Genomic DNA, 144,179 nt, shown 5'->3' on the forward strand with positions numbered 1-144,179 from the left:
ATTTCCTGATCTCCTTTAATTTTCAAAGTCCCATCCATATTATCAAGTGCAGCTTAAGTCTAACTTCATCCAGGATGTCCTAAGCCTGCTAAAAAAGAAAATTCCCCTGAATTCTCAAATTCAGTTTTCTCTGCATCTCTACTGCATTCGCTTACATTGTTTGTGTCTCTACCACATGAAAAGGTTGGCTGTTTTCATGTATATTTACCTTGTAATGGTAAACATAAAAATGCGCCACAAAAAGTGTGCCTAGCGTTTCATCAATAACTAAGTGAAGAAGTGACAAGTGTAGTATTGGCCAAAGAATACTATTGTATTTTGTTTTTGTTTTGGCTACTAATATCCTAGTATTAATAATATTCTAGTATTTTGAATGTAGCAGATATTCAGTAAGTGTTCCTTGATATAAATGATTAAAATACTTTATTGTCTTTTCTTTTTTTTTTTAGAAATAACAAAGGGTTACCTAAGAAATACTTTGGAGAAATACATTGCTTTTCATTAATTCTCCTTAAAAGATGCATTTTGGCAATCATTAGCTACAACTAACAAGTTGATTTTGCTAGGTAAAATTCATTTTACAGTGAGGCAGAGACCATCCATGGTACATTTACATGGACATTGGGCTTCAATGCAATTTGGTCTTGTCATTTGCTATCTGTGTGCATTTTAGTAATTAGCAATTAGGCTAACTTCTCTAAAACTCACACAGACCTCCCATAAAATGAGTGTTCTAGTACTAACTTCACAGTGTAGTTATAGTCAATGGAAACTGATGTAATCTACATTAAGTACCCACCTCACAATTAACATTATAGTTCTTCCTGCTTGCAGTCCTTTCTTAATGACTTAACTGTTTAAAATATTAGATTTGACTAAAATGCATGATGAGATTTATTCAAAATTTAATATGCATCATGTGATCCAAACCGAGGTGTCTTGGGACATACATGTGAAATGTGCCTAGTGTGCATGCACTGGACATCTTTTCTCCTTTTCTCTTCTGGAATGGTTTGTTTTTCTTCTTTTGGGAACTGCTGCTCTTTAAGGGACCAGAGGTCACAATTTCTACAACCTTATGATGAAAGATCCTAACTTCTAGTGTCCTCACTTTCCCTTGCCTTATCCACAGGGGTGAATGTATTTCCAAAACCAGTGAGTTGGCTTTTTCTTAGGATTTGTCAAATGCCTGCTGCAGCTAGAAGCCTGTCCTTCCCTGGGGAGGAAGTGGAGAATTAGTCACTGTGGGTGCAATTACCCATCACAGCTTTATTTGGAGAAGGCCTGTCTGTGACAACAAAATAGATACATGGTGGAAGCCCAATTACTCATTCTTGTCCTGCTTTTGGAAACATGGATCAACAAGATTTCCAGTTTTGGCTAAACTAGAGTGAGTTTGATTTTTACATTTGCAACCAAGTCCTAACAAATATAAGCACATAAAAACAGTGAGTCACATGGGATTAGCAGTATATTGACGTCACTTCCCCACCCAGCCCCTAAGTTTTACCACCTGACCATCAAGTAAAACATTACCCTAGCAGGTGAAGGATTCAGACTGGTCACTGTGTAGCTCTGTCTTCTGTGCCACAGCTATAGGCTAAACCCTTGACTTTGGCCACAGTTTGCCAAGTGCTGAAGTTTTGTCTTGGGAGACGCCAGGTAGGAGAGGGTGGCTGGATCAATCTGCATTTTCAGGAAAAACAAAACAAATCAAAAAGACTTCTAGAACACCTGCTCTTTTTCTCATAGGACCACCTTCCCCCACTCTGGGTTAAGCACCTTATAATCTGTGAGATGTGCTCTGTCCCTGGAGCAGGGCCTCCTGACTAAAATTCACTGCACCAGGTACCTGGGGCACCAAACCGAATACCTGGCTGTGTGAATTACTAAATCGGAACTGGACAGAAATTCTGTTTCTCATTTTTGGTCAATTTTTTCCCCATCTTCCTCCCTTCTACTTTCCCTTCCTTTCTTTTTCCAAGTAACATTTTAAAAATGACCTTTTACCACTAACATTTTCCCATTATAGAAAAATTTAAAATTCAGAAAGCCCACACATACACACGCACATACACACAAGAAGAAAACAAGAATCTTTTGCAAGACTACCACCCAGAGAAAGTTCTGATTAATTTTTGGCATATATTCTTCCAATTCTTTTTCTATGTAAAATTATTTTGACAATTAGAATGATAATGCATATTAAACATTGTGTTCTTTTTGTATTCACATGTAATAAATATAAACATTTTTTGCTATTCAGGGTTTTTTATCCCTATTTCTTTGGCACTGTAACTTTTCCATGAATATCTTAGCATATTATCTTTGATTTTCTGTCACATAGAGCATCCAGAGAATGTGTGAAGGATTTATATCAAGGAAAACAATAACCAGCTACTTGACTCCATTTGTGTATCCCTGGGTATATAATAAATTTTTAGAATGAGTTATAACTTGAGATGGAGCTTGGAGGTGATATCAAGTATATTTATAGGAATATAGTAAGATGGTATTATACTTAATATTTGCAAAATTTGTTAGTTTCTGGGCAGAAAGGAAATCCCAGAGTATATAAATTAAACATAAATACAGGGCTTTCCAATCATTCTACACTTCCCAAGCTGAAAGCCCATCATTATTTCTGGCAAGAACCAATGCTTATTTTTCTGCCAGGCTTCCCTTGCACAACCAAGATTTGTTTTTTCAAACAAAATGCAAGTTTCACATTTTGTCTATGGGGCTGAAATGACGGGAGTGTTTCTCACTGTTTAGAGGAAATGCAAAACACAAAGGAGTTAAGACTAAGAAAATATTGATAGAGAAAAGATTAGAAGGCAAAACAACGTGCCATTTGACAGCAGTCAGATGTGGCTCTTCTCTCCACTTGGTCAACCAAAGGGACAAGTCCCTCAGCCTAGAAGCAGCACACAAAGTCACGTTCTGCTTCCCTCTAAGTCATTTGATCATGTTTGGGACTCTTGTAACACTTGGCAATCATTTCACTTACCTCTTGAGAACAAATCCAATCAGAAAACAGGTTATTTTGGGAAGGGGTGGTAAAACAAACAAACAAAAATAGTAAAATAGTTTCTACCATTCATTTTTTAAAAGATTCAATTTGAAGCTATCAGAAACTGTAAGACTACATAGACACAAAATCTCCATTTAGTCTTCACATCAAGACATAAGTGGGGTGGAAATTTACACAGGGTGGGAGGATTTGGAATAGAGCATTGCAGGCATAAAAGCAATAGTATGAAAAATGTTTTTTTATTGTTATTCTATATTCTTGAGACAGGAACCTGATAAAAATTTCTGATTATCCTTCTTTGACAGAGTGGAATCATTTTCTTTCCAAACTAACAGATGTCTTCTGCATAAGAGCTCCATCTGTGGCAACAGGAATGATAAATGCTTTTGAGAAAATCAACAAGCTTCTGCCCTGCTTAAATGCCTAATATTGACAGCAGCACATACCCAAACTCAACAAATCTTTAGTCCTTGGTGTTTGGACAAAAATACGGTCTACGGGATTCAGGCATTTAAGTGTGCGGGTGGGTGATTGAGATTATCTTGCCCACATGGTTCTTAACAGGGGGCAGGTTAAGCATGAGGCAGAAAGAGACACATAGGCCTTCTCTTAGTGAGAACCAGTGGAATCCAAGTCTATTTTATTTAGGTGGGAGAAGCAGAGGCCCAAAGAAATTATAAACACCCAAGGTCTTTGCCGGTAGTGACACAGTCTGATGGAACAAGTGCTCACCTTCCAGGAGAGCCTCCTTTCTATCATGCACTTAGAATCCACATGGATACTGCAGCATGGAGGACCACTGTTACCAACACAGCCAAAAACTTCTTCTGGTCCTCATTCCCATATTGAGGCACCATCTTCCATCCCTAGGTCTCAGTTTCTAAACCCTTTCCTTCACCAGAACCTAGTTGTGGTGGCACTGAATTTATGTGTGAGATTATAGATGTCTTCTCTAATGCTGTGACACCAGTGGTTTGTAGTATGACTCAACAAGAGTACCATGGGCAGTCAATGATGTCTGGATGTGTGCAAGATAAGGAAGGATTGGCTATTCTGACTTTTACCTGTACCTCAGCCCAAGAAAATCTTATATTTATATGAGCAGCGGGAACTCAGGACCTGGGGACTTTTCCTCCATTGGTCCTATCGGTGGCCTTTCATAGTTTATGCTAGTTACTCAATCCTGTCTCTTTAGTTATTCTGACATACAGAACTAAAATAACGCAAAAACACCCATTTTATTCAGAACTGGGAGATTCTATTACCCACCTACAAATATCACTTAGGTATGTTTAAGTTTATTTTAAAGAAATGCAGATATACTTTGAATTATCCATGATAATGGTGGTTGTGATAAAAGGGAAAAAGGATAAGGATATTCGTGGCTAGTCTGAAGCAAGATTTTTCATATTTATAGCAACTATTTGGAAGGACTTGGGGAAATTAGTTCATTAAATGTTCAAGTAAAGATGCTAATATGAGGGGTAGGTCCTAACTCATAGTTAAATTATTTGTCATAGCCTCAAACAGGAAATATCTCAAGGGTCCATCAACAATGGGATAGATGACTTGTATACCGTCTGCCACACAGCAGAATATTATTCAGCAGCGAGAATGAATGATCCAGAATCAGCACCACAATGTCACAAAGGAAGCTGAGAGAAAAGTCAGACAGGACATTAAGAATCTGCATACCAGTTTCTATGGAAGACTGAAATGACCAAGGTGGCTTCCAGGATCCTGTGCTCTTTCTTACAGGTGGTGGCTGCAGGGCTGTACTCAGAGGAGCTAGCACTGACTGTGTGCTTCTGCTCTATGCGATTTGTACATATGTTGTATTTTAATAACATTTTTAAAGACAAATGGGCATTTTCCAAGAGGTGAGACAATCAACACCCATATAGAAATTCTCTCATTTTCACTTCTTCTTAGAAAAAATAAGAGTTGTATTTTAATAACATTTTTAAAGACAAATGGGCATTTTCCAAGAGGTGAGACAATCAACACCCATATAGAAATTCTCTCATTTTCACTTCTTCTTAGAAAAAATAAGAGTTGTATTTTAATAACATTTTTAAAGACAAATGGGCATTTTCCAAGAGGTGAGACAATCAACACCCATATAGAAATTCTCTCATTTTCACTTCTTAGAAAAAATAAGAATTTCTGAAGTGTGCATCTTTGTAAAATTTTAATCCAGCAATAAAATGAGCTAAAATAGCCAATAGGACAGGAAAACAGAGGAACAAGGAAAGTCTCAAGGGAGGAATCCCTGCTAGGGACTAGACAGTCCCCTTCCAGAATCTAGAAGCAAGTCCAGTAGAGTCTTCCCCTTTTTATACAGAGGTGTGTTTTGCAAAGTTGAACAGCTTGGACACAGGCTTAGGAGTAATGTGCTCATAACTTCAATTTATTACCAAAATATTTTCATCAGATGACAAACCTGAAAACACATGGAGTCACAGAGCCAGTGGACACAGAACCTAGCTACATATAGGTGCAGTTTCTCCCTTTTGTAGCTACCCTCAAGGGCAAGTTTTGTGAAAATCTTGCTTGTAAACCACAAATATTTTACAGACAACTGTTCAATGGCAATTTTTACTCCAAAGTTTGTGCTTTAAAGCTTTTCATCAATATGATTTATAAATTTAAAAAGTCTCAAACTTTCATCTGTACATCACTTTCCAGATCTTGGCTCATACCTGTTGATCTTGGTCTGAAACTCTGACATTCAATGATCTACCTATAATAACAGTTACTTAGTCATCAATGTAGTTAATAATTAAATATAAAAATTATTATTTATACATTACTATAAATCCCTTAAAAAGACCAAGTTTTGAGAGCAAGAAATTGCTTAGAAAATTTCAGGGGCCCAGGAGTCTCCAAATCAATGAAGCAGGTACAACAAACAGTTGAGACATTCATTTTTTTTTTTTCCGTAGGAGTGCTTCAGATAAAATGATGACAGAATGACTAATCGATGTGTGGCAAAAAGGCCCCAGTTATGTGTGAGAATTCTTTGGAAGGTTTTGAAGGCGCATAGACGTTGCAAATAAAAGCACAAACCAGTACCTAGCAATGGTTTTGAGCTGTCGTGCCCCTGCTGCGCTCCTGGGGCCTGGCTGCGTTTGACACCCTCCTTTGCCCTTGGATTAGGCATCCTGGAATGGAGCATGTGGTTTGCACTGTTTTCTGGGACAGCATGGAACTGGCAGCCCCAGCGACAAGCAAATGTGCATGAATACTATCTTTAGAAATGAAGCACTATTTACAGTGAAAAGTGACTGGATGAATTGTAGACCTCCTTGCACACTTGGAGGATAGACAATTTCCTGAGCATTTCATGCTCATCTCTGTGAGTGGCCCCCAGGTGACCGCCGTGACCTTGGGGCCCCTTCCTCCTGGTTTGGCGCTCCCATTTGTGCCTCGGGGGCAGGCTGCCCAGAGATCACCAGACCCGGCACTTCTTCTCTGGATTCATGTACGAGTTCTTGTGGCAGTGGAAGGCTTCAGAAAAATCTGGGGAGTTCTGCAAGGTCCCGATGATCCTTGGACACAAACAGACAAGGCCACCGTCAGCATCTGCACTCGCCACACTGCCCTGGCACCCTGGAGAACTTCTCCACAGGCAAGCGAGTGAACCTGGATTTTAAAATTCAAAAGGACATAAAAGCCAAAAAACCTGGTCCTCTGAGCCATTTCTTTCTCATTAGCAGAGTTTTTAAATGGAGAACTAACCAAGCCCGGGAGAGACTGCGTGGTCTGAATCTGGTTGAGTCCTCTCTGCACAGAAGGTTCCTCATCTGTACAATGCATGTAGTAACAGTGCCTGCAGCTTTGGGCTGTAATGGAGGGCTGATAATTTATATCCACTTTCTTTTCTTTTTGTTAGGCTGTACTGGAGTATTGAACAAGTGCTCTACCACTTGAGTCATGCCTCCAGACCTCAGACAGGGTTTTGCATTTTTGTCTGGGAATGGCCTCAGACCATGATTCTCCACCTCTCCCTCCTATGAAGCTGAGATTACAGCTATGTATCACTATGTCTGGTTTGTTTGCTGGGATGGTATCTTGCTAACTTTTTGCTTTGGCTGGTCTCTGACTATGAACCTCCCAATCTTTGCCTTCTGGGTAGCTGGGATTATAGACATGTACCACACCTCACCTCTTATATTCACTTTCTGTGTATTTTTAAAATAAATGAGCAATTCATACTTTTGCAAAAAGAGTTTGGCCAAAGAAAAACATTGTGATTTCTCACTGTATCTTGAAAGGGCTCATGTAATAGTTTAAACATCATAGTGTTTTTGTTGTTTTTGTGTTTTTGAGACAGGGTCTCACTAAGTAGCTCAGGCTGTCCTTAAACTCATCATCCTCCTGCCTTCACCTCCGAAGTGCTGGAATTACAGATGTGTACCTCTATGCTTGGCTTAAATATAATAGGTTTTTAATAGATATTTTTGATTTGACTTAGTAGGGAAGATAGAACAGTTTTTTGCTTTTTTCTAAAAGGACTCCTTAAATATCAGAAGCTAGATTCAGAGTGAATACTGGAAAGGGCTGGAGAAATGCCCATTTCTTCTTATCTCTCACCCCAATGGGTAAAAACAACACTATCCAAATCACTATCAGCATGGAGCAGCGTTTGCAGGGGGAGTCAGGCCAACACAATGAGGCAGAGCCCTGAGCCAGCTCCTTCCCTTCTCCTGCCGGATCAGTGCTGCCCTGGCCTCGCTGGCCTTGGGGTGGGAGGTGGGGCTGGCAGCAAGGGCACTGGAGTGATGCAAAGACCAGGGGTGGGTGATGGGAGACTCCTGACTTATGTGATATCCCTCCACCTGACTTCTCAGCTTTGATCTCCCGTCCCACCTACTCTCCACACAGAGCTGTTGAGTGCAGCCTTTCAAAACTCAAACCAGATTCCCCGATTCTTTTACTTCAGCCCTCCCAGTGGCTGAAGGCAGTTTGGACTCCTCTCTATGGCTTCCAAAGTCCTGGTGGCTACAGCCTACGCAAACAACTCTCATGGTGCCATTGTCTTCCCATTCCACGTGAGGCTCACACAATGCTGAGCTACTTCCATTCCTCAAACCAGACAACCCTTTCCCTGTCCAGGACCAGCTGCTCTGTGGACGCCCACCCCCTGCGACAGGTCATCTGCTGTCAAAGGCTAGCACCTTTCAAACCTTGTACATCACCTCCTTGAGTCCTTAGTTGAATATTATGGAAATTACTTCCTTCTACCATCCCTTTCAAGCTTACTAGACTGTAATCTCTACAAGGTCAAAGTACTGTGAATATTTTCCCTCCCTCCCAATCTCCCTCCCTCTCTTTCTTGCACTGGGGAATCAATTGAACCTATGACCTTAAACATGCTAGGCAAACACTCTACACTTGTGTCATGAGCCTAGTCCTTTTGCTTTTTAGTTTGCTTTTTAGATAGGGTCTTGAGCTAACTTTGCCCAGATGGGCCTCAAGCCTCAATCTTCTTACCTCCGCCTCTTGAGTAGCTGGAATTACAGGTATGTACCACCTCACCCAGCCCTAGGACTCAAATTTTGCTCTGAGTTGCACTCTCAAAGCCAACAGTGATTGCTATCACAGAACTCAGTGACACATACTGAATGAACGAACCTGTGACTTGGTCATGGTCATTAGGAAGAAAAAACTGTGTATAGGAATTTATTGCTTATTTGCCACTATGGACCAATTAGAGGAGAAAGACAGTTCCTTCCCTTTCCCTCGCTGCAGAAAAGAGATCTGTGTCTGGACTTTCTCTAAGTTTGACATTATACCTCGTCACCCATCCACACATCAGCTGAACCTGCAGTCCCACCGTAACAACTCCTCTGTCCTTAGAGAGCATGTAAAACCCTTTTGGTTGCTTATTTTTTAGGGCTGCTTGTGGCATCATAAAACTAAGAGTCTTTCTGGTGTGGAACAGGGGAGTTATATGTCAGTCCATTTGAGTGGGAGGTGACTGGTCTCCACAGAACTGGGTGCAGTGCTGCAGGCTGTGACAATGACAAAAGCATGCTTCCCATGTTGGGCCAGACCCTCAGGCACCTCTGGTGGGATGGCTGAATCCTGGACCTGAAGATGGAAGCACTGGAGGCCCCACCCACAACCACTGGAGGAGGAGCCACCTGACTCAAGTGGAGCACGGCAGGATGGAGGAGAAGGCTATTCCCTCATTTCTGGGCCCATGTGATATCTTTGGATTCCTGGATAACCCGAAGAATTAGCATACTTAAAAACTACTGAAATTCAATTCCTCATCTCCTGTCTCAGGCTAGGAGCTTACAGCTTGACTTAACTTGATTTTTTAACCAGTGTTCATTTCTTACATCTGAAATGTTCAAGAACAAATTCACTCTTTCACCCATGTGAGGACACAGTGAGAAGTCTAGTTTGCAACCCAGAAGATTGCTCTTCCCAGAATCTGAATGTGTAGGCACATTTACCTTGAACAATGGTGAGAATTGAATTTCTTTTGTTCAAAAGCCAATAACAAAACAAAATTCTGAAAAGAGCAAATTCATTTTTTTTTTCTTTCTGGTACTGGGGACTGAACTCAGAGACAGAGCTCACTTTGTCTGGGTTGGCTTGAACTTGTGATCCTCCTGCCTCTGCCCCGTGGGTAGCTGGGATTCCAGGTGTGCACCACCATGCTTAACTAAGAGAGCAAGTGCACTTCCATAATGTAGCCAAAATGACTGTATATGGAGAAATCGAAAGATCTTGGAAATCAGGACTTTTCATTGCTGTTTGGTCTCTACGGTTCCAGGCTTAGGGACCTCTCTTTATAGTAGGGGCTTTCACTCATTGCTTTAATCCTCCTCTCAATGAAGGAAGCACTAGACACCGGATAGGGGAAAGACCTCATGCACTCTTTTGTTTTTATTTTATTACAATATGTTCACAGGATGTGTCTTAGATTTAGTCACAGGAACAAGTACTTCAGTAAAAATGTTCAATCCTATAACTTGATTGTCCATTTCTCTTAAGTTAAATATGAAACAATGACTTCTCAAAGAAAGAACAGTCTTTGGAAACCACCACTGGGAGTTAGCAATGGAAAAGCACTCAATCTGATGTGCGCTGAGCTCCTCGTCTCTCTTCCATCTCTTTTTTCCACCCCAAGATTTTGCTTAGACAATTTGATTCTGAGTAATTAGGTCGACAACACATCAGAGCTTCACTTACTTTCTAGTCTCTAATTAATGTTTGCTGTTTATAGCATCAAATCTTTGGATGATGACATGAATAAATATTTTGAGAAGTAGATGCATTATTAATATAATGAATCCCTTTTCTAAAGTCATCAATATTCATACAATACTTACATGAATTTAATGCTATATTAAACTATGTAGCTTCTGTGTTTGCATTTTTAATAACAGAAGATGAAAACTTTCATTGATTGTTTCTTTAGTCCATTTACTTGAATTTTTTACCTTGTTATATAAAATAATGGATTGTGCTGTTACTGTTAATTGTCTTGACAAATAAAATCTAGGCAATAAGGAGCCGAATGTCCCTGTGACCAACAATGGACTTTTGATCTATAATAGATCTGACTACTCCTGCTTAAAATTAATTGGATTTTTGAGTTACTGAATACACTTTTTGCAATTAATAAGTCCTCTGACAACCTGTTATTACTTCCTTCAAGTGAATGCCTTGGCTACATGTCACTGGCTTCATTTTTGAATACACTAATAATTGTTAACTAGTTTGATGATTCTTTGAAAGCAGAGTCACATTGGTGACCATATGCTCTTTATATACTCTTAAAGAAACAAATGCCTGAAGAGAGTCTTAGGCAGTTGCTAAAGATTACAAGATACTCTCAGGAATTCCACAGAGCTCACTAAAATCCATCCGGGCATTTGCCAGTATTTAAGGTTCATGGAAGAAACATGAACATTTCAGAGAGGGGTTAGTTAGCCTAAGCATGTTAAATTATAGAAAGACACAAAACAGCCATGCTAGTTGAAAATATCTGCATAAAGTGCTACAAAGAATATTCTCTCATTTTTCTGACTTGTTTTAGAAATAATCAGACCCTCATAAACACTGTATCTACATAACTTAGAGAACTGCATAGTTAATGTTATTATAACCTAATCATTCCCCACTGTGACTATGATGGCTAACCAAAAACTGGGTTTCCAAAAAGAAGTCAATAATTAAATTGTGGATTGAAATTCCAGTATATTTAGGGAAAATGTTTTTGTTTTAAATACTAAAGGTTTTAAAGGTTTATTTTAAAGTACATATGGCTTTAGTTAGGAAGAATAAAACAACTGTAGGCTAGAGCTAATCACTATGGTGTTACAGATTTCATTTTTTAGCATGTGTATTTTGTCTTTTGTTTTCAATGTTATTTGAGCACAAGATTCACAAGATTACAAATCTCTCTCTGTTTTGGAGATATTTTTATATACACCACCAAGCACAATTTTTGAATAGCAACTCAAAAATGTCTGTTAGTTTTTAAAGTTCTTGAAAAAATACTTTTGACTTTGTATAGCCAGGAAGCAGCCTGTTTCCAAAACTAAATGTAACCTCAACCTTTTGCCAAGGAAATCCTTTTACCTCCAGAGAAAATAATAATTTCCTTGACAAAAGGTTGGTAATCCGTTTATTTCTAAAAGCACACACATATTTCTCTTATTTTGAATGAAAAATAGAGGAATTTTTGGAGCCAGAACCAAAAAAGAGATACAAATTATCTCATATTTGTAAATAAATATTGTTTTCATTTAAAAATTAGAGGTAGAATGCTGTTATATACTTCCCTACATATTTTTCTTTTTTTTTTTAACTGCTGTGCTGGGTGGGGTACATTGTAGCATTTACAAAGGTTCTTAAAATGTATCAAATATATACATATTTCTTAACCAGAAATCAGTTACTGACACTCTGAACTATGCAGAACCTAAGAAAGAAGCAACAAAAAGCCCTTGACTGCTAGCTGATCAGGAAATGTTGCAAAGTCTATAACTTGTTTCATAAGAATTTTTATTCTGTCTGACCCCATATCTAAAATAATCCTAGTTCCCATTTTCAAACCCACATGTACCTCATACCCATCAGCATAATCCTCCAGCAACTTTACTGGTAATGTAAACCTTCCTATTTATGTAAAGGCACCACACTGGGGAACAGACATAGGAAAATCCCACAAAAAGCCAAAATGAGAAGTGAAAAGTATCACTATTGCTGTGGAAATAAATGGTTCTACACACTGAAGCTTCTGAGGATTTCACTAGGTTAATAAACAGAAAAAGCATAATTACTGATAATAACAATAGTCTGTCTTATCAAAAAAAGTTAGGGTTGGGCGTTATGGCTCACATCTGCAATCCCAGTGAATCAGGAGGCAGAGACTGGGAAAATTGCAGTTCAAGACCAGCCTAGGCAAAAAGTTGTGGAGACTCCACCTCAAAAAATCATCGGGGCAGGGTGGTGTGCACCTGTCATCCTAGCTACGCTAGGAGGCTGTAGGAAAGAAGATAGAGTCCAAGGCTCCTCCTCTCAGGAGAGGGGGTGATAAGACCCTATCTAAAAAAAGTTAATTTGGATATATTAGCAGCATAAAATTTAGTTCACATTAAATAGAAAATAGGTATACAATAAATAGTTGTTGAGGGAATGAATTTTGAAAGAACTTAATAAAAATATTAGCTGGTGATGGTGATAATGACAAAGACAATACTAAACCAAGCCAAGTACATTCTTTAGTATGTAGGTATGCGACTTTATTATTTGTGATTAAATGTGCTTTCCCCCAGTAGCGAATGATCAAGGTAGTATATTCACATTCATTTTAGGTAGGGTTTTAAAATTTTATCCCATTAGTTCTCTACTTCTATTTTCTAACCTACAAAATTTTTAGTTCTTTTTTTCAGACTTTCTTGCCTAGAAGGTGGTGGTAGATCAGCAAATGGGGAAGGGACAGCATTAAGATCCATAGAAACAGGGCTGGTGGAGTGGCTCAAGTGATAAAGTGGCGGCCAGCAAGCGTGAGGCCCTGAATTCAAGCCCCACTGCCACACACACACACACACACACACACACACACACACACACAAGCAAGTGAAAATACATAGAGATCTAGAATTCCACCTTCAAATTCTTTCAGCCTATGAACTCTAAGATTCATAGATTAGATTTGGGGTCATACAACTCAGTCTTCCTCTTTGTACAGCATTTTCCTTAAAACCTTAATGGGTTATTCTTTGACCTCTACTTCAATGTCCTTTTTCTGGAGCTTTGAGGATTCCATGTTGGAGAACTTCTTATTAGTAGGTTTTTATCTTCATGTCCAATGGAAACCTTCCTTTGGAACTTGGAACTCACTAATCTAGGCCTAACCCATTCACAACCTCTTAGAAATAGTTCAAGAAGAATTAACCTAGAAGGTAACACCCACGCACAGGAAATCAATGTGAGTCAATGCCCTGTATAGCTATCCTTATCTCAACCAGCAAAAACCCTTGTTCCTTCCTATTATTGCTTATACTCTCTCTACAACAAAATTAGAAATAAGGGCAAAATACTCTCTACAACAAAATTAGAAATAAGGGCAAAATAGTTTCTGCTGGGTATTGAGGTGGGGGGAGAGGGAGGGGGTGGAGTGGGTGGTAAAGGAGGGGGTGGGGGCAGGGGGGAGAAATGAACCAAGCCTTGTATGCACATATGAATAATAAAAGAAAAAGGAAAAAAAAAAAGAAATATGTTTTGCTAGCTTTAAATGCAGTCCTTGCTGTGAGACGACATATTTGCTGGAATCCATTAAGCACTGAAGCAATGGCACATATATTCTGAGGAAAAGAGCAGCAAGGGCCAGCTTGTGTAAACATCACACTGATGTGTTCTGTTGAACTATTTTACACACACACACACACACACACACACACACACACACACACACATACACTGGATTTCCAAATGTTATATAATCAGAATTAGAAAAAGTCAAATTCCAAATAAGGAGGCAACAGAACCAAATTGGCACACCTTGGTGGCTCTTACCCACGCACCTGAAATTGCCTGGACTGTGCACATCCGTTTTAATGGAGTTGAAGGCATACTCTGGCCTGTAGGTCCCACACCACACCTAGATATGGAAATTGAAAAAAAGCAAAGCAGTGTGCTGAGGTTTAGTCAAGGATTATTTGTTTGTGCAGGATGGGGACAATAAAATTAAAATGCAATTCTGCCTTCCTCAACCACTGACTGCTTGGATAATGTTCAACGAAGGGCAACCAGAACAGAATCATTTACCACGAAGGTGAAGTGACACTCCGTTTTAAGCAATGGAAGGTCAGCAAGTCAAGTGCTCTGCCGCAATTGATTAAAACAAGAAAGATCACATGTAGGCTCTAACTCACTGTGAAATCATGACTCAAAATAATCATCATAATTATCAATCAAGAAAGATGCAGTACCTGGGCAAAGTTCAAGAAGAACAGTTGTTTGTGATTTAGGTCAAGTCCAGGAAGTAATTTTTCTTCACCATTCTTTTTAACATAATTCTGATAGGCCTAGGCAGTTAGTAAAATAGAAACATGATGTTTATAATTTCAAATTTTTAAATATGAACTTATACAAAAGATTACGTAATCAAATAATTAATCTTTTATATCAAAATCACCATATATTTATGAATCTGCTCTCTTAGTTAATTATCTTTTTGGTGGTTCTGGGGTTTGAGCTCAGGGCCTAGTGCTTGCTAGGTAAGCACTACCACTTGAGCCACTGCTATAGCTCTAAAATCACCATACACTGAGGTATGGAAACCTATAACTATTTCATGGATTAGGAAGAAAACTAGAATTTATTTATAAATGCTCTGAAAAGAACAAGGTACTGAGTAAGAGATGACAGGAGCCTGGCATAAGTCAGATGATCAATAAATGTGAGATGAATGAACGGATGACTTTCACACATGATAGAAAGCTTATCAAAATGTTGCTCTATAGATGGGTGAGTAAGTCCAGCCAACTGGAGGACTGGATTGCCAAGGGAGTGATCTGTAATTTCTATATTCAGCTTAGCTACTACGTTTAGCAAAATAGACTCATACCAGATTTAGTGTGAATGATTCTTGTCAAAAGCAAAGGGATTCCTTAGAGGCCTAGTATCCTATGAATCTAAGATTAAGGATAAGCAACTATTTCTGTTCCCTGGAGATAGGACAAAAATAGAAGGAGGAAGGAATTTAGGCAGCTTAAATGTCAGAAAATGTTCTGAACCCTTAAGGATTTATACACATTCATGAGCTGGATCATTTCCAATTTCTTACAAAGGAAGGTGATCAATTATGTGAGCAGAAATTATATTTTCTTTCTTTTTGTTTGCCATCACCATAGACTTACTGAACCTCCATGTGGAGACTCTGGGGATGTGAGAAGGACTTACATCTGCTTTTTAGGGAGCTCACCATTTAGCAGAGGGGCCTGTAAAGAATTCATGTACTTTCAAAGTACAATAAAATATTTGTACAACTATAATTTTCTTTATTATTGTAATTCTATACTGGCCCTAGGTGAGGCTCTCTATAGAAGGTCCATAAATCCAAAATTGGGCTACATTTTACAGAGGTGATTCTCAATCTGGCTGTATGTTAGAATCTCCATGAGATGACTCTGAGTGTTAATGCCTGCCACTTCCAGTTAAGGTGAAATGACAGACACTGGATGTACTTCCCGCCAAAATAACCAAGCAATGGACAAAATATTTGAAACAATGATCTATTTAACACTGGACATCAGACAAAAAAGGAAAGAATCCCTGAGAGATGGTAAACAAACAGAATAAATCCTGTGATTGGCCAACTCATTCCCCTATGAGTTTTCAGGCCAAAAGGAAGGGAAGGGAAAACTCATTTAGAATCTGGGGTACTCTGAGTTGACAACAAGCTGATAGTCTGGGGTCACCAGGGACTTAAAGAAGGAGAGCTTCAGAGATCACACACGGTCACACTCAAACATTCAGCTGAGCATTGATCTGATGTGAGCAAACTATCCGTGCTAGAAAAGACTCACCTGAAAGCATTAGAGGTAACAGTGCCTGGTACTCACACAGGACAAGAGTAGAAAATCTCAAGATCCACACAGTACGGTTTTGCCTTAACTGTGGAGAATAATTGTCCCTAAACTGAGCATTGTCTCAGGTTCACGAAAGAGGTTGTAAAAGCAAGCCAAAAGGATCAAACCATTTCTAAGGAATTTGACTATTCTCTAGAATAAAGTTTAAGAATAGTGAAAAACAAAAAATACCCAGCATCCAAAAAAAGTAAAATGCACAATGTCTGGCATCCAGTTAAAAAAAAAAACTACCTGGCATTCAAAGCAGGGATCTACCATCCCTCAGGGATGGGCTGAGACTCATTCTTTCAGAAACCTTTAGCTGGCTTAATCTCCTAGGCTTCATACTTTGATTATTCTTGGTTACTGACAATCACACACCCCATCAGTCATTTTTCTATGCTGCTCTGGTGCTTCCTCTCTCCTGATACAATCACCGCTGTTTTCCTCCACCTCTCCACCCTAGCATTTCTATGGTAAACAAATAACCCTACATGCTCACTCACTCCACAAACCCATCCATACTCATCTTTGAGAAACCTGGTTCTATCCATGGATACCTTGTCTCTTGTACCATCTCAATGACTCTGCTCATTCTCTCTACTGTGAGCTACTTCAGCATCTAGGAAGCACTCAAAATCATCCCCACTCCTTGTTGCTTCTGAGAAATCATTCCTCCACTCTTTCATGAAAATTCTTACTTTTTTTCTTATTCACATAGCATTCACTATACCATCCTTTAATTCTTACTCTGATCATGAAATACTGGCATCTTTTATGGAGGGTATGTTGCTGAATCTCCATCACTTTAGAAGTTTTTGTTTGTGCTAAACACACAACAAAGCCCATAAAAGTATTTGTTGAATGCAAGAATGAATGGAAGGCTTAATGAGATTCTAAGGCATACTCCATTGGTAATACTCCTCTGAGTATAATAGTTAGGCAACAACAAGGCCACATACTGGAGCCACATCACTTCAGGTCCCTAACTGTGTCACCCCAACAGACTTTGATTTCATGTAGCATGTGTGTGGTTTATGCTCATTATTTTTTTATTATCATATTATTGTACTGGAGATACACTGTGACATTTACAAAAGTGCTTATAATGTATTTTAGTTGAATTTACCTCCCCCATCATTCTCCTTTATCACCCTTCCTCCCCTTTTTAGAATAGTTTCAACAGGTCTCATTTTTCCATTTTCATACAAGTACATAATATTCCCATCATGTTCAACCTCCTTCACCCTTTCCATCTATCTCTCCACACATACTGGTACTAATTCCCAGACAGGACTTGTTTTACCTTTCTGTCCCTCATTTTTGAAAAATGACATTTTTGTTTATGTAAGATAGCTATACAGGAATGGGACACAGGTTACTCCAGAAGTGCCTGCACACCCATGTTTATTGCAACGCTATTCACAATAGCCAAGTTATGGAAACAGTCAAGATGTCCCATTACAGACGAATGGATTAAGAAAATGTAGTACTTATACACAATGGAGTTTTACTCAGCCCTGAAGAAGAATGAAATCTTATCATTCTCAAATAAATGGATGGAACTGCAGAAAACCAACCTGAGCGAGGTTAGCCAGGCTCAGAAGACCAAAAATCATATGTTTTCCCTCATACGTGGACTTTAGATCTAGGGCAAATACAGCAATGCTGATGAACTTGGGTCACATGACAAGGGGAGAGCACATACGGGAGGAATGGGGATAGGTAGGAAACCCAAAATGGGGATAGGTAAGAAACACTTGAAAGTGTTTGATGTCCCCATTGCAGAGGAGCTAATACAGAAACCTTAAAGTGACAGAGGCCCATATGGGGAGGGGATCAGGAACTAGTGAAGAGGTCAGGTAGAGATGAATCAATTTGGTTTGTAACACACTTGTGCATGGAAGCAATGCTAGGAATCTCTCTAAGTAGCTATCTTTATCTCAACTAGCAAAAACGCTTTGTCTCTCTTATTATTGCTTATGTCTTCTTTTCAATAAAATTGGAGAAAAGGGCAGAACAGGTTCTGCCTGGAAGCGTAGGGAGGGGTGGGTGGGGAGGGAAGGGACAGGGAGCAAGGGGGAGAAATGGCCCAAATAATGTATACACATGTGAATAAATGAATTTAAAAAAGAAAAAGAAAGAAAAATATCAGCAAAAAAAAAAAAAAAGAAGAAGACAGCTATACAGGGAATTTCATTATGACATTTCCATGTATATATGTATTATAACCCAAACTGATTCATCCCCTCTATTTTTTTCCTATCTTACTCTTTTTCTTAGGATGATTTCAACAGGCTTAAATATTCTACATTCATTCTTGTATAGAAAGCACATCAATCATATTCACTTTCTTTACTTCCTTCTTTTACCCTCCTCCTCCCCTCAGCGTGACCTGTTTTACATTCTTGCCCTGTGTTGTTTAGGTGTTTGTTTTGTTGTTCAGTGTATACTGATTACTGCCCCCAAATGCTGCCTTGCCTTATGGGAAACTGAGGGTCCTGTTCATTAGACTTATCAATGGCCCTGAAATAATCTTTCTGATGGACACCTTTTCTAAGAAATTTATTTCAGAGATTATTTCTTAGAAAAAATGTTGCCTTCTCTACAGAACTTGTGTTTTTCCTCATTTCTTTTGATATAACATTCAGTATTTTCTCTTCTTGGCTTCTTGGAAACTTAAGGAATGATGCTCAGCTCCATTACAGAAACTTGACCCTTACAGTTAGCATGCTCACCCCTCTTTCTCCTTATATACTTTCCATTTTATAGTTCACATTTTCTACTCAGGCTCTATGTGCAAAAGACTTTAAATAAATGATTAAACATTATAAATAAAGAAAATATCACGCACCCTGTATGCTTGGCCAATACCTCCATTATCGGCAATGTTTTCTCCCAGGGTATTAAGTCCATTGAGCTGTTTAAAAAAAAAAAAGATTCTTTAAGTAGGACTGTTAAGGAAAAACACCAACAATCCACTTATGATTGCATGTATCTGAAACTTTTCTGGAAACTGCTAGCGACATACATGCTGTCCTCCTGCAAGGTCCCACGTGAAGTTTCCATACTGGTACACCATGCATTGGGATTGTTCTTTAAAATTATTTGCAGACTGTTGGGTCCACCAGTCAACAAGGTCTCCATCCTTGTTAAAGTTTCTTCCTGTAATATATTTAAGTAACATGGATAGAAACTCACTACACGACTTATAATAAGATACCTTTTTCCTATTTTGCTTCGTGTTTTAATTGAAATTCTTGAAATAAGTGTAGATTCACATGCAGTTGCAATAAATAATATATAGAGAACTCTGCACACCTTGCCCCAACTCCCCAGTGGTAACATTTTTAAAACTGTAATATATGACAACAAGGATACTGACACTCATATAAGTCACCTATTCCACTAAGGTGTCTGGAAATACTGCTAGGTGGGAGAACCTTATATTGGACAGATGACGGGCAGAACTGCAGTCTTTCCTCATCCACAGAATTGGGAAAGCCTTCACTGATGAGTCTTAGGACTGACTCTGATATTTCATCCCTTTGATCTCAGTATCGTAAATGAGGCCATCAGATCAATATTCCCGAAATCGTGCCTTGTTCTGTTGGATGGTTTCCACCTGAACCAAGTCTGTTTAACTTGGCATTTTGAGATTTTCTAAAAATCAGCCTTTTTATTCTGGCACTCATTTCACATTCCCACCCTTCATGAGATACTGGGACTTGTTGTTTTCCTCTCTCCCTCAGCTTTCCTGCCAAACCTGAACTACACTGATTTTTACCTTTATGAGATCCAGGTGCGTTTATGTATATCATACATTTTGACGTTTAACTTTGTCATCATTTTAATATTTATGAAGTAGTAAATATGAAAAGGGCTATGAAGCCAAACTACTTGAATTCACATGTTGGTTCCATCAACGGCAACTCTCCACAGGCATTTTATGTGCCTCTTTTGTTTCATTTGGAAGTGGAGATAGTATTAGCACCTAGCTGTTAAGGTGATTTCATAGTGTAGATGAGCTGAGAAAAATTGGACGGTTCCTGTCTTCTATGCTCTCTAAAGTCAGGTCTGCTTAATACTTACTAAATAATTAATTTTCTCACTATCATTCTCTTGCTACTTTCTGTTTATGAACTAAAATTACTTCTTTACATATAAACTATTCACTTCTAGTCCTCTCAGATTTTATTGAAACTCTATATCCATTTTGACATTTAGAGCCATGTTTAATTGCAAAAAAGTTCCTCACTGTGAACATAGCACGTAGGTGAAGTTTTTTACCTGATATCTCATGTTAATACATGGATCTTGCGCTCAAAGAGTTTGGCAAGATAAGACGTATACAATCAGGAAATAAGACCAAGCCTTAGTGCTGGTGTTGACAAATATGGTATTTTCTCCCATGAATATTTGCTTTATTCTTTCAAGAGTATAAAAGATATCACCTCATTATTAGATTGTTTTGGGAATACTGAAAGTATAGTAAAAATAATGTAGATAATACATTGATGAATAATGTAGTTTTATTAATAAATTTATGAGGCTATATCTCAGCCACAGGAAAATGTCACCTATACTTTACCATTGTCATCAAAGCCGTGGGTGATTTCATGTCCTATAACCATGCCGATGCCCCCAAAGTTCAGTGAGCTGGGCTGCTGAGCACTAAAGAAGGGGGGCTGCAGAATGCCTGCTGGGAAGACTACAAAGAGAGAAGATGACTTGTGACATTATTCTATGACAGCAGACCTGGGGTTGGGCTTCTTGCTTGCTAACCTGTTTTCCATTATGTCGGTTCACTCAGGTATATACAAAAATCTTCTGTGATTGGAACAAATGCAAATCTTTTATTATTGATGACAACAAAGTGATCGTCCTGGAGTGGCGCCACAATCTATGATTTATTCATCACAATTTTTTTTCCAATCTCTTTTAAGATTGCTTTTTGCTGCATGGAGTTTGGGGCAAGGAAAATTTATAACCAATTTTCAGGAAGTCCTTTCCCCTTATACACACACACACACACACACACATGTTTGAAAGAAACAGTTAATAACACAAGTATTTCTTTTAATATTATCTGTAAAATTTTATCCATCTTCACTAGTATCTTACCTAAACAGAGACACATGGTGAAAGGCATCTCTCCATTACATAACCATATTTGATTTTCATCAAAGCATCTGTGACTACCTCCTATTCCACTGATTTTGTTGTTTATGTCGGAGTCCTTCTTTTTCCTATCTTCCCCATTCCCAACCTCAGCATCTCAAACATATTTGTCCTTTGAGAGCAGAGATTTGTGTGTCTGCACGTACATTCGTGTTTGGTTCACTGGTCCATGTATTAGTGAGTTCATTATCTCCACAGCCTAAAACCACAACAGAGCCTGGAAGAATCAGTGTGAGAAAATGTGCTGAATAAAGGAAGAAGGTGTCCTAAAAAAGGTTAGTAAATAGGTGAACCGTAGTTTTTCTATGTCTAACATCCGCAATGACTTGCTTGCTCTCTTCATTTTTGTATCTCATAAACACTGTAATGTGTCAATAATGTATCAAACACTTATACTCATTTTCCCTGCTAAACCATCCACTCTCTTGACATTGTTATTAGCTCTTGTCACTTTCTAGGTCTCAATGCCCAACAATGAACCTTTTCTATTTATGGAAGTTGCCTTTACTTTTACAAAGTCTTTTTTTTTTTTTTTTTTTTGATGGCACTCCGGTTTGAACCCAGGGCCTCATGCTTGCTAGGCAGGCACTCTTACCACTTGAGCCACTCTGTTGCTCTCTTTTGCAGTCTCTTACAGCATCCTTAGGCAAAGCCCGGTGATGCCCCTTCCTTGCATCAGCATCCCTTATTTACCTTCTCTGGTCAGTCTGACTGCTGCCATCTTACTTTCCACTCTTCTCTGGCGTCAAGAATTACTTAATCTCCTAATCAGTGTCTCTCAACTATAACCTACCCTAAATCTAATCTACCCTCTTAGTCTATTCTACAGTTAGATGAGAAGTACAAATCCATCATTATCCCTCTTCTGCTAAGAAACTATGGATGGCTTGTCATTGCTCTCCAAAGAAATATAACATCTTCCATCTTCTTCCTGGTCTTGGACTCCATCAACCTCTTTTGCTTCTCTATGCTTCTCATGCCTTCCCCTGGTCTATCCCTTTGCATCGTCCCCTTAGAATAAAAAACTTTGTATACTCATGTGAGTAAATGCAAAAATCATAAAAAATAAATAAAATGCAAAAAGATTAATGTGTTTTTACTTTCTTCCCTTGGAATATATTTTCCCTCTTTAATAAAAAAAAAAGATCATTGCTTTGGGGCAATGTTGTTAAGAGTGGTTAATCTTTGATCTTAGAAATGAATTAAAATGAATGCACAGTTTGGTAATTTTATCTTTCATGTTTTAAAACTCTAGCATCCACTAAGTAACTGAGACATTATGCAACTGAAAAAATCATTAGTATGAACACAAATTACACATAAAGCCCTGGACCATTGTTCTTGCAGGATATGAAGAATATAAGCAAAGAGCCCTGACCTTTAGAAAAAAAAGAAGAAAAAAAATTAATAAGATCTAGCTAACACACAGTAACAAATGCCTTTTAGGTAGGCTAAATATGACATAACCTTGAGTCAGGTTCAGGGATAAATATTAGATATTTACCGAGGAGACTTTAAAAACACTGAGCAATTTAATTGCTCTCCAAACCGTTAAAAAATTGGAAAGCCGCCATAACATTCAAATGACAAAATAATAAAAAAAGTCCTTGGAGAATTTTGATGAAAGTTATACCTCACATGTAGCTGCCTGAGCTGTTCAACAGTGCCAAGAAATTATTTTTAGCTTAAAGTATAAAAAATTATGTGCAGTACTTTATTAACTTAAACTGAGCACTATCTCCCACACTATGTGCTTTGATTAAAATCTACCCATTATATAAAATGCTGTTATGAAATGAGCTATCAAGACTAAACATTAACTATAAAGATCCTACTGATTTAATTACAGCCTTATATGCTGTTCTTCAAGCAAGTGATAAGATTTTTATGGCTCAAATAAATACTAGTCTTCAAGTTCAACTTCACAAATTATGATCTCCCCTTTACTTTGTCAGCTAAATCTCTGTAATGAGGATTTCCCTCATTAGCCTCATTGCTGTTGCTAGCAAACTTCACAACTGTTGTGATTTGCCAACAAGTTAATTAATTAAATAAGTCACTGGTCCATGAAACAAGAGACTGGGTTTCCTTTTCTTTCTTTTCTATCCCCTCAGTCTGCCTGACAACTTCCTTGGTTTATTTTTTTAAGACTGCAAGTGATTCTTTTTAGAATACTTTAAATAAAGTTCAAGTTTGAAACAGGTACAGTTTTCTGGTAGAAAATAATGAAAGAGTCTCTTTGTATTAAATGGAGTAGCAATGTGTTTGAAAACATTTCTTTTAATTTTCAAGTCTGAAAATAATATTCCTAAGAATGACAATTTGGAAACCCTATCTCAACATATTCAAAACCTACAAGAAATGAATAAACTCAATAATTGAGACATTTCAAAAATTGAAAAAAATTGTTTAAAAAATTCCTTCTGCAACTTTAATGAAAAAGGAGAATGAGGATACATTAGACTTTCCATCTGATTTGACTGTCCCCTTTTGTGTGTGTGTGTGTGTGTGTGTGTGTGTTACTGAGGTTTGAACTCATATCCTTGTGCTTGCTAGACATGCACTGTACTACTTGAGCCATGCCCCCACTATTTTTCAAATAGTGTTTCATGCTTTTTATCCAAGCTGGGGCTTAGATCTACTCCTCTCATCTCTGCCTCCCATGTAGCCAGGATTATGTGTGTGCCACCATACCCGGCCCCTTGATCATTTCCTCGAACATGATTTCTTTGTTGTTGTTTTTTGCCCTGAGTGATAATTCTTTTTTTTTTCCTCTGAATATAATTTTTAGATTTAATAAAATGATTGACTAGTGCCTTGAATTTACAGGGAAACATGACAAAATATTCACAGTGCAGCATTCCTAACAGCCTGCATGAAGGTTTATAGAGGCCCATGAAGCAAATGTGCCAAGTAGGGGACCTTGAATTATGTCTCATTCATTATGTCTTCTTGTCCTGGACATGACTTTTTTATTGCTGTGAAGTGGTGGAGGGTCCACAAACTGGAAGGTAGTCCACACACATGAGTTGTGACAAAGAAACGGAGTGGATTCAATTAAAAGGTGGAAATTATTGATTTGGGTGATTCCCTAAATTTAAAAAAAAAGGTTACTTTAAATGTACTAACACAAATATTCCATCCCATGAGTAATTGTAGGCAATGTAATTTGGGATAGCCTGTGTATCCACGTGGTGGGGGAGGGGTCATTCACATGGCAATACTTTTCCATATCAACTCTAATTATACCTACCTCATTAATTAAAGAAGTGTTGCAGAGGACACGCATGTTTGTATTGAAATGCACACACACATACACATTTCTATCAAAAACATAGAGATCTGAATGTTCAATTATTTTTAGTTAAACATCTGTTTTTAAGATTTAAATGAGTTCTCAAAGAGAAAAAGTACACATTTCAAATTTCACCTCTTGCATGACACTTTTCCCTTTTCTTAACAGACAAGCATATGAAAAGGGGTTAACAAGTTATTTCATTTTTCACCAGATGAGTTGATCTTGAGAATCTTTTGAAAGGTTTTTCTTATATATAAAGAGCATTTATTACAGCCAATTCTTGATTACTCAGAGGATAACTCTACTTTGTGAAATATTAGGCTGCCTTGCCTTTACCTCCCTTTTCCTTGTACTGTGTGTTTCTTTGGTTTGTGAACATTAAACCCCCACTCTTCACTGAAGTGAACCAATTTGGGGACACTAGGGACCTGGGGTAGTTCAGAGTTATGTAAGTCTCTGTCTTTAAGGGCAGAACACGGCAGTGTGGTCCTACAGAGGACCCACCTGACTCCTAGCCTTGAAGACATTTTAGCCCCAGTTTCAAGGGGATCCAAGGTCCTCCCTGTTCTTTAGGGAAATGAAACTGTACTCTTTAGTTCACCCTAATGCAGAAATAAGGGTCTAGCTGCCTCAAATTACTTTACACTGAAAGTTAATTATGTTGATTTGGTTTCAGGGTAGAATGAGCTAGATTTTACGCTGACAGAACTGTGAATATTAAAAAGAGGTCTTCAGGGATTGCAGATATGGATATGGCTCACAGTAGGGTGTGTGCTTAGTATGTATGAGGTCCCAGGTTCAATCCTAAAATCACTTGAATAGAGGAAGAGGGAGAGGGAAAAGGAGAGGGACAAGAACAGGAGAGGGAGAGAAAGATCTTCAAAATGAAGATCCTTCATGAAGGCATTTCTAAGAAAAGCTCTAAGACTTGGTCTCTAGAACATATTACACAGGACTGACTGCATAGATTCTGAGTTGATCATTAAGCAGGTTTGGTCTAATTTTAAGTAATCATTTTCTTATTCAGAAAACATATTAGCCTAGACTTTGAGCTAACTGATTTTAACTTAGGTGTACAGGTCTTGCTTATTATCTGTATCTTGTATAAAGATAATCTTTTCTGACTACTTTATATAATTCATTTTCATATCTTTTACCAAAGTGAATTCCAGACAGATTAAAGTTTTACTTTAAAAATAAAAACCATAAAAATACCAGAAGAAAAAGTGACAACTTTCTAGATTTAAAAGCAAAGGAGAAAGGTATAATAGAATTTTAAAATAGAAGGATATACTTCAAGGTTTGGTTTTTAACATGATAAATATCTTGATGGGTTTTCATAACTTCTAATCAAACTGGTAGTGGAATTTTAAAAGTGAGGCTTAGAACAGACTTTCAGATATAAAAAAAGTAGTTTAGAGTAATGTTGAGATCGTTGCCTTCTTGATTCTTGATTCTGGACTATTCTTAGAAATGCAGGCTGACTGAATCCTTCTGAGAAGCCTGCTCTACTGTTCATTTAGAATAACTCTGAAAGGACTGAATCACTTGGGTACCTTTCTGCAAGTTAAAAGCCTTTGGAAAAAAAACCAAGCCCATTGATATAATAGAGAGATAGAACTCAAAGATGTCCAGGTCTAAACAGGAAGAGAAAGAAAACCCACCATACCTTTGTCATTCAGATATTCATTATTTCACTCATTCGTATATTAATTTTAAACTTATTTCTGTGGTGTTATCTTCAGGGAACATATAATTTTTTCCTCTTTTGGTGAAAAGTGATTAGCAATACAATTTCATATGGTTAGCCTAATACAAATGAGGTTTCAACTTTCTGAACTGCTCAGAGGCTTTTGGAATGAGGATGAAATGGGACACATCTACCAGAGGCAGAATGCAGAATCACCAGGAGAATTGCATCTGTAAAAGGTGGCTCTTGGAATCCTGACCACTTTAAACTGCTGATAAACTGAGTCTGAAAGTCAGTATAGCTTTATAGAGACATATGTAAAGAAATGTTACAAAGCACTTAGGAACAAGATAAACCATTTTAGCTAAGAATGGAAATGTTGTAAAAGAAACAAGACTACTTAATATGATTTGTACTAATTTAAGTTTTTTCATTATACTGAAAAGAGGTACACGGAATCACCTGCTTTCGAGAAGTACATTCAATAAATCAGTAACTCAGCTTGGCTTTCATTTTGGACAGGTCTTACAAGTGGTCATACAATGCATTATGCGTGGGCTATCACAGAGAAATGTGACAGAATTATTTAGGGTTGCACCTTACCCATCTGATTTCTGCCTGAAGAATAAAATGCATTGACGACCGCTGCTCCGCTTATCCACCTGTGGAAAATGTAAGAACGTGTTATCAAAAGATACCACATTATCTGATTCCATCTGCTTACCACAATAGTATTACTATTCTTAGAAGAATTTTGTTTGAAATATGATCAAGAAATTAAAATTACCTCACTAGGTGAAACCTCATTTGAAATATTTCTGTTTCTTGGAAAATCAGGACTGCAATCTGTTATTTCATTTGTACGAATTTTTATGCAGGCATCTGACAGTGTGAAACCTATTATAATGTACCCTTTCAAAAACTGCAGTGGATCAAGATTATATTGCACTGTTGTTACCCTTATACTGCTAATGCTAAATAACTATGGAACAGTTGACAAAGTACTGAATAGGTCATTAGAACTTCAGATTCAAATATCTTTATAAATTTTTTAAACTCTTCATTTGCAAAGAGCTTTTTTAGGAATTAAGGTATCTCAGGTAGTTAGCTTAGAACAATGCATCTTTAATTACTGCCCTTCAAAACTATGTTCTTTAAATGTAAACTTCTAGCTAACTGAGTAAAGATATATTTTAATATAACTGCAAAGTCAAATCCAGGTGGTTCTTAACTAAAGTCATCTGTCAGTCTATATCATGATTTATGCTCTATATGGAATCTAGAGTTTATAAAACACAGTCCTGTCTATAGGAGCCTCAAGTTTAGTTGAGGAAATGAGAAGGATGCATAAATAACTATTACATAATATTAAATGAGAAACTGCAAAAAACCAAGTCTCAGATATTTGGAAGTCTGAAGGATAGGAGCTAATGTTTTCACGTCTTTCTGCTCAGGTGTTATGAAAGATACACACCAATTGTTATATGTTAATAAGCACTTTTGTGCAACATCTCAACAGACTATTATACACATAAATTAATTGAAAAATGGACACTACTTGACTTTGAGGAGTTATCTCTTAAATGTCAGCACCCAAGCATACACTTAAGAAAATAATACATTATCATCTAATGGCTTCATTGTAATTATTCTACTCCAGGTCAACCATCAGTGTGACAATTGTTCTTCTCCCAGAAGATTACAGTAATAAGTACAGTGAGGTTAATCAGAACTGTGTTTAGACCCTGCTTTGCTACATAAGCAGTACAAAGTCAGCTGCCTAAATCAGCATTTTAGTTATAACTCAGTAACTGCTGTGGATGTCAGATGTTTGCAGTATTTTGATCGTTTAAAAACAACTGGCAGAGACCATATATTTATATAATAACTGCCTAATAAGTTCTCGGTGTGGGTTTGGTGTCTAAACAACATGGTTAAGACTGCTCATAAAGGGATATGGGACTTGTTTTTTAATCCAGTTAACATTTCTGTGAGCCTTTCTTTGGGAAGACAGTAAGTTTGGCGATGGAGGATGGTTGTTACTGCTTATTTTATTTAAGCAGCAGCAATATCCTGCTTTATTTAAAACAGGGTAGGGTGACTGATATATCAGTCCTCCCTCATACCATTACAGCTGAGTCATCAATATTTTAATATTTCTTGCAAGTTTAATGACAAGAATATATTTTATTTATTTTAATGAAACTCTACTTGCTTCCCACACAATTTATGGTGGCCCACAAGAAAATTGAGTACTGTCTTTGTAAAGTCATTGATGTTAGACTACAACTGACAGAAAAGAAACTGTATAGAACAAGTGGGTCTTGTTTTTGTGAGTAACAAACATTAGGAAAAGAAAATATTCCTGTAGAAGTGATCAAGAAAACAATACATGAAGATTACATTTACATATATTCCAACAGGGTCAAGTATGGACCCAGGTAGCCTAGCTGTAAAGGCTCCTTGCACGCAGTGAAAAAAGTACTGCTTATGTGTCTGCAACACTTTCACAGCATATATGGGGCAGTAAAACTTAAATGTAAGCAGTTTATAACTAAGGCAATTTTAACTGCTATATAAGTTACCATATTTCCAAGTCTGAGTGGTTTTAGGGATCACTTTCTAAATTATGAACTTCTGATTTAATAGCAGTAAACTGTGGACTTTATGGATAGTTACCAGTGATAGTTGCAAATTGTTTGGCTCAGAACTAGTCAAAATCTTAATGAAACTGAAGAAGTGCCGATTCTAATTGTTTTTAAAGTAAGTGTTGTTACATAGGACAGAAACCAGATATAGGAAACTAATGCTTCAGACAATGACCTTAAAAGTAAGACATAGATGAATGAGGTTTATATATTACCCATCTTGTGTTTATTGCTTTTGTAAAAATAAATGTTGTATATTTTGTTTTAGGGCTTTTCTGCTCGTCTGCTACATTACTTTGAGGAGTGTAAGACTGCAGTTTGATTAATGTTTATAACTTTCTAGCAGGGAGAGTTTTACATATTAACACATCCACTGTGAGTTATACCTTCAAGAAAATAGATAGCTATTTATGACTACAGAACACCCAAATAAAATTAGAATTATGGTGGTTGGGTTTACAGAGCATTGGTGTGTAGTAGTTGGCTTTTCTTCTTAGAAGAAAAGGACACAGTGTGTCCTCAGACCCCCCCAGGGAATTATCCAGATTCCAAAGCATGGGTCATTTTGTTCTTAGTGAGGATTGGAACTTGAAGTACTGTGATTAACGGATTACATCTTAACTAAAGTAATGACAACAGCTACCGACTCAATGTAATATTTGTGATCAATCATGAAATAACTCACTGTATTAATGCAAAAGCTTAAGTCAAAGAAAACTTATTTTTCAAAATTAAACAGTGATGTGACAAAAACTGTAAGTTCTTTTGATTTGGATTCATCTGCATAAATGGAGGAGCTTCCATTTATAAAATAGACAAATTTGACCCTCAAGGTAGAACAGTGAAGAAAAAAAGTACGCAAAGATGAGAAGAATCAAGTGGTGGTGATGTCGCCTTAAAATAACAGATACTGCATGTTACCTGAAGATGCCTTTTAAAGAGGCCAGACTCACAGCCTCTTCAGTACAGTAGCAGCCCCAGAGAGGGAGAGAAATCCTCTGCTCTCCCATACTCTTCCCCTCTGTGTGTGTATGAGTGTGGATGTGTGCGTGGGAAGTGAAGAGTGGGAACGCAGGAAGTAAGAACTTTATTTTTAATTTCTGACATGTAATTTTGTCAAGTAAGCTTATTCTTGTTTTGGAGGATTCAACAAAACGAAAAAGGGCCACTACAAACCACGTGGCCCTCAAAGCCACACTATCAATGTGCATGGGAAATATAACTGAAACATGCTTGAGAGAGGGGCCAGGTGTTTCTCTTCCATCTCTTATTTCCCTAAAGAAGCTAAGCAGTGAGGAAATGAAGGCATACAGACTTGATTTTTGTAGCAGGGAAGAAAAGCAGAAATAAGCATAGAGAGCATATATCAATAGCCTGTTGGAGATAGTAAAGTCACTGTTTTGTGAAAGTATTTGGAATAAAATTTCTCTTTCCCCCACTCTTGTGTAGCTTGAAATTAAAAAAAAAATTGTTAACGCCCTTTCCCTCATAAGTTTTCAGTTTCTCAGCATCTAGTAGTCTTGAGGAACTCTGAGATCAGCAGTGCAATAAGTAGTTTTTCTGTGCCTTTTCAAGTACCCCTGGGTGGAAAGGAGACTTCTCATCTTGCAGTCATAACAGCCACTGAAATCCTTTACATTACTAATATTCTCTTAGCTATATTTTAATGTTTCCATATGCTTTCATTCACCTTTAAAATCATTCTTACAGAACAGATGGTCCCTCCAATTTTCAAGTATATAAACTGAGGCACAGACAGAATGGTGTCCTAATCCACACAGAACCTAAGTGATAGAAGTAGGAAAAGAATATTCAACTAAGAAGAAAGAGGATCGGCTCATCTTCCCATCAAATCCCCTACAATTAAACTGCTATCTGCATCACACAAAAATCTTTATTATAATTGGTGCCATTGTCTTACCAAACTTCTTTAAAAATGAAGATAATCATGCCTTTCTTTTTCTTCCTTTTTTTTTTTTTTTGCAGTGCTGAGGATTGAAATTTGGCTTTAAGCTAGCTAGCAAGGCTCTACCACTTACATTACACCTCCAGTACTTTTGTTTTTATTTTGTTTTTGAGATAGGGTCTTGCAGCTACTTTTACCCAGGCTGGCCTTAAACTTGTGATTCTCCTGTGTAGCTAGCATGTACTACTATAACCAGCACTGAACTTGGGATCCTCTACATCACCTACTGAGTACTGAGATTATGGCTACGTGCTACTCTGCCAGGTGAACGTGATTACTTCTTATTATCTTTTTATACCTAGGATCCCACTTAGCAAGTTTAGGACATGGGCCTCTGTACCACCCTGAAGTCACTGTAGAAGGCCCATCGTGACTGAATTATGACAATGACAGCTCTATATAATGGCCACCTAAGTTATGTGCCAGGCACATTATACAACACACAACAGAACAACAATGCAAACCAAAAGTAGATGTTATTACCGCCTCCCCCCAACGTTTTATAAAGAAAAAAAAAATCAAAGCTCAGAGGTTATTTAAGTTTACACAGCTAATAAGTGCAAAGCAGAAACCCTAACTCAGGCCTGCCAACCCTACCATCTTACCCTCCTACCCTGGAGTTCATGCTTGTTCCACAGTTCTACAGATGTAATATTTTTACTCAAAAGCAAAAGCATGGAAGAACTAAAGAACTTTGTTAAACTGTTCACTGTTGTTATTTAAGAGCTGTGGCCACAGTGAAGAATCATGAGTAACTCATACAAAGATGTCTGAGACCAGGACTGTCATTCTGATACTAAATGGGAGAATCCACTTTTGTTTCAACAAACAGTAATAAAAATCACTATTCTATACTCTTCGTAGACATCGCCAGCTTCTGTAGGTTCTAAGTTTGGCAAAAAGGCACACTCATTTTTGTCTGATAACTTTATAGATGTGGACATGCAAATATATGTACACACACATAAGTGATATGCCAAATTCAGAGAAATTTCTGATTTTGGGAACATGTGGGTGGGTGGACTATTTTTGTCAATGTTTTCTTTTGATGGCTTATTCTCTTCATTTAAAGTAATGCTGGGGATATCTAGAAAAGAATTAAAACCTCTTTCATCCCTTAGCACTCACCTAACTTGAAATAAGTCTGCATAGCTCTTTAGGTGGTAACACCACACAGATGGGGACATTCCGTGTTGTGTTCTTAATTGAATCACTAAGGCTTAGAACAGTGTTGGGAACACGGTAGGCACTCAGCAAATATTTGGATCGTGGCATACCAATGGGTCCTCCATTGGACCCATGGATCCCAAGAACTGCCCTAGCTCATCCTTGACCTGGGAAGGCAGAGGGTGCTGTTGCTTTGGCAGACTGGAGTCAGCAGAGGCAACCAGAAGCTGTGTGCACCATAAACATGGCCCTCCCAAGAGATTACATGGTGATAAAAGTACCAGAATTCTTTCCAAAACTCCTCCCAGTTGAAGTGGAATCATAGGACTTTTTGATTGTGTTGTTCGAGGATGAAATATGTATTTAAAAAGCAAAACCTACCTAAAACTTCAACCCTTCAGTCACCTAGCTTCTCTCTCTACATCCTCTCCTCCTTCTGAAAACAAAACAAAACAAGACAAAACCCCTCCTTGGATGCTAATTAAAAAGCAGAAATGTTTTTCCAGACAAATTGTGTTTTGCTTACAGTCTGAAAACACATTGCGAAGGCTTTGCTGGCTTAATGAACTGTAAAAGATGGAAATCTCAAATTCTCATCTATTGCAACATGTACAGAACAGGAGCAGAGCATGGCAGCTATTACTATGGGAAGCTAAGTGATTTGTTCAAGGTTAGTCTAACTGGCTGTGCATACTCACTGGGTCAACTAATCCTGTTTGTATACTGTCTCCATCTACACTTTCCAAGGTTCACTTGTAGCTCAGGTCCCCTGCACTCTACACACAGATTGTATCCATGCTCCACCTTTGTGCCCCATTTGCCCAAGTCCTACATGACTACTTTCTTTTCATCCAAGTTGAACAACACAGGACTTAATTAGAAGTCTGGCTCTAGAAACGTAAGGGAAGGGAAAAACTCAGAAAGGACGGTTTAGAAAGAAATGAGGCTCTTCCCTGCCTTTCAAGAATATGTCCTTTTCCTCATGGGTCACTTGAGGTGGAGAAGCCAAGGAGGAAAACATCCTGGCTCTTATCAAAACTTCATAAGGGCCATAGAATTTAGTGCTGGAAAGAACCGTGACACAGTCTGCTCATTTTATAAATAAGGAAACCACACAGTTTTTCAAAGGCCACACAGGTAATAAATGGTAAAAGCAGGACACTAAAAAGCACTAATGACTTATGGCAGTGGCAGAGCTACTGTGTCACTTCCCAGGGTGCCATCTATCTTGCCATTTTTGGTGGCACTGGCCATACAGGAAGAACTACAATGTCACAGCCCTTGGGCTGACAGCCTCAGTGGTTCCACTTATTTAAGGGTTTGCCACCATCCAAGAAACCCAGATTAGAAAATACAGTGGTCATAAAACAACCAAGAAGACAAATGAGTCAACCATTTTGTTTTGTTTTTAGTGAATCCTCTGTTCACCTCATTATTAATTTAAACAGTGATAGGTTCCCAGAAAATGTTTTACTAATAAGTAAAAGTTTAACTGCGGTTTTTAAAACAAGTGCTGTGCTAGCACGCTGCTTTTGCTAACCAACCCCTGCCTTCCCCCAGGTTTAGTCTTTCAGGAGACTGCAGGCTAAGTGAAGGTCAGCATCTTCACTCATGTCTTGCCCTCTACTATGTCTAGCACAGGGCTCTGCACTTGGTAGCTGCTCAGTGAATGTTTACAGCCTTGATCCCTGACAATGTCAGCGTGTTTTCATTTTCATGCAGAACAGCAGGAGAGATGCAGCCACGAAATAAATCTTTGTAGTTTATAGAAAGTAATGCCAGGGCTCAACAGCAGGATTCACAAACACTGGCATTCCAGGCCACGATTATATCACAGAAAGTTCTGCCTGAGAAACTAACAAAACAAAGTCAAATCTAAAAACGAGGGATTCCTTTTGTTTTGTTTTCAAACATTTTTTTTTCTTTAGAGGTTTGTTTTGTTCTATAAATGCTAAGTGAATAGTCAGTTACTAGCAGTAAATAATTTTAGATGTATTACTCAGTAACTTTGCCAACTGACATTACATTACCAACTCAGCATTATTTCTATCTGACAGGATGAGTTTGAAATTCTTTACCAGCTGGCACCAAATCCACAGAAGACATAGGTTGAGAAAACTTCAGAAACATACATAAGTTTTGAAAACTTACATCCCTGTCCTTTGCAGGTGTGAGCTGCCACAAGGGCAAAGGGAAGACTTTCAGTGAAATGATTAACTTTGATAAGCACACGCAGACATCCTGACTTCCTCCATTTAAAAAAAAAAAAAATTGTTAAACTGAGAGCAAAAAAGACGATAGTGAAATAATTCACCAAGATGATGGTGGTATATGTAGATGTAACAACCATTTTTATTTTAGCTGCTGAGTTAACTTTATCAGCATTATAACAAGCTGGCCAATCTATGATTTGTTCACTCCATAAGCATGTATGAACGGTCTACATTCTATTCCAGTGTTCAACCTCTGGAAACATAAATACAAGATATTTTTCTTTCAATAATGGTTAATCCTACAGAATATAATAAAATCTACTGGTGGTTTGACTGAGATGTGCAAAGAACAATGCAAGCACAGGTGAAAAGAAACCTGAAAGGGAGACAATGAGCAAAGAGCTAAGACTTCAGTTGAGGTAAACTGTGAGGGTTTCTGTTAGATGAACAAGAGCAGAAAGGCTGGTTCAAGGCAAGACACAAAGAGTGAGGAAGGACAGAAGAAAGGTGTGGAAATAACTCATATGGCTGGAGCTTTGGGCAGTGGTGAGGGTTTAGGTGAATCTGAAGGAATTCTGAAGAGCTGGCAGGAGGCGTGGGGAGCTTGGAGCTCTGACTAAAGAGTTCACATTTCATGAACTAGCAACAGGAATTCACTGAAAAGTTTCATCAGGAAATAACATGGCTCAATCTATGTTTTCGAAACCTCTCAGGTACAGTAGTGTGAGGAAAATCTGCACACGTGAGATAACTGGTGATAAAAGTAAAGCAAACAACTGAAATAACTCTGGCAAACAGTGAGAAATTGTTAATTCTGGAAGTGATAATGGGGGGGTGAGATGGCAGTGTCTCCCCATCCCTATTCAATACTTAATTAGCAGCTGGTAGACACAGACCCTTTTCTCTGGATGGAGATTTGAATTCAATAGCACCGTAAATGAACAAGGTCAGTCTGAGATGACTAAGATGTGTTCATGGTTTCTGCCTTGGTAGCAGTAAGATGGCTGCTTTAGAATGGTCAGATGTAAGAAGAAAAGATCATTTTTGCCTAAATGGAAAATGCTATTTGTGGGGTCAATGAGACACCTACATGGAGAAGCTCCATAATCAGCTAGACATTTGGGTTTGGAGCTCAGCCAAAGGGTCTGGGCCAGACATAAATATTCAGCTATGAAATTAATGGTAGATTTCAAGAAGCAAATGAGTTTGCCCATTGAGGACATGTGGAGTGGGAAAAGAAAATGTCTAGAAGTTGACTGTCTGGTTTATTGAATGTATTTAAATTAATTGGTACCTTAAAAATTTAATGATCACTTCTCTAAAGTACCTTACAATATGACCTGAAAATAGTCAAGCGTCATCTCTGTCCCCTCAGTTTTGGGTATGTAAGACCTTGGAAGTGAGGCTGTTGAGTATTTAAAATATAATTTAAAATATGATTCTCTGAGATGTAACTACAAGCTATTTGAACAAAGTAGAAGCAATAGATATTTCCTCTTTGCGTTTTTTTTTTTTTTCCTTGATGGGACTTGGGGTTGAATTCAGGGCTTTGCACTTGCAAAGCAGATGCTCTACCACTTGAGCCATGCCTCCAGTCTGGTACTTTCTCATTGAATATACACAGTGAGGACTTGAATTTGGGGCTACATGAAGAAAAGGAAAGAAATCAGGATGGTGACTTGATTACTATCAAACAGGTGCAAAATAAGTCAGAAACTTTGCTACAAGAAAGGTGAGAACAGTGCCTGCCTAATAAGGGAAAGGCCCTGAGTTCAAATCCCAGTACTGCCAAAAAAAAAAAAAAAAACCCTACAATGAAAAAAGAGGAACTTTCATTATGTTCTATCCTATAGGGCTCAAACCACTTGATGAAATTACTGTCAGAGTGTTTCTGATTATTTTAGAAGACAAAAATTAATTTCAAATCTAAATTGTCAAGTTAAAGGCATCATCTTGTAAAAACTCCCACAAAATTATATATGAACAAGAACGATACAATGAGCGACCAGCACTAATTCAGGGGTTCTCTGACTCAGGGATGGTGTTTAAAAAGAATTCCCGTACCTGGGTACCAACCACAGCAAGCATGTTATACTGTACAGTGGTAGAGCTGGGAAGTCAGCTGTTTTTACTGTTGCCCAGACGATTCCAATGTGCATTCAGTTTTGAACCTTTGTATTCAGAAGGAGGCAGAGGACAGAGAAAGAAGAAAAGCTAACACTGTATGGTACAGAAGGCCTTAGCAGTTGTATTGTAGCCGTTATTATCAGAAGTTTAGGGAAAGGACTCAAAAAGTAAGTACTGAACTATGCAAGACATTGACAAAACATTCATTAAAATACTAATACATTTTGGCTTTTCAGTATCTATCTTAAAGAGAGAAGAACCCAAAGAATACCAACACATGATACACACTTCTGTAATCCCAGTCACTTGGGAGGCAAAGGCGGGAGGATTTCAAGTTTGAGGTCAGGTTGGCAAAGTTAATAAGGCCCTAACTCACAAATGAACAAACAACTAGAGCAACAAAACAAAAAAATCAAAAGGAGTGGGGGTGTAGCTCAAGTGGTAAAGTGCTGGCCTAGCTAGCACAAAGCCCTGGATTCAATCCCCACTACCAGAAAAGGAAAGAAAAGATTATAAAACTCAGCCTCAAAAGAAATACTAAGCCATAATAATTCAAAAACTATTTTTAAAATTATGAAAAAAATTCTCTCTCTTACAGGTGCAGACTATTTTAGCCATTTCAGAAACACTATTCAACAGCATCTGCAGACACTTTACAGTGCTTTAAGTACTAAATCTAAGTATATGTATTTTTAAAGAAATAAAAATATTCAGACATATAAGAACTTCTCAGATGATAAATTTACCCAGCATTCTTCATGATAATTTTATGTGAGTTTCTAGACAGGATTTGTTGACTTGATCATAGCACAAATCGTATGTATAGAAGTCAGCAAGAGTTAGTCTCTCAGGCACCTGAGCATTGCAAGGGATGAAAAAGTTGCATAAGGACTAAAATATATGGACATCAATAATTTTGTCCACCCTATTTTGTACCTTTCTTAGCACATTCCTCTTGTGGTTTGTTTATTACATCATGTCTTGTCTACTTTCTGCTGTTGTTCACCGTGGATTCTCCTAGGGCCCAATGATACCAGTACTCCAGAAGAGCAGTCAGAGAAACGAATGAATGAAAAAACAAATAAATGAATGAAAGAACAAGTGAGTGCAGAAATAAACCAAGCATCTCTTTAGCATGTTTTTGTTAGTTAACATACAAATCAAGTTAGTGTATTCAGTTTTCACTTGCTCACTCTTTCATTAATTCAGTTTTCACTGAGAGCTTTCTGTGTGCTGGGTGCTGAGACTTCATGGTCTTCCCGGGTTCTTAGGGGATAAGAGCCTCAGGGAAAAAAGGTAAACATAAGCAGCTCTAGGGATTTAAGTACAGAGCACCTATGCCAGTAAACATACTAATGAACCCATTTAATAAAAAAATAAACACTAATGTAAGAGTTCATATATAGAGTGTTGGTGTCACTAACAATTAAATAGTGGTTAAGAGCACTTGCAGTTGATGTATGAGAGTGATTCCTGGTATCTCCTATTCAGCTACTGCAGGGTTCAGGAGCGTGTTACAGGAAGCAATCTAGGAAGAGGATGGAGCTGGGGGATGCTTGACTGACAGAGCCAAGTGGGGCTGCTTTTGGTAGAACATCCTGGATTCAGAATGAGGCCTAAGAGCAGCCTTGAAGGAGCAGTGGGCTACTTAAGCTAAGGTGATTTTAAGAACCTTGTCTACAAACAGTTTAGAGGGGAGAGGCAATGACATAAGGAATGACCAAAGAAATGAGGTGGGTTTGAGGACATCTTAATGTAAAAAACCTTAAATGTGGTTAAAGTCCTGACCCATATTTTTAATCATTAATAAGTAGATGTTCTGAGAGGTTCTTAATGGAAAGAGGATATGGTACTTCTTAACATTTTTCCAAGAGACTGACACAGAGCTGAGAGGAAAAGGCCCTCTGATGAATGGGCACATTAGAAAACTGAGTCCCCGACACAGCTTCTCAGCCTCTCAGCTAAGGTCAGGTGCACACACTGGCGCATACGTACTCATTCTTGTCCACCTTTTCTCGGAGCTTCTTTAGTTGTTTACTTTGGATGAATTTCAAATTTTGAATTAAGTTCTCAAAGTATTCATCTTCTTTGTAGTTCAACTATAATAGTATATAAAAGATTTGGGGAGAATTATTAAGCTAGAAACCTGTTTTTGCTAGAAAATGTATTTTTTAAATACAGTTAAGAAACAGCGCTAAAAACTTACAAAAGAAGGATTTATTTCCAACTAGCCTTGTTCTGCAGTACAGGTCAATCCTATGCTAGCTGAGTCACAATTGCAGCCTATTTTTTGTAGTCAATCAAATGAAACCAAGAGTCAGACTAGCCTCTCAATATTGAGAATAAGATCCACACAGTAGACCAAGATAATAGCACATTGTTATTTAGTACATACTGTGTGCTTGGCACTGCTCTAAGAACATTAAAATATAAATATATATACTATATATATATATATAAAATACTCATTTAACCTTTATGATAATACTATGAACTAGAGGCCATGGTCAGCACTTTTAAGTTGAAGAAACTGAGGTGCAGACAATACAGTCACTTGTCCAAGTTTAAATAAGTAGCAGGGCTGGGATTTGAACCCAAGGAGTCTGGCTATGAGTCTATCCATGCATTCCAGTCACAAGGGCCCCTGAGACTTGCAAGCTATGGAGAGCTCATTTAAAAGAGAAAGCCAAGTCTTTCCACAAATGAAAAGGGAGGAGAGAGCACTTGGACTTGCACACCTCCACATCAGACTATTAACAGATTAGGACTCATTGTCATCTCTGGGCCTGGGGAAGGCTCGCCCGTTGTCACCAGGGTATCAAGCAGTGGAGGTGGATATCAGTATGTAAAGAGTTTAACCAACTGTCTTCTCTTTTCATTGCTATACTACCAGGGTAGAGTAAAGTAAAAGCTTCTCAAATATTACATTTACTTTCTTTTTCTTTTAAGTAGAGGAGGTATGACTAGGGCTCCCCAAGGGGGAGTAATTAGAAAGAGAAAGGAAACCTCAAGCTTTGACTTTTCCAGAGCCTGAGGGCCACCTGTCATTCAGCACCTTAATGTCCACCCCAGATGTTCTTTAAAGGATACCAGGTTTTCCTTACTATTCTTAAAATGAAATATATGGAAACCAAAGTAACACAAACCTGTAGTCCAGGCTAATGAAACAAAGGCCAAATCAAACACAGTTCCAGTACCAATATTAAAGGTTTTATAAAATATACTCTATGATGTGAGGTTATTTTGCATAATTTCTAGCATCTCCTATCTAAAAATGACGTTGTCATCCACCCCGGGTATCATTAGCCAGAGTCTTTGCAGAGACTTACCTCAAGGTATTCATTATTCAGTTTGTTATCATTTGAAATAATATCATCAGGATAGCCAATCCTTTCTTTAATTGCTAAGGCCTGTGAAAATTACAATATTGAAAGTGAGAGTGATTATGCAACTTTCAGATTCAAACATACTTTATCTACAACTAGCAATTAAATAGGTTGATCTACACTGTTTACAAAAAAAGAGTATATGACAACACTTAACCAGAGTTTTTTGCAATGACTCCTTCCTTGAGTTAAAAAACAAAAAACAGGTTGGAAATTTAGCCTATAATGGCCTGTTCTTACAAGTTGCAACTTTCCCAAGAAAACCAAAATGAAAACTGACAAGTCATTGTTCCACATGTATCTTTATTTTAACTGTTTTCTCTGATTTTTCTCTTTAATCTTATAGAAAGGTAATACTTAAAGCTTCCATTCTCACAAACTATAATTATCTTTCTACTTCATTGATTTGGCTGAGAAAATAGATAAGGGCTTTATGGGTTAGTGCTGATACTCTTCACAAATATTGGACCCCTGAGTTCAATATTGTTCTCAAAGTCAGGGTACCTATCTTCTCAAGTTAAATGAATGATGTTAATTAAACAAGTGCAAAATGGAGTTTTCCTTGTTATCCCAGCCCATCTTTACTTTTTATTATTATTTCTAACTATTATTTGAATTATTTTCAGATTATGTATTTTACTTAATTTACAACTGGCTAGTTCTATTTTTATTTTAAAATTTCTCTTGTTTCTGTCACAGATGTTTGAGCTTTGATTCTATCAAATCATATTACTTTCAAATAACCTAATTAATTTAAACTTCTCATGGAGAACGAGGCCGTAACTCTGAATTATTTGGCTTGTCATCAAATGGATGTGACTTTGCACAAGTTTGTTGCATAAGCTGAGAATTCCCCAGGGACCAGGCAGCAAATGTGTCACTTAGGCCAAGCCCATTTTCTCGTTGGTTTCCATACTATCAACTCATTACAAATCAGCTCCTTCTCAGTGGTTTCATTTCTAAGTAGATATTTTCCCTAAATATTCTCAGAGACATAAAATCTACAGAAAGTAAAAGGCACTACAAAAAAAAAAATACTTGGGTAAATACTGTGATGAAAACATTATGTAGCTGTCTTTGTTGCATGATCCTTTGGAATTGAAAACAGGTTAGATTCTAAGGTTAGAATAGAAGAATGAATTTATTGGCTTATTCATTGAACACATACTTAAGTATCCATCATGTGCCCTGGCTACTTAACAAAAGACTGAGGACATTATACTAGGTGATACTTTCTGTTCCCATAGAACTTACTATAAAGAGCAATGGAAGGCAGTGAAATTAAATACATGCATCTATTCTAGGCTAGTGTGGATTGAAGGAGGCTTTCCTATAAGAAGCACTTCCTAAATTCTTTTGACCTTGGGCCCTTTTTATGGAGCAGCTTAAAAGTCCAGGGTTTGTGACACCAGTTTGAAAATGTGGATCTAGAACAATCCAATTGGCTTCATCAAATAAAACCATGGCAAAGACAGTGAAGACACAAAAAGACCATTCCAGCCTGAGCACAGAAGGAACTGGATAGCGATGGAAAGATAGTCACTGGAGGCCTAAATTCTAGGCTTACCCTAACCTAGGATCTGTTGAGAGCTGTAAGAGAATGTAATTTAATTCTGAAACAAAGCAAGACCAAAGACTGATTATCTTATTATAGCAGTTTGTTAGGGACTCCAAAGAGTGGTCTGCTCTTTCCGCACGCTAACAGGGAATGGTCAGGCTTTACAGGAATGCTGCTTAAAAGCACGTTTACAGTTTCACCAGTCATGGTCCTTCAACTATTTATATGATCACATGATTATATAAAATGATTGCAATAAACTTAAGCCCAAGATTTCCTTAGGAATCTTACATTTGTTCTTACATAATACTGAAAATCCCAGGAAAAGCTACACATGAGTGATAGATAGGAATAATTATAAAAAGCCTTCTTTATCACCCTATTAACTGTAAATCTTATAACACAAAAATAATGCTCCATCTTACATTTGAACAGAAGTTTAATTTTTTTTTCTCACAGGCCATGCAAAAGCTAAATAGGGCATATTTTTAAAGTTTAACTGGAATTTTACATTGCAAATTAACGGGCGTTTTGAGCCACTGGTAGGTACCTTTATATTACGTTTTATAGAAAGAGAATATGAATGTAAACCAATGATATATTATACTTAAATTCATAAAATCCTATTTGTTCTTATAGGATTTCCTCTTGTTTTCCAAAGTCTTCCTTAAAGGAAAGGAAAATGATAGTACTTTTAAAGTTTTGAATTAAAGATGGTGGTTGATTATTGGTTGCTGACATTAAAAGTTACTCCTGAAAACATTTCATCTTCAAGAAGCTTGCAGTTTTTTATGTATCTGATTATAGTTTTTGCTAAATTATTTTAAAATTATTTTAATTTAAATTATTAAATGATTATTTAAATTATTTTAAAATTATTTTCATTTTTTCCTATAAAGAAATTTTTCACTGGGTGCTAATAGTTCAAGCCTGTAAATCTTAGCTACTCAGGAGGTAGAGATTAGGAGGACTGCGTTTTGAAGCCAGCCTGGACAAATAGTTTGTGAGACCCTATCTTGAAAAAACCCATCACAAAAAAGGGCTGGCTGAGTGGCTCAAGTAGTAAGAACACCTGTATAGCAAGTATGAGGCCCTGAGTTTAATCCCCAGCATCACCCAAACAAAGAAAAAAAAATTTTTTTTTGGATACCCTTCTTGTTGTTTACCTTCTCTTCAGCTTTCTTTTTTGTTTCTGCGTCCATCCAAGTGAGGTCATCTAATGTTTGAATAAAAACTTCCCGGATTTGTGCAATCAAATCTTCAACCTCAAGTCAAAAGAATAGAAGCCAAATATAGGCCATTAATTCATTCTTTGTAAGACAAAGTTTTAAAAATAGGGCTACATTCTATCTTTATATGAGACAATAATGCTAACAAATGTAAATTCAGATAAACTGTGACCAAAACAAATAGATGTATAGAATCTTCATATTCTAAAATGCTATTGCTACTATCATATCAACATTCCTGATTAAATAGGTCTTAATGCATACGTTAGTTTACAAAATCGTCATCAGAATGTGTTAGTTCTCACTATCCTTATAAAAGCTGAATAAATGTTGGCTGTCATTGCTGTTTGAGGTTTAGTTAGGCATGAAGTAACACTTCAATAAATTCTTTCTCCCATGTTGTTAAGTTCCATTGTCATCATTTCAGTAACAATGAAAAGCAGAGTACATTCCTTGTACTTCAAATAGACCCTAGATAACTTTCTAGGTCAAGAAATACTAATTCTTGGTCAATTTTGGTAATAGAAGAGTTTGCAAATGACTGGATCAATGGAACACATGACTGGGTTGTTCTAAATACACTGTTTCTGAAAAATAGATAGTGATTTTGAATTAAACAATATTAAGGGCAGAAATATAACTAGACTCTTGCAAGACGAAGGGTGAGACATATTGGGAAACAATGGCATATTATCATTCAGAGGTTTTCTGCTTAATTGATAAAATTTTAGCTGAATTATGATCCACTGTGATTGTTCAGCAATGCAAACAAACTGACAGTGTGGTGCCGAGGCGAGGTGGTGTGTTGTGCTGAAAGCATTACCAAGTGTTTGCTGTCCCCAGCAAATGCTTCTTTCACATAAAGCCTTCCCACGGCATTTTCCATATTCCCATTCACGTAGTTTGCACAACGTCTCCAAATTGCCATTTCTACTGTTGTGCCAGTAATAGCCTATAAAAGAAAAATAAAGAGGCCTTTGACTAGGAATAGAGGGCGGGCGCACAGTAAGAGCAAACATCTCACGTGACTGTAGTCTTTACGTGTCACTTAACGTCTTGCAATACTCATTGCTTCTCTTCACAAAGCAGGTGTCCCTAACCTACAATAAAACGCAATTGTAGGATTGCATTGTTTACTTAAAAATAGTCTGAAACAAGGTATATTTCGGCAATGTGTCCCAGTAGAACTTTTGACTATTATAAGTTAATATCCATCTAGAAAGCTTTAGGAAAGAAAATACAACATTATACCCACTACATAAACATAAATGGGAAGTAATGTTCAATAAATGCAATGGGGAATCACATACATAAGAAAACATATTCCCTCTTTTTAGCTGAATTTTTGGTACTTTGGAAAAACCTGACATGCATAACTTTCAGTGCCAATAAGGGTATTGATCTAAGTAAGGGAAATTGAGCACAATACCATTTCATATTCCTTAATTTTAAAAATGTGTCTGTTTTCTTTTTAAGGGTAAAGACAGGAACTTTCCATAAGAGTTCTTTTCTTTCTGGGACAGTAATTTGGTAGAATTTGCTAGAATTTCTCCTTCTTCAATCCCTGCTGCTTGCTCCCCTTATAACAGGACTAAAATGATTGTGGCTTAAGTCGTGTAGGTACAGCCTAAGGAAAGGTTATCTCTCCAGGTAGGTGTATGGTTTGTCCACGTCAATGTAGTCCATCTATGTATATGTCCAGTGTGCTAAGAGCACCTGAAAATCAAGTCATTTGGGAAAGACACCCCTGCAATGGCTTTTAACACATTAACAACAATAAATCAAAGAAGTGTTCTTTCATGACCTCTCACACAACCGAAGGTCACTCCTTACAGGGCTGTGTCATGATCATGATGTCACAGGAGATCATCACAGGAAGGCAAAGCCCATGCAGATTGGCCTCCTTCCTGTGCGACATATCCTAAGTATGTGCAAAATAACCAACACGGGGCATTTTTTTCTTTGGCCACGTTCACCACATTCTAGCAGTGTGCATGGTAAACCTTCATAGCCATGTATCTCTTTATGCTCTAAGTCTTAAGAAAAGAGAGATTTTTTCTTCACCTTGCGGAAAGCATTTCTGGACTCCTTGTAGGTTCGGCTGAGGCTGCTTACAAGATCCATTATCAACCTCCAGGACATTAAATTTTGAAGATCTCTGTATAAAAAAACCCACCACCCAGCAACAGAAAAGATGAGGCTGCAAAGCTTCTAAAGAGTGATATGAAATGTAAACTTTGAGGTCACGAGCACTGACAGACACCTACCTGGCAGAATATTTGGTAAGAATGGGCTTAAGTTTGGTTACATATTCTGGAGCATAAATAACCACTTCCTCCTCATTTGGAATATTGATATTCACAGTTGACATGATTTCATTTGTGAAATTTGACCAGCTGAATGGCTGGAAAAAAAAGCATGCATAAAACATTCAGCAATTATAGATTCCTCTTCTTGGTTCCAAGATTCAATTATGGTCAGAAGGTCAGACATTGAAGGGTGTCAGCTGCATCACTGAATAATTATCACAATGGCCAGTTTGCTATTTGTTTGGATTTTTTTTTTCCTTGGTTGTTTCAATCAGCTTTTGAATAAAATTTATTTCTGCTACATGATTATTTAGATAGTAGGATTAAACCAACCATTTAAAAGCAAAAACAAAACCTCTAAGCATAGAGAACATACAAATAAGAACCAGGCTCACTGCCATCTTCTTGGTCTGATCAATATTAAAAAAGGAAAAAGAAACACAGCTTACAAAAATGAAGCATTTTAGGTTCATACAAAATGCAAATGTTACAAAGTGTTTGTTTCTTAATAGTGGAATTAATAAACAATTCATCCAAACCCAGTGACACAGCTCAGTGGGGGTCTTCCTGAAATGAAAACATATTGATACAACAGAGGTGCAGTGATGAAGTCAGACAAAAGAACACATTCCAAACTGTTAGTATTAAGTCTGTAGGCATGCCAAATTTAGGGTTGATAAAAGATGGAAATCTTGTCTATCATTTCACACACACATGTGTATTCACACACACACACACACACACACACATAGGTAGAAGTTACCATTCTACATACTTGATTTCCTTTGGTGGCTTGTACTAGTCTTTCAAAACATATACACATATCACATTAAAAAGTTTATTAGGGTCATATCTGTAATTCCAAGCCACGTAGAGGGTGATGATTAAGATCGGTTTGAGGCCAGCCCAGGCAAAGTTAGGGAGATCCCATCTCAACCAATAAAAAGATGGGTGTGGTGTCATGGGGTTGTTTTCCCCCACTACACAGAGGCATAAATAGGAGGAACATGGGCCAGGCTAGCCTGGGCAAAAACTCAAGACCCTATCTGAAAAATAACTAAAAGCAAAAAGGGCTAGAGACATGGTTCAAAGCCCAGAGTTCAAACCCCAGTATTACCAAAGAACAACAAAAAAAAGTTTATGGAAGAAATGTTGAACTCAGTAAGTTATACATTTTTAAAAGCCCCTAACAGCTAGGATTAGTGTCCCAATGACTGTGGTAGTTTGCACACCTTTCTATGGACATTGCTTCAGCTCTCAACTGTGTGCATCAACTGGAGATGAGACTATGCAAAGCTCTATGAATAAACTATCTCGTTTTAGGAGTTAGAAACAAAGTCAGTGTTTTGTCATGTTTCAGCCTAAATCCAATGACTATAATGGTCCTCAGAATGATTTGCACTTTTTCCAAATCCTTTTCTGCTACAGTTTCCAATATCATTGCATAGCTTCCTTGAAACGAATTTTACCTTTTGAAATTTATTCTCACTAAATGTACATATAATGACCTCACCATGAAGTCAAATGGATGGTGTTATCTAAATTCATTTTGAAGTTCATTTCAATAAATAAATCAATGAATCTAAAAATCACTATTTGAACATTATAATTCTAGGAAATGGCACAGTAAGAGGGTCCATAAAACTTGTTTCTTACCTTTCCATTGATCTCCAGGGAAAAGTTATTTTGCAGCTGGGCCAAGGTCATTTTCTTATAAAGAATCACTGGGTCATTTCGATCTTCAGATTTAGTAGTAGCCTATGGAGGTAGTTTTTCATTATTATTTTAGAACTAAGAATTCTTTACATAAAGGAAAATAAAGTGCAAGATAGGTAAAACATATTCCATACTTGTTTTGTAATTTACTTTGTCATAGCAAAAAGAAAGGTGAAATTTAAGGTTTTATGTATATTCAGAAATAATTATCAAGAGTTCTCTGTAGTGTCAATTTTAAAACTCTTCAAAATTTTTTTTTACATTTTGCCACAGAAAATTTGTGGGCTATGGCCAATGGCCAGCCCGGTTTTCTGTAGCTGTTTCATATTCTAACTTTTTTGGGGTATAGTCATCTCCCATTTATCTCTCAAATACTAGACTCCAATCCCTAACCCATCTTAGTTAAGATTAACTCAAGAAAAAAAAATGCAATAGTTTCTACGATAGTTCACAGCAAGTAACACAGAAAACTTCTAGTACATAGCAGGCAGGTTGTAAGTTATCTGAGAATAGCAGCATTTTCTACTTTTGTGACTATCCTACATTCTGTATACCTAGTTTCATACTCTACATTCAATAGCATCCAATTTTATTTTGTTCACTAAATCGAAAAAAGAAAATTATGATAGCACCTCCCCAATCAGTGGTTGAAACTCCCTGATTCCTACTTAAAATGAGTAAAAGGAAATTTAAGGGAGAAAAGGCAAAAGGTGAAGTTTAAAATGGGAATTATTACTCAGTGATAATGGCTCCAATGTCCCCGTTAAGCAACTTATCTATTCATTCATGAAAACAATCACTCTGAACCCCTCCTGCACTTGACACGACGCTAGACATGGGTAGAGAAACACAGATGATTCAGATGCTGACTCCATGCCGATCTTAGAGACTAGACAGGGGCATAAGTGAGTCGTGAACAATTCTAAGGTCATATGGAACAACTACTACAGAGCCAAGGCTGGCCAAGGGGAATATCTTCTGGGAAAGTAGGAGTGGTAAAATCCCAGGATAGGAGACTATTCTCCCATAAGTTGGCTCCCAACATAGAACTGGGGACCATGGTTAGAACCACAGAACTGGTTCTAACTAGGGACTTTTGACCTCATGTAGCCCAAGAAAGTTAAAATTTCCTGCAAAGATCTTCACTCTTCAAGATTCTGTGAAGCCAGATGGCAGGGGTGAGACAGAAATCTAGAGATGCAGATTGTTGCTTACAATGTCAAAGAGAGATCTGTGAGTCCTAGACCAAATCTAAGTATGGGGTCAATCAAAAATTCAGGTGACGCTCAGACTCAGGAGTTCACTTGCTTGTGACTGCAGGGCCCCATTAGAGGACAGTCGAAAGAAAGTACCAACTGAGACTCCAAGGGTTCATCTGGAGCCAGAAGAAATGCAGAAACATGCGCTTGGCTTTGTTGCTAGGCTTTTCCTCTTCCCCCTGAGCTCAGCAGTCCTGGAGTCTGAACTCAGTGACACCACTCTGACCATGACTGCTGTGATCACTTTAAGTTTTAAAATAAAAATGTTTAGAAAATCCAAAATAGCTTTGCATGTGTAAAACACACCTATGAGTTTTACTTTACTCAATAATGCTCTTAACACTGTGAATTTCACTTTCAGATAGCAGAGACTTAGATATCAGATTTATGACAGATTCAGTCTCAGAGGCATCTAAAGGCTCGACTGCAAATGGTAGGACTTTGATGTAACCCATTTATACTACGCAATTAAGTACATCTAGTTTAATATTTGTCAAATTTAATGTATCTCTTAGATGTCAGGAACCCAGTTTACTATAACACTATACAGTTTCACAGGTTCTCTTAAAGTCAATGATTCATTACTAAACTAAGCTAGGCATTTTTATCACTTGGCTAGTTATATTTTTACCCTTAAAGTAGGCTTGAGAGAGGAAAGAAAAAACCAACAGGTTAGCATTATTTTGTATACCAGAAAAAAAATGTGTTTTACATTGGCAAGTTCTTTTTCCAATTCCATAATTTTATTCATTTCCAAAGAAATCTGGTTTTCATCAATAGGCAATCCTTCTTCCTGACGAATCAATTTGGCCACAGAAATCATAAAAGCCACATACGCTGTACAAGCCTGCAAGAAATAAGTAGTAAATTGTTGGAGAACCTTCTTAATATTCAGCATGGAACTTTAAGTTAAGATGTTTCTTCAATATTAATTTTTCATAAAGCACAGTAAAATAGAATCCTTTCCTAAGTACTAAAAGGACTGACCTGCACAGATTCTTACAAGGTAGATGTACCTTTAATTAGAGCTTAAGGCACAACAATAAAGTATCAGCTTGAAGGTCCTAAGTAATTTATAACCATTTGGCTATGGATATTACATGATTTTCCATTTTCAGTCGAGTCATTTTGCCCCATAAGAATGCAGCTACAAAACGTTGGTAAGCAATTACATATATTATTTTTTCCTTAAATAGCAATAAATTCCTTTACCAAATCTGTTTTTTCTCAGGTTTTGTTTACTCATGTACATCATAAGTGTTTTTCAATTATTTATGAAGAGATAGCCACAAACTCATAAAATATAATCAGGGCATCTTCATCTCTGTGTCACCAGGTCAAGCAGTATTTTTTTTTTCTTCTGAGACTGTATTCTCAGGAGCTCCTCCAACACACAACTGTAGGTTTTAGTTCCTTCCACACTGTTCCCAATGCTATGAAATTTTACTGTAAGATACCATAGACTTAGACACCAGTTTTCTTCCAAGAACTCGGTTTCTTTAAATCTTATCTTCATATACATTTTAATTTGGAAAAGTAAGCTGTAAACTACCTTACTCAAGTTCGGTAGCATCAACACCAGGAAATCAAATCCCACTTCTGTGAAGTCTCAACCCATTGGTACTTATTAGTATCAATAATCATTATCATCCACCAGCAATTAGAGTATGACCTCATCTCATTTAAAATTTACCCCAAATTCAACTTCCTGGCACCAACTTTACTACTGGTTAAGTCGGCAACTGTCATCAGAAAAAACAGGTCACACAATTTAGGGACAGGTGGAGGCTCTATGCTTCCAAGACTTGGTACCAGGGTAAATATGAATGAAAGCTACAATGTGCACTACAAAGTGCTGAACACTTTCAGTTTCAAGAGTGTTTTATATTCCTACTAATCAATTAGAGGTGAAAGGGACACCCTTGTATTCACCGTGACTACAAAGAAATGTCTGTTTTTACAGTGGGTCATTATCGAATACAACACTAATAGTGAAATAAAAAACCATGTCATCAAGCCAGAACTCAATTTGGAAGGGTTTCATATTGCTACTCCAGACCTTCTTTGCATGCTAGGTAAACAGCTCCCTGGAGAGGGGAGTTCTTTCTTTTCACTCTGTAATGCTCAGACTACTCAGCTAGCTTCCCTACTCATGAATTTGCTACTGAATAGAAAACATGATTTTTCAGCTGTGAACATGCATTAAAAAAGTAATAACTAAGGTAATAGGAATCAAAGATAATTTCAAATATATTTCTGCTGGCTCCATTCTTTCCCCATTAAAAGGTAATCAGAATTCATGTTTCACTTTGAAGTAAACAAGTATGTCTGAATTCATACCTCATGGGATCACCTATTCCAAAGTATAAGTATGCAGTGTTTTGAATTAACTGTATTTCAAAGCACATAAATCCATCTGCCTTCAGCAGGGAATTACTACTGGCTATGAAGGATATGGTAGTCTGAATTTTCCAATTTCAATCAACTGAGATTTTTATTTAACATATGGCATGCCCTTTTTTTGTTAATAAGGTAAGAAAACAGCCTATGTACGTTTGTTGACTATGCAAACTAGTTCAGCTTCAACACCTTCAGCTAAATCTGAAGACTATGGAACTTTGGTATTAGGCCACATGAGACCTTTGGACAAGGCCTCCAGTTGAATTGGTCATTCCTCAGGAAGTTGGAAGCCAGCGATATCACTAGCGTCTGGAGCTGCATGGAGTTCACCACTTCTTTCAGTAAGTTCCAGACTGGTCACTACTCCCACGTGACTGAGTAAAACATGCGTGGAGTATCTTGATTACCTTCCTTGGCTTACAAATTTACCTAGCAGTTGTCAGAACCCACACTCACTGCTGCAGTTAATCCCTTGACAAGCAACCGCATGGCTTCAATTTTCTTTTAAAGATATGCCTGGATATGTAAAATGCCAAATGATTGTAGGTGTCAGAATTTGAGAGAAAGCAATCAACACATATTTTAACATTTAAAGAATACATTGATCAGGGTATTTTTTAAACTGAGATTTAATTTTTCTTTTCTTGTGACTGACACAGCATTTAGTTACGAGGGCAGGGACCAGAGTCATTAAGTCAATTTCTTCGAAGAGAATAAATCAGTGATCCTTTCAGAAAGAAGAATCCACCAAAATATCTATGTAGCAATTCACTTAAAAAAAAAATTGTGAATCCTAACATTTATAAAAGCAGCTTCAAAGGGATAATTGGTTTTAAATGGTAGGATAAATTTCATAATAGCAAATTTGTGGGGTTTTAAACTATACATTTTCAATGAGATGACACATGGTAATAACAACATCATGGATTGTTACTCTAATTAGAACTATCTTCGTTCTGCCAGTCCAGGCAATGATGCTCATATACTGGAAATTTAGTAATGGGGGATCCTCCTGCTTGGAAAAAAGATGATATTTGTTTAGAGCTGCCAAATAAGAAGAGACCAATGCCATTTTACTGCTGTCCTTCAAACTTTAGTGTCATTGCTAATAAATAGCAGCAAGACCAAGACAGGAGGAGAAAGTTCTGCAGTCAGATCGGCTGATATCTGGATACCTTAGTAGGCCAAGGATGCTAAGGATGCATCCAGAGATTCTGTTTAAGGGTTCTTTTTTTTCCTAATGGGACTGAGGCTTGAGCTCAGGGCTTCTCGCTTACAAAACAGGCACTCTACTTCTTGAGCCACCTCCAGCCACTTTCTGTCTTCCCCTTCCTAGAAAGAAAACCCACATAATGTAGAACAGGAAATAACTGAAAAGTCACAGAACTGTGCTGTTCTAGCTATTGATGCTGGGGAGATGTTTAAGTGTGACACAGAAGTTTTCTTGGGGAATACAGAGGGACATCAAGCAGAAAAGAAATGGTTCCTATCAAAAACACTTGGAAAATTTCCTAGTTTGAGCAGCATGTAACCTGCCAGCACAGGGACTTATTCCCTACAGAGGAAGTGTAAACATAAAATCACACAGCCATCCTGGAGACTGGAAATGAAAACCAGCCCAAATCCAAGCAGGAAGAACACAGGATCAGAGAGGATCCACTTTGAATCACCTCCCATGTTTTGGGTTTTCATCAATCTGTCAGAAAAAAATCTAGAGATTTATACAAGAACTTTTAAGGTTTATCATATATATTTGGGAAGCTGCTTATAGATCTTTTCATAAACTGCATTTAATCTCCAAAAACTCTCTTGTCATATTTATGAGCTTTCAATTAAAAATGTCCACTTATGTTTTGCTAAATACAGATGCCTGGATTAGGTAACACTGCCTGAGTATTAGACTACCTGGTACCCAGAAAGGAGGAAATAAGCTAGCAGTTTCCCTGGCAGGGTATGTATAATCATATGTCAAAGCTGTTACACTGTGAGGGTAGCCCAGACATGAATCATGCTAGCACATAATGGCTAAGCATTAAAGTACACATTTTCCCTATGAAGAAAGAGCCACCAGCCAAAGTTAAATTAGGTCTGTTCACATTTCTTTATTTTACTTGCCTTCACCTGAGTCTACCGTATTCTTTCCCTTAAATTACCACATGGCCTCCCTCTGACCCCTGATTCCATTACAATGCATTCTACAAACAGCAACCAGAGCGATCTTTTCAAAACCCAAATTCAATCTAATCTAAATTACCCATCCACCCTACCCACAGTCATTTGCTATCATATTGCCATTGCCATTTTATTTCTTCACAACACTATCTCAATTTCTGTTATTTCCGTCAAATATTGTTTCTTCACTGACTATCTCCTCCCATTAAAACATGAATCACATGAGAGCAGGGATCTTATTTCCTTGGAAAACTTGCTGCCTAGAAGAAGCCTGTTACATAGTAGAACCTCAACAAATATCTGTTGAACAGAAATAGTGAAATTAAAATTTAAGCCTATTAAGTAGGTTTTGTTCACTTCCTACTCAGATCTTCTAGTCTCAGCTCAAGCTCTGGACAATTTCTCTCAGCTTATATTTTGGGAGAGCAGACAAACAAAATCCTCACTAGGTTGTAGCTCTGTTCCAGTTTGTCTTTGCTCATCTTGAGGACTGTATATGTTAGCTATGTTCTTTCATAGGTGGGTAGAATTTAGGCAATTTTCTTCATCTGTGTTTTCTCTGATTTACATACACAGACAGTGGGTCATCTATTTCTGGCTTTGGTCCATGGTGGCCATGTTTCAAGTTCTCTCTCCTCAACCCTAAAACATTTCCATTTTGTATGAACCCACAGATTTTGGAAGAGGTCTATAACCTCTGCCATGTCCTAAGCATTATATTCCACAGCTTCTAATCTCTGATCCCAAACTCACCTCTGTCGATTGTCAATCACTATACCAGTGCTTTTTTCACTTTTGTTTCAGTCTTGAAATGCTGTTCAAATGATATTTTGTGTGTGATGTATAAACAAACAAGTGAAATATGTTGTGATGATGTTTCTAAAAGTGTATGTGTATGAGAAGGGTGACTGCCCATTGCCCTTTCACTGGCACACACAAAATAGTCCTTAGGTAAAGAAACCAGTACCCTAGCCTATTTGCCCTTTCAAACATCAGTACACAGCATAAACATATCTTCTATGATCCAATTACACTCAAATATTTTGGATTCCTAACCTACAGATTTCCTTACAAAGGGCACAAGGTAACAATTAGCTTTGATAAGTGAGAAAGGAAGCTTTGAGACCAATCCTATTTCATTTTCAATACAGACTTCAGAGGCTCTTTCTAAAGATGGGCAATTTCTTAAGAAAATTAAGATTATTCCTCTCAATATACAAAACTTTCTTATGGTTGGTTGGCTCTTTTCTAAAATTTCAAGAATGGGAATGATTGTCTTTTATGGGCAATGAACATCTTTCGTATTCTTTTCCCAGCACACAAATGTATACTTTTGTTTTGAGTCTCACTACTTCTATCTTTCCAGGAGCATTGTGTCATTAAGTGATGGTTATTTCTAAACAGAGACTTCAGAAAACAATACAAATGCTTTTTGTGGTTGGATATACCTATTATTATAGTCAAGGTACTCATTTAGGGGTTGTCTAGGTTATTGAGGTCACTAAATACCAACAAAAACATGTTCTAAAATGTTGAAGATTAAGTTAATTGAGGACTAACGGTATATTTATTAGAATGCTAAGTGATATACTGAACTCACAATAGACAAGAGGGCAAAAGACCACAACAGACATGCATGCATGAGTGAAGATTACTCTTTTGGCTCCTTTTGATGGCCTACTACTTTTGGGTTATGCTTTAGCCCTAGCCAAGCATCTTAGCATCCTTTTCAGAAAAGGACCAAAGGAGCCATGAGTGAATGAGTCTCTTTTTCTCTTGTAGTTGTCTTCTGGATTCTGCAACTTCCCTTCAATTCTAGAGGGAAATGGCCAAATATCATGCATTTATCTGACCTAAAATCAAATGTTCACATCAGTATTTTTAGATGATCTATATTAAATTTTAAGGATGAAAAAGTTGAAATATCTTGGTTTTGATGGTTTAACTGCTGAATTCCAAACATTTAAAAGAATCAGTATCAGCCTTTCTTAAGATCTTCCAAAAAATTGAAGAGGAAGGAATATTTCTAAACTTATTTTATGAGTCCAACCCTAATACCAAAGTCAGACAAAGACACGACAACAAAAGAAAACTATAGGTAAATAAACCTGGCAAACACAGATAGAAAAATTCTCAAACAAATACTTGCAAAACAAATTCAACAGCACATTAAAAAGACCATTCACCATAATCAAGACAGATTGATCCCAGGGATGCAAGAATGGTTCAATATGCAGAAATCAACAGATGTTGATCATCTATTGAGATGATCATCTCAATAGATGCAGAAAAAGCATATGATAAAATTCAATATACATTCATGATAAAAAAAGGAAAATCCTATCAAAAAACAGGTACATATGGAATGTACTTCAACATGATAAAGGTCATACATGACAAATTCACAGATAAGCATACTTAGTGATGAAAAGTTGAAAGTTTTTCCTCTGAGATCAGGAACACAATCAGGATGCCCATTTTTGCACTTTGATATAACATAATACTGGAAGTCCTAGTGAGACCAATTGAGTAAGAAAAAGGAATAAAAGACATAGAAAAGGAAGTAATTAAATTGTCTATTTGCCAATGATCATTTATGTAGAAAACCCTAAAGACTCCACAAAAACAGTATTAGAACCAATAACAGTTACAAAATCAGCACACAAAAAATCAGTAGCATTTCTATATGTATAAAGCTGAACAATCTGGAAAGGAAATTAAGAAAACAATCCCATTTATAATAGTGTTAAAAATAGGAGTATATTGAACCAAGTTCTAAGAAAGCACATACATGGCCACTGGGTTCAAGACTACATTTCTTCTACGTTATAAGTGAGTGCAGCAACAGGACAGTTGTACAAACAATGCACCATATGCAACTTCTGTCTCACTTATTCAACATGCAAATGTACACCACTTTCCCTCTTTTCTTTTCCATGGCCTGAAATGTGAACTAAGAACTGGTGCACCAACTCTGATTCAACAGACTAATGTACAAAACCAGAGGAAGTTGGCATGAGTGACAAAATCAAAGGAAACTGAGGTCCCAGACATCCCCATAGCGCAGAGCGTCCTATTTCACCCAGATGGCTTGCCTAACTGCCTACTTTGGGACAGACTGGAATGGAAGATAGAAATATGCCTTCTTGCTTGAGCTAATATAATGCTGAGTGCTTTTACTACTGCAGCTTAGCCAAGACCCAACTATCACACAAATGTAAGTGCCTAGAGGGGCCAGGAGGTCAACATGTATCAGTGAATCATCTAAATGATTCAACCCTGGAGAACAAATGCTACATCACTCTGGCCAAAAGCAGTGATACACCAAAATGCAAACTTAGGGCTTCCAATTGTACTGATTCATAAAGAAATTTGTATGACAAATGAGATCCCCCAATTCTGTAAAATATTGACAACTAATTCAAAATTTAAAACAAACAAACCCTGCAGGTTAAATGGAAATACCTCTACATCAGATTCAAGCCAGGTAATGCTGAGTATAAAATGTGTAAGTACACCATGACCTTAACATCTTTTTGAAAAATGAAAAAAGAAACTTTACCACATTGACTGCAGAAGTATTTTGATGTCAGAAATGAAAAAATGTGAAAAAATATGCATTTTAGTACAGGAAAAAAAGTGGAACTTTTATAAGGGTAGAATCCTAAATATGAAAATCATCCCAGTTGATAATGATGATAATACAGAAGAACGAGCCAAAATTCCTCAATCACTTTCAACTCTGAAACAGGAAACAGCTGGGCAGCTCTTAAAGCCAATAGTTGCAACCCACACAGTAACTAAATAATTCAAATATCCCACACCCGTTATCTGTGCTGTTAATTGTGGCCTTTGATATTACACTGTATATATTTTTCTTTATTTCAATGTTGTATATTCACTCAAAAAGACACCTTATTCCGTGTTCTTTAAACTTAATAAATAAGAAAAGTAAACAATAGGCATAAACATATTTAGCTAATAATTTAATCTAGGAAATTACTTCCATCATACCATACACTGTGAAGCATTAGGATCACGGCAGGTAAACTTAACATACTTCTGAGCTGCTAAACAATTATGAGAGAAACATTTACAGAACCAATACCTTCCCCCAATATCTAATAAAGGCAACATGACTGGTTCTGTCCTCTGTTATTCCTTCTACCAGTAAGCAAGAACACATTGACATAAGCCTGTGGGAGGTTAAGTTTGAGAAACAGTAAGAAAGCGGTCCAGGACATCCAGATCAACCTGCAGTTATATGGGATACAACGCCTAAGTGTGAGGTGATCAGTGCTAGAGTAAGGAGGTGGGTGTCTCTGCCTGCATAGTCCTTAAGGTGCCCGTCACTGGACCAATCAATCCCTGATCCTCATTGTCTACTATGATAAATCTGATCATTTTTTAAACTATCCAAATTTAGGGGAATTAAAACATTTAAAACTGACTTTTCAAAATGAGTCATACGACTTCAATACTAACATCAAAATATAAATCAGGAATTTCAATTTCCTAGGTTTTTTTTTTTAACTTTCATTAGTCTATTAAGAATGCTTCATTCTATCAAAGGCAGTTCAGTCTTATTTGTGATTTTGAGTCTCTCAAGTAAAGCATGTTAGAAGGTTGTTTAAATTTGGCTCTAGTCTATTTCATTATTTATGGGTGTGCACAGACGGTTTTGGGTTATTTCTTTTTCTCACATTCTTTTATTTACCTCTTCATATAGTCCGGTGCATTCGTAGTAGTCTCTGGAAGGAAGGCCAAGTCGAGGTTGGTCAAACTACAAAAAATATACATCAAAGAAAATAAATCATTCAGCACGTATAAAATAGTTGGATTAAAATACAAACATGCCTGTCTGTATATGTGTAAGAGGCAAGTCATCCTGCTGACGGTCAGGGCAGCAATGAGAAACTGAGTGAATACGTCATTAGGAAAAGGTTTCCATTGCTACCTGTAAGTGGTAGATTCACTGGCAATTAAATAATCTGGAGGATCATGACAGGGATACTTGATGGAAACTGAAGAAAACTTCAACAAAAGTATACTGAGAAAGATTTTTTTAAGCAGAGCAGAGGGTATGAATGAACAAAAAAATGTCAGGAGAGCTGGGTGCTGGTGGCTCAACCCTACAATCATAGCTACTCAGGAGGCAGAGATCAGGAGGGGATCATGGTTAGAAGCCAGCCCAGGCGAATAGTCCACAAGACCATATCTCAAAAAACCATTCACAAAAAAAAGCTGGTCGAGTGGCTCAAGGTGTAGGCCCTGAGTTCAAGCCCAAGTATCACACACACACAAAAAAAAGTCAGGATTTGGAACTGGGGAACTTCTAAATTATACACATAATAGGAAGGACTTCCCAGCTTCCTGATGTTCTAATGCACTCCCCCGAGGGGCATTTCCCCAGGGAAACAGGTTTTGTTTACTCCCACCTTTACTTGGGACTCATTGGTCTTACTGACAGGAGTAGATCACATCCTTCCAGTTTGTATAGGCAGACTGTGTGTGTGTGTGTGTGTGTGTGTGTGTGTGTGTGCGCGCACCTGTGTGTATAACCTGCACAGTCACTCTGGAACCTATAAGCTAGTGTAAATCTTCCAGAAATTTACTGAGATCCTCTACCACAGAGGGATGGAGAAAATTCCTTGTCTGCCCACAACTGCTGTGCTGAGAGATGTCAGCAGGGGTGGACAGTGGCTGGGTATGTGAGTGGAAACCCCATGCTGCTCCCGTGCATCTGCTCCACCTTAGGCATTCACCTAAGAGCAAAATGGCACCCTTGCACCTTTGTGGGACTGCTTCCTATGCACTGAAGGACAAAATGAATAGGCGGGGGCAAACTGGAGCATTTATGGGTTCAAGTGAGAACCTCCAAAGCTCTGAGAAACCCAGGCCAATGTGGAAGAAACATAATCCAGAGAAATATGGGGTGTTCACTTTGGCAGCACCCCACAACATGTACTAAAATTGGCATGACACAGAGAAGATTAGTGTGGCCACCATGCAAGGATGACAAGCAAATTCATGAAGTATCTCGTAGTACGTTGTGGAAAGAGATAGAAGGCACCTCCACGTGCAGCGTCGGCTGACTGACACACAAACTCACATGAATTATATAGTGTGTAGAGTTCTTATCATCAGTGCCAATAAAAAAGTTGATGAGGACCTTCTTCCCATATTTGGAATTCAATTGTGCAATAGCTTTCTCAGCTGTCCAAGAAGTACCTAAAGAAACAAAAGGAGAAACATCCCTTTAGTAGCTTTGGCTTAATTACACTATTATAGATTTCATGTGGAAATTATTTGTTTGAAAGAAAGGAAAACTGCCTTACCATATGTCTGTTCCCAGTTTTCTGTCGCTACCGGCCATCCATATATATCTGGTAAGAGTTTGAGCAGAGGCTGTCCTCCTCTACTGTCAATAGCAGCTTTTGAAAACAGTAAAAGTTAATTCAGTATGCAGTCTAAGCATACTTTGGCACCAATATTTGCACACCCTAATGAATTCAAAACAAAGAGCACTTACTTTCATTTATACAAGACCTGAACAATGTTTTTGCTTTCTGCACTGCTTCTATATCATCAGTTTTGGGTGTCTGAAGGACATCTGAAATAAGGTATTTAGCAAAATGCATCACTATTTGCAGCTATAATTAATACTGTCAACACAGGCTTAGTTAAAAAACTTTCATTTCTCCCTCCCCATTCCAAAACCCTGTGAGGAAAGCCAAGCTCCCTACAGGTTCTTCATTCCCAGCACAGAACTGACAATGAGTTTCACTGGCCAAGTGAGATGCAAGTCTTTTTTTTACTAGATTATCTTTTTTGAGGTGGAGGTGAGGAGAAAAAGAAATACTGATGTGCCCTGCTTTGCCTTAGACAATAGTTACTTTTCTTGAAATTGATATTAAAAAGAAAATAATAATAGAAGGCTTTGGAGTTTAATATGGATAGTCCTCTTGAGGGCTGGAGAATAACTAATTATCTTTGGGTGACTGTTCTAGTCATGTTCCAAATGAACTGTTCTAATTGTTTAGATGTTAAAAAATAGCAAAAAAAAAACCTTTTTAATTTTCCTTCAAAGAAACTTCTAGAAGAGGAATTAAACAGAGGATGGAGATAGTAGAGACTAGTCCAGACATTCACCACTAGGAGGACAGACCTTAATAATATCTTCTAGCAACTTTAACACAGACCTGGGATTGAGTGGTGGTAGAAATGGTTTTAGTGGTAGTCATTTAAGTTTGTCCTCTATACAATGGCATCAACAGACCATTTTTTATGGATGAAAGGCCTTCATTGCTTGTGTACCTACAAATGAAAGCAGGAATGCTAAGGATGCCAACATTTCATCTCTACCACCCTCAGAGTGACTCAATGGTGGTCCATAAATCCTGGAGGTATCATCAACTTGAATCTTTTGTGACGTTCTTTGTACTGGTGAACAGTTGTACCTTAAAAAGTGGGTATGTGAAGGGAGAAATCTTTGCTGCACAGACACAATTGCTACTAACCATTTAAAATGACTTCTAGCTCATCTCTTAAAATGTCAAAGTTACTGTAACGGGAATTGGTCTCAGGAATGACGTTGCGTTTCAGCCAGCCTCCACATGCATATGTGAAAAAGTCGGTGCAAGGCTCAGCAGTGGCATCCATGTTCTGGATCAGTCGAGCAGCTGAAAGACCAGAGAAAAGACTAGATGAACTGAGGTGTGCCTTCCTTAAATTGTTTGGAGGGGGAAAAAGAGGCGCCATTTTATGATACATTGACTGGACTGATGCTCCTTTTTCTATCTTATAAAATTCTCAATTCCAGTGGTTGAGGAATATTATCTGTGTAGAATTTTTTTTTCTTTTACTCTAGTTGGTTCATTTTATTCTTGAATAGTCTGGGTCTTCCCATCCTGTCCTCCAGTCCTTCCTCACTCCTGTAAGTCTCCTATTTACCCTCCCCTCAAATGAGTTTTTTGAGTTTTTTGTTAGTATTTCAGAGGAAAAAATGATAGGTCTCCTTTGCCTTGGCCATCTTGGGACTGCTGTTAATGTAAGGTCATTTTTTGTTCTGATAACCTTTATTTGTCATCTCTGCTCTTCAAGGTGATGCCACATTGGAAGTGTCTTCTAGACTCTAAAGGATGAAGGACTGTTCACTGAGGATTTAAAGCCAGTTATTACTCCTTGGATCTTGCTTACAAACTTTTTGAAATTCAAATTTATATCCGATTAGCATTTATTTATGTAGAGTGTTTCATTATAAAATTGGCTGCAAGCTTGTTAGTTTTTCTTATGTCCACTCTTTTATCTTTGAGAACTGTGATGAAAATACAAATCAAAGCACACTGGGTTTACAATATGCAAGAAACTGACTCTCCAGATGCTGCAATTGATAGAAAAACTGTAAAATATGATCTCCTACCACTGAAGATGGGATATTACCCAAGACTACAGCTGGAATAGAGAAAGCCCTGCTACTGTGCTCTCACTTTCTTTCTCATAACAAGTTGAAATGTTTTGCAGTAAAAACAAAAGAGCAATTGAGAATGCATCTGCATCAGAACAGTATAAGCTCTCAAATGAGCTTTTGCAAGTACTTTGCTTTCTGAATCAATCAATTAATTAAACATTTCAAACAACTGCTGAGGTTTGTTGAGTTTTTTCAATGCCGTATAGTAAATCTTGCTCCAGTTGACCTTTGTGTCCCCAGTTCTAACACCTCCTGGACATGTTTGCTTGCCCATCACCTCAGCTTCAGCTCCTTAATACTTAATTGGGGAGAGCAGGTTCTCCCCAATCCACTCCTCTCTCAACTTTTATGCTTGGCTTTACAGTACATTTGGTAACACAGCCTCCCAGCCTTGAAATCATCAGTAAAACTCTATTTCTTTCTCCCTCTCCGATGTATTGATCATTGGCTCTTTTCTATACTTCTTTCCATGGTCAATGTCAACCTAGTTTACAGCTTTATTTCCTGCTGATTAAAAGTCATCCAACTACTCATCTGACAGTATTATTCCCCTCCTTTTATATATTCTATTCATCTTTCACAGAGTAAACTTCCCCAAAGACCTTTGCTCTGGTCACAAACTTGTTTAAAAAAAGTCAGTGATTTGTCATTTCCCAGGTTAAATTACAAACTCTTCAACTGGACCTTGGAGCCTTTGCAGGACCAATCACACATCCCCGCCATCCTTTCTTCCCTCTGCATTTTTTTCATCTGTATTCCCAGCACATGGGTCTACTCAATACTCCTCTGTTTTCCTAACCCTAAGCCTTTCCTTCCAACCTCTTCGCCCCGAATCTTAAGTCCCGCTCCCATTCTTTCCAAATTTTACCCTCCATTCAAGGTTCAGCTCATGTCCCCTTTCTTCCCTGAAGCTTCTCTGACTCCAAATTATACAGAAAACACCTCTGAGCTCAGTGCCTCCCTCAATCTTTAATGCTTCCATAAAGTCACTTTGAGTTTTTGTCTACCTAGCCGTTTTATTGATATTATTAACAATCTCTTTGTATGCCCATCACTTAGCACCAAGGTACTAGTGGTACATTGGGGTCTTCTTTCCCTCTTCCCACACAACCCTCTCCTTCCACAGGTCAGGGCAGTTCTCATTTCACTGCCTCCAGAGTCCATTCCATCTTTCCCATTCCCCCTCCTTCTCAGGCTGGGTCTGTGTCCTTTCATCCACGCTGTGACCCCAAGCCTTGCCCCATCCCAGTCCACCGTACATTCTGCAAGCAGATTAATGTTCTGAAAACATTTAAGCATGTTGTTTTCTGCTCCAAGGTTTTGAATACAGGCTATTTACATTCATAATAAAATCCAGTTTCCATAGCATATTCTAATCCTGATATATCTATGAAACTTCTCTGTCTCTCTCTCTCTCACCTTCCTCACATGAACCATATGTCCTGATTAAACGGATCCCAATGAAAAGTGTCTGCTGTAGAACACCTTGTAGTTTTTTTCTGCTTCTGTAACTGACCACGTTGCCTCAGCCCCCAAGCTTGCTAAAATCTCTTTTAGTATTTTTTCACCTTTTGAAATGCTAGGCACTCAAAGCCCAGTTCAAACCTTCCATCTTCATAAAAAGGATTGTCCTCACAAAACTGTGTCATATTCTTTTTTGGGGGGTGGGGGATGGCAAATTCATTTTCTCCTCTTCTGGGCTGTGGCTCCATTAAGGTTAGGGATACATTTCTCTCAAAGAGCCTAACACTGGGCTCAATCAAGACCGGTCATGGAAAACACTAGTTTTGACATCGCAGGAAAAGTTCAGGAGACCTATCTAAAAAAGGTAGAGAGAAAAAAAAGAATTCCCTTAAGCTTTGAAGGAAATAAAGACATAATGGCAAGGAAAGTGACAATGAAGACCCCAAATTCAAGGGATTATCATGCAAAGTGAAAATCCAGAGAAATGGAGCCTGAAAGATATGCTAACTAAAGACCTCCTAAAAATACACCTTTAACACTTGTAGCAGATCTCTTCTCTGTTAAAAATTTGAAGTGAATTTGTAAAGGCTACTATCATGTAGGGAGTACTTTCATTTTCTTCCCTTCTCTGGGGAAATGGATGGCTTAGGTCCTAACACCTCAGAGCTCCACAAACTTCTACTCAAGAGAGTAGCGAACAAGCAGTGAACAGGAAGGTAGGGAGCAAGTCTTCCTATGTGGAAATTACATCTCGACTAAAAAGGGTGATTGCGGTTCTGTGCTCGTGAGTCCAAAAGTGACTGTCATGGGAATTGCAACTGCACTTCCCATAGTTCCCGAAGGGACAAAAGATTAGCCTTCCCTTTCAGGTCAGCTTTCCTCACCTGATCCCCAGCACAGTTAAACTTCTGGCGTCTGCAGGACGCACCAAGGACACACCATGCAGAGAAGAGCTGGGAGGAGGCAATGCTGCTCACCTTCCTGTGCCAGCCTGTAAATCCCCTTTGACTAGAGAACTCCCCTGAGCAGGGGTGCTTCCAATCACTTCAAAGAGAGCTCTGTTCTGATGACTATTTTGGGGCCATGGGCCAAGGCAAGTCACAGGCTAGCACTTTTATGCTGAGTCTTTGATCAACTTTCCTTTAATCTCTTATCATGGGTTTGATTCTCGTTTTGCACCTTATCCTCCGGACCTCCTCTGGGCTGACTTTTCTTTGAAGTCAGCGGTAGACTTGTGGGTAGAAGGGCTGTAGGAAACAGACACACTACTGTAAAACTGGTTGTCATTGTTTTTATGTTTGTACTTTGTTTTGAATTACTCAACCTCTCCGCATGGCCACACCTGTGTCTTTCAGATGTTTCCTTAGCTGTGGGTTTCGCTCTTCTGAGTAAACACATGTGGTTTAAAATCAAAAGTTATTCACCTTAATAAGTAAACAGAAAAAATGGCGTAGTAAAGGCAAATGTATGGAATGTTTGGTGAATGTAAAAGGTGAAAGAAACTATGCTGCAATTTAAAAATACTATATAAAAGCACAGAAAGTCTAGAAGGATCTGTACTGAGGCATTTACCGCAGTTCTACCTAGGTAGAGAGGATATGGCTATGTTTAATTTTGTATTTATTAACTTATCTTTATCTTCTAGTTAGTATTAGATGAGCATTCATTTCTTTTACAAAAAAGAAAAAAAATTATTAATTTAAGAAAATAGTCACATAAAGACAAGAAAAGTAATCATCTATTAATAATGAGCTTGTTTCTTATAAATGACAATCCTGAATGTTCTGGGCTGATAATAAATGACATGCTATTTTTTTCCTAACTAATCTTCTTGTAACATTCTCCCAGCTTATTTGACTATAAAAATTTAAAAACAAGCTCAGCTAGCATTGTGGAGTCATTAATTATGTGTTCATTACCAAAGGTATATTGTGATATGAGTTGGGAGATGCCATATGAGCTAGAAAAATGTTTGGGTTCTGAAGTCAGACAGTCTTGCTTTGAATTCCAAAGCTCTGCCATTGTTTAGTTGTATAAGATGAAGAAATTTTCTCCAGACCAAGCAGCTGGTAAATGATGGAACCCCAGGACTGGCACTTCAGTGTGTAAGTGTGTGTGTGGTTCTGAGTTCAGGCTCTCTTTCATCACTGGGTACAGAAGGATGGGGTGTGTGACAAGCACAGTCCCCGAATGTCTTCTTTTCTACTACTTTCCAATCACCCTTCACTTTCCCTGTGCTCTGCCCTCTTCACTTCCTCTCCTCCCTGCCACTCTGCTACACAGCTTCCTTCCTTCCCCAACATTAGCTTATCACCAGCAGCTCAGGCTGGAGCAAAGGCAGGAGACAGCATCACAAAGGAGAACTCAGATGAGCTCCTCACACTGGGGCATGCAGGCAGGGAAGTGGCACGGGGCTGCTTGTATATCCTGGAGTGTTCCAGTGGCAAGGCTCCTGCCCCACCTATCATTAGAGGACAAAGAATCTACTAAGGAGAGGAAAGAAAATCTCAGTACTTTACAACCCTGCTAAACACCAAATCATCTGAGAAGTCTTTATACACACAGATGCCTAAGATCCTCTCCTGATCAAGCAAGTCAAAGTCTTTGGGATGGTTCTAGCATTTTTTAATGGCTTCTTGACATGCGGCCTAACATGCAGCTAGGGGAACTACCAAATTAGACAATGGAGAAACATGGAAATGAGGACAAAAGGGTCCAATATCAGAAAATGAAGACAGTCTCACATTTTGTGAATCAGAAATATTTCCTCTTGCCCTTTCATCTGCAAGTGTGAATGGACTCCCATCACAGTATCACATGATTTGCAGTAACTTCCCTCCCTATGAGTGACTGGGAAAGTGCTGCGGGGAACCTCAACTGTATCTGGTGCACAAGACCAGATACAGGAGTCACACTGCTCTGCTGACTTCAGCCTCCACAGTATCCTGCTCAGAAGCCATCCATGATCCAGTGCCTTTTGGGTGCTGGGTCTATATGCAGGAAAAATGTCTCCCTGGCTTTTCTCTCACTGTCTTGAGTGTCAAGCAGGGCCCTGGGACCTCCATGTCCCCCCTCCCAAGAACTACAAACACTAACGGGCCTGGTTTGGGTCAGATTATAATAGCAAAACCAGTGCTGTATTCAGAATTACTTCTCTTCCCTAATGGCCAGCAGACATGTTTGTGACATCTCAGGAGGCTCCTTGACCCCTCAGAAGAGACTTGAGGCACACCCCTCCACGAGTTTGCCAGTTATGGTTAGACATGGTGAGATTTCAGCTATACTGGGACCCTGCCACATGCCTAACTTAAGATGAGGAATGTTGGGAGCTGGGCACCAGAGGCCCGAGCCTGTACTCCCAGCTACTTGGGAGGCAGTGATAAAGAGGATCATAGTTCAAGGCCAAGTCCAGCCCCCCACAAAAATTAGTGAGACTGTATCTCAAAATATATACCCAACACAAAATAGGCCTGGCAGAGTGGTTCAAGTGGTAGAGCGCCTGCCTAGCGTGTGTGAGGCCCTGAGTGCAACTCCCCTACCCCAGTACCGCCAAAAAAAAAAAAAAAAGAAGGCTAGCCATATAGCTCAGTGGTAGGAGATTTGTGTAGCATGTGGGAGGCCCTAGTGCCACTCCCCAGCATCACACACAAAAAAGGCAAGTCAATCCTTGGTGAGCCTTTGAATACCAAAGGCTCCATGTCACAAGGTCTCCCCATTCCTGTCTTCATAGACTGCTTACCAATAGTTTACTAAGTGAAACTAGGGTTTGGAGCACTACGAACAACAAGAATTTGTACGTTTATATACGAACATCCCCTAGACCAGTTTTCTGGTCGTGTGTGTACATGCACTCCTGTACTTTAAAAGAAATGTCTCCATTTGTCAGGTGTTCCTGGGGAATTCGTGTAAAACTGGGGAAAACTGAAATCAGGTTGCTACAAAGCAAATGAATTAACTAGGCAACACTAAGTTCTGTTCTGTAATACTTTTTTGTGGATTTCACTTTTTAAAATTTGATCTCCACTTGAATTCATGGGAATTCAAAAACAAATATGGGTGGTTCTTATTCTCTGGAGTTTTGTTTCATAAAGTCATCATTAACACTGAGTTAGTGAATGGCTCTATGGGGAAGGCAAGGTTAATTCTTAAGCTTATTTTCTGTGTTTCTGTTTTTGTGGATTCAGTAACATTGAACTCATGCCAACAGCACCATATCATACCTGAGCAAAGTTTATCTAGCACACTGATTTCTCCATAAGGCACAGCATAGCCTTCTTTAGGTAAGCAACATGGGATAGCACTTCAACACTATGTTTGTGGATCATTTCAAACAGTAAAATCACCAAGAAATATGCAAAAAACTGAGGAAAATGTGGCCCTTGAATGGCCTGCAAAAAGGTTGCTTTCTTACAGTCTCTTTGTTTGGCCTCAGCTGAGAATACGTGTGTAGAGACTCAAAAACTTTTTGTCAAATCTGCATATATCTGAGAATGACTGAAAGAGCCTGGGCTATTAAGTTTGGAGTTGCAAACACATTCTACTGTGTAGGTAAATTAGTGAACATAGAATTTACAAACAGTAAGGACATGTTCCTTTTTTCCTTTCAGACTTTTTATACATCTAAGAAAATGTACAAAATAGGCAACAAAACTAAGTGGGAAAGGAATGCAAATAATTTCTTTCTCAATTGTTATTTTATTTTTTAAAACCTTTTTTGTCCTTATATATCAGACACATTTTAAACAGGCTAGGCATCTATTTACAACATATGCATCAAATAGACTCCCCTGTCTCCATGGCAAGATTTCTTCATTCTTGTTTTGCATAGAAGAAAAGGCTTAGGGATGTACATGAGCAGAACTATTTTCTTTAAAAAATATTTTTGTATTTTTAATTTTTTATTATTTATTCATTTATTCATATGTGTATACATTGTTTGGGCCCCCTGCCCCTTCCCCCCTTCTCACTTCCAGGCAGAACCTGTTCTGCCCTATTGTCCAATTTTGTTGAAGAAAAGATACAAGTGGTAATTAGAAAGACATAGCATTTTGAGCAAAACTATTTTCAGCTTGTTCTCTCCAAATTGGTCTAAGCCCTTTGCTACCTAACCCCAAACACACAAGTTTTTGAGCTCAGTATCTTAAAATAGTTATAGTCAATCTGTCTCATGACTGTTCTGAAAGTGTCCAGAAGAGGTCAGGGAAATGTTGGGGCACCCAGAAGCAAATGTGCTTACAAAGATCTTAGGACACCTATTTATGACCAAGCCTCTGTCATAAATGCATGCTTAACTGGCAGACAGACACTCAACCTGATATTACTGATTAAGCAACTTCTGGCAACTTGAAAAATCTCCTTTGACAGCATTCTGAACATATTGCTGACCTCATTCCCTGCTGCCACTCTCCTCCCACATCCCCCAAACAAAATTAAGGCAGAGTCAGAACATTTTGAAAGAACACAAGGAAAATGCAATGTAATCACAATGGGTCACAAAGGACTCCATTCAAATAGCAGCAATGTGGAAACTAGAACCTGGGGGCCCATTCCTGAAGAGAAAATGACTGAAAAACAGTAAGCACATAAACTTCAATGCTAATACAAACCAAATAGCTTTCATTACAAACATTCTTGATTCCTCCACAACCCACTCTTCATTTTTAAATGAAAATCTCTGCTCCAAAATTGCTTTTGTGATGCCTTGGTTAAAGAAAGATGGGGAGACTCCAGATGTGGAATGTAATCTGCATTGCTGGTTTATCACTTAATTCCACATTCCCTGTCAACCCGGCTTAAGTCCAGGCAAGCCAAGGCCAAGGCTTATACTTGCCCAAATGGTAGCACCAAGAAAAGCCATCACTACACAACTCTTCAGAAACTGTCTGTGTATTTGCACAAGTAGGTCTGAGAGAAGTTTTCAAGCATAGTAAATTTACTCTGTACAGCAGTGCTCAAGTAAAAAGTCCTATTTTGGGTGTTCTAGCTTGAAGGGTAATTAGTTGATAACTTTACTTCATGGGTGCTCCATGACTTACAGTAGGGTTGCACCCTGACAAACTCATCGTAGTTGAAAATACAGTTATGTAGCAAATGCATTTCATGTACCTAACCAACTGAACATCACAGCATACAGTGCGGCAGGCTGTAGAGCACTGGCTGCTTGTGACAGGTGGCTGACTGAGAGCTACAGCTTGCCATCACTGCCCAGCATGGAGACAGTGCCATTCAGCCTATTGCTAGCCAGGAAAAGATCAAAATTCGAATTTAATGTACAGTTTCTAGTGACTGCTTATTGCTTTTCCACCATCATAAAGTTGGAAAAAATTGTAAGTCAAATGATCATAAGTTGGGAAGCACCTATACATACATGTGTCTAATTTACCTTAATACATAAGCCTAATGCATACAATACAAATACATACATGTGCGTGTGGGTGCATGTGAACTCGAACACACAACAGAAGCCCAAATCTGTGAATAGCAAACCCAGAATCTACTTACTATCAGAATTACAGACAGAGTAGAGTTTTCATTTTGCTTAGACAAAGATGCTTAAAATGTAATGATGATGATGATGATAATGACAGAAACCAGTGTGTACCTTTATGCTGGACACTTCTGTAAATACTTCAATGTTTTCATTTAACCCCATATGGCAAATACATTTTTGTTACCTTTCTTTTTTTTTTTTTTTTTAGGAGAGAGAGTCTCACCATGTAGCCCAAGGTGGCCTCAAACTCACTATGCAACTCTATTGCTCTGCCTCAGCCTCCCAAGCACTGGGATTATAGGTGTGCATCACCACCGCCACTTACAAATAGCATGTCACTATTTTTGAGATTTAAAAATTAAGGATACATTCCTGGTGCTGGCGGCTCACACCTGTTATCCTAGCTACTTGGGAGGCTGAGATCAGGAGGATTGAGTTCAAAGACAGCCTAGGCAAAAATTTCATGAGACCCCATCTTAACGGTTAAAAGCTGGGTGTGTGGGTATGTAACTGTTTTCCCAGTCCGGGTTGTTGTGGGCAAAATGACTAGAACAGAAAGGGCTGGAGGAATGGCTTAAGCAGTACAGCACCTGCCTCACAAGTGTAAAGTTCTAAGTTCAAATCCAAGTGTGTCAAAAAACATGAAAGAAAACAATTTGTGTCTAAGATCACATGGTTAATAAGGTGCAAAGTTGGAGTTTGAGTTCAAATAGCTTAGTTTCCAGAGTCTAGACTATTATGCTCAATTGTCTCTTTTTTTTAAAATTTTTTTTCCTTAAAACTGCTCTGTAATGTAGGAGATATGATCCCAATTTTGAGGAAGTCGAGGCACAGAGTGTTTACATGCCCAAGGTCATCAAAATGAATTCAGATTATGCCTAAGTCTAATTTTAAGCTGATGTTTTTCCTGCAGTTATCATTCTGCCTTAATGATACCATTTGGAGTTATCTGCCATTACTCTAAATAACACTAAAGAAGTCTCAGCAGTTCTACAGAGACAGGGAGAAAATCCAAATTAAGTTACACACCAACCACTGTTTTTCTTGACACACAATTAAGATTTAAATTGCTCCATAAATGCATATAACTATATGAGGTTTTTCACCTCACCTGGCCCTGGATTTTAGAACTCTGAAGTCTAATGGGCCCACAATAAGAATGTTCAGTTGGCTCTCCTCACGCCAATGAAATTCTTCAGCCTCATCTCATAGCCAATGTCAATGAACGGCTCACAGCCAAGAGAGGGCCAACAACAATTTTCCAATGGGGATTCCTCCAAAATTCACAACTAAAACATATTCTGCTAATTAATGAGAGCACTGTAACACTGTTACGGTTAAGTTAAAGTGTCATAAGTCTAAAAATAAATTTTCTTTTTCAGGTACAATTTGCATTTTGAATCCTAAAAGACTCTGCTGGCAAAAAGCTATTATATTGCAGTTTAAGTGCAATATATTGCTTAAAATAAGTTATCAAGTTTGCTGTTGCTTATAATATTAATGAATAATAATGTTCTTTGTTAAAAAACTAAAGCTGTAGAAGGTCATGAAGAAACTACACTGATCCCCTCAAATATTCTTTGGGTAGATCACAAGCTCTCTTGGATACTGGCGGATGTCTCTGAAGAGGAGGTGAGGAAATTACATACTCATGATCCTTCTGTCTCAACAGGTCATTTGGGATGACGCTGTTGGTCAAGAATGACCAGCAGACTTCAAATAACAACATGTAATTACTGACAGTAACTCAAAAGCATTAAGCCTTTGCTTCAATCTTGGTTTAGGAGTGGTACACAAAGAGGTCAAGCAGGTCAATGACGCTTCTAGAAGCTCCCTAAAATAAAGTCAATTTGTAGAAAGGCTCTTCTCTAGTGAGCACTATTACATTTAGTTCCTATTAATAGGCTAAGCATTTAGGTGGCACACTATAGTGTTTGGGTCCACATGTTTATATTTTTCACTGAGTAAACAGATCTTTTCTGTTACAGAAAACCAAGAGGACTATGTCAAATGATCTGCCTTCTTCACTGATTTTTCTCCTTATGAAGCATGAACAGATTCTGAAGCTTTTCATTTGATTTCAACAAATGTTTTAGAGCACCTGTATCTATCTGACACTATTTGGAACTGAACCTAGCATGGTGAATAAACAGAATCCCTGTGCTCATATGGGTTGCAGATTTTCATCAATACAAGACTACTTCCTTTACAATGCAAAAGAACTCCCATAATGTACCTATATCTAGCTGTGAAGGGTTATTTTGTGAAGCCCAGGTTTAACTTTGAATTCTCAAACTTATTCAGTGTTCAGTTGACAAGGAAAATCCAAATTTATATGACCTAAAGGTAAGCGTCATGTGCAACGTGTGTCCTTAAATGAGTTCAATGTGTGAGATGACTAGAATTTGAACTGGAATTTTATGAATGAAGCAACCAGAGATAGAGGAACCTTAGGAGATGATGGCTTTTGAAAACAGCAACACTTAGCTAAATAACAGTATCCAAGAGAAGAAAAACACAGGGGTTTAGTTAAAGAACAGCAGAAATACCACTGAAGAGGGAGGGATTCATAGGAACCCAGAGTTGGGAAAGAAAACCCAGACAGGATCTAGAACACTGGCAATTTCTATCCAAGTAGGACATTAGGTGAAAACTCTCTTTAAAACAAGAAAATAGTAGGAAATGGGAAATGTATATGTAAACTGTTTCCTCATTGACCTTGTTCTAGCTTAAGAAGATAGAATTAGTAAAGTGAATTAGACATTAGAGAATAATTGACTTTGCTGATAATGAAGGTAGACTAGACAGGAGAGAAACCTAGGAACTTGGACAAAGAAGTGCAGAACTGAGACACCTGACTTGCATAAACAGGACAAAGTCTTATTGAAAACATTACTTTGCTGCTGTATTTATCATTAATTGCCCTGACAAATCACCTTGCATAGGCAAGAGATCTGTGATTTCAAAATATGGAACCTAAGAATATATTCATTTATTCAACCAATATTTATTAGTAACTTACTATTTGTCATGCACCTTGCTAGTTGCTGGAAGCAGAATGACTTATAAGGTGGAAAGAGTGAAAACACACAGCTTAGCCGGCACAGAGTAGACACTGGACAATTAGTGACAAGTGAGATACGACTTATGGGTGCTTTGGAACTGAAGGGGGAGTTACTGTCATAGGCAGAGGCAAAAAGGCCATTTCATTCATTCCTTCAGCAGTTCAACAAATAACTCTGCTTGGATACTAAGCTGAGCTCCAGGCAGACAAAATAGGTGCCAACCTTGACAAAAGAAGTAACCAGAGCAAGACTGGCATGTGGCTGATGGAGTGGCTTAAGCGGTAGAACACCTGCCTACAAGCATGAAGCCTTGAGTTGAAATCCCAATACTACCCCCTGACAAAAAAAGAAAAGGCTGGCATTTGAAGTGGCTGTGTGAAAGGAGAAGGGTAGGCCATCCTCGACAGCAAGCCTTAAAGGGCTCACCACTGTGGAGGCCTGGCCTGTATTTGGTGGAAACAGTTGCCCAATCCAAAGGACCAAAGGGATCATGGGAAAAAGACTCACTCTTGCTGAGGCTGCAGGAAACAGCCAGTCATGTCCTAGAAGTCATGGTCATGGGCTTCTCATGGGAACAGCTTTCCTTTTGTCCCAAATGATTTGTATTTCTGGCTAGCCACAAAGTTCAAATCATTTTTGTGCACAGAGACCCTGCCAGGGCGACTTTCACTGTCACACGCCTCAGCTGGGCAAGCTTGCTCATGGATCCAGACACGGTTCCTGGCACATTCTATGAGGTTCACATACCATGGCATGTGGATGCCCACAGGGTTAGGGACAAGACAGCTGTGAGCTATCAGATTGGTAGGGATGCACAATTTCTGAGAAATAACTCCAAATACATTTCAAGGTGACGAAAAGAATACAGAAGCAGGGATAAGTGTGAGTACACTCCCATTCAGGACAATAACCAACTTGTAATTGTACCTCCAAAAAGATCCTTTGTCCTCAATTAATTATGATTTCTCACTGTAAAGTATAACCATCTGCTGTTTATCCACAGGCGTTGTTATGAGACTCTTAAAGATTATTTTCACATAGATTTCTTTTCTTTTTTTTATCCTTGAAAAAATTAGTTTTTTAAAATCAGATAAGGCAGTATCTGAAAATGTTTAAGCTTTTCATACATAATTAGATTTTCTTTTATTAAATAAAGACAAAAAATTGATTCCTCCCTCCTCCAAGTTTTTACAATTAATAGATGCAGTGGCAAATTTTAGCTAAGAGATGAGCGGAATCCTTGGCTTCCTTTATGGGCTTGTGCAGAGAAGCCGTTCCTTCTTCCATTTGCATAAACTGGGCAGAGGTAGAAGGGGTCTGCCCAGATTACTGAGAATGAATCCTAGTTTAGACAGACTATAAAGGATCAGCAGTGGAGGAAGTTCCCAATTAAAAGCACTGGAAAGAAGCAGACAGGGAGGGATGAGCAGTCAGCTGTGATGAAGGAGAGATAATGGCAGACAGTGTGTGGAAACCGAAGGATGCTTTGGTTCTTCAGTTTCTAGCAAAAGGTTAGGAGGTGAGGGGTTGAGCTAGACTTAGTCCCAAAAGACAGGAAAGTAAAGCAAAAACTATTTCCAGAACTGGGGATGAGCGAGGAGTCAAGTCCCCAAAGGACAAGGCAGAAACCTGATTACTAGAACTGGGGCCAGAGGCAGGCAGCAAGGCTGACTCTGACTGGATGTAGTACCACTGAGCCTCGACCTTGGCCCCAGTGAGTGCTGTGTGTGGAATGGGGCTGATCCTGCCCTTGACCACCACATGGAACTCAACCATAGTTTATCTATCAACTTTTCCAATCTCCCCACATCTTTGTTTTTGTATTCTTACTGTGGTTGACATGAACCATGCAAAGTTTCATAGCAGCTATTGCTACTTTCGAAAGACTCATATTTGCAGGGTAAGAGTTCGTTTAAAGGTGATGTTCAGGGTTTTCCCCTGTGCCATTAAGAAATGACACATTGTCATTTCTCAACATATTGTCAGAGCCTTGCTACAGAATATTATGTAGTGTTTAGACAAATTCAAGTTGAGTTAAGAACTATGTATATATTGCATTCTTTATTTGGTGGATTCAAATATGATTAAAATAATTTCTCTGTCAGAAATTACTGCTGTTTTTCTTCTTGGCTTTTAGTTCAGGAGATCATTAATTGCTATAGATATGTGTTTTGGGGATAATGAATTCATTTAATTTTCAGACTGGCAGACATATCAGAAACACCCTAATTTCATTATTTTATTACACCAAAAATTAAGCCAAAGAACTTTTAAAAAAAGCTTTTTTTTTTTTTGGAAAGTAGTTGTAAGTAACTACTTGATTGTCAAGCACATCTTATCTTTAGCAATTTGAGAGTTCTTCAAGAATTTCTTTGAAGTTTAGGAAAGCTTTGATTAAACAACAACAACCAAAAAAAAAAAAACTACTTAAAAGATCTGACCTTATTCACCTTTTAATATTTGGCTTACTTGTTTTTTCTTAAGCATCAAGTACAGAGAAACAGTCACGGTGGGTTAGTGATCACCTGCAGTTGACTTCAATTTGACTTCCAATCACCTAGTCTACACAGTGACCTTAACCCCCTTCTCATCACCTCCACAGCTAAGGTGTTGTAATCAGACTCTTGTGGGTTGAAGACTTAAAAATAAGAAGACAATCTGACTTTTGAATTGTGACAAACTGTGTGTGTGTGTTTTAAATTTTGAAGGCTGATCACTTTCACAAATGTTTAAACAAAACATCTTGAGAACTTACTGTTTCATTTTGAATTTTTATCTAGACTACTGGAAAGATAAATTAAAATGATCACTAGTAATTCTATCACAAAGAGTCCTACTACAATATGCCAGACAGGTATCGCTCCAGCATCTCCTCTCACCCGGGCTGTTTATCCTTTTGAGTCATATAATCACGTGTGGTAGGACATAAACCTAACTCAGATGAGCTCATCTCTAGATCAGCTCGCTCATCCTATCATTCCATAGTCTTACTCTTGAGAGCAAACATTTACCTCCATTCAGAAAAGTACCTACTCCAAAGCCACCTCTAGAAAGAGGAAGGAGTTGGGTTATGAAAGGAAATATGACCAGAAGAGAATTTCTGCAATCAGCTTCAGCAAGAAGGTATAAATATGAGAAATCCTAAGCCTGCTCACAGAATGTTCTCTCCAGATCTCTGATTTAACTGAAATCCCTTCTTCTTGGGGCTCTCTCTTGTGCTTTCTTCCCACACCAGGCCCATCTAATGGTGAAACTAGCCTTCTGTTATCACTCTGTGTAGCATCTGAATCATTACTCTCTTCTCTGCATGTTTGGCTTCTGCCAGTTGACCAACCCAGCCTTATACTTACTTATCTCTGACATCTTCTGACTCACTAGGCATCCATCTCTGTTTATTAAAGGACCTGACATCTCTCTCACAGTCTGCCCTTCCACACAAGTTCAAATGCTTTTCCAGGTAGCAGGTAGCATAAGAATCTCTTGACCTTCTGAACTTTCATGACGGACACCTCCACTCCAAACAGATGCATGCATTTTTATGGCATGTTAATGTTTTCCTTGATGTTGTCATCACCAAGAACAATTCCACCTCTGAAATCTGCAACTCAAGTAATCCTTTCTCCAAACTTCTGATTGTTAAAAGTTTTTTTCATTTCTGTACTCCCTCTATACCTGCTTTTCAGCTTCACCAGCGAGAACTCTTACCCTGTCCACTCCATTTTTAATTTATCTTTCTTCTATCTTAGTCTAGACAACATCCTATGCCACATGCCATCACTTAAACCATCGAATACTAAAGTATTTGATTCCTTTGCCTCAAGTGAGCACACCTGAATCAACCCAACTCCAGACTAAGATACTTAATAATGTGTTTTATATTTTTATTGATTTACTTATGATCTATCTCCTTTTTTACTGTAAGCTCTTTGAGAGTAGGAACTGTGTTGTGTTCACTTCTGTATCCTCAGCAACTAAAACACAGCCTGACCATAACTATCTGCTGAAGACATTAGCAATGATACTGAGGCAACCCACTCTGCCTGGTTTACTGCCAGTTCAAATTGTGGCCTCAGCTTAACCAGGACCATCAATCTGGGTTTATGCCCCATTTCTCACACTGACCCTTTCCGATCTTCATACTCTCATTTACTTTCTCTACAGCTCACTTCCAGGTGATTTTGCCTCTTAATTCATTTAGAAAACTGAAGCACCAGGATGATGCCCACTCAGCTTTGTATCATTTCCAGCCCAAATGGGTAAGTAGTCAAACCATCACTGTCTAAGATGGCACTGTCTAAGAGCAATTCTAGCATCTGGTCTCTGGATACAGCCTCTCTTATTTGCCCAAAGTCAGAGCCATCAATTTTCCCATCACCCAACCTCTTTCTCTCTGCTTTTAAGTACTTATCTTACTCTCCCTCTCAGCTGTGTTTAGCTCCAATGATCACTTTAATTTCTGACATCTTCTGTATTTGCTTTGGTGACTTTTATACTTTGCTGATTTTCCATCTGCTTCCTGATTGCACCTTCTCAGTCTCTTTTTGGAGAAGTTTCTTCTTCTCACTTTAAAATGTTGCTTATACAATGCCATTCTGGGTTCTTTTCTCCATCTCCGTTATGGAAATATCAACCATGCCATTAATATGTCAGTGACTCCACCACATGTACGACTTACTAGTAACTCAAATTTAAACTGTCTTAAAATGAACTCCTCTTCATTGGTCCCTCATATTATGCCACAAACACTTCTCTGTCCCCTGTCTCAGTGAACGGCCTCACTTCCCACAGTTTCCCAAGTCAGAAACTTAACTAACTTTTCCTCACTTCTTTTTCACCATATGAGCTTATCATTCATACGCCTGTGCCTTATGAATTCTACCTTCTATAAATACTTCCCAAATCTATCCATTTTTTTGGTCCTCAAATATTGGCAATCATAACTCTCATCTGAAATCTTTCCTTCGGTGGCTTCCCATTAATATTGACAGGAATTCCAAATACTTTAACATAAATTGCAGGATCCAGCTTCTGCTCATCTCTTTCATGGACATACAACACTTCTACTTCCTGTCCCCATCTCTCATCTTTATACACACCCTCCATGACTTAGTTCTACAGGTGTCCTTTCAGTTCCTCCACCTTGCCACGTTCTCCTTCACATTGAGGACACAGAAATGCTCTTCCCTTCTTTGGGTAAATTTTTGCCTTCACCTCACCAGGCAAGTCTGGAAATGCCAGATCCCTGATAAAAATTATTTAGATGTTCCTAGTAACATTTATTCACTTTCTGTAGACTTAGGGAGGAATTACAACTTACACTTAGCATGACCCATAAGGACCTTTGTGACCTAGTCCCATTACTTCTCCAGCACCACATCTTGTGCCTGGTGTGCCCTACTACACTCTAGCCATCACAAACCAGTGGCAGGTCCTAAACTGACCAAGCTCTAACTTCCATCCTGCATGCAACCCATACCCATGCTGTCCTGTTCTCCACAGGTCTGGCAAGCCCTGACTGTCCATCAGAACATGTGCACTACGTTTACTCTTTTTTTTTTTCTTTTATTATTCATATGTGCATACAAGGCTTGGTTCATTTCTCCCCCCTGCCCCCACCCCCTCCCTTACCACCCACTCCAGCCCCCTCCCTCTCCCCCCCACCCCCTCAATACCCAGCAGAAACTATTTTGCCCTTATCTCTAATTTTGTTGTAGAGAGAGTATAAGCAATAATAGGAAGGAACAAGGGGTTTTGCTGGTTGAGATAAGGATAGCTATACAGGGCATAGACTCACATTGATTTCCTGTGCGTGGGTGTTACCTTGGTAATGCCTTCATGTACTGCTACCATTGCTTTCATTGCCCACTCTGGTCTGGTTGGTTAGGTGCTCCTCCCTCTGAGTGCTGAGCACGCTGGTTATTTGTCATAGCACTTACCCAACCACATAGTGATTTTTTTTTAATTGGTCCATTGTACTGACCAGATTATGAGTTTCCTGAGAGAAGAGGAATCTTAGTTCATATTTCCAGTGTTTTGAAAAGTGTTCAATATTTAGAAGATGTTTAATTAATATTTCAGGGAAAAAATAAAGAGTAGATGAGTGAATAAAGCAATGAATAAATAGGAACAGAAATTATGGGGGGACATTCCAGGTTCAACTTCCCCATCAATGTCTCTCCCACTCTGAGTTAAGATTTTCACTCCTCTTAAAGCAATCAGTAGCTAATATATACCTGCTTTTAAAAATGCAAATGTCCAGGCAATTTCTACACACCTTAGCATCTCTTATCTACTTAAATTACTTTTCCTCCTAGCATAACAAAGAGCACATGACTGAAAAGATAGGAATTTTGTGTGTCTGGGAAGAACAGAAGATCTGACAATATGGGTATATTTAAAAGCTTCTTGAATTATTCTAATAAGCAGCCAGAGTTGAAAATCATGATTCTTTGGGGCTTCTCAAACTTTATTGTGCAGACCAGCCTCCTAGAGACTTTGCTAAAAGGCAGGTGCAGATTCAGTGCATCTGGATGGGAACTGAGAATCTGCATTTTTGCAAGTTCTAAGCTGATGCTAGTGCCATTGGTCAAGGGAGTTAACTTTGAACAGCAAGGATGTAGTCACCTCCTCTTGTTGCTGGTCTCTGGCTTAGTCACTTTGGGATTTAACCAGTGGTGAGAGAGAGGTTCATATCAAGGGTCTACAAGGTGAGCACAAAGAGTGACAAGGTGCTGTTGGGACATTTTGCTTTACAGGAAATACTGATTCAATACCTCACTTCTGCATGTGCTCATTTTCATCAAGTCAAAGCTTAAACTGTCACCCAGTAAGCTAAGATGGGGTACAGCAGTCAAAAGAAAGATTAATTAAAGATAACACATTTGTATCTAAAGTATACTAGATTTTCTCTCTCTCTCTTTCTGTGGGTGTCTCAACACAATCTTTAAAACCATATTACTCGTTTTTCTGATTTTCAATAAAAAGCTTTAAAGAGTACATTTGTAATTTTCATGAAATAAGATGTTAAATGAAATGTATCTCTGCACTAGACCTATGGTGCATCTTCCTGGAAAACGAGTAACATGAAATGGGCTGTCGTTAGTCTTTTGCTGTTTCTCTGTAAACTGAGACACGTTTAACTCTAATTGTGTAGATAAGGAAAATGAGATGCACAAAGCCAAATGACAAAATTAAGATCCTATACCAAACACACAGGATGTGGTCAAATCTTACATCCTTGCTCTCTGATGCCAAGGTTGCTTAGTGGAAAAAGAAGCAGTAACCTTTCAACAGATTGTGGTTTAAATATTCATAACACTTGTCTCTCTCTAAAACAAACTTTGCAAGTTAGTTCTCCTGCACATCTCGTTTATGCCCTTAGAAGCCAATCCTTGCTCACCCAACACCCAGCAGCCACTACTCTGCTTTCTATCTCTGAAGTTTTACCTATTCTAGAAATTTCATACAAATGGAATTTTATGATAGGTAGTATTTATTTTGTTTCTTGTTTATTTCACTTAATGTTTTTCTAGTTCATTCATACTGTTGCATGTGTGAGCAGTTTCTTTTTATTGCTCTGTAGTATTCCACTTTCTAGCTTACCTCTTCTTTATTTACTTATTCATAGGTATTGGGTTGTTTGCATGTATTGGCTACTGTCAATAATGGTGTAATGAAAGATCATATAAAAGGCCCTATGAGGTCACGTGGTTCCACTTCTCTTAGGTAATACCTAGGAGCCGAAATGCTGGATTGTATAGAAAGCAAAAAAAAATTGCCGAATTGCTTTTCCAAAATGATTCTTGTGTTATGAGTTGGGGTGTGTTAAAATTTACATTCCCACATCCTCATTCATACTTGGTATAGTCTCCTGCTTTTATTATAGCCTATCATGGTTCACTTTAGGTATCAACATGACTGGATTAAGTGATAATCAGACAGCTGACAAAGCAATATTTCTGATTGTGTCAGTGCAGTTATTCCTGGAAGAGATTGGCATTTGAATCCATGGATTCAGTAAGGAAGATCTCCCTCACCAATGTGTGTGGGCATCATCCAGTCCACTGAGGGCCCACAGCAAGAATGCAGATGGGCAAATTCTCTGTCTTCTGGATCTGTGACATCCATCTCCTCCTGCCCTGGACATCAGAACTCCAGGGCCTTCTGACTCTAAGAACTCACACAATCAGTTCCCGTGGTTCTCAAAATTTCAGATACAAACTGGAAATTACACCATCCCACTTTCTTGATTCTTCATCTTGCAGACAGTGTATCATGGGACATTTTAGTTTCCATAACCTTGAACCAATTCCCATAAGAAATCTCCTCTTAAATATCTATACGTCAATATACATATAGAGATACAGCCTATTGGTTCTGTTTTTTTTAGAGAATCTTGACAGATACATAGTATAAATAGTACTTCTAGTGGGTGTGGGGTGAGGATGTTTTGAACAGAGGGAATATATTCCAATTTTCAGTCAGCCAAGAGCCAGGATCAACATAAGAAACCTCCAGCACCCCTCTACTCTCCTTTTCTGAATGATCTCAAAGAATGAAAATTTTCAGGATTTAAGGGCTTGGGCAACTTTCCCCTTGTACTCTTTTAAATTTTATGTATTTTAATTTCCCTTAAATGGTAAACGAATTTTATCAACCTGTGCTGCATATGAAACAAAGCACCTTGCTACTCTGCTGCTGAGTAAGACAAGGCAGGACCCTTTTTCTACCTTGATCCTCCCAATCTCAGCCTCCCAAGCAGCTAGGATTGCCAGTGCCTGACAGCAAACACATTGTTTTTATAGCTGCAAAGCAAACCTGTGAACTCCCAACTAGCTTACTAGGCACTGTTATTTTTCCTCCTTTAAGTACTCAATTCAACATCTCTATGTTTTCCATTGCTTGACCATGTAAAAAGAAAAAAGATAGTGTTCTACTGTTTAAAATTTTCCCTGAAGATAAGGAAAATATGTTCTATATATGCGTATTTATCATATAATTGACTCCCTTTCTTGGAAATGATTTGATGGTCAGATGCTAATTTTGACTGGAGAAGTTTTAAGGGAAGCAAGTCTACACAACTGTCTTGAGAACTGTGTGGGGAAGCTGCCCAAAGCTTATTTCCACATGGCACTTAAATGAACAAAGGTGTGCTTCTGTGTGCTTCTGTGGTCTCTTCACTGAGACACTGGAACACTGCTGTGTTCCTACTGCTTTCAGGACTTTTTCAAACTTTATTCCATCAAGAAACAGACTTGCCTCCTACTCTGAATGGTTGCTGTAGGGCCACCTAGGGTTAGCCTGCAGTCCTTCCAGTGTTGGTCTACCATTTTTTTCTGTGGAAGCTTCCTGGTGTTAATGGCCAAGGAAGAGACCAGGGCCCACAGTGAGCAGAAACTCTCTACCTATCAGGAAAAGGCCAGCTAGTGCCAAAATCCTTCATCTAGGGCATCAACATGGTCTAGCCCTTGCAGAAATGACCGAACAGTGGAGATATTCATTTTATTCCAAGGACTATAAACCAAGTCATAAAAAACTAATAAATAAATTAGAACGTGAAATACATTATCTCACCATGTTAAATATATCTTTCAAGTGAACAGAATGTCCCCCTTTTCTTGTTGATAAATAAATACACATCAAAAGTTTGCTTGGTAAGTACAGAATTAAAGTAAATGAGACAGTTCTCAGATATTTTCATCCTTGTCTTAAAGCTCCCTAAGCCTGTCTCTCAAGGATGTCAGACAACTGTGCAGTGTTCAATCTGTACAACAGTACAGTTCAGTTCTCTCTTACAAACTGTATTGCTCCTTTATCTTAATTTGACCTTCTCTAGACCTGGATAGTTTAGGACACAAAGCGTTTGCTTCTTTAGTCCCTGTTATGTTTTGGATATGGTTTTTGCATTTGTCCTCCAGAGGATCATGTGTTGAAAAGTAACCTCCACTTTGAGATAATAAGAGAGTGGAAACTTAATTCAACTATGCTAGGAGGAATTCAAGTTTAAGGCCAGCCTAGGCTACATAGTGAGTTCAAGGCCAGCCTGGGCTATACACAGGAAGGACTAAGATGTAGTTCAGTGGTAGAATGCTTTCCTAACATGTGCAAGGCCTTGGGTTTGATGCCCAGCACCAGAAAAAAAGATGAATGAAGAGAAGGAGGAAGAAGAAGAGGAAGAGAGACCAGAGGACACACACACACATATGTGCTCCATATCTCATCACGGTGGCCCTGTGCCACCTCAGTACTGTGCATTCATGAAGGTGAAACATGTGGCCCCTTGATCCTCCAGAACTGTGAGCCAAATAAACTTTTCTTGTTTTTGGTGGTACTGGGATTAAAACTCAGGAATTTCTGTGCTCAGGTTTGAACTCTCCAATCCTCTAAAGTGACTATACAATTACTAGTAGGATACTCCACGTTTTTCCAACACATTTCTTTCCATCTTTCTTTTACTTTCCATTCATTCCATTCTTCTCACTTTTCTACACTATTTGCTTCTGTCCAAGATTTCCTCTAGAGGTTTCCTAATTTGTAATTGTATAAAATCTGTGGCAAAAAAAATTTTCCCAACCAGTCAGGACTGTGTGTATCTGTATGTGTAGAAACGCATGTGTGAGCGTGGGTGAAAAGAACGTCAACGTGAGGGTGTCTGGAGTTTGCCGTCTTTGTTTGTTTTCCCCAGGAAGAATAGTAACTTCAAATATAAGTGTTCTAACAGCTTGAGAACCAACAGAGCAGAATGAAGGAAATCACAGGGCTACACTACAACCTTGAAGCTATTTCTATTTCAGACATTTTTCTGCCAAGACAATGCTCTTGAGGTGTTTACCCTTGGTGTAGTTTTTAAGCTACAACTAAAAGAGACAGATTAAATATACTTTAGGGAGTTAAGACTTGCCAAACACTATTGAAAACTTTATTCCTAAATATTAAGTCAAATGCAAGGCTTCAGATTCCAAATGTCACATTGCTCCTTCAGATGGGTACAACTACAGGACCCTACCAGACCTCAGGGGCAACACAGCCTGTAGGAGTTTATAACAGTATGCATAGTAGTCAAAGAATCCAATTTCTTCAAAATTAAAATACAAGGAAAATAGGGGCTTGTGGAGTGGCTCAAGAAGTAGAATGCCTGCCTAACAAGTATTAGCCCTTGAGTTCAAACCCCAGTACTGCCACACACACACAAAAAAGCAGAAAAACAAAAAAAAGCAAAGAAGTGAAAGAGACAGGAGAGAACCTATAGATTAAGAGATTTAAGGGACATGTCAATTGCACTAAGGACAGGTCAGTATGCAATTAGAAGTTTCTCAGAAGGTGACAGGCATGAATGGTGAGAGAAACAGTGGGAGCACTGGGGGAGGGAGTAAATGGTAGCTGCGGCAACTTAGGTACATAGTAACTTTTTCAGTGACCCCAGGCATCTCCCAGCCAAGGTATCTGTGCAGTCATTTCCTTGGAGAATAAAGACATGTCTTTGTTTGTGAGAAAGGCCTGGGATGGGAAAGTACATGCTGCAAATTACTGGACTCCAAATCAGGTCTTCTTACACTCCCTACATCATGTCCGTTTGTATGGGCACCACACTAGAGACCCAGAGCAAAATACCCATCAAATAATAGCACAGAAAAGCAAAGGGCAGATATTCTGCTCATTACACTATAACCTAACACTCCAAGTATTTCCTATCACTATTTGGCAAAGTTTGGTGACTAATGGAAACCCAGATAAGAATACCCAAAGCAAAATACCATGCTCACATCTCGGGGCGCTGTTCCCAGATGCCATCTTTCTTCTCCTTGGAAAGGACAAATGTTTGTCCTATTTCTCCAGTGGATGTGACTTATGTAGCTCTTTACACTTCACTGATTTCTTTTTTGACTTAGTTTCTTCATACCTTAATTACTGATGTCTTCTTAAATTCAATCCTTGTTCTTCTTTTCTCCTTTTAGAGGCTCAAACACTCCCAAGGCTTCTGCTATCACGCCTAAGTCAAGAGATACCACATCCAAACTCCAGCTTCTTGTACCATACCTCTGCCTTCCTGCTGTCTGTCCTCACACAGATGTCACTCCTAGCTTCGACCAAACACATCCACATCTTCACTTCTCTATTTCTGTCCGGGCTGACACCACCCTCCTCAGTCCTTTAGATTTTAAAACATGACATCATTTTCAAGTCTTCTGTATCCCTTATTTTGTTAAACAAGTCATTCCATTGAGCTACTGAATTCTCCCTTCCTGTTACCTCATCACAAGATGAACTAGTCAGCACATACCTGCAGTACAGTGGCAGCACCACTTGCTTGCCTTCCCACTCTTACTGCTTCTCATCCAATCCATCCGGTCTAGCATTCCCAGAACTTCTTTCAACTTTTGTCTGATCACTGTACTGTTCAAGAAAATATCTGTTTCCCCTTAATTATCACACTAGGGCTGTGCCTGCATTGGCAAGGCTCTCTATAACATGCCCCCATCAACAAGCTTACATTTTCACTGCTTTAATTACATGTTCACATAATTCCTGCTTTTTTTTTCCCATGCTGGGGATCAAACCCAAGGCCTCACACATGTCAGACAACTACTCTACCACTCAGCTCCATTACCAGCCCCACGTGATTTGTTCTCATTGTTCTTTCTCTTTGTTTAGAATTCTTCTTCTGCACCTCCACTTCCAAATGCCAGCCTACTCCAAGGCCCTTCCCAAATCCCAGCTTCTCTACCTTTCCTTACATGGCTACATCACTCCCTACTTAATTTACACCCTTCTCATGACTTATACTTAATGACATGACAATCATTCAGTTATCGTTTTCTTTTCTCCAGCTACAAGGTGAACTCCATAAAAAAAGGGTATAGTTTTTTATCATCTTACTATATATCCCAGAGCTAAAACAGTGAATTTTTTAGAATATGCAAGTTAATTAATCTACTAAATATATTTGATTTTCTTTGACTAAAAGCCAGACACACAAATCAGTGCTGTACAATTAATGAGTATAAATATTGACAATAAAGACATGTATCTATTATCATTTGATTATTAAATGTTATACATTAATTGTGATGCTATTAAGTGTAAAAACAATTTCTTACCAGATTTTATGCAGTCTGGTGACTTGCAAATACCATCTAGAAAAAGAGAGAGGTGTATAAATATTTACAAAAAGTATTTTTAAATTGTTTTATCTTTTGTTCTTTTAAAACTTCCAATTAGCCAGGTGCCGGAGGCTCATGTCTACAACCCTAGCTACTCAGGAGGCAGAGATTAGGGGATCATGGTTCAAAGCCAACCCAGGCAAATGGTTTGTGAGACCCTATCTCAAAAAAACCCATCACACACACACAAAAAAAGGCTGGTGGCATGGCTCAAGGTGCAGACCCTGAGTTCAAACCCCAGTACCACAACAAAACAAAACAAAAAAACCTGCCAATTAAATAAGCAATTCCTTAAAGCAAGAACTAAACACTAAGTATTATATATCATTGTCAATAGTTAAAAAAAATTACAGGGGAATAAGATAGGCAAATCCTAAATTTAAAGTTTGATGATAAAGAAAAATATATTATTATAGCACCTCCATTAACTAAGTATGCCCTAGGCTGTTAATTTGAAATAACTACTTGCTTCATTCATCATTCAGTAATCATTTTTTTCCACTAAAGAACCGATCTTTACTAATCCTATTGTGAAAAATTTCCAAGACTCAAATAAGGCTACTTAAATTCCTGTGGAGCCCTTTTCGAATTTCAATGACACAACAAAAATTGACTAATGACTATTACTGAAGTTGATCACAAAACTGTGCATACTTTAATCAAATAAACTGATACATCAGAGTCCTCATAAAGTAAACATGAGTGCACTAAATATACCTGACAATTAGTAACTTTCCTCAAACTTGAAGCCAATGTACTTTAGTCTAAGTTCATTGTTTTGATGCTCTGATGTTACATTTTATAAATGAATCTTTTGTATACCCGAGTGTCTCCATCCTTGGCACACTCTTAGGTGAATGGTCAGAGCGCGGGATGAAGGTCTCATTTTCCTGCACGGGTGAATGCAGGCATGTGCGGGTAACTCACCATCATAGGTTGCGTAGAGTGCTATCATTGTCACCGCGATGACAGTCAGGAGCAGGACGAGGACCGAGAGACTGATTTCCAGTGGAGTCCATCGCTGTTTCTTCTTTGGCTTTGGAGTGTTGATATCAGTTATATCCATCTGACTTTCCGATCTTCCCATCACCTACAATCTGCCAAAAAATGTATATATAATTTTCTCAATGCTTAAAAATGTGGCTGAATAAAAGCAAAAAGTTTATTTATTTTAATTTAATGAGATAAATTTTTGTTAGAAAAATCATAATTTTGATTCTGGAAGCAAAGAATATTCAACCATATGAATATGATGACTTTCTTTCTCAACCTTTTGTTTTTTTGATAATCACTGAAGATCTCAGCAAAATTTAACAGAGTCTTGGTCAAACATTCACATGTATTATTTCAGAAGTTTATCAGCGAATAACTGCTGTACCATCATTAAGAAAGTTTTAAACTCACCTTCTCAACTTTGGACTAATGTCAAAGGTTAATGTATATGTCGTTCCAGTGGTTTCTTTTACAAGCTCAAAAATCAGTGACTAATACCTTGAGGTTTTGACTAAGCAATAATTTCAAATATGAATACACATAAAAACCAAAGAAACAAACATTTGGCTAAGCAATAATCTAAAATACATATATAGGGTAAAAATCAAAAGAAACAACACTTGAGGTGGCTTATTGTACTTAAAAAATGTACTTTTACAATTTGTAATTATTAATCCTGCTGATAGGGCTACTGAGTAAACTGGTTAGACAACATTCTGAATGGTCACTCGCTGGACCAAAAGTCAATGGTTTATACCCAAGGATGAAAGATAATAACCACATCAATAGTTTTTTGTGCAAATGAAGGAGGAAAAAACATACGCTCAAAAAAAAAAATCTTATCTTGCAGACAAGGTATCAATTGTTAAGAGATATTTTTGACTTGTATTTAAATTAATACTTCTACCAATCATAGTTGACATGTATGGACTTCTTTTCATACATGTCTTTTTCTTTTTGGTGATACTGGGGTTTGAATGCAGGGCTTCCCGCTTGGCAGGCAGGCGCTGTACCATTTGAGCCACCCCCCCAACCACCAATCATAGCCCTTAGTGGCTTCCACATACAATTCATATAATCTTTACCGGATGGATATTGCATTCTAATTCTACACTTCAGGAAATTGGTGCACAGAAAAGTCAGGCTGGCTTTGAGTTGCCCAAACCTATACAAATAGTCAATATTCTTCATAAGGAACATTTGCTCACTGTTTGAAATACAACGTTTCATTTCATCATGCAGTAAAAGCTACTTTAGATCTTACTGCAGAAATTGAGGGTGGAAAATTAAGGGGATAAAGCCTAAATATTAAATTTCACTGTTTCTTTTAGTGGCCTAGTGGTTCTTTACAGGTAATATGCCAAAGCTTAGAACAAAGAATTTCAATTTTCCTACATAACTGTACAAAAAAGAACATCTCAGACTAATAGATTAACTGTTTATGGCTCAATACAAACTAACCATAGAACTTAGATCCTAAATGAAGCAATTGCTCAGAAATGTTGTTATCCTTAAAGAACTTGGTTGAATATACACAATTTCCTGAGGGTGTATTCTGTGGAAACTGAGGCACCATACAAAATAGAAAATGACTGTATATTTGAAGCCAGTCCAGGAGATCCTGCAGATAACTAGGCATTTATTTCCCCCACAGGGCTATTTATAAGTGAAACACACTTGGACTTTCAAATGTTGGAAACAAAGTCTTTAAAGGGTGCTGTCCTCTTGATTACATGAAGCTATAAGCAAGGACAGAGTATCAAATAAAAATATTTTATTAGACAATGAAAACCGTGTCTGCTCAATGAAAGCAGAATATAATGTACCTGAATGTTGAACTGTCTTATTTAATGGTTATGTAACTCATGTTAGCTTAGTCTCACAGCCCCAGGAGTGATGGTATGGAATTGAATTGACTGTAGTTCTATTGTAACAGGGGTGGTGGTTGGGCAAAGAAAGTAACAAATTTAATACCTGGACTCCTTACAGAGAAGTAAACAAAAAGAATAATTCTCCCACTCCTCCTGGACTTGGAGACTGACCTCAAAGAAAACAGCTGAATATATTAACCACAGTTCCTTGAGAATTCCCTAAAAATTTCTCTCTCTTCTAATAATATTTCAGAAGACAATCTAGAGAAATGTTTTAGTTGAATAAAAACCCACTTTTTTTTCTTTAGCTCTAAGTAACATTTTTAGAAGTGCCAATCTCACTAGTGCCTCTGTAACATAAAACTGAAGGCAGAGGAGCCAGGGCAGCCTAGGGGCTAAAATCAAGCCACTCCGTGACCCCACCAAGCACCCTGGGTAGTAAAGGTAGTAAGCAGATGGTTCTCTTTCCCCCTTTGGCTTCCTGAGCCCTGGCTCCCCTCCTTATCCTTGAAAAGGGTGCCAAGGTAGCTGAGTTTTTAATGGTTTGCCACCTAAGGCTGCAGAAATAGTTACAGGGAAATTAAGGCAGAAACTAAAGCTGTTTCATCCTCTTAGCTACATCAAAAGAATATCATCTTTGAATCACCTGCAAACTTTTTCTCCATCGGCCCCTCTTTGCAAATGCTTTGTAAATGATTCAAAGTCTTTTTACCCCTAAAAGCACTTTTCAACAGTACTGAGCAAATCTGAAAAGCTCTAAGTTTATCCTCTCAATTAAATTTGTGATTCATTCCCAGTTAATTTCAAATGGTTCATTATTTTCTTTTAAGAAAACAAGAGTCAGCATACTGAACCTCAGGATGAACATCCTCAGTTACCTGCATATCCAAATGAACCACACCCAGCCATATTTAAGAGAGGGATGGGGGACAAGTAAGCAAGAATACAAAAATGTACATAAAGTTGATACTTATAGTTCTTTTTAAAGTAAAATATGCAAAAGGAAACCTACATACTTAAAATATTTCACCTCAACTCGAGATATGTTAAGAAGTTAAACTGAAAAATAGATACCACCATAGAAGGGAACACAATCGGGAGGTCTAACTCAAAGAGCTCTGCAAACTTCAGCTTGTATAGCCGAAGCATGAAGTGAGCATAAGCATCACTTTACCAGCTGTCCAATCCTGAAACCTGGGAGGCCAACTATTTGTCCAACGGACATGTGAGTCCCAGCAATTTCCATCTTCACAGCACACACAATATTCAACTTTTTTCTACAAGTCTCTGAGGTCCTGCATGTAATCACAGTTTGGAAACTGAGGCAGAGGAAAGAGAAACACGTTCCATATGTAGACTGTGTCTGCAGGACACAGGGAGGTGCTTAGGAGAAATCACTGCTTCTCTTCCATTGATTAGTAGGTGTTTCCCAGGCCTTTAAGTACGGAGTTCTGGACTCCTAAGTCCCTCCTCGCTGCTCGTATGTGTAGTGTAGCTATACAAAGACACTTAGCATCGAATCCAAAAAACTGCCCGCCACAAATTTTTTAAGAGCTTGAACCCAGCAAGAATTCAAGGGAGTGAGGCCACACACCCTCCTAGTCAATTTGCCAATTAGCTGCTTCCAAAAGCTGACGCTGCAGGTTAGGCACTACTTTTCAGTTTAATAAAATTGCCATCTAAACCATATATGGAGGAGGAATAGACTTGATTGAGACGCTAAAGAGAGGTATCCGGTTGCAATTGCCCTTATTTCAAACAGTATAAATAGATTGCGATCAGAGAAGTCAGGAAAGGGTCTTAAACTTCCATCTACAAAAGCACTCCCCACCACCACCACACACACACCGCCCCAACCAACGCTTGTGAGATTTAAAGCAGAAATTATATAATAGGAAATTAAGGTTCAAAGCAAGATGAAGAGGTGGGATCATGAAAAGATCTTCAGGTTAAGAAAAGTAAAAAAAAAAAAAAATCAGAAAAGTGAGCTAAATGAGAAAATCCGACAAAACGCAAAATGAAAACAAACCTGGCTTTTTAAATAAACTCAGTGTCTGTAGAGCGGAATGGCAAATTCCCAGCCCCCAAATGAACCCGGGCGCAATGTGGTAACGCTGATCTGTGACCACTCATAACTCCCGAGGCCGCGGCTGCGGGGAGCTATGGAAATGACCTGCGGGGTGGACCTGACATCACTCGCAGAGCCCTCCTCCTCCTCCAGGTCCCCTCTCGGCCTTTCCACGCCCCACTCCTCAGGTCCCGCGCGGCTCCTTCCCGGGGCACGCCTCCCGCGCCCGCGCCCGCGCCCGGTCCCGCGCGCCTCCGGCCGGCTCGGTCCCGCGGCGCCCGTCCCTCGGGCTCCCGCGCCCTTCGGACCTCGCTTCCCGGAGCCGGCCGGCCGCGCCAGGACTCACCGCGGGCTGCGGGAGAAGTTGGAGGCTGCGGAGGTGACACATCCCGGCCGATGAGCGCGCGGAGCCGGCCAGTCCGTGCGTCCCCAAGGCGCGCGCCAAGCCCACAGCCGACTCCGGGCGGTTCCGGGCGCGCCTCGGCACGGCGGGAAGGCGGCGGGGACCCCGGCATCCCTCGCCCCCCTCGCCGAGTCACTCACCGTGGTCGCGCGGCTGCTGCCGCCGGCGCTCGCTCGAGCTCCGTCGCTCGCTCATCTCCGCGCCCCGCGCCTCGCCGCTCCCGCCCCCCGCCTCGCCGCCGCAGGACCTCGACGGCAGCAGTTCCCGGGGTGACCTGAAGGTTGCTGCGAGTCCCCCAGGCCCTGTCGCCTCGTGGGACGGGGACGGTCCCCGGCCCCCCACCTCAACATTCCCAAAAGGGCTTGGCCAAACATTCCTGGAATTGCTTAGGGTCGAGGCTGGCAGGAAAACAATCCGCGCTCTCTTCGGGGTTCGCGGTGCTGCTGGAGGGTCGTCCTCTGTAGTGGACCCGCGCCACAATGCTTCTCTCCCGCACACTCACTCTTTCGCTCTGCCTCCCTGCTTTCCCTCCCTCTTCCTTCCTCTTTCTTTTTTTTTCCTTCATTTCCTCCCGATTCTTTCTTTCCTTTTCTTTTTCCCTCTCTCTCTTCTTTTCATTTCTGTTTGCTTGAGCAAGATCAGAGACGTATGATGCCAAGATCTATACTGAACCCTCCCCGACCCCACCCCCCCAACACACACCTGACTCCAGGGAATCGCTTACGTTATTACGATGGGAGCGAGAAAGCCAGCCACATAAGCTAGAGTGTCTGTTAGAACGAGCTGTAAGGTGGCTGGACCCTCGACAAATTCATACAGTCGAGAAGTCCACCATTTCATTTAAGACACTTGAGATTCTCATGAAGGGTAAAAAAAAAAAAAAAAGATCGTTTACAAAAGCTGCCTTTTGTAAAAAAGCAGACATTATTGCTAAGGAACTCAGAAGTTTAACTGCACTTTTTTAAATTCCAGGATTTTTAATTCCGTTATTCAGTGCCAAGTATCTAAGTTGCTTTAACATTTGTCCCTTTCTCATTTGAATCACAAATTACAAACACACACACACACACACACACACACACACGGGAATTCATACTGAAATACAACTGGATTTTCCTGAACTTGAAATTATCTTTTAACATCAAAATGACTTACTGCTCTAGAGGAGTTCTTTTGCATTAACAAGTTTTATGTCCTTTTAGTAGGAGAGAAAGCTAAAAGGCAAGAACAGGCAATACATGCTAATGAATAGTAAGTGGAATACGATGAAAAGACATTTCAAGGCAAAGTTAACCAGTCTTCAGGTCATGAAGTTCACATAGATGTAGCTAGTGTGGAGATGGCCAGGTCTCTGTGCTGTACTGTTTCTCTGGGCATAGTTGCAATAGGACTCAGTGCTCACAGAGATGCTAAAATATGGGTGTAGTTGCTCCCAAGAGGCACAGGCAACTTGGCTAACACCCAGGGAAGCATCTCAACTGGAATTTGACCCAGTTCATTTTGACTCAAATGCATAGTTGCTGCCATTCTTCTTTTACAGAGGACTTACCCATAGAAAAGTGATTTAATCAAATTCATTTGGTGAGAAATCTAGATCTTTGACCACTCCAGCATTTAATTTTTGTTACTTTTCAGTTAAATTACCAAAATGTCATTTCAGCTTTTCATTAATAATGGGTCAAAATGAATTAGAAAATCCTTTTTTTTTTCTCATAGCCAGTTCTGTCCCTGCATGTGGTGCTGTGAGCATTACATTTCAATACATTTCTGATTAGCATAATAACAAATTTTGGTGGAGGAGGTGGCTTGGTCACAATAATGCAAATATTTGAATACCAACTGGAAATGCAAACTAAGTTCTTATTCCTGATCTTAACCTTTCTAGTTGAACCTTTCAGGTTAGAGTATGTTTTCCAGTTTGCATCAAGGTTTTAAACTGATAAAGTTCCTTTGGAAGGTAGTGTTCTCTCAGGGTTCCAGAATACCCACCCCACCAACCTCCCCACCTGTGGTGGGGATTGAACCAAGGGCCTCAGGCTTGCTAAGCCTCCCTCCCTTCCCCAGCTACGCCTAGCTTACAGGACTGCTTTGATACAAGTAGAAAATAAGTTAGTCTGATTTGTTTCAGCTATAAACTTACAGCTGAAATCTGAAAATGTAATTGATCTCTTTTTAAAAAAATAATCATTAATGAAAACTTTTCAGACTAGTTATGAGCAAATATCTCCATTTTATTTCAGTCTTATTAAAAGAAAAATAAAGTCTGTAGGGAGACAATTCAAATGTTGCCTCTGGTAGGAGAAATTGTATAGAAATGGTGTAGGTAAAATGATAGATTTAGTTAGGTTGTACCTCAAAAGAAAAAAAAAATGTCAAAAGTTATTTTTAGATTTTGACCTTCAGTTTATATGCGACGGTATGGGTGGAGAACTTGTCTAATGTACCATAATGTCATAAAAGTTCTTTAGAAACTCACAGGTTTTTTATCAAGAATTCTGTCTTTTCCCTAAAAAAGTTATGCAAGTTTGAAATAATTTATTTTTAAATGATCTAATAAAGAGCCCCCAAGTAAGTACAATCAGAAACCCAAGCTTAACAAGGTTGTCTAGGGTCACTCAATTTGGCCAGTTATAGAAAAAAAGTTTGTAATCACGGTGCCCAGGGCATAAGGTATTAATAGGGGAGTGGGTTGATTCTGACAACATGAAAGACACAGCCTTAGAAACTGTCCCTATAAATGTTTGACTGTTTCGTTTTGTTGAGATGGGGGTTTGAACTCAGGGTTTTATACTTGGAAGGCACTCTTATTATTTGAGTGAGACCTCCAGCCTATTTTTGCTCTGGTTATTTTGGAGATGGGGTCTCGTGTACTAATTTGCCTGGAATCTTGATCTTCCCAATCTCAGCCTCCCAAGGAGCTAGGATTTCAGGTGTGAGCCACTGGTGGCAGTTTTTTTTTTTTTTTTCTTTTTTAAAGATTCTAACTGCACCACCAAGCTAGTAAGAAAGTAAAGGAAAAACCAAGAACAACCAGAAATTTAGAAAGGTGTGTGCCTAAGGCCCACAGCTGCATGGATAGATCCAGCTAGCTCAGAAGGCCTCACAAAACATAAGTGCCTTGGAGCTTCATTTGAAAAGGACTTATCTGTCCCAGGAACTTTGTACAAAGCATAGTCCAAACAAAGATTCTTACATAAAGCTAGGATCCTGAAAAGAAGCATGTGCAATGAAAAGGTAAGCTAACAAAACACAGAGCTCAAAGCCCACCTCCACCCTTTTTGTCCTCTTGTCACCACCACTTCCACTAAGGATAGAATTGTTAGGTTGTAAGTCATATGCGTCTACATTTCTTGTAAACATTTCTCAAAATGCTTACCAAAGTGTAGGGGTGTTTTGTTTGTTTTTCTGACAGCACTGGTCTTGAACTCAGAGCCTCAAACCTTCTAGGGAGGCACTCTTACCACTATGCCAGCCCTCTTTTGTGATGGATTTTTTAAAAGATGTGGTCTTATCCCTCTATTTGCCCAGGCTAGCTTTGAACCTTGATCCTCCTGATCTCTGCCTCCTGAGTAGCTAGGGTTATAGATGAAAGCCAGAGGCACCCCACTAAAATGTAAGTTTTAAAAAATGTATTTGTTTGCTTTTTCAAGCCTTGACTCAAGCTAGTACACTTACAACAAAAATTCTCTGAGAATTCATGATCAGACAAAACTTTACATATTTGAATATTTGCTCAAATGTTCTCAAGTTAAAAGTTTATAGTAGAGTGGTCCCAGCTAGATGTTACCAAATAAACATTGAAAGAATTCCTATCACCTGGGAACTTCTTGAGAATGAACTTGTGGAATGAAATGATAATTGGTGGAAGATCTGATTTATAAGAAGGAATTTCACAAAGAATCTAGCAATATAGGCTACTAGATTTACATGGATAAATATAAGCATACTTCTAAAAGTAGGATTAAAAAGATCAGCTAACAGGCTGCTCAGGATGGCATGCAAATCGGGAGAGTGTTGATTAGAGTTAAAACACTCTAAAGCCCTTACGTATGCTATTATTGACTAGTTTCAATGTTTAGGTTTTATTAAGTTAATTGTACATGGAAAGATTAGCAGTGTAAGTACTAAAAGGATAAAAGTGGACTGTGTAAGGTCACATCTTGTAGGGAGAGAAAACTGGAACTACATAAAAATCAATCTAAAAGGAAATATACAAAGAGAAAAAGTGAAATATTAGAAAAGTACATATAAGAAAGAAGAAATAAATCAAAATATATTAACCACAATAAATATAATTGGACAATTTTCCTAGTTAAAAGACAAAGATTAAATAAACAAAATTCACCTTCACTTTTAGTTTATAAGAGACACATGTTAAAAATGAGGCTACGGCCAGGCACAGGTGACTCACACCTGTAATCTTAGCTGATCAGGAGGATCATAGTTTGAAGCTAGCCCTAGCAAATAGTTCTCAAGACCCTATCTTGAAAGTACTCAACACAAAAAAGGGTTGGTGGAGTGGCTCAATTGTTACAGCACCTGTCTACTGAACATGAGGTCCTGAGTTCAAACCCCTGTCCTGCCAAAAAAAAAAAATTGGCTATAGAATAGTTGAAAGCAAAACGATGAGAAAAATGAATCAACCAATATAACCAAAGGATTACTGGTCTAATCATATTGTAACAAGATAAAAGAAACTAAAGTTTTACCTCCCTAAAATGTATAGTCAAGCAGGCTATACTACACTTTGAGATTATAGTGGCAACCTCCTATAATCTCAGCTATTTGGGAAGCAGAGACCAAGAAGATCCATGTTCAAGGCCAGCCCAGCCAAAAAGTTAATGAGACCCTATCTCAACAGTAAATTGGGCAGTAGTGGTACATACCTGTAATACCAGTTATATGGGAGGCACAGGTAGGAGCATCATGGTCCTGAGACCGGCCCTGGCCAAACACTCAAAACTCTATCTGAAAGATAACTTAAAAGCAAAAGGGGCTGTAGGCATGGCTCGAATGGTAGCGTACAAGACCCTGAGTTCAAACCTCAGTATCACCAAAAAAACAAGAGTATTCAGTTCAACAGGATGGTGCAATTCTAAATTTGATTATAACCAGTTGCACAAAATTTAAGTATATTCTTCAAAACGACATAGAACTAAAAGGAGAAATTGTATTTCACCATGATAATAGGTGGTTTTAATACACTTTTCTCAATATTTGATAAATCAAGTGCACAAATCATAAAGAAAATCTGAGTAACAATATTAAAAGACTGTCTGATGGAAAGCTATATTTCATCGTACTTAGAAGTTGGATAACACAGTTTAAGCAACCCTAGAATATTTACTTACTTTGCTTGTTTTTCAGACACAGTCTGCCTATGAAGCACAGGCTGGCCTTTAACTGCAGTGCTCCTGCTGCCACTCCCCAGTGCTGGGATTACAGCTGTGTGGTCCAGCTCTCCCAGCTCTCCGGAATATTTATTAACATTGATTGTATGCTAAATTGTGAAGCTTCAATGAACCTCTAAGACTCCACTGTAAGTAATTCATTCTTAAACAACTAAAGAAACATAAATTTAAACCACATGTTCATTTAGAAATCGTTAAAGAAGGTACACAAATAACTTTAAATAGTACATTAATCAAAGATGAAATCATAATGGAAGTTAAAAATCTTATACCTGAATTTCAGTGAAAATATTGTACATCAATATGTATCAATGGAGACATTTGAAAAAAAAATGTGTAGCCTTAAATGCATTTGGTTAGGTGGAAAAAAGACTGAAATGTATTAAAAATACTCTCTAAGGAGTTAGAAAAAAGGGTAGGGCGTGGGGAGGTGCCTCAGTGATGGAGATCTTACATAGCATTTGGGAGGTCCTGGGTTTGATCCTCAGCAAGCAGGGAAAAGTATGAAACAATACTTCATTACAGAGCTCAGCTTTGTAAACAAACTCAAAGTAGTAACAGGTTACAATGTATCTGTTAAGTAACATTCTAAGATTCATTTTTTTCTAATTAAACTTAATCTTAAACCAACTCTTTAAACACAGTAGTGAAAAAGTTCATTAAGTGTGGAAAAAAGTTCAGAGTTTGGAAAGTTAAATTCACTTTAATAATATAGGTAACATTTAAAGATTAAACTTTTCAATACTTGTGTGCAATCTCCATTTAATAAGTCTTTAAACTCAATAGTAAAAAAGTACAAAAAGGTACAGAAAAACCATCATTACTGAGTTCAAGGTTGGCAAATAATTTAATTCACTGCTATACTACAGTCCATAATACGTCTTTTAGGTGACTGAAAAATTTATCTTTTCAACATTTTTCTGTAAACCCAGAATAAGACTTGAATGTAATGCTTAGAAAAAAATTATCAAATAGTGTGACAGTACACTTCATTAAGGAGTTTACAGTTTTGAAAACACTGAAATTTACTGCAAAACTATGCACGGTGCATCTTTTAAATAACACTCAGAGATTTACGTATTTAACATGTATATGTAAATTTCTTTGGGTTTTTTTTGTTGTTGTTGTTCTTGCTTTTGAGACAGAATCTTTTAGTCTAGCCTAATCTAAAATGTGCTATTGTAGCCTAGGTTGGCCTCGAACTCATGATCCTCCTGCCTCCACCTCCCTGAGTGCTGGGATTACAAAGTGAGCCACCGTATCCAGCTTAAAATTTCTTAAAATAACTAAATGTAATGATAAGTAAATTCATTAGAGTATAAAAAAATCATATAGATAGATCACATTTTGGAAACAGTTATGCATTTATTTATTAATGGTGCTGGAATTTGAACTAAGGGCTTCATGCTTGCTAGGCAGGTGCTCTACTGTTTGAGCTATACCTCCAAGCCTTAGAAATAGTTAAGTTCAAAATGCATTTTAAAAACATTAAAAGATTCATTCTTTGACATGTGTATCTAACTTCCTTATAGGGTTTTAAATGTAATAGGAAGAAAATTCATTGAGATGCAAGAAAAAAATTGCTTAAGGAGTTTCCAGCTGGGTGTGGTGGCCAAAGCCTGTAATTCCAGCACTCTAGAGGTGAGAAGCAGAAGGATTGAAAGTTCAAGGTCAGTCTATATAAGGATATTTTATCTTACAAAAAAGAAAGAGAAGAAAAAAAGAAGAAAAGGAATAAATCCTAAGAGAGTAAACCCAATGCAATGTAAGTTTGGTTACATTAAGCATCATGTTAGAGGGCTTACATACACAGTGTTAGCAGGGAGAAAAGGAGAGGGAGAGATGATGGAGGAGAATACAACAGAGCAAAGAACTAAATAAAAATATGACTAAACTATCATTGTTCAAAAATAGTATGATAACAATTACCAAGAAATTAAAGAAATCTACACAAAATTATTCATATGTACAAGACAGTAGTATGATTTTCAGATATATAATAAATAATAAGTTAACTCCATTGTTATATAACAGAAAAGGCTAGAAAATGTAATCTTAAATAGATCCATCTAAAGTAGCAGATAATATGTAAAGATAGATAATGATATGAATACAAATGTGAACATTCCCCAGAAATAAATTCCAAAAGAAACTTGCAAGTTTTAATACTCACTGACCAATATTAAAGACCAGGTAATTGAGGGAGTTGACTATTCACTAAGATAAAAATATCAGTTCAATAAAAATATATCAGTCAGCCTATAGATCAAATTATGTATCAATCAAATGCCAAATAGAATTTTTTAGAAATATAAGTGGATTATAAAATGTTTATGGAAGAATAAAGAGGAAATTATGGCAAGAATAATCTTGAAAAAAAAAGTAGAAAGGATTTGACCAACTAAATAGTAAGACAAAGTAATATTAATAGTCATTTAGTACTTAGTGTTTGGGTGAACAAAAGGGCAGCTGTGTTAGATCTGGATGCCATCCCCCTTGAATATGGCTTACTGGAAACTCTCCACTAGGTTCTAAAAGAAAATAGACATCCACCTTTAACCATTTACTAGAAACTCCCCACCTGACCTAAAAGAAATGACCCCCCCTTAAGTCATTATCTCAGAGGGTCAGAGAGCCATTGAGGATTTTCCCATTCAGGGACCTTCCTGGGACTTCTCCCCCAGCTTTCTTTCTATATCTACCCCAGGCTGTAAGCAGCAGTGGGCTCCAGCTCTCTTGCTGGGGATACCTCTGCAGGGTTTCTTATAGAAAAAACACTGTACTGGGGTTTGAGCTGTCTTATGCCTAACTATTCTGAATCTCTTTCAGTCTAACAGTTAGTAATACTTAATTGGTTCAAGGACAATGGAACATATTAAAGACACAAAAAGTAGACTGAGGTCTGCAAGAAAACTTGTGTAGTGGCAGAAAAGGGGGTGATCCCTTTCTTGTGACACTCCTAGAACAAAAGATAGGTTAACAAAAGAAAAGAGTAACAAATTTATTGGATCATAGTTTTACTTGACATGGAATGCTTCAGAATGTACATCCAAAGACCCATCTATTTGTGCTCAGTTCTTATGAGGTGTGTCCAGCCTTCTGAAGAAAGGTCATGATCTAATGTAAAAGACTGAGTGAGAAAACTCAACAACCCCAGTGGGTTCAGATTCTTCTTGGTCCCCCAGTTACAGCATTCCTCCCCATACTGACTGGCTAGACATAAGGCAGACTTTTCTGGAATACATGAGTTAGGGATGTATATGCAAAAAGTAAATCTTTATTTTAAAAGTACCAAAAATGTTAAAAAAAATATGTAAGACAGGCTGAGGATATAGGAAGAGTTCCTGCTTAGCATATGAAAGGTCCTGGGTTTAATCCCCAGCAGCCAAAACAAAAACTATAATTTAGCAAACTATTTTGGAAAACATTTACATTATTTAGAAGTACAGAGGCACATGACTTACAACCTACCAATTCTGCCTTTAGGTGCACATTCTAGTAAAAAGTGTGCACAACGCACCAAAAGGTAGTGCAAAACTTCATTATCTATCATGATTTTTTAACAACTTGAAACACAGAAATGCATTGAAGAGAGAAAGGGTAATACATTCATAAAATAGAATATATACAAAATGCAAAATAACCGATAGCAGCTGATCAAATCAATACGGGTGGCTCAGAAAAATAATATTGAGCAAAAAGCCAAACAAATTCTGTATTTGGTGTTATGGATGCAAAGAAAACAAAAGATGGAATGATTACATAATCAAGAAATCCAGTTTAGTGGGAAGAGAAATGCAAATAAACATTAACAATAGAATATGGTAATTTTCATATATAGAATATGGTAATTTTCATATAAATTATAGACAAAGTTCACTTATATGCTAAGGCAACATGTCACCATTGAATATATCACATAACACATTTTTTATTTGATTTAAGGAATGGAAGAATTTTCCAGATGAAGGAGTAGATAAGAGCATCTTCTATCAAAACAGAAAATATAGCCAACATTCTCTGGATCTTGAATATTGTATGGAATTCTATGATTTCAAGAAAACTACTGAAGGGAAGGTATTGCTGAAACTTAAAAGGTATGGGAAGGGAAGAGGGATAGCAAGCAGTTGCTTGAGATAAGACATTGAAGGTACAGACAATGAAGTGTAATTGATCAAAAGTGTTTACATTTCATTGTATGCAATTGAGAGTCATGGTGGAATTTTGTACAAGAGCACAAAGGTTATAGGTGTTCATCAGAATGCCTAATGTTGCATTGATGGGAAAGGAAAGACAGGTGTGTGTGTGTGTGTGTGTGTGTGTGTGTGTGTGTGTAGTGGGGTTCAAGAGCAAGGATGGAGGCAGGAGTTCTGTTAGAAAGCTAGTGTGATAATTCTCATGAGAGATTTTTAAAATTTATTTTTAAAAATGAGTAAGTGATCTAAGGCAAGTAAAGGTGATATTTTTCAGGTGAAATCCATCTCAATACTAATATTAATATTGAGGTTAAAGAAGAAAGACTAGAATAACTCCTGATATTTTGGGCTTCTGGGTAGTTCTGTCACTTCACTAAGATAAGGGACATTTGGTGATGGTGATGAGGCGTGGGTAAGATGTTAAATATCTTATTGAAATTATAATATTTCTGCCATATGATAGGCTGTAACAATGGAAGGCTTGTTGCTTCTGAAATCTGACAAAACATCTAAATATTTGCTATAAGCCAAATGCAAAAATTAACAGTGATGATGTGACAAATCAGACTTTAAAATACTATAACTTCAGTTACCACTCAAGAAAAAACCACTAATAACCATCAAATGATTATTTTGAAAACGGTTACTCACCAAGCAGTTTTTCAGTTAACTATAACTAAGAGAGTGAATATTAAATTTCAAAACATGGAACTGAGCCTGTTTTCTGGCTAAACTTTTCCATGTCCTCTGATATTAATAGGCAGGAAAGTCCCTAATGAGATGGGCTGCACTCAACTCTCAAACGGGGATATGACTAACCTTCCTTATGTAGCCATGTCAGGCCCTCACGTCCCCATCCCAGCCACACACTCAAACAACATATAGAGTAAAGGGAAGGAAGGATGGTTTCACAGCAGAGCTTGTGTGAACACGTGGCATTTGCAAACCTGGAGCCAATTCTAGCTAAAGGGAGGGCTGGTTTTGAGCCCTTGCTGTGCCCAGCACATACCAAGGCACGTGTGCATCTGATTGTGCACATTGGACTCTCTGATGCATTCCTTGTGGACATCTGTGCCCTGACTCTGGAAGTAAGAGCAAGGAGTTGAATACCACACAACAGCAGCTACAAAAACAGTAAAAGCACCCAGATTTTCCTCAGAGAAACAGCTGGACAGCTTTGGCCCAGCTAATCTCTCAATCTCTGATTGTTTCTGACTCCAAACCTGGGCAGAGGTACTAATTCTAAGCCATAGAAAGAAATGTGGTTTCTTTTTTTTTTCTTTCCTTTCTTGTTATGTTGGGTGGGAGTACATTGTGGCGTTTACACAGGTTCTGACAATGTATCAAATATATCATACATGAATTCACCCCCTCTATCCTGATTCTTGGAGTAGTTTCAACAGGTATCTTTTTGCATTTACATATATATGTACACTTTTTTTTTGCACCATATTCACCCTCCTACCCCCTTTTCCCATTACCTCCCCTCTCCCACTGGTGCCAGCCCTCACCCTGGGCAAGACTTGTTCTGCCCTCCTGTTCTCCAATTTTGTAGAAGAAAAAAGAGGGAATGTAAACTAGTACAACCACTATGGGAAATAATATGGAAGCTTCTTAAAAAACTAAAGATAGATTTGACATATGATCCAGCAATAGCACTTCTAGGGATATACCTGAAGGAATGTGAGTCAGGTTACAACAAAGGCACCTGCACACCCATGTTTATTGCAGCACCATTCACAATAGCCAAGCTGTGGAAACAGCCAAGATGCCCCACTACTGATGAATGGATTAAGAAAATGTGGTATTTATATACAGTGGAATTTTACTCAGCCACAAAGAAGAATGAAATTTTGTCATTTGTAGGTAAATGGATGGAACTGGAGAACATCATCTTAAGTGAAGATAGCCAGGCTCAGAAGGTCAAAAGTCACATGTTCTCCCTTATATATGGAACATAAACCTAATAACAAATGCAGCAATATTATGAAACCCTGTCACACTAAGGGTAGGTTCCACACAGGAGAAATGTGGTTTCTAAGAAATTCTTGAGTTGGAAAGTTTGCCTCTTCCCTTGAAATACTCATATTCTATGTGTAATCAATTCCCAACTTCTCTTGGATCTGAGCATTTCCAGGGACAGTGAGTGCCAAGTGAAATAGAAATATTTCACTGAATTTTAGACTCTTCTGTTTTATGTTTACATCATATCAATCCTTTCTCAAGAGTGTGGCCTGTTTTTAATTCCATCATTTTTAATACTTTCTATCAGGCAACCATTCTTACAGTGAGCATTTTTACCAAATCAGATTACAGATTATTGCATTTACCTACACTCTTTTCTTTCTTCTTCCTTCCTTCCTTTCTTTCTCTCTCTTTCCTTTCTTTCTCTCTTTTCTTTGTTTCGTCCTTCCTTCCTTTCTTCCTTTCTTTCTTTTTTCTTTCTCTCTCCTTCCTTCCTTTTCTTTCTTTCTTTCCTTCCTTCCTTCCTTCCTTCCTTCCTTCCTTCCTTCCTTCCTTCCTTTCTTTCTTTCTTTCTTTCTTTCTTTCTTTCTTTCTTTCTTTCTTTCTTTCTTTCTTTCTTTCTTTCTTTCTTTCTTTTCTTCTTCCTTTCTTCCTTTCTTTGTTTTGGTGGTACTGGGGTTTGATCTCAAGGCTTCATGCTCTATCACTTAAACCACTTCACCAACCCTACATTCTTTATTTAAGTGAGAACATTTTTAAAAATTCAACCTGATTTATCTAGACACAGTGACCGATGCTTATAATCCCTGCTATTCAGAAGGTGATGGGGAGGATTGTGATTTGAGGCCAGTGGAGCAAAAGGTTAGTGAGACTCCCACCTCAATAAAAAAAAAAGCTGGGTGTGGTGGCCCATACCTATGATCCCAGCTACACAGGAGGCATAGATAGGAGAATCACAGTCCAGACCCCCCCAAAAATAAAAAAAACAACCTGATCCTTGCATGCAGATGCATGTACAGCATTTTCAGTGTATTCATCCCTTGGTGTCCAAGGAGATTGATTGGATCCAGGACTCCTGCATAAAGCAAACCAGAGGCTGGCCAAGTCCTCATGCAAAATGCATGGTATTTGCATATAACTTACACATCCTGCCATGCACTGTGTATCCCTTCTAGATTACTGAGAGTATGTCATGCAGTGCAATGTTGTGTCAATAGTGGTTGCGCTGTATTCTTTCTTTCTATTTTTTTGTTAAATTGGTTTTTGTTTGTTTGTTTTTGTTACTTGTTTTTTGATTCTCAGTTTTTTGACTCCTTGGTGTGGAAACCAAGCACATGAAGGGCTGGTTATATTTTTATGATAGTGTTCAAGATGTCTGAATGCAGTCAATTCCTAAAGAAAAGTAATTTCTCACTGTTAGAAGATGCCTTTAAGTGTAAAATATCTTTTTGGGTATAGTCTTTTTAGGCATAGTAATGCTATTCCATAAGCTTATCCAATGCATATTCATATAACTTTAAAAACTAGGTAGGTCAGAAAAAATTTAAAGTATTAATAGGCCCAATTTTACTAGTATGTAATTATATATCACTGAAAAGTAGCTCCCAAAGAGGTAAAGAAAATGTTAGAGAATGAAAAATACTGAAACAACTCATCTATATATAAATATAATATAATGCACAAAGCCACTGACTATTGGGGGATCATGATGGAGAATGAGTATCGGGTGGAGTGGCTAATTAGATGAAAGCACAATATATACAAGCCTGAAGGGCCAAGGTGAAACCCCCTGGTCTACCAGTACACACTTACAAAAAAAAAAAAGAAAAGAAGAACAGCAGGAGGGAAAAATAAGTCTTTTCCGGGATTGGGTACCTGTTGAAATTGTTCTAAGAGGTGGGAAGAGGGAGAATGATAACGATGAAGGTGTAAATCCAACTAAGATATATGGTAAGCACATATGTAAATATCAAAATATATTCCCCTGTACAACTATTATATGCTGATAGAATTATTTTTAAAAAGATAGTTCCCAAGACACTAAACAATGAGGTTTGTCTTGCTTTTGCCCTCTCAAGCTACCTGCATATTCTTAGGAAATTTGTCTGCTCCCCTTGTGCACCTGTGATAGCTTCCTCTTTTTGCTCTTTCTGGTCCTGCCCATGCAGTTCTCAGTAAGGGCTATCTGCTTGGCCAGGGTACCCTAGAGCTAAGGGATAGGCCCAGTTACTTTCTTGTGGAGTTGAGTGAGTACCAAAGTACTAAAATAGTTGAAGGCAACAGCCCATTCCAAATCTGCTAATCTGATGGCATTTCCTTTTACTCACCTTAGAGCCAGTGGGTTTCATTCTGCTGAGGAATTCTTCAGAATCATATTAATTTCTCTGCTAACTCTTTGAAGTGGGTGTTAATAAGAGTAAGAAAGGCTTTCCCATAAAGTACGATCTCTGTCCTCCTATAATGTCATCAATAAATGGCTAAGGGACCTTTCATGCTTTAGCAGGAAATGGTTAATATTATTCTGAGGTACCTCAGAGAAAGAGGGTCCAGTTAGAGACATGCTCATCTCCCTCCCAATCAGTCATGTATAGGCCCAATTTATCCTGGACTGACCAATCTTCTCTTTGTGAAACCATTCTTTAGTTCCCCTTTATTTCCAGCCCTGTGGCATTCCTTAATCTTTAACCATATAGGTTTTTTTTCCAGTGCTAGGATTTGAACTCAGGGCCACTCCACCAGCCCTTTTTTGTGATGGGTTTTTTTTTAGATAGGGTCTCCCAAACTATTTGCCCAGATTGGCTTTGAACTGCAGTTCTCCTGATCTCTTCCTCCTGGGTAGCTAGGATTATAGGCGTGAACCACGGTGCCTGGCACCAGTGTAGTCCTGGACTCCAGTTCTCTCAGCTTCTACAACATTGTGCTAGCACAGAGCTTGCCTTTCCTCTTTCACTGCATTTGCCTACTAAATGAAACATTTTCTCTCCTTTCTGCCCTCTTCCATCTGGATTGTTTCTGTCTCATCATTTTAGCTTCAGTCTCATGGCAGACATCCCCCAAACCTCTATCAATTAGCTCAACATGTTTTCCACTGTCCCTTTCATTTGCAGGACATCTCCTATGTCCATGCTCCTGTAAACCTGTACACATCATTCACTCAGCATTGCCCCTGTTTAACTAAAGGCTTGAAACATCCCAGTGGCCCTTTATGACTTCTTTGTTATTCTCACGACAGTAAGTTTCCAAGTCCTAAAATTCTCACCTTCACAGGCCTCCTAAGGCCTTTCCTACATTCTGTTTCCATAGCCAACACTGACCACCAGGATAGAGCACTGAGTTCCATTTTCTTTTTTCTCCTGGAGTATTATACTAACATCTAGGTATTATACTAGCATCTGAACCACTATCCTTGCAAAGTCACTATTTCACTTTTTCTTCATCTCGGTTTATTATTCACATTGCTTCCTAGTTGATTGTCTTCAACAGAAGCTCAGATTCTTTCACTCAGCTGTTCATAACTTTCTGTAACTCCCTAGTGCCACAAGATTCTGAATTCTCAAATTCCACTCATGCTTAGCTGAAATTTAGCAAAACTTGTGCTAGCTAAATATGTGCTAGGCCTGCTGGAATGGGAAATGTAGTTCTAAGTACAAAGATTTCAAAAAATAGAGTTAATTAGCTGGGCATGGTCTTGCATACCTGTCATCCCAGCACTTGGGAGGCTGAGGCAGGAAGATTATGAGTTCAAGGCCAGCCTGGTCTACATAGTGAGACCCTGTCTCAAAAGGAATGTAGTTAGTTAATAACACCAAGCCCTCAATGAGACTAACTTGTAACATCCAAGTTTGAGAGAAGTTATTATTGCTTTAACATCTTTATTAATGCATAATAGATGTGTTATAAACCACACATATTCAAGTGTACAATTTGATAATTTTTGATATATATACTTATAAAAGGATCACCACAATCAAGATGGCATCACCCTCCAAAAGTGTTACCTTCTCCTTAGTAATTACTTCCTCCTGTTCTTCCCTTCTCTTTGCCTCTTACTATATGTTAGTGTTTTTTAGAATTTTATATAGATGAAAGCATACAATATATACTTAGTTTTTGCCTGATTTTTTCAGTGTATTTTGGTATTCATCTCTGTAGTAATAATAGTTCATTCTTGCTATCACTGAATGCCATCCCATTGTATGTTTATACCATGTTTGTTCATCCATATGGACAGATATCAGTGTCGTTTCCACTTTGAGGCATTACAAACAAACGCTATGAAAACTCGTGTTCAAGTAGTACATAAGCACATGCTTTCGTTTCTTCCAAGCAATAGCTTTAGCTAGGAATGCCATGCTAGGTGATATGTTTTGCCTGTTGACAAAGTGCCAAACTATTCTCCAAAGTGCTTGCCACAGCTTATATTCTCATTACTACTCTGTGAAGAGTTCCATTTGCTCAACATTCTTGTAACCTTTGATATGGTCAATCTGTCTAAGTTTAGCATTATAATAAATGTGTAGTAATGTCACTGTCATTTTAATTAACATTTCCCTAATTACTAGTGAAGTTGAAAATCTTTTTATGTGCCTGTTATCCATATATCTTCTTAGTTAAAGTGTCTCTTCAAAAGGCATTTTATAAGGAAATCAAATTATAAAAGCTAATTGTTATGCAAATTTAAGAAATATAAAAATCCTCCCCCCCTTTTTTGTGCAGGATTGGGGTTTGAACTCAAGGCCTCATGTTTGCTAGGCAAACACTCTATCACTTGAGTCATGCCCACAGCTCTCTCTTTTTTTCTTTGATTGTGTTTTCTTCCCAATAATTATTGTAATAAATGCTGAGAAATAATGTCTCTAGGATAATCTGTTCCAAGCCCAAGAAAGCCCCCCTTTCTTCAACTTTGCCTGTGTCCAGAAAGTATATTACGTGGGTTCAGCCTAACTATTCTCCCTCATTCTTCATGGTCCCTCCATAATCTGTAAGTCAGTGAATTCCAAAACATTCTATGAGTTCTGCCAGTGTTAGGTGGTACACAGAAGAATTAAATAAGAATGAGTCTCACTGTGAGAATGGTGTTTCTGTCCTGACTTCTCTTTAGATTCATCTAGTTGTGTTAAGGAAAAAAAATCTCCACTTGGAAATGAGGTTTGTGTAGCACTTCTGTGCCAATTAGGACTCACACAGTCCTTAGGCTCAGAGCTGTCAACAGATGAGAATATTCATCTAGGATTTTTGCTTACATTTTTTTCATGCACCACCATACCTGGCCATATTAGTTCTTTTTATTGTATATTTTCTAAGCTCATCTACATTATTTTAAAAATTAAGTTGCCATAATTTTATATACTTATTTAAAATTTAAGAACCTGTGTAAATGCCACAATGTACCCCCACTGTCACAACAATAAAAGGGAAAAAGTAAAATTTGATATTATAAAATACTTATTTTCTGTTATCAAATACTCTTTACAAGTTGATTTTTGGCTAAGCCCCAGTGGCTGATGCCTATTATCCTAGCAAATGAGGATGCTGTGATGGGGAGGATTGCAGTTTGAGGCCAGCCCAGGTTATGCACGACTCCATTTCAGCCAATAACTGGGGAGTTGGGTGCAGTGGTATGCCTGTCATCCTAGTTACTTGGGAGGCTCAGATTGGAAGGATCACAGTTCCAGTTCAGCCCAGGCAAAATGTTCTGAGACATCTCAACAGTTAAAAGGCTCAGCTGGGTACAGTGAGTATGTACCTGTCATTCCAGTGATGACAGAAGTGTAACTAGGAGGACTGTGGTCCAGGGCAGCCTTGGCAGAAATTGAAAACTTATCTCCAAAATAACCAGATAAAAAAAGGGTAGAGAGCTGGCTCAAGTGGTTAAGCACCTACCTACCAAGTGTGAAGCTCTGAGTTCAAACCCAGTACTACCAAAAAAAAAGTTGAATTTTGGATTTCAGAATATTTATTTAACTTGCAAGACTTTGATTCACTTCTATAAAATAAAAATGAATTAGATAGCATGTAGAATATCTTCCTCGTCTAGCAGTCCTTCATTCAGTTAAGTGAATCAGCGGATGTTCCTGGGCTGCCTGGGTAACCATATCCTTGCCCTGCTCCATGGACTCTCAGTGTAGGAAGCAGCCCCACTGCACAGCAGCAGCAGCACTTTGAACATCTGTGTCTCTCAGACTTGGGCACAAGTGCAGAGACACCATTTTGTGGCGTCAGTGTCACAAGATATGTGGAAGGCTGCTCCTACTTAGTCACTGTCCTCTCATCTTGCTGCGGTCTTACCTGCTCTGGAGGATGACTGACTGCCTGTTCAAGATGTCTCCTGGGACCCCACAACATGGACACCCCCATGTCATCAAGCTCTATTTTAAGTTAGAAAATACTAAATGTACCATTTGAAGTTGGTACACCACTTCTTTGTTATGTAATAACAGGTAAAAAATTTCAATTTATTTATGTAGTTTTCAAGAAGACTTAAGGATAAATACAGTCTGTTCTTTGTGGAAAGCTTTGTGTGACTGTATCTCTTTCTGCTCTTTTTCAGGTGGATGTTGAGGGAGGACATCTCCATTTGTCATTGTATCTGTAATGTCCTTTGGACCTAAGTGAAGCTTAATTCATTCACTTCATTTCACAAACATTTAGTAAGTGCACACTGTGCCAGTTACTGTTTGAGGAGCTTAGGACATTCAATGAATGGGAAATGTTCCCTCTCCTCACAAGTCTCGGCCTAGTAAGGGAGAGAGCAAGAATGTGACACATTAACTATAGCAACATTAGTGTCATGATGAAAGAATGTCCAAAAGTGGTGACTTAAGCAATACACACACTTGGCAAATGAGACTTATCTTTGAGGAAGCTGCCAAAGGATGGTCTGCTGGACTGAAGAGTGTCCTCCCAAAGTTTTATCCTTCTTAGAACCTCAGTATGTGACCAAATTGAACATTGGATTGTTGCTGATGTAATTAGCTAAGATGAAGCCATATGAGAGTAGGCTGGCCCTTATCTAATGTTACTGGTGTTCTTATAAGATGAGAAGAAGAGACACAGGAGCAGAGACACACAGGGATGCAACAATGGAGGCAGAGACTGAGTGATGCCCCTATAGCCAAGGACACCGAAGATCTCTTGACTCTAGAAGAGTCAAGGAAGAATTCTACCCTGTAGATTTTAGGGAGTCTATTTTCCTGTCAACATCCAGCCTCAAGGGTCAGACAGTACATTTGTGTTGTTTTAAGCCCAATTTGTTGTATTGTGTTACGACCACAGAGGAGTGAAAGAGTACCAGAGGAGTCTCATCAACATGACATGTGTGATTCAGTAAAAAAACATATGCAGTGTTTCTGTTTGTGTGGAAGAATGTTCCTCATTACAAGTTCCTCATAATGAGTACAGGCCTCAGAATGAGCAAGAAAAATGAGATAAACTTTTCCTTAGTCTTACTCAGTGTATCACTCACTGTCTGACTCTGTCACTGTCTGGCCATCTTCTCATGTGACTTTTTTATCATCCAGTATTTTGTCAACCAGAGGGTTAGTACAGTTGTGAAATAGACTGTTCAAAAAATGTTCCTTAAACAGGAACCAAATACTTCATCTGTTGCTATCCATTCTAATATGGTCAGAACGCTGATATGTTTTAGTTACTGAAATGTCCCCTGCAGATTTCCAGTGTAGCACCTTCCTAGTGGCTGTTTGAGAGCAATTTTGGCTCTATAGGATTTTTGTCTTCTACACACTGGCTGGGGACCAAACTCCTTACTGAGCTTCCAATTCACTATAAAAGTTTAAGTAATGGCCCATATTCTATTTCTGTGGACCTCGAAATTGGATGATGGGATGTGACCTTCCAACAGGTAGACAACTTTTAGTTTTGTCTTTACCAGGCCGGTATAATTTTGAGAAGTACACAGAGATGGTTTTTACAGTTTATTCGTATATGATCCTTTGAAGTATAAAAAATACCATATATCTTAAATATATATTTACTTAATATATCTTATATATTGATATAGACATACAGTGGAGAAATTGAGATAGAGAAAAATCAAACAATTTTCTGAAGTTTCTAAAAGTAATAATGGAAAAATTCGAGATATTAATTTAGATAGTCAAACTCCAAATTCAGCATTCTTTCCATTTGAGTATGATGACTATTCTATACATACATGACAGTTCAGCATAGAAGTTCTCAGTAGGGAATTTTTCTTCCCATGCAACTTTTGTCAATATCTGGAGACATTTTTGGTAGTCGTACTGAAGGGCTATTTCTGTAATCTAGTGTATGGGAACCAAGATGTGTGTGAACATCTTACATAGGAAGGAAACCCTTTATAAAAGAGTTGTCCAACCCAAAAGGTCAATACAAACAGAGTTAAGAAATGTGTGTAGGATAATGGTGAATATTGAATACTGCTTAGTTAATACATATTATTTACAAGCACTATGCTATGTAAATCATTCCTAAGCAATGCTTGCTTTACTCTCAAAGTATCTGTGGTTAAGTATGTGCTATTATTATTGTCACCTTCTCATTATGAAACTGAGGTCCTATGATCTGGTGGTACTATGATCTTGGTAGTACCCCCAAGACTCACATGTGGGAAACTAACCACTGACACAGTAGTATAAAGACATGAGGCTTTTGGGGATGATTTGGTCATGAGAGATGTGCCCTCATATAGGATTGGTACCATCATAAAAGTAACTCCAGGAAGCCTGTTTTTCTTTTCCTCCTTTGGTGACTTGTAGAATAGGTCACTAACAAGGAATGGGCCTTTCCCCAGATACCAAATCTGCTGGAAGAGGGTTAGTAAAGTTATGAAATATACTTTTCAAAAAATGTTCTCTAAACACAAACCAAACTCTTCATCTGTTCCCATCCATTCTTATATGGTCAGACACTGGACACGTTTTAGTTACTGAGAGGTCCTGTGTGGATTTCCAACATAGCACCTTCTTAGTGGTTGTTGGAAACTTCCCAGCCTTTAGATCCATGAGCAATAAATTTCAGTTGTTTATAAATTACCCAATCTAAGATTCTGTGTGTGTGTGTGTGGCATTGGGTTTGAACTCAGGGCCTCATGCTTGCTAGGCAGACTCTAGAACCACTCTACCGGCCCCTTTTTGTGATGCGTTTTTTGAGATAGGCTCTCTCAAACTGTTTCCTGGGGCTGGCTTGGAACTGCAATCCTCCTGATCACTGCTTCCTGAGCAGCTAGGATTACGGCATGAGCCACCAGTGCCCAGCCAGGTATTTTGTTATACCAGCCTGAATGGACTATGACATGTAGATTAGAGATATTCATTGCCCTAGCTAGTGGCAGAGCTAGAAATTAAAACAAGGTATTTTTGTTACTAAAGACTTTACTTTTAACCACTACATTCTAACTCACTGACAGGAAAACATTGTATGATAAAATGTGCTTCAAAATACCTTCCTGTTAAAATTATTTTATTCTTTGGTCACCTTTGCCTGGCAACTATTGTATTCCTTATAAGACAATGGCATGGTGCAAAATTTGCTAAAAAATCAGTAGCAAAGGATAGCTTCACTTTACCTGGCCAATAAGCATTTCTGCCTAACTTATGCCCTGGAGAACTAGAAATATAATTTAAAATCTTTGACCTCTTGTAAGCTAAAATTCACTAAGTACTTCTGTGATCATTTTGTCAGTAACTTTTATCCAGCCATATCATGATGGAGAAAATTAATTACATACACAGGTATACATATTTGACTGTCTTAGGTGATTTTGTGTTTTTATAATAGAATGCCTCAGACTGAGTAATTTATAAACAATAGAAGTTTATTTGGCTCATGGTTCTGGATGCTGGGAAGTACAATGTTGAGGGGCCTGCATCTGATGAGGGCCTCCTTGCTGTGTCATCCATGGCAAAAGTCACCCTCATGAGCTTGGTACTAAGAGCTAGAGATCAAACTTGCACCTCAGGCTTTTTCCCAGCCAACACTAATCCATTCATGCCGGTGGAGATCTCATGAGGGAAGCAGCTCCCACAAGGCCCCACTGCCCAATACTGTTGCATTGGGAATTAAGTCCCAAACACATGCCCTGGGGGAAGGGGTACACATACAAGCATAGCAATGACCAAGAGAATTTAGGAGTTTGAATTAAAAGGAGATACGTTTATTAGTAATAACAGACTGCATAATTCACAACAAAACTGCCAATATGAAAAACAGAAAAAAGTGAATATGGCAAAAGGCCAAAAGACATGTTTCAAGATTGAAGATTTGCAGGAAACTTACGAGGGAAGAACACCACTTGAAACATTCATTTCCCTCTGGGATCATCTACCAAGTCTTAAAGAGATGTCTGACAGCCACAGATTGAGCAGCACTTTGGACAGACAGACAGAAAAAGAAGCATATAAGGCTGCCCCCCAAAAGAAAAAGTAAGCCCCTCTTTGCCTTGGGTTGAAATTCCAAAGAACTTCACCTTATGGATTAGAGTGTATTGAAAGTAATCTGTCTCTTCTAGACTCTTCTATGCCAGTTTACACACATATCCCTAAAATTGGATTCAAATAATCTGCAACTGTAAACCTTTGCCACTAATAAGAAGTAAGCATAAGTCCTCTGTGGAGAAAGATAATATCCTAGGCTTGGAACTTTTAAAAAATCATTCTATCTATGATTTCTGGCATGTAATCAAAAATAGCTAGGTATGTGAGCTGAAAATATAACAAGTGAAATTTTAGGTAGAAAAATAGAAGCATATCGAGTAGTGACAATTGGCTGACAGAATGACTCAAGTGGTAGAGGGCCTGCCTAGCTAAGTGTAAGGCCCTGAGTTCAAACCCCAGTATCACCAAAAAAAAAAAAAAAAAATCAAATAGCAACAATTAATGGAATGATAAGAAATAGATTTTAAGATAATTATGCTTATTGTATTCTATAACTTTAAAGAAGCCTGAAGGACTGGGGCTGTGGCTCAAGTGGTAGAGTGCCTGTCTAGCAAATGCAAGGCCCTGAGTTCAAACCCCAGAACCACCAAAACAAAAAACAAATAAATAAAATAAATAAAGACAAACATGAGACTATTAACATATAACCAGAAACTTAAAAAAGAACTAAATCAAAATTGAGCATAGAATAAATGACCTTGAAGGTAAGTCAGGAAAAGCAAACAACAATAACAAAACAACAATAAAAATCCAGAATAAAGCACTGCAAATCAAAAGGATGGGCAATAATAATAACAATAATAAAATAGATAGTGCAGGAAGAGGATTCACTGACAAGGTCTAAATACTTGTAATTAGAGTCCCAGAAAATAGGGAGGAGGAGAATGTGGTAGAAGTAGTATTTGGAAATAATGTCTGAGAACTTTCTAAATCTGGTAAAAAATATCAAATTATAGCTCTAAAACAGAAAGAAGAAATTCATATTCATGGTCAGCAGAAAAATTTTAAAAACTCACAGAGGAGTAGTAGCATAGAGGGAAGCTGTGACTATGGGGTGAGGATATTCCTTGTTGTGTCATCTGTATTGTCTATTATTTCACAGAAGGTTTGTTTCTGTTCTCTTTTCTTCTTATATTCTTGATTACTTTTGATTAAATGCTAGGAGTTGTATATAAAATACTGTGAAGCAATTCCATACTAAGTACAATGCTATGTTCCTCCATATGTTTTCTTCTGCTGCTGGTGAGGGAAATAATACTGAGTGCAAAGACTTAGCAGTAATAGATAATAGCTGAATTTTCAACATAAATAATGGATATCTTCAGTTCTTCTTTGAAAAAAGATAGTCTTCAAAGTTTTTGAAAAAAGTATGCTTTTCAAGGGCTGGGAGTGTAGCTCTATGGTAGAGCATGTGCCTAGTATGTGTGAGGCCCTGGGTTGGGTTTAGTCTCCAATGCAGGAAAAACTGTTTTTAAAAAATGAAGGCAAAATAAAAAGAATTTGATACCAACAGAGCACCAAAGGAAATATTAAGTGGTATTCTTACAAATGGAAAATGATATAGGTGAAAGCTCAGAAAGGCAAAAAGGAATAATGAATAAAGAAAGGTGAACAAGTAGGCAAAGCTAAATGAATGCCAACTGTACAGAACAAAAGAGTCACCAATACATGGCAGGGATGTCATTTCTACTCAGCAGTAAATTAGAAATCCTAGCCAGAGCAATAAGGTAGGACAAAAAAATGGTGTAAAATTTGGAAGGGGGAAAATAAAACTGCTGTTATTTGCAATGACCTGATTTGTACCTAGAAAAATGTAATGATCCTGCAGGCAAATTGTTAGAACTAATAAGTTAGTTTAGCAAGGTTGAAATATATGAATTCAATATAAAAAAACACTTGTATTTCCATACTCCATTAATGAAGTTTGTGTGATAATAAGAATACCCCTCTGTGACTTCATATCCCAGAATGAAGAAGAATAAAGAATGACTTTTTTATTTGCTTAGCTGCTTTTAACTTGGCACACCTTTTCTGCATATGTTATACACATAATGACCTTTGATAGGCATACCTTAAAGAAAGTTTAGAAAGATTTAGAATTTGTGCTTGGCCCTATGTTATGGGTTGAAGGTTTGTGTCCTTTCCTCCAAATTTGTGTTTTGAACTCTATCTCCCAATAGAATGGTATTAGGAAGTGAGCCCTTTGGGAGGAATTAGATTTAAGTGAGGCCATGAGTGTGGGGTCCCATTATGAGACTGGTGAGAAGAGACAGAGATTGGAACTTCTTCCCCCCCACCCCCAAACTAAGGAAGTCATATGAGAACATAACCAGAAAAATCACACTCACCAAGAACTTGACTGTGCTGGTACCCTGATCTCAGAATTCCAGACTCCAGAATAATGAAAACTAAATCTCTGTGGTTTAACCCACCCAGTCCATGGTACTGAATGCAACAGCTGAATATATAGAGAGAAATCCTCTTCAAATCATGCCCCATCCCTCTGTCATGACCACCACCTGGTTCTTTCTTCATATCTCACCAAGGTCTCAAGACGTCTGTTTCATCACAGTCATGCACCTACTCTGTGGGAATGATCAGATGGTACTGAAATCACAGAGTGCTGGAGGTAGAAAAAAATCTTAGGTTATCTTTTTCACATCCCCTCATTTACGAATGAATGAACTAAGAACCAGAGAGGCCAATACACTTGCCCTCAATTACCTGTAGAAATGCCTCTTGAAAGTTGGTAAGCCATCTTAATGGTATTTTATTCAATACATTAAGAAAGCTTCTAGCTAAAGAGAATGTTTGATAATGTAGTTTCAGCTTTCAACAACCCCAGAAGGAAGATATTTACAGATCAAAGAAGCTGCCTTATAGCTGTGAAATCATATAATTTTGCTGCAACTTCAAAAAATGTCATTTTGGTCCTCAGACTTCCAAAGGACAGGTATGAAGAACTATTCCTGGTGTCAGTAACTTATAACCTACTTGACTGAAGTAATTTTAAGTGTCAAGTAAAGTACTTGTGGTCACCCTTTCCCCTGATGCTTATTGCTCAAAAGAAAGGTCAACAGATTAACAATTCCTGCTTTGAGCCTCTGGTCTGGTTGCTTGTCACCAAAACCTCTTCTACTGAATTCTCATATTGTTGTTTTTTAAACTTTTGTTTTCATGTGTTTATTACGCTGGCAAATACTGATCATTTTCACTCCATGTATTTCTCATATTTAAGCACATATTTTTCTTTGTTGACTGAATAGATGACATCAAATCTTTATCTGGAATTTAAGAATTAGATCGTTTAATATACCTTTGATTTCCTTGAATAAACTCTACTTTGGTCATGGTGTATATTTGTCTTCTTATTATTCATTTATGGTTGTGAATTAAGCTCACAAGTAAATGGTCTCAGATGGTGGAATCATCATTCAGAAATCAGGCTGTGTAGCTTTTGCTTTCCCTGGGAGACATACAGTGTGGTGGTCATAGTTTGTCATGAAGAGCTGTCATTGGGGTGCTATCCTCTTCCATCATGTACTAATTGTGGGACCTCACAGATATTATTTAGCCTCTTTGTGTCTAAGCTTTCTCATTTGTAAAAGAGCAACAATACTTTATTTCATAAACGTACTGTGAGAATTACGTGGATTTATATTTCTAGAACGCATAATAATTCTTGGTATATAGATGGTTCTTTACAAATATCAGCTATTTTAAGATCATTCCAGTCAACTTTTAGTATCATAGCCTACACTTGAAAATGACCCTTTTCTTTCTATGATATGGAAGGATTTAAAGAAACAGAATGATTTATTCCTCAAGGATTTGAAATGACTCAGTTATGACATAACCTGGAACCTGTGCCTCTTATGAGAGAGAGTGCTTTGACCAGTTCACACATCCCTCCTTTTAAAGAAGTTTTGAAAATGAGCATTTTACTAAGAAATTTCCTATTCAGAATACATTTACTGTGGACAAAATACTTCACTTTCTCAAATGTACCAATATGAAACTTTTGTTTTCAATTCTTTTCTTAGTAAGTCTTTAAAAAGTATGTTCATCTTTGTGGTACACTTAGAGTCGGGATATGGTTTTGATCGTCAACTTACTATTTTTCATTCAATTCTGATGTCCTCTTTTAAAATTATTTCTCTTAGATTTTTATTTTCTTAGCTCATTAAGTTAAATATTTGTTTGCTTTTTTTAGCACAGTGCTGGCAGACTGCCTTGAAAGTGTAAAGGAATGGTGGAGAGACATTTCTTCTGCCTTTCTCTTTAATATTGTCATGCTGTGTTTATATTTTATTTGTTATGAATACATTCCTATTCATTCATTCATTCATTCATCCAATAGACATTGTCTAGGGCCCTCGCTGTCAGGGGTAGGGTAATACCCGATAACTAAGATGCTGGCATTGTCTTTAAGGAAGACATATTCAGGCTTAAATGTCCTCTGAGGACAGGGAGAGGCTCTTCTTTCCTGGGGCCTGAATGGAGAGAATCCTACTACATAGCTCCTGGCAACTACTATCAGGATTCTCCATTAAATTATTTGGTAATTTAAACTTGCTGTGTGCATGCATAATTACTATTAATTATACATTTATTAAACCTATTAAATGTAGGGGTTTATATAAGATTTTAACTAGATCACCAATGCATCTTAGAATATATGGTAGTTCTTAAGGAAAAATTGCCTACATTTTCTGGAATAAGGTAGTGGAAAAGAGTTATATCATAGATCTTTCTTTTTCCAAAATAAATTTTGAAAACAGCACCAACTACAGGTAGCAGGAATCAAACAAGGCACATATATATGTAACCAAGCCAAGAAAGAGAGGCACAATATGAAAATTCTATCCTCCATTCAGCCAAAGTGGTATGGGAAAAAGAAGACTAATTAAATCTTAAGTTCATTTCTGATCACCCCTTCACAACTCCCATTCCCTCCCACACATGGTCACTACAGTTTGAAGAAAAATGAATGCAAATGTGAATGGTCAGCTTGAGGAAAGCATACAAAGCCCTTTAAGTGTGAAAAATAGAATCCACTTTCTACCAAAGCACCAGAGGCAGACAAGTCCACCAGGACTTACCTACCAAGAAGTTAGTTGTGTAAAGACAGACACAGCATAGTAATCATCTAAACTGACTGATCTTCAAAACTGTTTAAAGGTCTAGTATAAAGAATGTCATAAAAGAACATAAGACAACATCAAGGGTAGAAGCACTTACAGAACTGCAGGTGAGATCCAGCTTCCCCTTCTAGGAACCAGTGATTTGTTGTTAAAAGCAGAAAAGAAAGCCTGGGTGGGAGGAGACTTAGAGTGGCAGCTGAAGAAAGGTAATAAGGGAATTGATGAACTCCATTCTCAGAGCAGCTCAGGTTATAAACAAATATACAAACGAAAAACAAACAAAATGTGGCCTGTTTCTGAGGAATGAACTCAGGCATTGTACCTTACAAAACAAAATAAACAAAGTAAAACCCCTACAACTCTTTTTTTCCCACTGTAATATTCATTTGAAAGAATCAGTAAATCATAGGTGTAAATTATGGCTAATTTTCGTAGTTAAGACACCCATGTAGCTAGCAATCACCAAGAAAGAATATTACTAGAACCTCAGAGATCTTTCTTGATCCTGTCTAGTCATTACCTCCCCCACCGAAAAGTAATCATTATCTTAACTTCTAAGTCCATGTTAGTTTTGGCTGTTCTTTTAAATAAATAGAAGAATTATGCAATCAATTCCTTCTTTTGCCTGTTGCCCAACATCATCTGTGTGAGATTCATTCATATTGTTATATATAGCTTTACTTTATTTTTATTATTGTATGATATTCCATTATGGGAACATGCCACATTTTTTCATCTTGTGGTTGAGATATTTGTGCATTTTCGAGTATAGAAATGCTATGTACATACTTTAGAAGCCTTTTGGTGAACACATGAATGCACTTTTGTTGGATGTTTATTTAAATGTTGAATTGTTGGGTCACAGAGAATATTTACTATATATTTAGTAGATAGAAGCTGCCAAAAAGTTTTTCAAGACAGGTAAAGTAATTTATGTCAACAATCAGTGAGGTACTGTTTGCTCCAGAGCCTCACCAACTTAGTCTCTTTCATTTCAGCCGTGTTAATAATTTGGATATTCTCTTTTGTAAGTTACTCACCAAACTTTTTAGCCCATTTTCATATACAATGTTTTTTTTCTTATTAGCATACATTAATAGTATAAGGGGGATTCATTATGATAATTTCATGGATGTGTACTGTGTACTTTGAACAAGTTCACTTCCTCTATTATATTTTATTAATCTCCCCTCTTTTCAAACAGCATATGATGGATTTTGGTATGCTATACATATATAACACATGTATATATATACATGTGTTATATATTATATATATATTCTTCATTTTGCCTAATCTCTGTCCCTTTCGATTCAGGCTGGCAATGCTACAGCCAACGGAAAATTGTTAAAAGCTGTATTGGTCTCCCATCCAGCTCCTGGCAGTCCATGCTGTGAGACAAGTAGAACCTTCTCAGCAACCACTTCTCAGTTGTGAGCTTCTACTTGGATTGATTTCATTATTGAATTATACATGGAATTCCCACTTCTGGAGAATGCTGTCTGAAAAGCTGAGAATTTTCCCAGTCATCAAGTTGCAGATTATTTTTTTGCTTAACAGTTTCTTCTTCAATTTATCTCCTTCTTGTCACATTTTAGTACAAGCAGCAAGGAGAAGCTGACCAGAATCTCTCATACTTTGCTACGAAGTAGCCTTAGCTAAACATCCAAGCTCATCACTTACAAGTTCTGCTTTCCACCCAACTATAGAACACAGTTAAGTAAAGGTTTCTGTGATGTCATAATGAGAATTTTCTTTCTGTCAGTTTCTACTATGTCCCTCATTTCCTCTGGAGACCTCAGCAGAAACTTGGTGTTCATATTTCTCGCAACCTTCTGTTCATGGTGATATATGTATATTCTGAGAATGCAGAAGCTTTCTCTACCATGTTCTTCACTTTTCTCTGAGCTATCATCAGAGCTGCATTAATATCCATAATTCTATCAATCATCTCTTCAATAAAAAAATCTATACTTTTTATATCAAGTGCCTTAACATTTTTTGCAGCCTCACCCTTTCCCAATTCCAAAGTCACTTCTACATTTTTAGGTACTCATTACAGAAGCATCCATTTCCAGGACCAGTATCCATTTCCTAGGTTACCATAGCAAATTACAGCAAACAGAGTAGCCTTAAAAACCAGAATGCTACACTCTCACTATGTAGAAGGTCCGAAGTCCAAAAACAAGTGTCACCAGGGTTGTCTTTTCAAAAGTCTCTGAGGAAGAAAATCCCCCACGCCTCTTTCCTTGCTTCTGAAGGTTGCTGGCAACCCTTGTCCTGTGTCACTCCAATTCCTGCATTCATCTTTACACTGCCTTCTTCTCTGTGTCTCTGTCCTTTTCAGGTTCTTATTAGGGTATTTTTATGAGGTACGGGATCCATCCTAATCCAGCAGGATCATGTCTCAACTTTTAACCTAATGACCTCTACAAAGCCTCTGTTTCCAAATTAGGTCATAGTCTGAGGTTCTAGGGAAATATGAATCTGGGGTGGATGATACTATTAGTTCCACTATATAAGCATGAGAAGTCTGACCACAGAAGAATTAAGAAGAACATAGATTAAGTAAAAAGGAAAGAAAATTTAAAATAATGAAGCAGTAGGAAGCAGTGAAATAGTAGATTTGAGGCTAATAAAATCAGTGGAGGAAGCTTAACACAGAGTGATGAACAAATTAGAATTAGTAAAGATTAGACTAGACATGGTAAAGACAGAGTTTCTGAAATGGAGGAAAGATTTGGAATAATCACAGTGTCTTGATATGAAAGAGACAAAAAAGTCAAAGTAATTAGAGGGCAAGTAATAGATATGAAGAGCAAATAATTCCACATGCAGAGTTTCATGAGTAAGATAAACTGAACACTGGAATACAGAAAAGTATTCAGAGATAAAATGAATGTTTTTGTAAGAAGAAAAAACTGAAACTGAAAAGGAAAACTGATTAAAAGCCTACCATGTTCCAGGAAAAACTGATACAGAATGTTCAGTATCAAGAAATTTCTGAAGAATTTGATGAAATTCAAGGACAAGAATCTCTGTGGAGAACTAGGTGTGACAAGGCTATATGCAAGTAATTTCAGTCCTCTTATTTCACAGGAAAGAATTTTTAAAAGTTATTATGCAAGTCTTACTGTCATTTAAGCACAAAGACAGAGGATATCTTTAAACAAATGCAAAAATCTAAGAAAATAATCCCACTCTAGCTCATCTCTTCCACTAATCACAATAAATAACTGAACAACAAACAAACAAGAATGTTCTGAATTATTCCATCATGCTGAAAGAAACAAAAGCAAACAGATTGCAGAAGAAAGCAGAGACCAGAAAAAGGATGCAATTTTCCACATGGGATGAGTTTCACATTTATTTATTAACCTGTTTTTCCTCTGTGGCTCTGCTCTAAGAGCAGACTCCATGAAAACACAGAAACATGACTTCATATGTGCCTGATGGCGGTATTGATAGAACGGGGTCTGTATACTCACCTGCAAGGGACTCCGCCTGACTCCTGACCTAAGCATGCAGCACTCAGACCTGAGCCGGCACATAACAAAGGCTTGACAGCAGAGCTTTGCTGTAAGCTTTGAACTACATGCCCAAGCCTCCTGTGTTAACTCAGACGTGATGCCCCCCAGAATAATGCCTATTCAGAAAAGACCCCAACAATGATCTCGAGATCTATCCATTCAAAACTCTCTCATACAAGCCTATCAACTATAAATGCATGGTCTACACCTAGAACTGATCACCAAAGGCCCAGTACATAGAATTATTTGAATTATCACCCAGAGAAATTAGATAGGTCATACTGTCTGAATAAAAGAAGCTTCCACAGAGGATTATAACAGGACTCATAATCTAAACAACTATCATTCCTGAGATGCATGCAAATATCAGAACTGTCAAAAACTTTACTGTGGCTATTACAACCATGCAACATGACATGTATGGAGAAAAGACTGATAAGAGGAAGAAAATAAGATGGGAGTCAATTGCCATCTATTGTTCACGTCATTTTTTAACTTGCTCTGCTTCAATCATTTATATTAACTGTTTAAGCTGTGTAGGCACTTGAACTTGTGAGCACATTTTACTACTTCGATTAGTTTTGACCCACAAATTAAGCAATATTCATAAATATTATCCATAAAAAAGAAACAAAATAAGAGAAAGTCTCATGGGATAAGTAGGGAATCATCTTTTAGAAAAGAACCAAATGAAATTTTAGAAATGATGGTACAAAATCTTCAGTTAAAAGAAAAAAACATGTTGGACAGGTAAGCTCAGAGGCCAAATGGAGTTGACAGAGGAGCAAATCAGTAAACTTGCAGAGAAGTCAAGAGAAATTATCCAACCTGAAGAACATAGAGAAAAAAATGATTGGATAAAGAGATTGTAGAAGAGAGCAGAAACCAGTTCAGCCTCCAGGGACTCAGGCAACATGTGCAGTATACATGAGTAAGTGCCTCGGGGACTCAGTACAGGAGACAGGCACAAAAAGAAAAAATTTGAAGAAAAAAATAGCTGAAATATTCCAAATTATTAAAAGATACAGATCTAGAGATTTAAACAGCTCATCAAACTCCAAACAAGATAAATTCAAAGAATATCATGGAAGACAAGGAAATTAGAAAATGCTTTGGAATTAATTATGATGGAGAGACAACAAATCATATATTCTGAGATAAAGCTGAAACTGGGTAGAGGAAAATTTACACTTTTAAATGTTTACATTAGAAAAGAAGAAATATCTAAAACCAAAGACTTTAAGAAACTAGAAAAAGAACAAATTATACTCAAAGTCAGAAACATAAAAGGAATCATAAAAACAAGAATGGAGATCAATAAAACAGAAAACAGACAAGAGAGAAAATTAACAAAGCTAGAGGTTGATTCATTGAAAAGACCAACAAAATTGACAACTGTTAGGTAGTGATCAAGAATAAGTAAAAAAGAAGATATACCATAAAGATCAGGAATGAAAAAATTATTACCACAGAGCCTACAGGTATTGAAGAGATAATTAATTTAAAAACAACTGTAAACCACAACCAACTGAAAATTGAAAATTTACACTTTAATTTAAAAGTCTTTTTTTTTTTTTGAACTGAGGGACTTGAGCTCACTAGGTGGGTGCTCTACCACTTAAGCCATGCCTCTATAGTCTTTTTTACTCTGTTTATTTTGGGGACAGGATCCAGCTTTATGCCCAGACCATCCCGGACCCTGATCCCCATATTTTAAGCTTTTCTGCTGTTACTGAGGTAACAGGTGTGCACCACCATGCCCAGTTTTTTTTCCCCTTTGAGATGAGGTCTGACAAACTTTTTCTCTTGGGCTGGCCTGGAACTTCCATCTCCGTATCTGAGCCACCCTTTTAGGTTGGGATGACAGGTATGTACCACCAGTCCCACCTGTTGTTTGAAATGGAATTTTCCAAGTAGCTAGGATTACAGGCCTGAACCACCCAGCACCCTGCTAACTTAAAAGGTTTTGTTTTGTTTCTCTTTTTTGGTGGCACTGGGGTTTGAACTTAGGGCTTTCCACTTTCAAAGCAGGCGCTCTACTGCTTGAGCTACACTTCCAGTCCATTTTGTTCTAGTCATTTTGGAGATGGGGTCTTACAAACTATTTGCCCAGACTGGCCTGCAACCATAATCCTCTCTATCACAGCCTCCCAAGTAGCTAGGGTTAAAGGCATGAGCCATTGTCACCCACCATAAAAGATTTTTGATGAAGAAGAAATCAAGAGTTGGGATTTGGGTCACGGGTGCGATATCAGGAGGCCACCGCTGGGCTCCCCAAAGGCCAGGCTGACCAGTGTTGAGGATTGGAGCCAGAGCTTTGAGCATGCTAGCCCAGGCCTCAGTCACGGAGCTACACCAGCAGCCCTGTGTACAGAGTCCTGCAGACTGCAGGGACATGGGCATGTGGCCGGCACAAGGATAGGAGTGAGCATCCTGGACCTGGGGCAGATGCTCCCACCCAGAATACAGGGGAAACATCTGCACATCAGAATGAAGATGCTGGATACCACCTGGAAATATCTGACATTGCACCTAAGTGTGGTAGCCAAATTTTACTGCTACAAATGTGGACACCATTGAATCTGATTGAATGTGACCGCTTTGAGTTTCAGTATATCTGGTCCTACTGTATTTGGCTTGATCCATACATCCTTAGGCAAGTATGAAGGCCAAAGAATGCAATGCCTCACCTGGTTGTGAAAGTTTCCCCACTTGATCCTGGTCACTTGCAAGAAGAATGTACAAGATATACAGCAGGTCTTCTCAAAGTACCATCTGCAGTGTTAGTGTCTCTGCCTGGGGAGAAGCCTATACAGGTGATGCCCGAGGTATAGCACCACAGAGGAACCATGCTTAGCTGCTGGTACACATGTATAACTGACAAGTCTGATTAAAAAAAAAATGGAGCAGTTCTATTTCAATACATTCTTGTGAGCAGAAGTTTAACTTCTGTGACCACATTCGTTCTCTTAGGTTCTCTCTCTCTCTTTTTTTTTCTTTTGCAGTGCTGGGGATCAAACTCAAGACCTCACAACAGGCCAGGCAAGTGTGCTACCACTGAACTATAGACATAGCCCTTGTTTTTTTTTTGAGACAGTCCTTGTGTTTTTGAGCCAGCTCCAGGTGGCTTTGAAACTCTCTGTCTTCCTGCCTCTGCTTCCAGAGTGCTGGAATTCTGGGTGTGTGTCACCAGGCCTAGCTGCCTTTGTGCGTTTTACTAATGTGTCTACAGCCTAGAGTCAGACTATGGACCAGACTCAGCATAGGAGAAGGGTCCTCAGGGTGAAAGTCACCCTTTTTGAGTAAACCTTAACCATGAAGGAGAGAGAAAACATTTCTTCAGTATTTCACATGGAACAAAGATGGTGCCAAAGGGTGTGAAGAAGTACAGTTACTTCAGAAATAGACTATGAGAAGGAAGGAGGGAGAGCGAGGATAAGAAAGGGAAAAGAGGGTGCTTTTGATCACATTTCATTGCATGGAAATATGCGATTTCATTGTATGGAAATATCACAATGAAACCCTTTTGGTAAAAATTAATATATGCTGATTAAAAAATAAAAAGAAGTATAAAAAAAAGAAGAAATCAAACCATACTTGAAGAAAATATAAAAGCACTACTCTCTGAAGTTTCATCTTGATTTAAGCTATTTCAGTGAGTAAAAGAAGGAAATTTCCAAACACATGTATTTACTGGTTAAGCAGAAAATGATACAACATTTATCCCCTTTTCCCCCAAAGAACCTGACCAAGCTGAGGCATAATACTGGTACAAATACCTTTCAAGATTTTGTAAATAGCCTTAAGGTGTTGATTAAGGAACATTACTCCCAAGCCAGGTTCATCCCAAGAATGCAAAAATGTTACCCAATAGAAAATTAATAATATTAGAAGGTTAAGAAAGAGTAACAAAAACTGAGTGAAATTGATCAAAGTACATTATGTGCATGTTGTAAATATCACAGTGAAACCCCTTTGTACAATTCACATATGCTAAGAAAAAAAATTAATAATGTAATTCCTCGTAATATTGTGCAAAAAAGGAGGCAAAATACCCTGTCTCTAGATGTTGAAGATAGCAGACAAATATCCAGATATGGAACTGTTTAATGGAGAAAAAAGTCTAAACATAATTCAGGATAAAGACGAGGTTTCCCGGTGTTAATCCTATTGTTTAATGCGGTCTTCAAGGTTCACCTATCTTGTCCTAGTGAAGAATTTCCTTCTTTCTTGAAGGCTTAATTATATTACACTGTGTTCATATGTCAGTAGGCAGTTAAGCTGTTTCCAGATCTTGAGCTGGTGAATAGTGCTACCATGAACATGAAAATGGTAATATCTCTTTGAGATGCTGATTTTAATTCTTCTGGATAAATACCCAGCAGTGGAGTTGCTGGTTCACATGATAGTTCTACATTTAATTCTCTGAGGAATCTCCACACAATTTCCCATGGTGGCTGCACCATTTTCCATTTCCCCCCAATAGTATGCAAGGGCTGCAGTTTCCCCACATTCTTGGAAATTCTTGTCTTTTGTAGTTTTGGTAACAGCCATCTTGACAGATGTGAAGTGATATCTCATTGTGGTTTTGATTAGCATTTCTGTAATGATTTGTGATGCTGAACATTTTTTCATAAAGTGGTCATTTAAATGGGTGATTAGGATTCTTACGTTGTTACTGAGTTGGGGGAGTTCCTTATATATATTGAAGATTAATCATTATTCATATATATGATTTGCAAACATTGCCTCCCATTCTGCAGACTGTTTTTTTTTAAAATCCCTTTGTTTCTTTCCTTAGCTGGGAAGCAGGTTTTTAGTTTGGTAGAGTCTCACTTGTCTATTTTTGCTTTTGTTGCCTGTGTTCTGGATGTCGTATCTAAGAAAATCACTGCCAGCAGCACAGCCTTCTGCTATCCTTCCTTGTAATCTCTTTTTAATTTTTGTTATAACAAGTAGCGGAGAAAGCAAAGAACAACTGACCTCTCCGTTTGTGGCTGCTGGATGGTCTTTACTCTGGATCAAGCTTAAGATCTTCATTTTCCCTGTGTTTAATACTGCCTGCCCCTGTGCCTGCTTTTACATTTTTATAGCACTGTCACTTTCTGCAAACAGTTTTTGCTGTAAGTGTGTCTTATCAGTCTATTTCCCCTGAAGCAATGAAGTTTCAGCTTTCTTCTCCTGCCCAGAGCTCCTGTGAGTGCTGGGAACTTGACCAGGTGAGGAGTGCTCAGGTGAGCAGGGCAGGCATGCTGCAGTCAGGAACCCTGATATAGGTGTTTCTTCTTGATTGCTAAATGACCTCTCAGAGGAAGGAACCTGAGACTCCGAGGTCCAGAAACTGGTTGAAGTGGCTTCTCTATTCTAGATAAATATTCATATCGAAAACTTGATTCTGCATTCATAATTGTGTAGTTTTTTTCTCGTAATGAGTGCCCCCCCCAAATTATGTTAATTTCAGGTTCTACAACTCCTGGAGGTGTCATTGAGTAGAATGGAAGTCTTGGGAAAAAGCAGTGTCTGCTGTGTTCATTACTGTAGCCTTGGAGGCTTGAGCAGTGCCTGGTGCCTGGGGGCTGCTTCCTAAGACTTTGCTGAATCTCTGTTGAGATGTGGAGTTGGAGGACACCCCACCAAAAGTTCTGACACGGGAACAGACATGGCTTACTCCAGCAGTTACAGAGAATTCAGTGTGGTTGGTGCTTGTGGAATAATGTAGAGTAGAGAAAGAGATGTGTTTGAACACATAAGAAGGGTCCAGAAAATTCTATTACATGGAAACATTTTAAGTATTTATTTATTTGTTTGCTAGTACTGGGGTTTGTACTCAGGAGCCTGTGCTGTTAGGTGGGGGCTCTACCACTTCAGCACTCCCTCACCCTTTTTCCTTCAATTATTTTTTTACAAGTAGAGTCTCCCTTTTTTTGTCTATGGCTGGTCATGGCTTCTTCTAGTCTCCTTTGTTGGTTCTTCCTCATCTTTCTGGGCTCAAAACATTGCTGTTTATCTGGACATCCATCTCCATTCTACATGATTTCATTCAGGGTCAAGATTGGAACATCTTTTGTGCAAGATGCCCCCAGCTGCAGAGCAGAGTGTAAAGAGCAATCTCTGGGGCCAGATTTCCTGGCTTTGAATCTCATCTCCACTGCTTACTAGGTCTTTGAACATGGGCAAACTCAACTTCTCTGTGCCTCTATTTGCTCCTCCATAAAGTGAGTATAGTTGCTGTACCTAGCTATGAATTTTGTGGCAATCTATACTGGTCAGATTTAACATGAAAAACATAAACTAGTTCAAGTGGGAACTTACTGCATTTAAATATCACAAGTGCTGAGAAGTCAAAGGATGGCGAGGAAACCAATTTGAAAGAGTTGCCAAGGTAATTCAATTGGATAATTTTCAACAAATGGTGCAGGAAAAGATAGATTTCCACTTCAAAAAAATAAATTTTGTACCATCTACAAAAACTAGCTTGGAATAAATCATAGAGCTAAACTTGAAAGCTCACTAAAACTTATAAAACTTCAAGAAGAAAATATAGGAGAAATTTTTGCATTCTTTGGGTAGGAAAGCTTTTTATAAATAAATAACATGTACCATGGAAGAAATTTGATAAAATAAACAGTGACAGAAAGAAGTCAGTCCGAGAGATCACATACTATGTGATCCTATTTGTAGACAATGTGAGAAGCAATGAATCTGCACTATTAGGACAGAAAGCAGATCAGTTGTTGCCTGGAGCTCATGGCAGCAGGGAAGCTGACTAGGACAGAAGACTAGGGAAATTTGGGAGAGTAACAAAAAGTTCTATATCTTGATTATAATGGTAATTACACAAGTGCATACATTCGTCAAAACTTATCAAATGGAGCCCTTTAAATTTGTGGACTTTTTTGTGAAATATGCCTGAATGAGGTTGATTTTAAAAATTAAGAATTTAGCATATCCAAAGATGGATTATTGATTTTTCTTCAACACCTACTGCTAGCCCAGTCCTGCAGATCTATTTCACAATTTGCTCAGGCCATATTGGAGTTTTTTTGAACCTTTTTCTTTGACTTCCAACCTCCAACCAATTAACAAATTCCATTAGTATTATCTTCAAAATACATCCTGAATGTGATCACTTAATGTCACCCCCACCACAACTAAACTGGTCTAAGCTACAATCCCTTTTGCCTGAATTATTGATATAGCCTCCCGGATGCCCTATTTTCTTCTATTTTCCCCCTTTCTCATCTGCATTTCTCAACAGCAGCCAGGACATGAAGCCAAACTGGACTCCTCAATGATAACTTTCTCATTCAGAATAAAGACACCATAGTTACAATGGTGTACTGGACCCAGCCCCTTTTCATCTGCTCCTCCTCTTCTTGCCTCATTGTCTCCATTCTCCCTGGTGTGTCCCACAAGACAGCTGCACTGCTGTTCCTGAAACACACCAGGCACAGTCCTCTTCTAGGTCTTTGCACTTGCTCCTCCTGAGAGACCAGTCTGCTCTCAGGAAGCCTTCCTTAGCATTTCATATGAAGCACCCTCAGTAACCCTTGTTCTTTCTCCTTCTTTTATTTTTATTCTCAACCCTCATAACTCCCATGCATATATTTAATTTTAACTGCTTTTTGAATTTTTCCTCAGGTGGAATGTAAGAGTGTTGGAAATTTATTTCCTTTTCTGTTTTATTTTTAGCTCTGGGAGCAATTTACTTAATAAATATTTATCAGTGCACTATTTAAACATGATATATTATTTATAGTATTTTATATTTATATGAATTTCATATGCACATATATTTATACAGTATGATTATATATAAAATATGTAATCTAAGTGTCCATCAATAGGTGAGTGAATAAAGAAAGTGTGATATATATATAATGGAATAGTATTCAGCCTTTTAAAAGAAGGAAATCCTGTCATAGAAGACATTATATTGAGTGAAATAAGCCAGGCACAGAAAGACTCATGCTGCATGATCTTACTAAATGTGAGATCTAAAAGATGTTGAGCTCACAGTAATAGAGAATGGGGTGGGGGTTATCAGAGGCTGGGGTGGCATGGGATATCTAACAAGATATCCATTAGAGAGGAGGAATGAATTCAAGAGAGTTAGTGCACATCACGGTCACTAGAGTTAACAACAATTGATTGTATACTTGAAAATTGTTAAAACAGAAAATTTTAAGTGTTGTCATTACAAAAAAAATAAGTATGTGAGGTGTAGTAGATATGTAAAATAGCTTTATTCAGCCATTCTACAATGGCTATGTATACAAAACATCATGCTGTATACCATAAATATACAATTTTTACTTGTCAAACAGATTATAAATAAACAGTAAATATTTATTCAATGAGTGAATGAATGAATGGCTTTACTTTGGAGACGTCAAATTTAACACATACATACACTTTATGATTTATCATTTTTGGTGTAGGAGTTTTACTTTTTCCTCCACCAGGATTCCTTAAAATGGTCATTCTTTCTCAATTGTTCCCTTGAATGTCTTCATCAGAGTCATCAATGCAGGGCATGAGTGCCATCACTTTTCATTCCTGGTAAACATAACTAGCCAGTGGACTCCCCCATTCTGCTCAACACGAACACCAGTGTTGACTGGATTTAGCAGGAAACATGAAACCTATTTGTTATCCTGAATGTACACTTAAACTTTCTTTTGTTATTTTTTTAGGCTTAATTTCCAAACTGACCAATGAACATGGGCCCATGGGGTAAAATGGAAATTTCATGCTCTTTAAAGTTTGTCCAGTTTTGTTAGGAAAGGGCAGAAAGGCAGAGAGTGTGTCAAGTAATGACTGCTGCGTATTTTATTAAAACCCTAGGGTGTCGGGTTAAAAAGGAAACTCCTAGTTCTCTTCATCTGAGCTTTATAAAACCTCAATTTTATAGAGTCATATTCCGCTTTGCCTCCTGAAGTCTAATCAATCACAGATCTCAAAGGTATGGGCAGAGAAACCCTACAAATTGCTTCCTTGTAGTAATGAAAGCCTTCTGTGAACGTGGCTCTGTGCCTTTTCTGAAGTGAGACACTGTACAAGGTCAGGAAGCATCACTTCCAGCCTCTCGCTCAAATTGGTAACTATAGCCTGTGTTTCTAAGGTTTTTGGACATAAAGTAAGATATTTACTATTGCCAGGGTATCCCTACTTGGGCATGAAAAGCATACCTCAGGGGAAAAATAAATCTCAGAAAATTGCCAGTGCACATTCTTCACGTGTCTGGGACTCAGGAATTTACTGGTAATCAGTTTCTTTGATGATGAGGGAACACACCAACCCAGATTCTTTATGACTTCTGGTTATAATACTTGATGGGGAAAAAGTTTCTAGTCTGCTCTCCAAAGATCTGTTCTTTAAAGCCTGAATCTTACTGCTATGTTGAGGAGAAAGTCAGGCTTCCTACAAAGGACTTTGGAGGTAGCTCCCTCCTTTGCACATTTAAGACGTTTGCAGCCCGATTCTCCTGACTTTTTTTTTTTTTTTCTTCTTCTTTTTTTCTTTTTGGCAGTGCTGAGGTTTCAACTCAGGGCCTTACACTTGCCAGGCTGGTGCTCTACCACTTGAACCATACCCTCGGCCCCTCACCCCGATTCTTTAAGGCAATTAGTGTAGTTGGCACATACATTTTGAGACAATACTCCAATTTTGAATCTATTGGTATCTTCCTTTTAAAGAATGTCTCCCCATGTAACTGTAATTAAATTCTACATCACCTCAAGTTTATTCTGGCCAAAGGGAAGAAAGTAACATGAGGTTTTCATTAACATTTTAATTAGTTTTTTGGTGGTTGCTGACCCCTGATGGATTAATTTTTTTACAAAGAACAAAGATATATCTGTTCATTGTATTCACTGTAATCGAAATGCTCTTTTTGAAATGCTGTGCAGCAGTTGCATTTTCTTATTTGTTTAATCAATTTCAGCCTTGAAGAATTGATACAATGTTGCAGCACCAAATAGGAGACAGTGCTCAGCAGACAATGTTGCCTTTTAACATTGAAGTGTGTTGTATTTTTTGTTTAAATTTTAAAAAATGTTTATAAAGTTTATTTCTCAACTATAAGTTTCAATTTTACTGGTATTTGTATAAGCAGGTATTTTAATTTGATCTATTATAATGGCATTATAATAAGCAAGGTGTGGTGGAGAAGATCTTGACTTCAAGGTCAACCTTGGCTATGTAATGAGTTTGAAGCCAGCCTGGGCTATCTAGTAAGATCCTGTCTTAAAAAACAAAACAAAACAAAACAAAAAAACAAAAAGAAAAGAATTGTATTAACATGAACCTTGTTTCATAGTTTCTGGATAGATAGAAAATAATTTTTGAAACAACTTGCAGATAAGGAAAAACTGAATACAATAGATTTTGCCTGAAAGATGGATTATGTTGTCTAACATCACTAATATATTGAGGAATTTTACCACATGTTCTTCTTGTTTTTTTTTTTTTTCTTTTATTATTCACATGTGCATACAAGGCTTGGGTCATTTCTCCCCCCTGTCCCCACCCCCTCCCTTACCACCCACTCCGCCCTCTCCCCCCCACCCCCTCAATACCCAGCAGAAACTATTTTGCCCTTATTTCTAATTTTGTTGTAGAGAGAGTATAAGCCATAATAGGAAGGAACAAGGGTTTTTGCTGGTTGAGATAAGGATAGCTATACAGGGCATTGACTCACATTGATTTCCTGTGCGTGTGTGTTACCTTCTAGGTTCATTCTTTTTGATCTCACCTTTTCTCTAGTTCCTGGTCCCATTTTCCTATTGGCCTCAGTTGCTTTTAAGGTATCTGCTTTAGTTTCTCTGCGTTAAGGGCAACAAATGCTAGCTAGTTTTTTAGGTGTCTTACCTATCCTCACCCCTTCCTTGTGTGCTCTCGCTTTTATCATGTGCTCATAGTCCAATCCCCTTGTTGTGTTTGTCCTTGATCTAATGCCCACATATGAGGGAGAACATACGATTTTTGGTCTTTTGGGCCAGGCTAACCACACTCAGAATGATGTTCTTCAATTCCATCCATTTATCAGCGAATGATAAAAATTCGTTCTTCTTCATGGCTGCATAAAATTCCATTGTGTATAGATACCACATTTTCTTAACCCATTTGTCAGTAGTGGGGCATCTTGGCTGTTTCCATAACTTGGCTATTGTGAATAGTGCTGCAATAAACATGGGTGTGCAGGTGCCTCTGGAGTAATCTGTGTCACAGTCTTTTGGGTATATCCCCAAGAGTGGTATTGCTGTATCAAATGGTAGATCAATGTCTAGCTTTTTAAGTAGCCTCCAAATTTTTTTCCATAGTGGTTGTACTAGTTTACATTCCCACCAACAGTGTAAGAGGGTTCCTTTTTCCCCGCATCCTCGCCAACACCTATTGTTGGTGGTGTTGCTGATGATGGCTATTCTAACAGGGGTGAGGTGGAATCTTAGTGTGGTTTTAATTTGCATTTCCTTTATTGCTAGAGATGGTGAGCATTTTTTCATGTGTTTTTTGGCCATTTGAATTTCTTCTTTTGAGAAAGATCTGTTTAGTTCACTTGCCCATTTCTTTATTGGTTCATTAGTTTTGGGAGAATTTAGTTTTTTAAGTTCCCTGTATATTCTGGTTATCAGTCCTTTGTCTGATGTTTAGTTGGCAAATATTTTCTCCCACCTGTGGGTGTTCTCTTCAGTTTAGAGATGATTTCTTTTGGTGAACAGAAGCTTTTTAGCTTTATGAGGTCCCATTTATCTATGCTATCTCTTAGTTGCTGTGCTGCTGGGGTTTCATTGAGAAGGTTCTTACCGATACCTACTAACTCCAGAGTATTTCCTACTCTTTCCTGTATCAACTTTAGAGTTTGTGGTCTGATATTAAGATCCTTGATCCATTTTAAGTTAATATTGGCATAGGGTGATATACATGGATCTAATTTCAGTTTTTTTGCAGACTACTAACCAGTTTTCCCAGCAGTTTTTGTTGAAGAGGCTGCTATTTCTCCATCGTATATTTTTAGCTCCTTTGTCAAAGACAAGTTGGTTATAGTTGTGTGGCTTCATATCTGGGTCCTCTATTCTGTTCCACTGGTCTTCATGTCTGTTTTTGTGCCAGTACCATGCTGTTTTTATTGTTATTGCTTTGTAATATAGTTTGAAGTCAGGTATTGTGATACCTCCTGCATTGTTCTTTTGACTGAGTATTGCCTTGGCTATTCGTGGCCTCTTGTGTTTCCATATAAATTTCACAGTAGATTTTTCAATCTCTTTAATGAATGTCATTGGAATTTTTATGGGAATTGCATTAAACATGTAGATTACTTTGGGGAGTATAGACATTTTTACTATGTTGATTCTACCAATCCATGAGCATGGGAGATCTCTCCACTTTCTATAGTCTTCCTCAATCTCTTTCTTCAGAAGTGTATAGTTTTCCTTGTAGAGGTCTTTCACATCTTTTGTTAGGTTTACACCTACGTATTTGATTTTGTTTGAGGCTATTGTAAATGGAATTGTTTTCCTACATTCTTTTTCAGTTTGCTCATTGTTAGTGTATAGAAATGTCAATGATTTTTCTATGTTGATTTTATATCTTACTATCTTGCTATAGCTCTTGATGATGTCTAGAAGCTTCTGAGTAGAGTTTTTTGGGTCTTTAAGGTATAGGATCATGTCATCTGCAAACAGGGATATTTTGACAGTTTCTTTACCTATTTGTATTCCTTTTATTCCTTCTTCTTGCCTAATTGCTCTGGCTAGGAATTCCAGTACTATGTTGAATAGGAGTGGAGATAGTGGGCATCCTTGTCTGGTTCCTGATTTTAGAGGGAATGGTTTCAGTTTTTCTCCGTTAAGTATAATGCTGGCTGTAGGTTTGTCATATATAGCTTTTATAATGTTGAGGTACTTTCCTTCTATTCCTAGTTTTCTTAGAGCTTTTATCATGAAATGATGTTGGATCTTATCAAAGGCTTTTTCTGCATCTATTGAGATGATCAAGTGGTTTTTGTCTCTGCTTCTGTTAATGTGGTTTGTTACATTTATTGATTTTCGTATGTTGAACCACTCCTGCATCCCTGGGATGAAGCCTACTTGGTCGTGGTGAATAATCTTTTTGATGTGTTGTTGAATTCGGTTTGCCATTATTTTGTTGAGGATTTTTGCATCAATGTTCATTAAGGACATTGGCCTTAATTGGAGGTGTCTTTGCCTGGTTTTGGGATAAGTGTAATACTGGCTTCCTAAAATGTGTTTGGCAGTTTTCCTTCCCTTTCTATTTCATGGAACAGTTTAAGGAGGGTTGGTATCAGTTCTTCTTTAAAGGTCTGATAGAATTCATCAGAGAATCCATCAGGTCCTGGACTTTTCTTTTTGGGGAGACTCTTGATTGCTGCTTCAATTTCATTTTGTGTTATAGGTCTATTCAGGTGATTAATTTCCTCTTGGTTCAGTTTTGGATGATCATATGTATCTAGAAATCTGTCCATTTCTTTTAGATTTTCAAATTTATTTGAATATAGGTTCTCAAAGTAGTCTCTGATGATTTCCTGGACTTCCATGGTGTTTGTTGTTATCTCCCCTTTTGCATTCCTGATTCTACTAATTTGGGTTTTTTCTCTCCTCATTTTAGTCAGGTTTGCCAGGGGTCTATCGATCTTGTTTATTTTTTCAAAGAACCAACTTTTTGTTTCATTAATTCTTGTATGGTTTTTTTCATTTCTATTTCATTGATTTCAGCTCTTATTTTTATTATTTCTCTCCTATTTGTTTTGGAATTTGCTTGTTCTTGTTTTTCTAGGAGTTTGAGATGTATCATTAGGTCATTGATTTGGGATCTTTCAGTCTTTTTAATATATGCACTCATGGCTATAAACTTTCTTCTCAGGACTGCCTTAGCTGTATCCCATAGGTTCCGGTAGGTTGTGTTTTCATTTTCATTGACTTCCAGGAACTTTTAAATCTCCTCTTTTATTTCATCGATGATCCATTGTTCATTAAGTAATGAGTTATTTAGTTTCCAGCTGTTTGCATGTTTTTTGTCTTTACTTTTGTTGTTGAGTTCTACTTTTACTGCATTGTGATCAGATAGTATGCATGGTATAATTTCTATTTTCTTATATTTGCTGAGACTTGCTTTGTGCCCTAGGATATGATCTATTTTGGAGAAGGTTCCATGGGCTGCTGAGAAGAATGTATATGGGGTAGAAGTTGGATGAAATATTTGTAGACATCTACTAGGTCCATTTGATCTATTGCATATTTTAGATCTTGGATTTCTTTATTGAGTTTTTGTTTGGATGACCTATCTATTGATGATAATGGGGTGTTAAAGTCTCCCACAACCACTGTGTTGGTGTTTATATATGCTTTTAGGTCTTTCAGGGTATGTTTGATGAAATTGGGTTCGTTGACATTGGGTGCATACAGATTGATGATTATTATTTCCTTTTGTTCTATTTTCCCTTTTATTAGTATGGAATGTCCTTCTTTATCTCATTTGATCAATGTAGGTTTGAAGTCTACTTTGTCAGAGATAAGTATTGCTACTCCTGCCTGTTTTCAGGGGCCATTGGCTTGGTATATCTTCTTCCAGCCTTTCATCCTAAGCCTATACTTATTTCTGTCGGTGAGATGGGTCTCCTGTAAGCAACAAATTATTGGATCTTCCTTTTTAATCCATTTTGTCAAACGGTGTCTTTTGATGGGTGAATTAAGTCCATTAACATTAAGCGTTAGTACTGATAGGTATGTGGTGATTCCTGCCATTTAGTTATCTTAGTTGTTTGAAGGTTGATTGTGTGTACCTAAGTTGAAGTTACTCTCTACTGTCTTGCTTTTTCTTTTCCTGTGGTTTGGTGCTGCCTGTCTTTTCATGGTTAAGTTGGGTTTCACTTTCTGTGTGCAGAATCCCTTGCAGAATCCTTTGTATTGGTGGCTTTGTGGTCACATATTGTTTTAGTTTCTGCTTATCATGGAAGACTTTTATTGCTCCATCTATTTTGAATGATAGTTTTGCTGGGTAGACTATCCTGGGGTTGAAGTTATTTTCATTCAGTGCCCAGAAGATCTCACCCCACGCTCTTCTTGCTTTTAATGTTTCTGTTGAGAAGTCTGCTGTGATTTTGATGGGTTTACCTTTGTATGCTACTTGTTTTTTCTTTCTTACAGTCTTCAATATTCTTTCCTTAGTTTCTGAACTTGTTGTTTTAATGATGGTATGTCGTGGGGTAGTTCTATTTTGATCTGGTCTGTTTGGTGGCCTGCAGGACTCTTGCATCTGTATGGGAATCTCTCTCTCTAGATTTGGGAAATTTTCCATTATTATTTTGTTGACTATATTGTGCATTCCCTTCACTTGCACCTCTTCTCCTTCTTCGATGCCCATGATTCTCAAGTTTGGTCTTTTGATGGAGTCGGTGAGTTCTTTCATTTTCTTTTCACAGGTCTTGAGTTGTTCAATTAGTAGTTCTTCAGTGTTTCCTTTAATTACCATTTCATCTTCAAGTTCTGAGATTCTGCCTTCTGTTTGTTTTATTCTGCTGGATTGGCCTTCTGTTTTGTTTTTGCAGTTCTGTTTCATTCTTTTTTCTGAAGTTTTCCATATCCTGGCTGGTTTCCTCTTTAATGTTGTCTGTTTTTGTCCTGAGTTCATTTATCTGTTTATTCATCATGTTCTCTGTTTCACTTTGGTGTTTATACAGTGCTTCTATGGTTTCCTTTATTTCTTCTTTTGCTTTTTCAAATTCTCTATTTTTATTGTCTTGGAATTTCTTGAGTGTCTCCTGTACATTTTGGTTGACCCTATCCAGTATCATCTCCATAAAATTCTCATTGAGTACCTGTAGTATGTCTTCTTTTAAATTATTCTTGTGGGCTTCATTGGGTCCTTTGGCATAGTTTATCTTCATTTTGTTAGAGTCTGGATCTGAGTTTCTGTTTTCTTCATTCCCCTCTGGTTCTTGTACTAATTTTTTGCTGTGGGGAAACTGGTTTCCCTGTCTTTTCTGTCTTACCATCATTGTCTTTGGTGTTGTTACTATCCCTGTACTGTGTGCAATTTAGTATTTTCTAACTTGTAATAATGACAATGGTAATATTTAGAATGGAAGGGTGAGCTGAGATGGAAAGCAAGAAGTTAAAGAAAAGGGGAAAACAAATGCACAGACAAGAGGGAGAAAGCAGAACAAGGTTTCAGACAAGAAAGTTTCAAAGGTATAAACAGGGAGTGTTAGTGTACTAATTGACAGTAAGCTGAACAGACATTAGAGAGAGAGAGGATTGAAAATCAAAAATAAAAAAAAATAAAGATAAGAAGAAAAATAAAAAATAAGTAAATGAAAGAAATATCTATTTATAAATATGAATTAAAATAAAATGGAAAATAGAAAATTAAAAAAAAAAACCAAAAAACCAAAAAACCTCCATGTTCAAATGCAATGAATTTTCAGTCTTAATAATTTTGGTGTCCGTCTCAGTCTCCAATCCTGGAGATGGTGACTCAGATGTTGTTCTGTAGTTGTCTCATCAAAGGGGATGCATAAAGTAGAGCAAAACTACACACACACACACACACACACAAAAACCCCCACCAAGTGTCCCAAGTTCAAATGCAATAGAGTTTCAGTAAGTTTTTCCGCTTGCAGGTGTAATTCGGTTGTTCTCTCATCAAAGTAGGGAGAGAGGAAAAAAAGAGACTGGAGACAGTTCTGTGAATGGTATCTGTGGCTGTGGCTTGCCAGCCCACTGCTGGCATTATTTATGCAGATCTCTGGGATGAGCTTAGCACTCACCTGGCCCTGCAGGCTTTGTTTGTTCAGAGTTCTCCTGTGCGGGAGCCTCTGCTACAAGCTTTCCCCTTTCCAAGCACTAGGAAAGGTGACACTGCACCCACGTTGTCAGGCCTGCATGTTTATTTACAGTTCATGTGGGAGGTGGGTCTTCCCCCCTCCCCTGTGGAGTCTTCCTCCCACCGCCACTTTCACAAGCTTTCCTGCTCCTGATTACTGGGTGGTGCTGCTGCTCCTGCCAGCTGCCATGTTTGTTTACAGTTCACGTGGGAAGTGGGTCTTCCCTCCTCTCCTGTGGAGTTTTCCTCACTCTGCCACTCTCACAAGCTTTCCTGCTGCTGGTTGCTGGGCGCGTGCCCCACCCCCGCTCCCGCCAGAGCCTCTCCGGCCCGCCCAGCTTGTTTATTTACAGTCCTGGAAAGGATTCCCTTCCCCCAATCTTTGGCGCTCAGTGCGCCCCACCCTCTTTCCCTGGTGTCTTTATTGCTCTTATTACTTTATTGCTTAGTTTCTCTTTTATCCCCGGGTGGAGGTCAGTCTGTCCAGGGGGCTATGCTGCTCTGGCCCAGGCTTGTCTGTGGGAGTACTGCGGTACTGCGAAGCTCACCTGGTCTGCGTCTTCCCAAGCCATCTGGGGGCGGGCGACTGGTGTCCTGGGGGCTCTCCTGGTTTCTCCGTTTAACTTGAAGTGGAGATTCTCTGTGCTGGCTGGAGGTGTGGAGTGGTCAAAGTTATGCCTCTTCTCAGTGATTATGCCTGTAAAGTGTGTCTCTGGCATCTCTCCAAGATTTCACTATAGGGGGCTCACTTTCTGCTTCCTCCCTCTAGCCGCTGTCTTGGAATCTTCTTGTGCCATTTACTTTTCTTGTGACAATAAAGAGGCAATGCTGTTAAAAATGACTTCATTTTAGCCTGGCATTTGATTCTGAACTCTTGAGACAGTCAGAATTCATTCAGAATGATTATTCCTCCTGTTCTCAACCCACAAGACTTTGAGGAAATTATTTCATTGTGCTGGGGATCAGTTTCTTCATCTCTGAAGTGTGGACAATCTTCTACATTCAAATTATATTTAAATGTAGGCAAAAGAAAAATAAGTAACACAGTATTTGGTACACTGTGGCCTCTTTGCTAGCTACAGAGACTCCCACTTGCCTCCTTCCTTTTCCTCAGCCTGCCCTTGCTACACTCTTCACCTTGGATCTTTACATGGCTGTCTCCTTTCATCGTTCAGATACCACCTCCTTATGGGGTAAGCGCCCAACCTAAAGTGACCCTCATGCTGAACAGTCACAACACACCCCATCAACCCATTTTATGGTCCTCTTAGCTCTTGTCATTGGACGCAGTTTCTTGGTTTGTCTGTTTACTGGTTTCTTTTCCATTTCAAATTTATGAAATTAAAGATCCTAGAGATTTAGGGGTGTGGTATGTTTGACTGAATCCCCAAAGCCTGGAATGGGGCCTGATGTGTAATATGTATCAAATGGATGAATAAATGGTGGCTGTTTTCTCCTTTCATTGAGTCCATTGGCATTTCGAGACAAGCACAGACCATGTCTGCAGTTGCTTTTTACCCATTCAGGAAAACACTGATAGAAATTAATAAATAGTTGACTTATAACAAGGCAAGGAAGTACAGCTCCTTTTATTTGTGCTGTTGAAAAATAAAAATATACCTGAGAAAATATATTTATTTCACTCACTCAAAAAATTTATTTTTGCAGTACTGGGATTTGAACTCAAGGCCTACACCTTGAGCCACTCTACCAGCACCCCTATTTTTTTATCTTTATGATGGGTTTTTTCAAGATAGGGTCTTGTAAACGATTTATCTGGGCTGGCTTTGAACTGTGATCCTTCTGATCTCTGTCTCCTGAGTAGCTGGGATTACAGTCATGAGCCAGTTAGGATTACAGGAGTGAGGCACCAGCGCCTGGTTCAAAAAACTTTTTGAGTACCCATTATAGGCTAAGAATTGGGTGAGTTGCTGAGGTTAAGATGCATAAGAAGAAAGAGTTCATAAAAAAGATGAGATTTTATTTATTTTTTTAAAAACTCTTAATCTAATTGACATTTATGTGTTTAGCCTGTTGCTTTTAAGTCAGCCATACTTTAATGATATTAAAACACTTAGCCCAGTGCTAAGTGATTCTGTGCAAGAAAGTTTAAGACAAAGAAACTTGACAGCAGTGAGATTAGAGATGGACTTTAAAGACAGAGTGGAGGTTTTTAGGGCAGAGAAGGGATTTTCAAGGAAGAGAGAGACAATATGAGTAAAGGCCCAGAGGAGCCTGGGCACTCTACATGTGCTGGTGAGGGCGGGGGATGGTCAAGAAACAATAAGAGCCTTCAAGGCTGAACAAGCAGAGGGGTGTGGCAAGACCAAGATGGTGCACTGGAGCCATAAGGCACCATAAATGCTTTGTCCTGGCCTGGACTAAACTGTAGCCCATGGAGCATGTAGAGGTAAGATCTGAGTTTTGAAAGTTCTTCTTTCTGGTTGTGTAGAAGAGGGAAGAGGGACATGAAGCTTCAAGAGGTGAATGTGGAAATCCAGGTAATAAATGAAGAGATCTCAAACCAGGGCAGTTTTGCACTAAGTGTCAGAGAAAGAGATGGATTTGAGGGAAATTCAGTGAGGTAGCATTGCCAACTGAAAGGTGATTCTGGAAATGGTTAAAAAAGAACACTGAAATGTGGTAAGAAGACTGATGCTTCAATTTGGGGGATGTTGAAGTTGAACCTGGAAGATAGCCAGGCTGATAGATCTGTTATACAGTTTTATCTTTGAGTAAACATTTGTTAAAGTTATAGGTACTGACTGAATAGTCAGAGGAAGGGAATATACTTGTGTATCTGTTGTAAATTCTTGTTTTGTTTGGAGATACACACAAAGAATGACATATGAAACATCATCAACCTGCCCTGCCCCTGGAAAGTCAGGTTCCTACAACTGTATTTACCAAGAATCATCCAGACACAGAGATAACTAGATCAGGTTTACTTAAGAGGGAAGCAGGCTTCTGACTCAGCCTTTGATCTAGTGGGCCAGTGATGATAATAATATTTGATACTGAAATAGTAATAATTTGTCAATTGTTTACTCTGGCTAGGCCCTGGGATGAGCTCTTTCCGTGAATTAACTCATTTAACCCTTGTTTTGTGAAATAGGTACTATTATCATCATTTCTATGCTATAGAAGAGGAAACAAAGACCCAGAGAGGATAGGAAGTCGCCCAGTTCATACAATCACTCTTAAAAAGTGGGATTTAAACCTACCTCCCTGGTCCAAAGCTCATTCTTTAAGTCATGTGAATCTTCTGACTGATGTGCTGCAAAGACCTCAAGGAACAAGCACAGAGCAAGGGCAGCATTTCTCTTAGAGAAGAAACTCACAATGACCAAAACAATCAAATCAACCCACCTGGGATTCAAATCCTCACAGCTGTGGATTCCCCAGAGACACTATGGAGCGTGGACATAGCAGACACAGCAGACCAGGTCTGCATAGCTGCTGACAAAATGTCCATAGCTACATTGGCCAAAGAGGGCAGAACCTGTGCTTTCTTCCTGCATATAGGCTTTTCTTGGGATTGTCACTCCCTTCACGGTTTGTAAAACCTAATGCCTGGTGTCTGTTATTCTAAAGAAAAATTTGATACCACTTTTCTGATTCTACTTCTCCTTACAAATTCCTCCAATTCTCCAGGATTCATTTAGTGTGCATCCTGCCACCAAGTTTTAGAAAGACAAATCACAGAGCTGGGCATGGTGGCACATGCCTGTGATGGCAACACCTGGGAGGCTGAAGCAAGAGGATCATGAGTTTTAGGCCAGCCTGGGTGGCCAGGCCAGCCTGAGTGTCAAGAGGAAAGATAAGACAAGAAAAGAAAGAGAAAATTGAGAAGAAATCAAATCCAGAACCCATCAAAGTTTACCTCCTGCCCTCAGTCAGGGACAGTCAACTGAGCAGATATTCATTTGTCCTCTCTTGGGCAGGCATCTGGCAGCCGTAGGCTGGACCCACCCTGGGCAATCTGCTGAAATTCTCCCTCTACTTCTTATAACAGTAATTTTACCATATGTAGACCATTTTTATAATTATTTAAATTGTCCTGTATTTATATTAGGCATGTATCGTGTGCCGTTTAATAGGAAATGTATTTTTTGACAAATATCTCTTTTTTCCATTCCATGATCAAATTCCTAAATTCCTTAACCAAAATTACTAATAAGTCATTATCAGCACAGAAAGTATCAACAAAATACCACAGGTTGGTAATGTCAGTGATAATATAACAGAAAACAGTAAATAACATTAATATGTAAGGGTAGAGCTAAATGATGTTAATATTCTTTATTTACAACTTTATTGTCCTTTGCTAGCATAATTTGTTATTCTTGTGTAAACAACATAAGTCATTACACATACCAAATTAAATACGAAGGGATAGGAGCAAATTAAGAACAGCATTACGCCAAACATAGGTTACATGAGAACATAGGTTACATCAGTGCAGTAAGATTCCCAGGCTTAAGTACATTTAAACAGTGAGTAATATTTTAGCAAATGAAATTGAACTCTTCACCGTCCAGAGCCTGTGTAGTCTACACTCCCCCAACCTTGAGCACTACACACCCGTGGACTGCTTGCCGAACAAGTTACAAATCCATCTCAGTGCCTCTCTGACCACGGCAGGCAAAAATTCCCGTTGAACAAGGAATTCCATTCCTCAGTCTCCCAAAATCGCCATCATTAGACACCATTCACACTCAGTGGGGGTTTACCACTGTTCCCGACAGACCCAGAAACCCCCTTGGCTTTCACGCTCCCGCCTCATTCCACAGAGCCCCAGTGGCTGGTTTTCTGAACCTTTTCCAAAAATGCCTTTGTGTTCTTATTTCAGTGTTGTTTGAAGTTGTAAATTCACTGTCCGGCACTTTCATTCCCACAAAGAAAAGGAGAGCTTTACTTTGCTGGCTCCCTGTCCCTGCCTGTTCTCTGTAGCTCAATGCTAAGTTCACTTACACATTTACTGATGACCAACGGGCTCTTTCCTTCTCCTGAGCACCACTCCTTCCATCCTCTGGCTGAGGGCAGAAAATTATTCACTTTCAGAATCCTATCTTTTCTATCAGCAATCTCCAGCAAATATCTGTCTCTCAAAAGTTGCACAGCACAATGCACTTGATGCACTATTGCATCCTTTATTATCATTTTCTTTGAGACAGCGTCTGACCCGACTGGCCTTGGACTTCTAATCCTCTTGCCTCTGTTTCTCAAGTGCTGAGATTAGAAGTGTGCCCAGCTCTTATAATTTTTTATCAGAAGTGTTTCTTTGTTTTGTTTTATTTTCAAAACAAACTTTCACAAATTCAAAATATTAAACATATAAAATTGAGAGGCAGACACAGATGTTGGAATCTTAAGTCTATGTTTGTCTTCTCCCCGATCAATAATATTCCATGGAAGGGACTGTGTGCTCTGGACTGAATGCTTGTGTCTCTTCACATTTTCTATGTTGAAATTCTACCCCGAGGTGATATTAGAATAGGAGTCCTTTAGAGGTAATTTGGTCATGATGGTAGAGCCTTTGTGAATGGGATGAGTGTCAGCTGTGGTCTGAATGTTTATGTTGAAATCCTGGCCTCCAGGTGGTATTAGATGTGAGGGCCTTTGGGATTAGGGTTTGCACACTTATAAAAGAGAACCCAAAGAGCTGCCTTGCCCTTTCTACCATGTGAGGATAAAGAGTGAAGGCAACATTTATAAACAAGGAAATGGACCTTCACCAGACAACAAATTTGACAGTGCCTTGATTTTGGACTTTCCAGCTTCAACAGTGTGAGAAAAATAAATAATTCTGTTGTTTCTAAGATACCCAGTTTATGGTACCCTTGGATTCCCTTATCCTGGGATTCCACATCAAAAATATTTGGAAAAAAACTACAACTACACTCAATAGATGTAGTTTTATTCCTTTTCACTGTTCCCACAACAACATAGCAAAGCATCCAGAGATGATATAAAGAGCACAGGATAACCTACATAGGTTATATGCAAATGCTAGGCCATTTTATATGAAGGACTTCAGCATCCACAGAATTTGGTACTCACAGAGGAGTTGGGGAGGAGCAGGAAACAATCCCCTGTAGATACCAAGTAATGACTGTGTTCTGTTACAGCAGCCCAAATGGACCAACAGTACCCTCATAACAAGAGATAAAGGAGAGCTTCCTTTCTCTCTTTCTACTCTCCACCGTGTGCAC

General features: G+C 38.2%; 1 protein-coding gene, 1 long non-coding RNA gene and 1 pseudogene across 5 annotated transcripts; 2 read left to right on the forward strand and 1 right to left on the reverse strand.

The window, feature by feature from the left end:
- Positions 1-5,423: 5,423 nt before the first annotated feature.
- Positions 5,424-117,833, reverse strand: Mme (membrane metalloendopeptidase). 4 transcript variants are annotated; one of them, XM_074073945.1, is made up of 23 exons: positions 117,687-117,833; positions 86,033-86,202; positions 85,043-85,078; positions 59,977-60,138; positions 58,989-59,069; positions 58,795-58,890; positions 58,569-58,687; positions 57,174-57,239; positions 48,597-48,731; positions 46,566-46,667; positions 44,868-45,004; positions 44,665-44,758; positions 43,424-43,552; positions 42,538-42,636; positions 39,757-39,837; positions 38,423-38,526; positions 26,910-26,968; positions 20,729-20,848; positions 19,169-19,302; positions 18,992-19,057; positions 14,497-14,592; positions 14,089-14,165; positions 5,424-6,585 (listed from the first exon to the last, which is right to left on the reverse strand). In XM_074073945.1, exons 2-23 carry the CDS (start codon positions 86,190-86,192, stop codon positions 6,486-6,488), a joined length of 2,253 nt encoding a protein of 750 aa, XP_073930046.1. In that variant the 5' UTR covers positions 86,193-86,202; positions 117,687-117,833; the 3' UTR covers positions 5,424-6,485. The 4 variants fall into 4 exon arrangements, with proteins under 4 accessions (XP_073930046.1, XP_020029698.1, XP_073930045.1 ...); XM_020174109.2 differs by lacking the exon at positions 117,687-117,833 and adding an exon at positions 90,581-90,704; XM_074073944.1 differs by lacking the exon at positions 117,687-117,833 and adding an exon at positions 89,999-90,182.
- Positions 58,394-58,506, forward strand: LOC141423665 (U6 spliceosomal RNA; annotated as a pseudogene).
- Positions 74,935-80,944, forward strand: LOC141423308 (uncharacterized). Its single transcript, XR_012448068.1, has 3 exons — positions 74,935-75,068; positions 76,107-76,201; positions 79,922-80,944. It is a non-coding gene; the product is annotated as an uncharacterized lncRNA (long non-coding RNA).
- Positions 117,834-144,179: the final 26,346 nt, after the last annotated feature.

Source organism: Castor canadensis, chromosome 5 (assembly GCF_047511655.1).
Source record: "Castor canadensis chromosome 5, mCasCan1.hap1v2, whole genome shotgun sequence".
Lineage (NCBI taxonomy): Eukaryota > Metazoa > Chordata > Mammalia > Rodentia > Castoridae > Castor > Castor canadensis.

What these genes read in the sequence shown, in the direction of transcription:
- Mme (XM_074073945.1), bottom strand. Translation starts at nt 86,192, where the DNA reads ATGGGAAGATCGGAAAGTCAGATGGATATAACTGATATCAACACTCCA. An exon ending in CTTACCAAATATTCTGCCAG is followed by an intron (nt 44,759 to 44,867) that starts GTAGGTGTCTGT and finishes TTTTTTATACAG; the next exon opens with AGATCTTCAAAATTTAATGT. An exon ending in AAAAGAAAGCTGAAGAGAAG is followed by an intron (nt 39,838 to 42,537) that starts GTAAACAACAAG and finishes TAATTTTCACAG; the next exon opens with GCCTTAGCAATTAAAGAAAG.